Below are 144,179 nucleotides of genomic sequence, written 5' to 3' on the forward strand. Positions count from 1 at the left end.
GTACAACCAAAATATATTTCAGAAAACAGAGTGACGTAATCAATGTACAATGGACCAGAGCTTGCCAACAGTGAAAACTTGCATATATGTTCTTCTGCCATAGCAGCAGCTACAGACTTATTACTTAATTTAATTACACAAAAATTAGAATCAACTATGAAACAGTTAAAAAAGAGCCCTGGGAGCAGGGAAAGTCATGGCAATGGTTGTGAAAGTTGTCAAGGGTTTGGACTTATAAATACCTTTGATATTCAGCAATATTAAAAAAATAATTACATAAATATAAAATATTAAATGAAATTGTTTAACCACTTAGAAAACCAAAAGCCTTAAACAAACTCTATTAAATATATTACCTTGCACTTGCCATTTCTCCATGTGGCCATGCTTCTCCATTCAAGTGCACAGGCTTGCTGTTCCTGGTACAAATTCAGCAGATAAATCTTTCCGTTTAACTACTCAGGAAATCCAGCAAGTTCACGCACTGTTGCACCACTCAGTGTGGTCTCCAACACCATAAAGCTGCAGGGAAATTGTTAATGGAGCTTAGCCTACCAATTGGGATTCCTGAACTTCTGAACGTAAGTGTGGTTGTTCAGCAGTCCCTACAAGTTTTCAGATGGTTGAGTTTTTTTTTAAATCTTAAGTGTGTAAGCAGAATTGAAAAATAAAAGCAACTTGAGATGAGGCTGGTACCAATTATTTGTATGTAAATACTATGGTTATATTAGATAAGAGCTTAAAGGAACATCCAGAATTTGCTGCCCAAGTCCTGTTTGGAAAAACTGTTTGCTGTCTTTCCAATTAAGTGTACTGAACAGCAAAAATTATGCTTACACAGCAGACATAATGTAAGTGCAGCACAGGAAATATATGCATCCTTCTAATCAAAAAAATTATGTAATTACTACTCATCAACCTTTAGTGTTAAAAAAAATAACAATTAAATATGGAGTCTCATTTCTTTTATAGTGCTGGTGGATCATTTGAAAATGCTAAAAGTTAAAATAAAAATTAATGCCCTTTCTCCTCTGTGTTGTAATTTTGATTTGGTTTCTCTTTCTGTATCTGATTTTGCTGTGCATTCAGAGTTCCTTCTCATGCTCTTAATTTCACAATAATTTAATTTTGTTGGTTCAGCAGATGAAGTTGCTTGATCTATTCTTTCAGGATATGAAAGCCCCATTTCCCTGCCTGCCCCATTATCACTTACCACACAAAGAAAAACTAAGAACAAATTAAGAAGCAAACCAAGTGTGATCAATAGCAGACCCTATGAAAGCAGTATCTGACAAATAATATCTTACTATTTCTACAACTCAAATAGGGTTTACCTGCTTTATTTACGACAATAATTTATAGCCAAGCTTCCCTTGAAGAATGATCTCCATAATGGATAACAGAATGACTTAATTACAATGTACAGATCCACATACAGGGATCCATAATAACTGACAATATGTTTCCCAGTGGTAAGAGATGAAAGAAATTTGTTTGAAACAAAATAAGGAGGGGTCTTCTCAGGGTGGATATTTTTCACTTCTCTTCCTTAATCAGTTTTACTAAGGGTAGTAATTGCATATAATTCTTCCTGGCAGGGAGGGTATAAGAGGGGATCGATCATGATACCCAGATTGTGTGACATAAGAGGTGAAAATTCACAGCTTCAGTAATTAAGATTAATTTCAGTTACAGCAGATGAACCACAATATTGGAATTGTGAGTAAAAGGTTAGATAAAGCACAGCAAGTGGACAGTAATGGTTAATGTACAAAGTGCTGGTGGATTTCAGGTTAACCCATTTTATCCCCATTTTAATAGTATTCATGTTATTTATGAGAATTTTATCATTCAGAAATCTAGTTGGCCATATAACAGAGAAAGTCCACAACCATGCAGAGATGTCAGATTAAATTCAATCCAGATGTAAAAACAAATTTTGAATTACAAATGCTTATGTTAGACATGTAGATTCAGAATGAAACCATTAGAAATTGATAACATTTCAAAACATATACACAAAAGTATCCAGGTCATAGAAAAAGGATAAAGTTGTAGGAAAGCTATTTTAATTATAATGGAGATTATGAAATCTGCCAAAGGTATACAAAAAAGTTACAAGCCTTGGTGAGATAAAATTAATTTTAAAAAATTATTTTTGTGCAGATGACCAGAAGGTATACATTTAGAACATAGAAAACCTACAGCACAGTACAGTTCCCTCGGCCCACAATGCTGTGCCAAGCATGTACTTACTTTAGAAATTACTTAGGGTTACCCATAGCCCTCTATTTTTCTAAGCTCCATGTACCTATTCAGGCCTCTTTTAAAAGACCCTATCGTATCCATGTTGACCACTGTTGCCAGCAGCCCATTCCACGTACTCCCCACTCTTTACGTAAAAAACTTACACAACATCTCCTCTGTACCTATTTCCAAGCACCTTAAAACTGTGCCCTCTCATGTTAGCCATTCCAGCCCTGGGAAAAAGCCTCTGACTATCCACACGATCAATTTATCTCATCATCTTATACGCCTCTATCAGGCCACCTCTCATCTTCCGCCACTTCAAGGAGAACAGGCCAAGTTCACTCAACCTATTCTCATAAGGCATGCTCCCCAATCCAGTCAACATCCTTGTAAATCTCCTCTGCACCCTTTCTATGGTTTTCACATCCTTCCTGTAGTGAGGCGACCAGAACTGAGCACAGAATCAGAAGCAGGTTTATTATCACCGGCATGTGACATGACATTTGTTAGTGGCAGCAGTTCAATGCAATACATAATCTAGCAGAGAGAAAAATAATAATCATAATAAATAAGTACGTAAATCCATTACATATATTGAATAGATGAAAAAGCATGCAAAAACAGAAATACTGTATATTAAAAAAAGTGAGGTAATGTCCAAACCATCAATGTCCATTTAAGAATCGGATGGCAGAGGGGAAGAAGCTGTTCCTCAATCGCTGAGTGTGTGCCTTCCGGCTTCTGTACTTCTTCCCCGATGGTTAACAGTGAGAAAAGGGCATGCCCTGGTTGCTCAAGGTCCTTAATAATGGACGCTGCCTTTCTGAGACACTGCACCTGGGTACTTTGTAGGTTAGTGCCCAAGATGGAGCTGACTAGATTTACAACCTTCTGCAACTTCTGTCCTGTGCAGTAGCCCCTCTATACTAGACAGTGATGCAGCCTGTCAGAATGCTCTCCAGGGGCACAACTATAGAAGCTTTTGAGTGTATTAGTTGGCATGCCAAATCTCTTCAAACTCCTAATAAAGTATAGCCGCTGTCTTGCCTTCTTTATGACTACATCAATGTGTTGGGACCAAGTTAGATCTCTAGAGATCTTGACACCCAACAACTTGAAACTGCTCACTCTCTCCACTCTGATCCCTCTATGAGGATTGGTATGTGTTCCTTCATCTTACCCTTCCTGAAGTCCACAATCAGCTCTTTCATCTTACTGACATTAGTGCTGCAGCACCATTCCACTAGTTAGCATATTTCACTCCTGTACATCCTTTCATCAATACTTGAGATTCAACCAACAATGGTTGTATCATCAGCAAATTTATAGACGGTATTTGAGCTATGCCTAGCTACACAGTCATGTGTATATAGAGAGTAGAGCAGAGGGCTGAGCACACACCCCAAGGTATGCCAGTGTTGATCGTCAGTGAGGAAGATATGTTATCACCAATCAGCATAGATTGTGGTTCTCTGGTTAGGAAGTCGAGAATCTAATTCCAGAGGGAGGTACTGAAGCCCAGGTTCTGCAATTTGGGAATGATGGTATTAAATGCTGAGCCACAGTCGATGAACAGCATCCAAGTTTGTGTTGTCTAGGTGGTCTAAAGCTGTGTGAAGAGCCATTGAGATTGTGTCTACCATTGACCAATTGTGGTGATAGGCAAATTGCAATGGGTCCAGACCCTTGCTGAGACAGGAGTTCAGTCTGGTCATAACCAACCTCTTAAAGCTTTTCATCACTGTCGACATGAGTGCTACCAGGCAATAGTCATTAAGGCAGCCCACATTATTCTTCTTAGGCACTGGTATAATTGTTGCCTTTTTGAAGCAAGTGGGAACTTCTACCTGTAGCAGTGAGAGGTTGAAAATGTACTCTATGTGGGGTCTGATGAGGGTCCTATATAGCCGTAACATTACCTCTTGGCCCTTAAACGCAATTCCACTGTTGATGAAGGCTGATGCATCGTATGCCTTCTTAACCACAAAGGCAACATGTGCAGCAGCTTTGAGTGTGCTATGGACGCGGACCCCATGATCCCTCTGATCCTCCACAGCGCCAAGAGTCTTACCATTAATACAGTACTATATTCTGCCATCATATTTGACATACCAAAATGAACCATCTCACACTTATCTGGGTTTAACTCCAACTGCCACTTCTCAGCCCAGTTTTGCATCCTATCGATGTCCTGCTGTAATCTCTGACAGCCCTCCACACTATCCACAACACCCCCAACCTTAGAGTCATCAGCAAATTTACTAGCCCATCCCTCCACTTCTTCATCCAGGTCATTTATGAAAATCACAAAGGGGTCCCAGAACAGATCTCTGAGGCACACCACTGGTTACTGACCTCCATACAGAATATAACCTCATCTACAACCACTCTTTGTCTTCTGTGAGAAAGCCAATTGTGGATCCACAAAGCAAGGTCCACTTGGATCCAATGCCTCCTTACTTTCTCAATAAGTCTTCCATGGAGTACCTTATCAAATGCCTTGCAAAATCCATATACACTACATCTACAGCTCTACTTCATCAATGTGTTTAGTCACATCCTCAAAAAAATTCAGTCAGGCTCTTAAGGCATGACCTGCCTTTGACAAAGCAATGTTGACTATTCCTAATCATATTATGCCTCTCCAAATGTTCATAAGTCCTGCATCTCAGATCTTTTCCATCAACTTACCAACCACTGAAGTAAGACTCACTGGTTTATAATTTCCTGGGCTATCTCTACTCCTTTTTCTTAAATAAAGGAACAACATCTGCAACCCTTCAATCCCTTGGAACCTCTCCCATCCCTATTGATGATGCAAAGATCATTGCCAGAGGTTCAGCAATCTTTTCCCTCACTTCCCACAGTAGCCTGGAGTACATCTCACCTGGTCCCAGAGACCTCCCCAACTTGATGCTTTCCAAAAGCTCCGGCACATTCTCTTTCTTAGTGTCTATAAGCTCCTGCTTTTCAATCCACTTTAAGTCATCTCTATAACTGTCAAGATCCTTTTCCATTGTGACTACTGAAGCAAAGTATTCATTAAGTATCTCTGCTATCTCCCTTGGTTCCATACACACTTTTCCACTGTCACACTTGATTGGTCCTATTCTTCCATGTTTTATCCTCTTGCTCTTCACATACTTGTAGAATGCCTTGGGGTACTGTCTACCAAGGCCTTCTCATGGCCCCTTCTGGCTCTCCTAATTTCATTCTTAAGCTCCTTCCTGCTAGCCTTATAATCTTCTAGATTTCTACCATTACCTAGTTTTTTGAACCTATTGTAAGCTTTTCGTTTCTGCTTGACTAGATTTTCAACAGCCTTTGAACACCACGGTTCCTGTACCCTACCATCCTTTCCCTTTTGGAACGTACATATGCAGAACACCACACAAATCTGCTGAACAGATCCTGACCTGGATCTGGGCCGTACCTTCCAAATATCTGGACCTGACTTGCACCACCTTACTTTCCCTTTTCTATTTTCTAATTATGATTTATAATTTAAATTTTTTATTATATTTACTTTGATTTGCACTTCAGGGAGCGCAAAGCACAGAAACAAACATCACTGTGATGATTGTATGCTCTAGTATCAATTGTTTGGTGACAATAAAGTAAGTAAAGTAAATATCCCCTGAACATTTACCACATTTCTGCCATACATTTCCCAAGAACATCTGTTCCCAATTTATGCTTCTAAGTTCCTGCCTTATAGATTCATATTTCCCCTTACCCCAATTAAACGCTTTCCTGTCTGTTTCTATCCCTCTTTAATACTACGTTAAAGGAGAAAGAATTGTGATCGCTATCTCCAAATTGCTCTCTCTGAGAGACCTGACACCTGACCAGATTCATTTCCCAATACCAGATCAAGTACAGCCTCTCCTCTTGTAGGCTTATCTACATATTGTGTCAGGAAACCTTCCTTAACACACCTAACAAACTCCACCCCATCTAAACCCCTTGCTCTAAGGGAGATGCCAATCAATATTTGGGAAATTAAAATCTTCCACCATGACAACCCTGTTATTCTTACACCTTTCCAGAATGTCTCCCTATCTGCTCCTTAATGTCCCTGTTACTATTGGGTGGTCTATATATATATAAAAAAAACACCCAGTAGTATTATTGACCCCTTCCTGTTTCTAACTTCCACCCACAGAGACTCAGTAAACAATCCCTCCATGCCTTCCTCCTTTTCTGCAGCCGTGACACTATCTCTGATCAGCAGTGCTACAACCCCCACCTCTTTTGCCTCAGTCCGTCATATAACCATATAACAATTACAGCACGGAAACAGGCCATCTCGGCCCTTCTAGTCCGTGCCGAACGCTTACTCTCACCTAGTCCCACCGACCTGCACTCAGCCCATAACCCTCCATTCCTTTTTTCATATACCTATCCAATTTTTTTTGAAAATGACAATATCGAACCTGCCTCTACCACTTCTACTGGAAGCTTGTTCCACAGAGCTACCACTCTCTGAGTACAGAAGCTCCCCCTCGTGATACCCCTAAACTTTTGCCCCCAACTCTCAACTCATGTCCTCTTGTTTGGATCTCCCCTACTCTCAATGGAAAAAGCCTATCCACATCAACTCTATCTATCCCCCTCATAATTTTAAATACCTCTATCAAGTCCCCCCTCAACCTTCTACGATCCAAAGAATAAAGACCTAACTTGTTCAACCTTTCTCTGTAACTTAGCTGCTGAAACCCAGGTAACATTCTAGTAAATCTCCTCTGTACTCTCTCTATTTTGTTGACATCTTTTCTATAATTTGGTGACCAGAATTGTACACAATACTCCAAATTTGGCCTCACCAATGCATTGTACAATTTTAACATTACATCCCAACTCCTATACTCAATGCTCTGATTTATAAAGGCCAGCATACCAAAAGCTTTCTTCAACACCCTATCCACATGAGATTCCACCTTCAGGGAACAATGCACCATTATTCCTAGATCACTCTGTTCTACTGCATTCCTCAATGCCCTACCATTTACCATGTATGTCCTATTTTGATTAGTCCTACCAAAATGTAGCACCTCACACTTATCAGCATTAAGCTCCATCTGCCATCTTTCAGCCTACTCTTCTAATTGACCTAAATCTCTCTGCAAGCTTTGAAAATCTACTTCATTATCCACACCACCACCTATCTTAGTATCATCTGCATACTTACTAATCCAATTTACCACCCCATCATCCAGATCATTAATGTATATGACAAACAACATTGGGCCCAGTACAGATCCCTGAGGCACACCACTAGTCACCGGCCTCCAACCTGACAAACAGTTAACCACCACTACTCTCTGGCATCTCCCATCCAGCCACTGTTGAATCCATTTTACTACTTTAATATTAATACCTAACGATTGAACCTTCCTAACTAACTTCCTGTGTGGAACCTTGTCAAAGGCCTTACTGAAGTCCATATAGACAACATCCACTGCTTTATCCTCGTCAACTTTCCTAATAACCTCTTCAAAAAATTCAATAAGATTTGTCAAATATGACCTTCCACGCACAAATCCATGTTGACTGTTCCTAATCAGACCCTATCTATCCAGATAATTATATATACCATCTCTAAGAATACTGTCCATTAATTTATCCACCACTGACATCAAACTTACAGGCCGATAATTGCTAGGTTTACTCTTAGAACCTTTTTTAAACAATGGAACCACATGAGCAATACTCTAATCCTCCGGCACCATCCCCGTTTCTGATGACATTTGAAATAGTTCTATCAGAGTCCCTGCTATTTCTACACTAACCTCCCTCGAGGTCCTAGGGAATATCCTGTCAGGACCCGGAGAATTATCCACTTTTATATTCTTTAAACGCGCCAGTACTTCCTCTTCTTTAATCATCATAGTTTCCATAATTACCCTACTTGTTTCCCTTACCTTACACAATTCAATATCCTTCTCCTTAGTGAATACTGAAGAAAAGAAATTGTTCAAAATCTCCCCTATCTCTTTTGGCTCCACACATAGCTGTCCACACTGATTCTCTAAGGGACCAGTTTTGTCCCTCACTATCTTTTTGCTATTAATATAACTGTAGAAACACTTTGGATTTATTTTTACCTTACTTGCCAAAGCAACTTCATACCTTCTTTTAGCTTTTCTAATTTCTTTCTTAAGATTCTTTTTACATTCTTTATATTCCTTGAGCACCTCAATTATTCCATGCTGCCTATATTTATTGTAGATCTCTCTTTTTTTCCGAACCAAGTTTCCAATATCCCTTGAAAATCATGGCTCTCTCAAACTTTTAACCTTTCCTTTCAACCTAACAGGAACATAAAGATTCTGTACCCTCAAAATTTCACCTTAAATGACCTCAATTTCTCTATTACATTCTTCCCATAAAGTCCTTTCTGAAACATCTGAAGCCTGGCACTCGAAGTAACCATTCCTGCCTTGAGCCATCCAAGTCTCTGTAATAGCCACAGCATCATAGCTCCAAGTACTGATCCATGCTCTAAGCTCATCTGCTTTGTATATGGTGCGTATTGCATTAAAATAGACACATCTCAAACCATCGGTCTGACTGCATCCCTTCTCTTATCACTTGCCTACCCCCCTTCTTGCACTGTCTCCAAGCTTTCTCTATTTGTGAGCCAACAGCCCCTTCCTCCATCTCTTCAGTATGGTTCCCACCCCCCCAGCAATTATAGTTTAAACTCACCCCAATAACCTTAGCAAACCTCCCTGCTAGGATATTGGTCCCCCTGGGATTCAAGTGCAATCCATCCTTTTTGTACAGGTCACACCTGCCCCAAAAGAGGTCCCAATGATCCAGAAATCTGAATCCTTGCCCCCTGCTCCAATTCCTCAGCCACACATTTATCCTCCAACTCATTCTATCCCTATACTCACTGTTGCGTGGCACAGGCAGTACGCTGATATTACTACCTTTGAGGTCCTGCTTCTCAACTTCCTTCCTAACTCCCTGTAGTCTGTTTTCAGGACCTCCTCCTTTTTCCTATCTATGTTGTTGGTACCACTATGTACCACAACCTCTGGCTGTTCACCTTCCCACTTCAGGTTACAGTGGATGCGATCAGGAATATCCTGGTCCTTGGCACCTGGGAGGGAAACTACCATTCATGTTTCTTTCCTGTGTCCACAGAATCGCCTGTCTGACTCCCTAACTATACAGTCCCATATTACTGCTGCCTTCTTCCTTTCCCTACCTGTCTGAGCCACAAGGCCAGACTCTGTGCCAGAGGTGCGACCATTGTTGCTTCCCCCAGGTAGGCTGTCCGCCCAACAGTACTCAAGCAGGAGTACTTATTGTTAAGGTGGACAGCCACAGGGGTATTCTCTAGAATCTGACTCTTGCCCTTCCCTCTCCTGTTACCTCTTCTGTCTCTCAAGCACCCAGGTTGACTACCTGCCTATAGCTGCTCTCTATCACCTCCTCACTTTCCCTGACCAGACGAAAGTCAGCGAACTGCATCTCCAGTTCCCTAACCCGGTACCTAACGAGCTGCATCTCCACACATTTAAAACCATCCAAATTAAAACCAGGGAGAAAGTACAAATGATAAAAAAAAAAGGCTCATAGCTTGGAATTCTCTCCCCAAACTAGTGTAAGAACACACTGCATAAATGAGAATTGGATAATTACTTGAAAAATAAACAAGAATTATATGAAGGAGGGGATTAGGTAGCCAGCAAGTGTAATAAATTTGGAAAGTCATATTAGATGAACAAGTATTGGTCTTAAAAGCTAGTTGGCTGCCTTGGCAGATAATTACTTAACAAAGCACACTTGTTCTTTGAGTAATATTGCTTTAGAAGTTTCTAAGCCAGAGCATCATCTAGCTGAGAACCATGCCAATGTTCAAAGTATACTTACAGTATTATTCATGTATACTGCAGATAACCTTCGCATTGGTTTTCTTACACAGCCTCAAAACAAAGAAACACATTAGAACCCATTAAAAAGAACCTACTCAACGAAAGCCATCAAACACCCAATGTGCAAAAAAAGATCATGCAAACAATAAAAAAGTAAACAAATAACACACAGAACATTAACTGCAGAGTCCCTTAAAAACAGTCTGCAGCCACAGAGCCAGTTCAGCACTGAGGCAGTGAAGCAGGTCCAGAGCAATGGAGCCATTTCAGCGCTGAAGCGAATAAACCTCGTGGAGTAGTGAGCTGAACACCAGTTCATCCTTCACCCTCAACAACTTGATCAAATCGTGGAAATAATAAAAAGTAAACAAAAGCATATGAAACATGAACTGCAGTCCCTGAAAATGAGTTCACAACTGCAGAGATTGTTCTGCGCTGAGGCGAGTGAAGCCCATCCAGGAACTGCTCCTGAACCTGGCCTTACGAGACCCAAGACGCCTGCACCTCCTGCCCGTTGGTAGGAGCAAGAGGAAGAGCTCTCGAATGCAGACAGGCTGGCTGCGCTAAACACCTGTTCGTTTTAGTTCTAGTTCTGGAAAAGTTTAATCTCGCTTGACTCTTTAATTTTCACAAAATAATGGAAACGTCCACGAGTTCACCTTCTGCCTTCAGGCTGCAGTGCAGTGTCCACCCCCATTGACAGCTGCTCCGACTGTACCTGCCCTTTCGACGGTCAATTACTCCAAATCCCCCAAGAAATCCCAAAAGCCCAAGATCACTTAGTTGGTTCGAATGAACATCCATAAAAGGGAACTTACAGGCTGCAGCAATCACTGCTCAGAAGTATATCTGCTAGAGTATCTAGTAGTTTTATGAGCTGCCTGGAAAATGTCACTGTTGGTCGCTGGCACCAGGATTCACTATGAAATATTAATTTGTTTGTTTAAAGGCCAATAAAGGCGTGTGAGAAAATTTGAATAAGGGAATTTCAAAAGCACTTGATAAACCACACTATACTTCAGAGCCGTCCAAGCTTTTCCGAAGCTTAAGTATGACTCCACAGCTGTAGCGGCCCTCCAGCATTTACCCAAATGCTATCAATCATGTGTAAGACATGACAATGAAGATCTTCACAATTATTCAACTGCAATTGAGCATATTCTGCTTTTCCGCACTCTGTAGCTTTTCATCCAGCTGTGGGATGTTCCTGGAACACAAAACATTAAAACTCCTTCTGAAGCTTGAATTAAATTCAGGGGCAACCAGACGACAGAAATAGGCCCTGTAAATATTTGCCATAACAAATGCCTTTTCTTTTTATTTTGTCTATGATACTCAGCTTTAACAAGTTCATGGGTGCTTTTTTATAAAAGCAAATCCCCACTGAATGGATTCTGTTCAGCATATTTGTACCATCTGAAGTATCAACAATAGTCCACTGCTTTTTGAGGACAATTATAAATTGCAGACTAAATTCAGAATTGGACTCTACCTCCAGAAAATAGTTTTACTTTCCTTTGTTTCTGCTTGGCTACATCCATCTCTAGAATTACACTTCAAAAGATTACCAAATGGAAAATGGTAAATGAGAATGCATTCAAAGGAGCATTACAAGAGCACTTTCAAGTCGAGTTCCTCAGTAAATAAAGTAAGGTTTGACCAACTGAATAGACACCGAAAACTGCAGATGCCAGAATTTGAAACTACAAACAAGGTGGTGGAGAAACTCAAGAAACATCTAGGGAAAGAAATGAATAACTGATATTTGGGGTTGTGATCCTTCATTTAGACTAAAAGATAGAGGATTGATAAGGCAATAAAAGAGGTGAAGGGAATGTGGAGAGCAGACGCCGGCAAAGTGAGTCCAGTTGACGAGGGTTGATGGACAATTTGGGTTTGGAAGAGTGGAAATAGTGAGTTTGGGAGGTGATAGGTGAAGCAATAAGGGGCTGCAGCTGATGGAATCTGATAGGAAAGAGAAATGGAGCATGGAATCAAATAAGTGAAATGTGCAGATGGAAACAGAAGGGGACAGAAAATAGAAGGGAGTAGTTGAATGTATTTTCAAACCTAGAGTCAGAGCCTACTTAGTAATAATTTGATCACTGAAGCAACTTTTTTCTCCTCAATCCATCTTTCTTGGTAGTTTGCGTTATTCTGTCTACTTTTGTTGCTTTTATTATTCTTTCTCTCTTCAACAACCCGAACCCACCACCTTCCCACTACAGAGATGACATCAGCTGCATTTACCTGAGAGCTGACTCTCAGTTTTCTTATGGAGTCCTAATAACACATTTCAGAAACAGTACCAGCATTACGGAATTGGCTATTATACAGTGTAATAGCTCACTAAGACAAATGAGACGACACGCACACTATTACTGATAAAAAGGACCCTTCAACTCTTAAATCATAAGTTACATTCAATTGACATTTAATGCTCAAACTGTGTCACTACATTCTGTTAGTGTAATGCTTGCACCTTTGTATACTTGTTCAATACATCATATCATATGGGGAGTAGGTTATATACTAGATGCTTTACCTTAGGAGCAAAAATCAAACATTAACATTTATTTTCTATCAGCTGAATTCTGATAGTTTCTTTGAGTGTTGAAGGATTTAAGTCAGCTGAAAAATTAATACAGCCTACTAGTTGGCAGGATTATACTTTCTGCTGATCTAGACTGCAGAAAGCATATTTCATCCACCTCATCACAATAAATTGTATCGAAGTTGAACTGTACATGAACACCAAGGTTCTGCAACAATAAAATTAAATCATTGCATCTATGTTGGTTTCAACCAAATTTTATGTTTCAGAGAATTAGAAACAATAAGTTTTATTCTATTCCATATACTGAGCAATCATTCTACATTAAATTAATGAGATGATTTGTAATGAAGATAGTTCATTTCAATTTCAGAAGCATCAACAATCTTACACTTACAATTCATCTTGGTATTTTAACAAAGAAATAAATAGAAGTGAAAATGTGGTTACGTTCAAGGTAAACTTTTGAGTTGTAACAGTGCACACCCATACCACAGTCAAAGGAAAAAAGCTTTCTTGAAATTAAAAAAACACAAATATACATGAACTGAAAAAATAAAGTTTCCCCTTCTTTAGAGTTCTTTTTATATACATATAAAAATATAAAACAGATAAAGAAATTATCCAATGCCAACTGATGTTTCATCTCATTTAACAGTTTTAAGTATGGAACCTGAAACGTATTTTCATGAATGCTAAATGGATTGAAAATTATCAAATGGACAAATTTTATGTTAAGAACATTCTTAAGCAATATTACTAAAATGACATCAATCTCATTGTGGTTTACATCCAAATATTTTGTGATTATGTCACAAATAGTACATTGATGCAATATTACAAAATGAGCAACTTTGTACAGTAGAGTTAGGATGTGTAACTGTCCATTCAAAGCTACAGTTTGATCTTTGCAATCCATTCGTATGATGGCCGATGGAGCTTTCTGTCAGTTCACTAGTTCCAGACTTCATGAGATTTGCTCATAATTAGGTTACTATGTGCAATTTTAACAGGCAGCAGTTATTTAATCCATAGTACCTTAAAGGCAGACTGTGGAAAAGAATGAAGTCTTGTTGTGCTAATTTTAGTATTAGAAAGACTACTTTCTCAGAAAAGTTCTTCTTAAACAGCAAATTCTGGTCCTCCCTTTATCGGTCTAGGAAGGAGTCGCCTTATTCTAATGCCTGAGAAAGGATTAATCCATAGAAACGAAGGTTGTCCTCCAAAAACATTCTTCATTCCTTCCCATCGTAGCTTCCTTTCCCATGTAGGCTTTTCATTTTTTAATCGTTCAATTTCCTGCATAATAAACACAACAACACTGATTAAATATGATTATATGCTGGGTAAATATTTAAATATTCACTCCCTTTTCACTAGAAGGATGGGATGGAGGGGGTTGTTGCTGAATTAATCAATTTACCATGAAGAAGAGATTTTGAGAATGTTTATATTTTTCTTAACTATCCTCATTGACACTGACCTCAGAGTCCAGCAAAAGTTTGAATTTGGAAATTTTAAAAACCTGGGTGAATTATCTTATTTTCAGTTTTTAACATTTGTCTTGTTTAATAGGAATAAAGTTCAGCATGATTTTGCACTTAATCAACCTTTTCAGAATCAATATCACTTAAGGAGTTTATTTTGCTCAGCAACAGAGCTAAATTTAACAGTTTGCTTAATGCTCTAAACTATAAAGCAAAACAATGCAAAAACCTGACAGTTTTTGCAATGTTATTTTTCTGTACTATCCACGTAGAACAGAGGCATACAAGCTGCAGAATCAGTTGCCTGGACTAATTTTCTCTGCATGTAAACCTAGATGTTAATACAGTCCATTTAGTAGCCTTGTGCATATACTTTCAACTGGAATTTGGTAGGGCCATGGCCATTGAATGGGTGCAACAATTTTTAACCAACTTCCTACTCTGCCTTTCCATCTTGAGTTTTTTCCTTATGTGGTTAGAGGTGGTTGTAAAAGTAGGAAGGGAAAGCAGGGTGGGGTTGATGTTAATGTGATGGGGGGGAGAAACAGCTCAATCCTAGTTTGTGTTGAAAAGAATAATTTTTCCATTCATTTGCATTTTGCTTTAGGCTCTTATCTGACAGCAGAGTATATGAGTTTCACATCTCATGCAGAAGACACTTCCTCTGATGAAACTGAACTTATCCTGTACAGTAATATAGTTCAATTGCATTCTACGTTTATTGTCTTTAACAGGGTTTTACCCACAACTTGCTTGGAATTCAGAATACTAACAACTGAGTTCACCAATGAAGCCAACATTAACACCTGCTATGATTTTATATTAAAAAAGTTAAGATGTACAAAAGGTCATTTTAATATACTTTACTACTTTAAAAATCAATCTTTGGCAAAGCATGTATGTGCTTTTAATACAAGAATTTTTGCAAGCTTAACTTGTTTCAGCACGTTATGCAGATGATGGAATATGGCATGAGTTGCCAGAGGAAGAGCTACAAGGAGGTACAATTACAGTGTTTAAAAGACACCTTGACAGGCACATGTACTCAAAAGGTTCAGAGAATACGGGACAAATGCAGGCCAATAGGACTAACTCTTGGTCAGCGACGATGATTTCGATGAAAGTTCTGTTTCTGTGCTGTATAACGCTATGACTCTAAAAGAGAGCAAAATCTTTCCTAGTCTGAGGGCTTTATATTTGCACATAAGAAAAACACCAAAATACTTTTAAAATAATGTTCAGAAGAACAAAGCAGAGGATAAAAGGCTCTTATTTGGGATTATTTTTGCATAACTTCATTAAAAACGGTGACAAGTTCTCCCTCTAGTAACATTCAATGTGGTTTCTTCAACTAAAAATCATAAAAATAAAACTTACTGTCTCATCATTGCATATCGAATGAAGCTGTGTGCCAAACATTACTGAGGTGAATGTGAGAAACAGAAGTCCCTCAAGGCACAAAAATATAATTAAGATTACAGTTACAGGAGGTGAGAAGCCACTGCATTCTGTGGAGAGAAAAATGCACTATTAAAATATTTTTAACATATATGTTCTAAGTACGATTAATTTTCTTTCACCCATTTATAATTACCCTTTTACATCCATTTTAATTTAAAATAAGCAATGTAAATAAATATACTCTCACACACAGAGCCTTTCAAATAATTGTTCTACTGAGTGATAATATCTTTACTGAAACATTGGCACATAAAAAAGCTAATGGGATGTTCTTTTGTCACACTAATTGGGATTATCAAGCAGTTATTTGATATATATCTGCTGTATTGTAGTAAATGTGTCAGAATTTAGTGCTAATGGGACAGTGTTGGTAAAGCCATATCAAAACATGAGGCAAACTGAAATTCTCTGCATGGTTTTGGGGAATTTTTGGCTGGCAACCAAATTCAGTAAAACTACAAGACAAAGAGGTTAGTTTGTGCATATTTCTACAATACCAGATTTAAATCAACCTCCTTAGTAGCTAATGAGAGAAAAACAAACATTTTGGATGATCATGGTAAAAGAAGTCAGTTTCCAAAAGTTAGTTCTTATATTTCTTAAAATTTAATTGCAATTTTTTAAAATCAGCATTGATATATTTCTCTTTCCTTGGAATGGAATATGGTAAAACCTATGCCCACTTTGCAAATTTGATCAGGTAACTTTGTGAGCGATGCTCATCCTCACACATGACCTTTGTTGGTCTAACATAAAATCATGTCATTCGCTAAGTGATAAACAAGAGAAAATCAGCAGATGCTGGAAATTCAAGCAACACATACACAAAATGCTGGAGGAACTCAGCAGGCCAGGCAGCATCCGTGAAAAAGAGTTTTAGTTGATGTTTTGGGCTGAGACCCTTCGTCAGGATTTGGAGGAAAAAAAGATGAGGAGTCAGAGTTAGAAGGTGGGGTCATAACGGAAGAAACAAAAGGTGATAGGTGAAAAGTGGAAGGGGCGGTTGCAGTGAAATAAAGAGCTGGGAAGTTGATTGGTGAAAGAGATACATAGCTGAAGAAGGGGGAATCTGATAGGAGAGTACAGGTCATTGAAAAAAGGGGGAGCAAGAAAGGGAGGCGATGGGCAGGTTAGGAGAAAAGGTGAGAGAGGGGAAATGGAAATGGGGAATGGTGAGACGGGGGGGGGGCATTACCAGAAATAAGAGAAATCGATGATCATGCCATTAGGTTGAAGGCTACCCAGATGGAATCTAAAGTGCTGCTCCTCCAACCTGAGTGTGGCCTCGTCATGACAGTAGAGGAGGCCATGGAGTGTCATGTTGGAATGGGTAGTGGAATTAATTGGGAAGTGGAGATCCTGCTTTTTCTGGTGGATGAAGCATAGGTGCTTGGTGAAGCAGTCTCCCAATCTAATATACAGGAGGCCACACCACGAGCACCAAATACAGTCTATGACCCCAACAGACTCACAGGTGAATTGTTGGCTCACCTGGAAGGACTGTTTGGGGCACTGAATGGTAGTGAGAGAGGAGGTGTAGAGGCAGGAGTAGCACTTGTTCTGTTTGCATGGACAAGGAAGATCAGTGGGGAGGGACGAATGGACAAAGGAAATGCATAGGCAGCAGAAAGGGGAGGGGGGGAGGGAAGGATGTGCTTGGTGGTGGGATCCCGTTGGGAGATGGCAGAAGTTACAGAGAATTATGTGCTGGATGCAGAAGCTGGTGGAGTGGTAGGTGAGGACATGAGGAACCTATCCCTGGTGGGGTGGTGGGAATATGGGGTGAGGGCAGACACGAGCCAAGTAATGCTTCTTTTGGAGAATTGCAGGGAAGGAATTAAATTCCCTGAGGAGCAATATTGCTTGCCATGACTGGGACACCTGGTTTTCCCAATGTAATGATGAACTGAATTTTTTTCAGGTAAGCCTCATTTTTTTCATTCTTTTTTCATTCAATTTTTCATTCCTATGGCTTCACCTGATATTTCACAAACCCACATCCTGGCAGCTTCCGAACATGCAACCACCCCACCTCAAGGCCCAGTTACAGAAACATCTAATTCCCTGTCCCTACAATCCACCACCCATCCAAGATCGCAATCTCCCAATCCAATGGGATACCTCAACCCTCCTTCTTCTAGATATCTCAGCCTCTAACCAATTCCTGCCATAGAGCCTCATTGCTTACCCTGATCTGGGATCTTGGGGCCTCTTAACTAGTCATTGAAACTGAGAGAATACAACAGAGTTCTGACAGGAAAGACTGTAGGGTGAAGTACAGACACAATAGCTTTAGGAGTTAATGAGTTTACAGTGAATGTTAAACTATGCCCAGCTGTTAAAAAATGTTGAGAAAGATTAGGGAAGAGCTGGAAAGTAATGGAAGTGGAAGTGGTAATTCAATGTTCATGGTGAGAGTAGGATATATGACCGAGATTGAATTGGAAAGAAGAGGTGAGGGATGAATGAGTAAAACTGATTATGATTTGAACAGAGAATAATCCTCAAATTCCAAAGAGATGATGAACATGGTAATATGCTATATAAATTCCCAAAGCAACACTTGTTAGCTCAAGAAGGCACTCTCTACCACTTTACCATTTTTCTAGCTGCAACTGCCTTCACTATGGACCCATTCTGTAACTACAGCTCCATCAGAGTAGCTCTCCACCTATTCCTTGAACCGAGGTAAGACTAATTCTAACCCAGCACTTTCTTGCTGTCGCTCACAGAACACGTCACTGCAATGAGCAACTCCTCAGACTTCACTTGGTCCAAATGAAAGCTTTGTGAAGAGCAACACTGTAAATCACAAGTGCGATTCAGCACTTGATCATCTGGCACTCAACTCAACTCTAATTAATAAAGCTAAATTGTGTGATCAGGAATGTAAGGAAATCACTACTAACGACCATGTTTCCTATAGTCAAAAACGTTAAGCAACTAGTCATGGCTTAAAGCGAGCAACAAATAATCTAAAACAAAATCTGTCATTTGTGAACAAACATTTGCATAACTATTCTTCTGCATTAAAGAGGTGGGGAACTTGAGTGCACAGTTCAGAGCTCACTGGACTTTTGATCAACTTGTTTCTTCCTTTTATGTTTAACTCAGAAAAAGGAGAAAGCTAATGTTTTGTTGCTGAATAAACCAAAACTAGTTTTAGTTAATGGGGGTGTGAGAAATAAAGCAAATACCTATAGAATAAAGAGTTTGTCATTTATTATGTGTAGAAATGCAGAGTCATAGACCAAAAAACAGAACCTACGGCCCAACTCGTTGATGCTAAAGGAGATGCCCATCTAAATTAGTCCCAATTTCCCTGTTTGGGCTACTATCTCTCTAACCTGTTCATATCTGGCCAAATAATTGTTTTAGATGTTACTATTCAACATCAGACCATAAGACGTAGATGCTGAATTTGGCCTACTGAATCCGCTCTACCATTCCATTGTGGTTCATTTTATTATTACTCTCAACCCCATTCTCCTGCTTTCTCCCTGTAAACTTTGATGCCCTTAATGATCAACAACCTATCAACATCTGCTTTAAATACACCTAATGACTTGGCCTCCACAGCCATCTGTGGCAATGAATTCCAGTTTCACTACCTCCTGGCTAAAGAAATCCCACCTCATTTCTGTTCTAAAGACACATGCTTCTGTGCCCTCTGGTCCTAGACTCTTTCAGTATAGGAAATGTCCTCTCCATATCCACTCTAACTAGGCTTTTCAATATTGGAACATTCTTCTGTCAGAGGGTGGTGAACTACTGGAATTCTCTGTCCCCAAGGACACTTAGATATATGCAAGATTGAGATACATAAATACTTGGAAGATTGAGGAATTGAAGGCTATGGGGTACTGGGACAAGAGTTAAAGCCAGCACAGGCCATATTGAATACTGTGGCAGGCTTTTATACTTGGTGGTTTGCTCCTGTTCCTACTTTCTTGCATTCCCTAAAGCTAAAAACGTAAGATGTTCAATTGCCACTTAAAGGAATTTGTGTACACAAGCACACAAATCTGATATTTGATGTAGGATAATGCAATATCTTGCCAATTTGAAGCCCAAATTTTTGGCCAACTAGCATACATCAAACTGCTGCTTTTTAATCACAAGATTTGTCACAAAACCACTTCAACCTATTGAACATATGTAGTTACTCACCACTCCACTGTGCTCTGATACAGAAGAAGAACTGGAAGCCACACAGTATCAGTGCATGGACTGAAATCAGTGCTATGTACATCTGCAAGTGGATGAAGAGGGCAGAACATCTGTCACTATCACTTTCATAATCAAGCATGACAATACAGCATCAGACTGATTCAACACATTTATTTCAAGGCCAACATGTATATCTACAAAGCTTCTAACTTGTTTATGTCACCAGCCAGTACGGCAAATATGTACATATATACTTTAATGAATAATAAAATGCTGCTTTTGAGTGGGTTACATTAGTCTATGACAATAAATAAAGGATTTTAAAATTATTGCATATTGAAAGACTGTTGGCCATGAGAAAGTGTTGTGTTTCACAGGTTAAACATACAGTATAATACTTCAAACTCACTCCCAAGATTATAAAGTAGTTAACATTTGATTGCTAACATACCTGCTAATCTACACATTAAAAATTACAACTGGTCACTGATATTAAATTCACTCGCATCATTCCAAAACCTCAAGAAATCTATTGGATGTTTAATCAACAACGAAGCTTTAAAGTTTGATTTTGAGTGGGGATTACACAATAAATGTGGGATTATTGTACAAATGTTTTTGTTAAAAATTAGAATGGAGGAGTAGAAGAGACAAAAAAATCTTAAAGTATCTAAATGATAATTGAAAATGCATATTCCAGTTTCATCAATACTGGCAAAATGCTTCGGCATCAGATTTCTAACAGTCCATGAACACTATCTCACTATTTTGCACTCTGTTAGCACTATTTTTTAATATAGTTCTTATTGTAACTTGGCATTTTTTAAGATATTGTATTGTACTGTTGCCACAGAACACCAAATTTCATGACAATGTGGTTAATTGGATCAGCAAATTTGCAGATGACTCCAAGATTGGGGTTGTAGTGCACAATGAGGAAGGCTATCGTGGCTTGCAGAGGGATCTGTATCAGCTGGAAAAATTGCAGATGGAACTTGATGCAGACAAATGCAAGGTGTTGCACTTTGGTAGGACAAATCCGGGTAGATCTTGCACAGTGAACAGTGGGGTGCTGAGGAGTGTGTAGAACAAAGGGATCTGGGAATACAGATCCATAATTCATTGAAATAGTGTCACTGGTAGATAGAGTCGTAGGGAAACCATTTGGCACATTGGCCTTCATAAATCAATGCACTGAGTACAGGAATTGGGATGTTATGCTGAAGTTGTACAGGACTTTGGTGAGGCCTGTTTGGAGTATTGTGTGCAGTTTTGGTCACCTACCTACAGAAAAAGGTATAAATAAGAATTAAAGAGTCCAGAGAAAATTTACAAGGATGTTGCCAGCTTTGAAGGACTTGAGTTACAAGAAAAGACTGAATAGGCTAGGACTTTATTCCTTAGAATGTAGAAGATGGGAGGATATTTGATAGGGGTAAGCAAAATTATGAGTGTAGATAGGGTAAATGCAAGCAGGCTTTTTCCTCTGAGCCTGGGTGGGACAACAACAGAGATCATGGGTAAAGAGTGAAAAGTTTACAGGGAACAGAAGGGAAACTTCTTCACTCAGAGGGTCGTGAGAGTGTGGAATGAGCTGCCAGCACAAGTGGTGTATGTGAGCTTTATTTTAACGTTTAAGGAAAGTTTGGAGAGGTACATGGATAGAAGGGGTACGGAAGGCTATGGTCCTGGTGCAGGTCGATGGGAATAGGCCGGTTAAATGCTTTTGGCATGGATTAGATGGGCCGAAGGGCCTGTTTCTGTGCTGTGCTTCTCTAGGACTTTGTGTCAGTGATAATAAACCTGATTCTGATGACATCTTTAAGCATATTCTCTTAACTGTACCAAATTTACCATTTAATGTTTCTTTTTACTCTCTCAGATCAAATCAATGCTAATTTCTTTATAAATCACTGTAGAATGTATTTCCACTTCTGACCTCAGACTCCCCTTTCTTGATTTCTCTGTCTCCATCTCTGGAGACAAACCGTCTGCTGACATCTTTTATAAACCTACCCATACCTACAGTTATCTTGAACTATACCTCTTCCCACCCTGTCTTCTGTAAAAATGCTATCCCTTTACTCAGTTCCTTCACCTCTGCCACATCTGTTTCCGGCATGTGGCTTTCCTTTCCAGGACATCGGAGATATTCTCCTTCTTCAAAGAGCATGGTTTCGTTCCTCCAGTATTGATGCTGCTCTCACCTACATCTCCTCCATTTCCCGAACATCTGCAATCATCCTATCTTCCTGTCACCTTAACAGTGATAGAGCTCCTCTTATCCTTACCGACCACCTCTTGAGCCTCTGCATCCAACAGATTATTCTCTGCACTTACGCCATCTCCAAAGGCATCTTATCACTTTACCTCTCCCCTCTCTGCTTTCCACAGGGATCACTCCCTTTATGGTTCCCTTGTTCATTCCTCCTTCCCCTATATTCTCCCTCCTGGCACATCCCGGCCAAAGTGCTACACCTGCCCACCCATCTCCTCCCTCACCTCTATTCAGGGCGCCAAACAGTCTTTCCAGGTGAGGCAACACTTCACCTGTGAATCTGCTGAGGTTGTCTATTGTGTCTGGTGCTCCTGATGCGGCTTCCTCTACATTGCTGAGACCTGTCATAAATTGGCAGACCATGTCAAGCACTTCCACTCCATCCGCCAAAAGTGGAACTTCTGGGTGGCCAAACATATTAATTCTCGTTCCAACATGTTGGTCCATGGCTTCCTCTTGTGTCATGATAAGGACAGCCCCAGTGTGGAGGAGCAACTGCTTAAATTCTGCCTGGGTAGCCTCCAACCTGATGGCTGAATATTGATTTCTCCTTCCGGTAAAAACAATCTCTCCCCTTCCTCCTTTCTTCTGTTCACCATTCTGGCTTCTTACTGCTTTTCACCTGCCTATCATATCCCCCAGATCTCCTCTTCCTTCCTTTTTCCAATGGTCCACTCTCCTCTCTCGCCCTTCACTTTGCCTACCCAGCTGGCTTCATCTATCACTGTCTAGCTATCCTCCTTTCCCTACGCCCACCTTTTTATTCTAGCGTTCTCCCCTTCCTTTCCAGTCCTGAAGGGTCTTGGCCCGAAATGTCAACTGTTCATTCATGTACTTAGACGCTACCTAAGTTCTAGTTCCTCCAGCATTTTGTGTGTGTGTGTGTTGCTTTGTATTTCTGTCCTTGCCTTCTCTATACCAGGCAAATGATAGAGAAAGGAGCACAGAAATTTACAGAAAGTCACTGCTAACATTCAGAGACCATTAAGCCTTTGCTAGAACAACTGATACTGTGTTGATTATTATATACTTGTGGCTTTAGTTCATGGAGATGAACAGATTATCTTGGAGCTTAGTGATGAATTTACAATTGTGAGGTCAATTGAAAGAGAGTTTCCACCTGCTCCATCACATTAAAAAAAACTAAGAGTATAATAAATAGCAAGTTCCAAAGGCATTTCAGGTTTAATGAAGTTACTTTCAAAGTTAACACTTGTGAGTAATTGAGGTGAAAAGTTAATAATATCCATTACTGTATTGATTTTCCAATAATAGCAATATGTGGTACAAATTTTTAAAAACCAGGTTCAATTTTGCCTGTGAGTGAAGTCAAGGATGAATTTAATGGAGCAGGAATTTGTCCTACTGTTCACCAATTCTCCTGCTTGAAGGTAGCTGCCACAATATGCATTGTTCAGTGAACCTTCAGTGACCCCATCAAACTAACACGAGCCTGGCAGTGTTCCCTTTGGCAATTCCTGTGCAGTGCTGGTCTCTTTATTGTGCATGAGAGATTCTGAAACTTGACCTGTGTACTGTTAAAGGCACGTTCCCTATAAGGTAATATTCAACTTCTTCAGACACATGACAAGCTTTCCTTTCCATATAAAATTCATATACATACACTAACAGATGCAGCGACACATTGGTGAAATGGAAAATAATTTGCTTATGGGTCACAACATACAATCTGCTATTTGTTAGAATTACTCTCTTCAGTCATTCCATGCAGTATGAGAACCTGTGTAATGTACTCTCTGTGTCAATGTTGTCAGTGTTAAAGGCACACTTCTCAAAAACTATTTATTAAGCTTCAAAGGCAAGGTCTGACCCCCATATTCCCAATGTAAAGAAACATGGCAATAAAAATATACAGGTGTCCCCCGTTTTTCAAACATTTGCTTTACAACACCTCACTGTTATGAAAGACCTACATTAGTTACCTGTTTTCCCTAACAGAAGGTGTTTTCACTCTTACGAAAAAAGGCAGTGCATGAAAAAGGCAATGCGCGCCTGAGCAGCCAAGCTCCTGCCTCAGAACTGCATTTTAGCCGCCATTGCTTAAACAAATGCCTGTGAGCACCTGTGCTTTATCTCAATTTATTTTGTGCATCCGTTAGCAAGATGAGTTCTAAGGTATCGGAAAAGCCTAAAAGAGCTCATAAGGGTGTTATACTTATTGTAAAACTAGACATAATTAAGCGTTTCGATCATGGTGAACAAAGTAAGGACAAAGTGAGTTTGGCTTGTGGAAGTTGACGAAGATGATGTTAAAAGGATAACAATCGAAACTGAATGCAGTAGTGAATGGCCCAAAAGTGAAGTTATCCAGTAATTGAATGTGAAGCAATTGTGTGAGATTTTCGCTGCAATTGACAACGCTGCAATGATTGCAGAAAAGTATAACTTTAATTTTGAAAAGGTACGTAGGTTTAGGGCATATTTGCAGGATGGTTTGAGTGCTTACAAAGAACTATGATAGAAAAATGCGCAAGGCTAGCAATCAAGCATACTGTCATTTTTCAAGCCTTCCACATCAGCCACAGCAGACGACGAAGATGACCTGCCTGCCCTGATGGAAACAGACGACGGCGAGATGACACCCCAGTCTCCCACCACCCCAATCTCTGACGACTCAGCCTAACACACTATCAGTGTGCTCGCTGTCTTCCCGATTCCGGTAAGTGAAACTACACTGTACATACATTATTTCTACTTTACATAGGCTGTGTATTTTTATGTGTTATTTGGTTTGATTTGGCAGCTTCATAGCTTAAAGGTTACTGGAGTGTTTCTGCCGAGAGAGCTTCGCTTGCGTGAGATTCGCTTGCTATGGTGGACAGTGCTGCAATGATTGCAGAAAAGTATTTCTACTTTATATAGGCTGTGTATTTATCGTATCATTCCTGCTTTTACTACATGTTACTGTTATTTTAAGTTTCATGTGTTATTTAGCATGATTTGGTAGGTTATTTTTTGGGTCTGGGAACGCTCACAAATTTTTTCCCTATAAATAAATGGTAATTGCTTCTTCACTTTACGACATTTTGGCTTACGTTTCATAGGAATGCTCTACCTTCGGATGGCGGGGGAAACCTGTACCACAATTTAATTTTAAGTCTAGTATCTTAGAAGCTGATACAGTCATGAAAATTAAATGCAAGTTCAATTATTGAAAGAGCACCACAATGCTTCTTTCAAAAGTATAAAAATGACAAATGTATATTTCTCTGTATTCTGCCATTATAGTTGCAGATATTCTCTTGTTCTCCAGGTCCAGGAAATCAGCCTGTTCCAAACATACATATTTAAAAATTTTAATAACCTAATATCACAAATTCACAAACATCACTGGAATTACAAACATATAATGCACAGATTAAATAATTACTCAAAATAGTGACTCAACATTATCTTTAGGAATATAAGCAATAAATACAATGTCTGCAAGAGACAATTTTATGGAGACATGGGTTGGCTTATTTTAAAATAATTTATACCTTTTGTTAAAACAGCAGATAGCCAAATGTCATTGTTGTAATTTTGTTAGTAATAATTTCTAGTTTTACATCCCATTAACTGACAGAGGTCACTTCAATCATAATGCAAAATGACACATCACTATGATCTTGCCTTGATTATGTCTTTGTTTTACTTTGGAATAATGTATTGCTTCTACACATTTCTTTCACTGTATAATATAATTTTATGTATACTTTATAAATAATTTATATTATATGTATTGTCTGTGGCTGTGATGTTGCTGTAGGTTCTCCACTGTATTCATGCACATGACAATAAACTCAGCTCAACTAGACCGCCATAAATGGCTGTTCCTGAGACAGAATGATAGCGACACAGCCTGGGGAAAGGCTCTGACATCTCAATGACATTTTTAATGCAGAAGTCATGTTGCAGTTTCAATTCAGAATGCCTACTTAAATGTCTAGAATGAGACCTGAAAATGGTCATTATTTTGCTTCGCTCTGGACAAAAAATAAACAATTGCCTGTGGCCGGATAAAAAGCATATGCAAATGAATCTCTAGGCAAGAGATATTTCTAGACACCTTTTTTTGAATTTTTGAGTACAAATTACTTTGTACAGCAATTCCAACTGCAACTCTTCAAACAATAAGACAAAAAGCCAATTGTGATATTTTATAGAAATTAAAAAAACCAAGACCATATAGCATAAAAATCCTGTTTAATATTTTAGATACCTGGCTATACTAAAGGTGGATGAGATCAATTAGCATACCAAGATTTTTGTCATATTGCATGTTGATTAATATAAACATTACATTTTCATTATTTATTTGATTCATTTATTTTTAAAAATAATTAAAGTGATTAATTTTTAAAGTCAAATTCCAAAAGAGGTGGGAAAATAATTAAATATAATGCTAAAGATAACTCCTTCTGTTTCAACACCGATTAAATTTAACCAGAAATACATTTTAAATGACAATATTCCAGCTCTATTCCCTAACTAGAAGTGAATAGAATTTACTATTTGTTATATCAACATTGTTTTTGGTCACCATTCATACTGATCTGCTTGCTAAGATTGCTCGAAAGCAAAGTAGATTTCACAGGTTCAATGAATAAGCTCCTCTGTCTCTCATCAACAACAATGTACTGAAAATGTAAAATCTATAACATCTATGATGAAGTATGGGAGAATAGGAATTCCTTGCAGCACTTGGTGAGGTTAACACTGTTTAGTGCAAACATAGTTAATTAGCTCCTTGCTTTATGCTATCCATAATGTTAATCCACCAAAGCTCAAATGCTAAATTCTCAACCCCTTGATGTATTACTTTTAATTGCTCAAAACTTATACTAGAGCATGTCTAAACTTACAGTGAAGAGTACAAAGAATTTTTGATTGTTCTCTCCAACGCAGTTGTTCACCCAAGGACAATGGTGGTCCATCTTCCGGATGCATCTTTTACAAATACTAATATGGGGAAGAAAGAAGAAGTCATTACATAGCAAAAATGATCAGCTAAGAAATTTTCAAGCAAGCATTAATACATAGATCACTACAGTACAGAACAGGCCATGTTGTGCCAACGTTTTAGCCTACTCTAATATCCATACAACACTTCCCTCCTACATAGCTCTCCATTTTTCTATCATCCTTGTAACTATCTAAAAGTTTCTTAAATGTCCCTAATGCATCTGCTCTACCGCTACCATACACTAACCATTCTCTGAGTAAAGAACTTACCTCTGACATCCCCCCTATACTTTTTTCCCCCAATCAGCTTAAAAATTATGCCCCCTGGTATTAGCCATTTGACTCTGGGAAAGCCTCTGGCATTCCCCTCGATCCATGACCCTCAGCATCTTGTACATCTCTATCAAGTCACCTCTCATCCTCCACTCCAAAGAGAATAGGCCTGGCTCATTCAACCTATCCTCATAAGACATGGTTTCTAATCCAGGCAGCATCCTGGTAAATCTCTGCACCTTCTCTAAAGCTTCTAAAGTTTGATATGGGCCCCCAAGTCCTAAGAACTTTCTACAGGGGCACAACTGAGAGCATCCTGACTGGCTGCATGACTGCCTGGTATGGTAACTGTACTTCCCTCAATCACAGGACTCTGCAGAGAGTGGTGCGGACAGCCCAGCACATCTGTAGATGTGAACTTCCCACTATTCAGGACATTTACAAAGACAGGTGTGTAAAGAGCGCCCTAAGGAGCACTGAGGACCCAAGTCAGCCCAGTCACGAACTGTTCCAGCTGCTACGATCTGGGAAACAGTACCGCAGGATAAAAGCCAGATCCAACAGGCTCCCAAACAGCTTCTTCCACCAGGCCATCAGACTGATTAATTCATGCTGATACAATTGTATTTCTATGTTACATTGACTGTCCTGTTGCACATACTATTTATTATAAACTACTATAAATTGCACATTGTGCATTTAGATGGAGACGTAATGTAAAGATTTTTACTCATGTATATGAAGGATGCAAGTAATAAGGTCAATTCAATTCATTTATAAGAGGTGATCAGACCAGGGCGGCATGGTAGCATAGTGGTTTGCACAATGCTTTACAATGCAGGTGATCCAGGCTCAATTCCCACCGTTGCCTAGTTCTCCATATGATCACATCGCTTTCCTCTGGGTGCTCCCACAGTCCAAAAACCTACCGGTTAGTAGGTCATTGTAAATTGTCCCTTGGTTAGGCTGGGGTTAAACTGGGGGATTGCTGGGTGGCATAGCTCAAGGGGCTAGAGTGGCTTACACTGTGCTGAATCTTAGACAATAAAAACTGAGCACAATATTCCAAGTGTGGTTTAACCAGTATTTTATAGAACTGCAATATTACCTCATGTCTCTTGAACTCAATTCCTGATTAATGGGGAACTAATATATCTCATAATGCTTACAGATAATTGTTCAAAGTACAGATTACCTCATATTCAGAAATGAACCTGCTATCAATCAATACAGGAAAAATAATTATTTTTAAATGTTCTCTTTTAATTTTTACTTCTTGTCCAAATGTAATTGCGCTATTACACAGTGGAGCTTAAGCCATTAAGCAGACTAACTTCATATTAAGCCGTACAGTATGTGTATCTACTTTAGCCCTACAGTGCTGAATGAGAATATTGTGTCTAAGGTTAAGGCAATGAAATACAGGCCAATTAGCCTGACATTGGGAGTGGGGAAGTTACTTGAGGGATTTCTGAGGGACAGGATCTACCAGTATTTGGATAATCCAATTAGGACTCACGAGGCTTTGTGCATGGAAAATCATGCTTGGCAAATACTTTAGTTTTTTTGTTTTAAGAGGAAAGGAAAAGAAGGAGATGAGGGTAGAGCAGAGGATATTGTCTATTTGGATCTCAGCAAGGTCCCACATAGTTGACTGGTTTCGGGCAGGGTAGGTCTTTTGGAATATATAGAGAACTGATTAGGTTAATTCAAAATTGGCTTGGATGTAGGAAGCATAGGGTGGTGGTTAAAGATTGTTTCTCAGAATGGATGCTGATGCATAGGACCCTTGCTATTTGTTATTTTTACAAATCATTCGTATGCAATTCACAAGGCTTTATCAGTAAATTTGTGGATAATATAAAACCAGGAGATGTTGATAGTGAAGAAGGTTATTGTAAGTTACAAGGGGATCTTGTTTAGTTAAGGAATTGAGCCAAAGAGTGACAATTGGATTTCAATAGTTAAATGTGAGGATTTGCATTTTGCAAAGTCAGATCAGTGCAGGACTTATACAATGAGTGGTAGGGTACTGCGAGGGTACTAGTAGCAGTGGTAGGGAGTGCAATGGAACTTGCCCATTACTTGGGAATACAAGGGCATAGTTTGCTGTAAACAGTGGCACAGGTAAACAGGATGGCAAAAAAGGTGTTTAGCATGCTGGCCTTCTTCAGACATTGAGAGTACAAGATGGGACATAATGTTGCAGTTACATATGCAGTTGGTGAGGCTGCACTTGGACTAATGTGTACAGTCTTGCTCACTCTATTGTAAAAAAGACGTGGTTAAATCAGAGAGAGTGCAGAAAAGATTTACCAGGACTTGGGGGCCTGAGTTATGGGGAGAGGTTGGCCAAGCTAGGTTCTTATTCTTTGGAGTGTAGGACAATAAGGGACAGTTTTATGGAAATTGCATTAGATATGCTAGACGATAACAGTCTTTACCCCAGAGTAGGGGGAGTCCAAAACTAGGGGATGCTGATTTAGGGCAAGTGGGAAAGATTTAAAAGGGACCTGAAGGGTAACTTTTTCACATAGCAGTTAGTAAGTACATGGTGTGATTTGCATCATTTAAGAAGCCCTAGCGGGTGGGCCTTAAAGAGATATAGGCTGAATGCAGGGAATTGGGACTAGGTGGGTGGGGAGTGTGGTCATCATTGGCTTGATGGGCCAAAGGGTCTTTATCTGTGCTGTATTACTCTAAGACTCTATCGTGGATTCATGCCCTATTCTAAAAACTTGAGCACAAAAATCCAGACTGCCACTTTTGTTCAGTATTTAGGAAGCTATCATTTCCAATGGGGACTTTACAATCAAGATCTCATCTGCCATTTCAGGCACAATTCTGAATAGCAGAGGGTCCCTCAATCAACATCACCAAATCAGATTATCCTACTGCTGTTTGTAGGAGCTTGCAATGTATATTGGCACCACAGTAGTGTACTGGTTAGTGCAATGCCATTACAGCTTGGAGCACTGGAGTTTGGAGCTTAATTCTGGAGTTATCTGTAAGGAGTTAGCATGTCCACCTTATGGAATGCATGTGTTTTCTTCGAGTGCTTCAGTTTCCTCCCGCAGTTCAAAGACGCATTGATTAGAAGGTAAGTTGATAATTGTATTTGTCCCATGATTAAGCTACGGTTAAATTGGGGATGCTGGGCTGCACAGCTTGAAGGGCCAGAAGGGCCTATTCCACGATGTATCCCAATAAATAAATAAATAAAACACATTTTTTCTCCAGTTAGATTACTACATCATAAGATAAAAGAAACAGCTGAATATAATTTATTGTTATTCTATTTACAACTTAGAAATCTATTTCAAATTGAAACCTCAATTTTTCATAGCCAACTTTATTCACGTAATTGATTATGAACATTTATGCCCCATTGGCCTTCCCGTATTTAAGATCATCAAGCAATTGGAGAGTCAAATCAGCACAGCAAACTGAAATGTTACAAGCTATTTATCAGAATTTCAGACATTCAATAGAGATTAATTGCTTAAATGCAGCATTAATTTTATTTCTAGACAATTTCTCTTCTGTAGTGCTTTATTAATCTCATATTAAAATTCCAAAGTAACAGTCACAAAATGTGGTGACGAATCAGCATACATGAGGGAGATTGAAAAATCTGGCTGAGTGGTGCCACAACAACCTCTCACTCACTGTCAGCAAGACCAAGGAGCTTTTTATTGAATTCAGGAGGAGGAAACCTGAGGTCCATCAGCCAGTCCTCATTGAGGGATCAAAGATGGAGAGGGTGAGCAACTTTAAATTTCTCAGAGTTATCATTTCAGAGGATCTGTTCTGGGCCTAGCATGCAAGTGTAATTACAAAGAAAGCATAGCATGACATCTTAAATGTTGACAAACTTATACAGATGTACGGTGAAGAGTATATTGACTGGTTGCCTCACATCCTGGCATAAAAACACCAATGCCCGTGAATGAAAAGTCCTACAAAAAGTAGTGGATTGAGCCCTATCAATCAAGCCCTCCAACCGTTGAGCACATCTACACAAAGAGCTTTCACAAGAAAGCAGCATCTGTCTTCAACCCATCGTCAGGTCATGCTCTCTTCTCAGTACTGCCATCAGGAAGAAGGTGCAAGATCCTCAAGACCCACGCCACCAGGTTCAGGAGGTTATTACCCCCTCAACCACCAGGCTCCTGAACCAGAGGGGATAACTTCACTCCCCTCATCACTGAACTGTTCAACTGGTTTTATTAAAAACCGTCTTCCTTTTTTTAACATTCGGCGTTTATTTCATATTCACCTCCAACTGAAATTCCTGAATGTGTTATTTCCCTTGATGCGGAGAAAGCATTTGATCGTATAGAGTGGAACTACCTTTTTGCAGTTTTAGAAAAATTTGACTTTGGTCAAAGTTTTATCTCTTGGATCAAATTGCTGTATTTGTGTCCTACTGCCTCTGTTTTAACTAATTCTCAGAAATCCTAGTTATTTAACCTCAAACGTGGCACCCGGCAGGGATGCCCTTTAAGTCCCTTTCTCTTTGATTTGGCTATAGAACCTTGGCGATAGCTTTTCGAAATTGTCCTGAACTGACCGGGATTTGGAGAGGGGGTGTTGAGCATAAAGTTTCTCTTTATGCTGATGACTTATTACTTTTTCTTTCAAATCCGTCTACATCCTTACCTCCAATGTTTTCACTTCTTGACCAGTTTAGCCAGTTCTCTGGATATAAACTTAATTTACATAAGAGCGAACTTTTCCCAATTAATAAAGAAGCACAAGAATTAACATTTCGTGATCTCCCTTTTAAAGTAGTCCACAATCAATTTACTTATCTTGGGATTATAGTCACAAGGAAGTTTAAAGATCTCTTTCGTGAAAATTTTGCCAATCTTTCATATACTATTAAACAGAGTCTGTTACAATGGTCACCTCTATCTATGTCTTTGGTAGGTCGTATTAATGTTGTTAAAATGTATGTTCTCCCTAAACTTTTATATTTATTTCAATCAATCCCAATTTTTATTCGTAAATCTTTTTTTGATTCCTTAGACTCTATTATTTTGTCATATCTATGGTAGAATAAGCGCTCTAGAATTAACAAAGTTTATCTCCAAAAATCTAAAAAAGAGGGTGGCATGGCTTTACCTAACTTTCGTTTATATTATTGGGCAGCCAATATACGTTGTGCTACCTTTTGGTCTTTTTTCCATGGCCAACCCGAGTGCCCTAACTGGGTGGCAATGGAGTTGAGCTCCACTAAAGAATTATCTATCTCTGCACTCCTCGGCTCTGTACTCCCTAGCAGTTTGTCCAGATTAATAGTTAATCCTCTTGTCAGACACACTTTGCGTATATGGGCTCAGTTTAGGAAATTTTATGGGTTCCATGGTTTTTTCCTTTTCCAGCCCTATCTTACATAATCACCCTTTTTTACCTACTACGTATGACTCAGCCTTCCATGATTGGTATAGGAAGGGCATTAGACATTTTGAAGATCTCTTTATTGATAATCGCTTCGCCTCTTTTCAACAGCTCTCTGCTAAGTTCAATCTGCCTAATGCTCATTTTTTTAGATATCTCCAAATTAGACACTTTATTACTCCTTTAATCCCTAACTTCCCTGAAATGCCTGAGAAAAATGTTATGGACTTATTTCTTTCTATTAATCCACTAGGTAAAGGTTTAATATCATTTATTCGTGATAAATCAGCAGCCCTACGACGTGCCCCTGTGGATAAAATTAAAATGGCATGGGAGCATGATTTAAATACCTCCTTATCCGATGAGACTTGGGACTTGATTCTCAAATCGGTTAACTCAACCTCTCTTTGTGCTCGCCATTGCCTTTTACAGTTTAAGATTGTTCATAGAGCCCATATGTCTAAATCCAAATTATCTCGGTTTTACCCTAACATCAGTCCGCTTTGTGATAAATGCAAAAGGGGCGAGGCCTCTCTCATTCATATGTACTGGCTTTGTCCTAGCTTGGAGAAGTTTTGGAAAGATGTCTTCATAACGTTATCGTATATTCTGAATCACCACCTAGAACCTAACCCTTTAATTGCTTTGTTCGGTTTCTGGGGTGCGACAGATTTACGTCTGAGTTCGACTAAGTGTCGAATATTATCTTTTGCCTCTCTCCTGGCTAGACGTTTAATCCTCCTTAGATGGAGAGATGTTGCCCTGCCCACACATGCTCAATGGATTAACGATATTATGGCCTGCTTAGACCTTGAAAAAATTCTTTATTCAGTCCTTAATTCGGATTTAAAGTTCCATAAGGTCTGGGGACCTTTTATTGAGTACTTTCATAACCTTCCTCTTAACTAAGGTTTTTTTTTCGGTCCCTTGCTTTCAGCTCCTTTTTTTTGTAGTAGGCATTAATATCTTCTGTTGCTAAGTGTATTTACAGTTTTGGGGGTTTGATTGTCCTGATTTATATTCTCTATATTGTGTTGTGGTTGGTCTGGAGTTTTTTTTTGTTGCGGGGCTTGGGGAGGATACTAATTTTACATGTCTTCAATTTGGGTGCTTTCTCAATTATCTTTCTTTGTATTATATTATTATTGTATGTTTATTTTTGCACTGTATCAATGTTCTTCATTTTGATCCGGGGCTTTTTTTTATCTGTAGCTATGTAGAAAATGTATAAAAAAACTAATTAAAAAAAAATCACTGAACTGTTCGCACAACATATTGTCTCACTTTTAAGGACTCTTCATCTCATATTCTCAATATTTATTGCTTACTTATTATTATTTTTCTTTTGTATTCGCACAGTTGCCTTTTTGCACATTGGTTGTTTGTCCATCCTGCTGCCCAGGTGAGGTTTTCATTGATTCTATTGTGTTTCTAGGAGTTGCTGTGTATGTTGGAAGAAAACAAATCTCAGACTTGTATATGGTGGCACATATGTACTTGGATAATAAATATACTTTGAACTTTGAAAATGCAGGAGGAATTTAGTTAACCAGGCAGCATCTATGGAAGGGAACAAATAGTCGACCTTTCAGACCAAGCCCCTTCATTAGCATATAGCAGAAAGGAATGGGATTAAAGCCTGCATAAGAAGGTGGGAGGAGGGGTACAAAATGGGAAGGTGATAAGTGGAAAGGGTAAAGGGCTAAAGTAGAAGGAATTTGATAGGAGAAGAAACTGGACCAGAGGAGAAAGAGGAGAGGATGGTCACCAGAGGGAGGTGACGGGCAGAGAAGTGGTCAGAGGGGAGCCAGAATAGGGAATCCAAAAAGAGAAAAAAGGGGAGGGGAGGAATTACCAGAAATATGAGAAATCAACCTTCATGCCTTCAGGTTGGAGGCTACCCAGATGGAATATAATGTGTTCCTGCTGCAACCCGAGAGTGGCTTCATTGTGGCAGCAGAGGCAGCCATGGACCGACAGGTCTAAATGGGAATGGAACACTGAACATACATTGAGTAGCTATAAAGCTGAATTCCCCAGCAATTGATGTCTAGAGTTCAAACTGCAAAGGTACATGATAATCAATAGATCAATGAAACATGTAAATATTATTAATTTGCTGAAATAATTGCCCTGTTCTCCAACGTAAAATAGTTGAGGTTGTAATCAGCGATGCTGCTGTAAATTACGTCATCTCATAAGCATGAATTAGGTGTTAATTTTGAATGCAAAACCAAGAAAAAAATTAAAGGTAAATTGTTGCAATTGAACAATGGAACAAAATTTATGTAATTCAAGAATGATTAAGCTTACAATCAATAGTACTATTATTATGGAATGACCAGGCACAGAGATCACAATTGCATTGGGAGCTTTAGTAAAATTATGTCATTTCTATACCTGCAATGATGAGCTCGCTCTGGCTTAATACTGCAACATTTTGGGCACTTATAGATTACTTCCCCTGGCTTCAGCTGCAGACTCTCCATATACTCTTTTGTGGCATTGCCTTTCGGTACAGCACCCTGTGGAAAGAAATCATTAATGAGTCCACACCAGGTAAATAAATGAACAAGTCAGTCATTAATCAGATGAATCTCAAACATAAAGCGATTTAAAAGAATTAGACTTTTTTTCCTCCCACCAACAATTATAAAATTAGGTATATACTTAGGCATGTTACAGCCCCACAATTTTCACAGCATTCTTCATTACCTCTTTATGAAACTTCTCTCAGTATCTCTTGTCACTTTCTAATTGTCTTAAATTTCTACCTTACTGTCTCTCCAGTGACTTCATCAAAATTTAAAATTTTATTAAATATTACCTTAACATTCTCAGTTTCAGTAAAAATACTTCTGCATTTCAAGTTTCCACTCAAAAATTGTGAAGACCATTCCTTTAGAAGCTGAAAATTGAACATCACTGTAATTTTGCTTAACCTATATCTTGCATGAAATCATTTAATACATCTTTATCCTTTCATACTATGTCTTTGTTTGAAAAAAAAACTTAGTCAATTTATGCTCTTTTCTCCATTTACAGCGCACTTCCTTTTTGAACACCTTGATACTCAAACTCATTCACATGCTTTACTGCCTGAGAGTTATGAATAATTATTACTCGTATTTAGATACAGCTGTAATTTTATATTAGCAGGTAGTATTTAAGTGACAATGTACCATATGTCCTTTCTAAATTGTGAGAGGAGTTCAGGGAAGTAGCTTAATTTTTTTTTAATACAAACCCAATTCCAGAAAAGTTGGGATATTTTCCAAAATGCAATAAAAACAAAAATCTGTGATATGTTAATTCAAAAGGAACATTTCCCAACGCAAGATTGCAGAGAATTTAGGTCTTTCAACATATTGTAAAAAGATTCAGAGAATTCAGAGACATCTCAGTGCGTAAAGGGCAAGGTCGGAAACCACTGTTGAATGCGTGTGATCTTCGAGCCCTCAGGCGGCACTGCCTAAGAAACCGTCATGCTACTGTGACAATTATAGCCACCTGGGCTCGGGAGTACTTCGGAAAACAAAGGGGTGAGCCACGACCCATCCTTGTTTGCAAAGACTGAGCCTTTGATAGATGCTACTTTTATACCCAGTCATGATACCTCACCTGCTACCAGTTAGCCTGCTTAATGTGGAGTCTTCCAAACCGGTGTTACTTGAATATTCTGTGCACTTTTCAATCTTATTTTAACTCTGTCCCAACTTTTGTTGAGTGTGTTGCAGCCATCAAATTCTAAATTTGTGTATATTTACAAAATACAATTAAGTTGGTCAGTAAAACTATTGAAAATCTTTTCTTTGTACTTTTGTCAGTTAAATAAAGGTTCACGTGAATTAACATATCACAGATTTTTTATTGCATTTTGGAAAGTATCCCAACTTTTCTGGAAATGGGGTTTGTATATAAACACTTAATCTTGCCATTTTACCATGTCTGTGAAGTATCTTGCTTCTTAATCTATCAATGTAGATTTCTCAGTGTAATGCAGACCATTACTCCAATGCAGGATATGCTTGGTTGCAATGTTGAGTCTGTTGGATAAACAGGCAAGTCTGTGCTCAACCCAGCCAACAGCAAAATATCTGCTTTGCCAATATCAAAGCCAGTCCTCAGAAGCCAGTGTGAGACAAGACTGAATAAGTAATAGAGGTCATATGATCCAGCCTATTACAGTAAAGGCCTTCTTTTGCAACATCACAATTTAACTATAGCCTCAATACTACTTTTTTTGAGCTTCCTCCAGCAGTAAACATTCTTTGAGTGATGTTTTAGCTTTTCAGCTTTTATGACAAATATCGAAATGTATTGTTAATATCATCCATATTCATCTCAGCTATGCAATTTTCTGATAATTCCTAATTCTTAAATTAAATAGATTGTTCCTTATTAATATTAAAGCATTTGATTTGCCAGCTTGGTATTCCTTAAATCAGTGTCAAACTGTTATATGATACCTCATTTTGTAAAACACTCCTAATTTAATTTACAGTATTCTGTCACTGTTTTTAATTTTATTTATAATATGTAACTATAAACATTATGTATGCCTAATGTCTTTTCTATACCAATCATGCAATGTTGAGTCTTGCATAGAAGGTAGGAAAAGATGATTGTGTAAAATAGGACTAGAGAGAGGGAAACCATGAAGGCCATTATATTTTCTAAACTGAGCCCATATTCTTAGAGTATGTCTAATAATAGGATTAACAATTAGTCTAGGCAAGTGACAATGAAGTGCGGATACAAGAAGTGCAGAAATGGAGAGATCCTTACTAGAGTTCAACTCCATTGCCACCCATTTTGGGCAGTCAGACTGATTATGAAAGAAGGACCAAAAAGTAAGACAACGAATTTTGGCTGCCCAATAATATAAACGGAGGTTAGGCAAGGCCATATCACCTTCATTTTTAGATTTTTGAAGGTGAGCTTTATTAAGTCTGGAATGTTTGCCCTTCCATAGATAGGACAAAATAATTGAATCTAATGAATCAAGAAAAGCTTTAGAAATAAAAATTGGTAAAGACTGAAATAATTATAAAAATTTAGGAAGGATACACATTAATTCAACCTACCAGAGACATGGACCACTGTATCAAATTCTGTTTTGTAGAATTTTAAAGATTAGCAAAATTTTCTCGAAAAAGATTCTTGAAGTTCCTTGTTACTGTAATACCAAGGTAAGTGAATTGATTATTAACTATTTTAAAAGGGAGGTCATGAAATACAAATACTTGTGCTTCTCCATTGATTGGGAAGAGTTCGCTCTTGTGTAAATTAAGTTTGTAACCGGAAAGCTGACTAAATTGATTAAGAACTAAAAACATTGGGGGTAAGGAAGTAGATGGATTTGATATAAAAAGTAAAAGATCATCGGCATAAGGAGAAACTTTATGCTCAACACGTCTCCTCCAAATCTCCGTCAATTCAGCACAGCTACAAAATGCAATCGCCAGTGGCTCTATGGCCAAATCAAAAAGTAAGGGACTTAAAGGGAATCCTTGTCGGGTGCCACGTTGACCTTATGAAGATGTTTTCATAGATAATCATTGTTTTGCAACTTTTCAACAACTCTCTGTAAAGTTTAACCTACCTAATACTCATTTCTTTAGATACCTTCAAATTAGACATTTCATTAACCCTTTAATATCAAATTTTCCTGAGATGCCCGAGAAAAACATTGTGGCTGTGGACCTGTTTCTTTGTATTACTCCATTGGGTAAAGGTTTAATATCTACTATTTGTGTAAGTTAGTGATCTTGAGGTGTGCCCCATTCGATAAAATTAGAACTGCCTGGGAGTTTTCTTTATTTTTAAATATTTCTTTATCTGATGCGGTTTGGGATTCAATTCTTAAGTCAGTTAACTCTACCTCTTTATGTGCTCACTACTGCCTTTTGCAGTTTAAGGTTGTACATAGGGCTCATATGTCTAAAACTAAATTATTGCAGTTTTATCCTGACATTAGTCCCGTTTGTGACAAGTGTAAAGGGGGCGAGGCTTCTCTTATTCATATGTACTGGTCTTTTCCTAGTCTAGAGAAATTCTGGAGAGAAGTTTTTTTTATCTTTATCCCAAATTCTTAATTGCCACTTAGAACCTAACCCTCTGATTGCTCTTTTTGGCACCTTGGGTGAAGTAGACATGCATTTGAGTCCAATTAAACGTCGAATATTATCTTTTGCCTCTCTTTTGGCTAGACAGTTAGTTCTTCTCAGGTGGAGAGATGTTGCCCCAGCCGCTCATGCTCTATGGCTTAGTGATACTATGTCCTGTTTAGACCTTGAAAAGATTCAAGGTCTTTCATAAGGTCTTTCCCCAGACTTTCATAAGGTCTGGGGACCTTTTCTTGAATATTTTCATAACTCCTCTTTAGATTAAGCTTTTTCCTTTTTTTTGTACTATAATTTCTTACTTTCAGCTTTTTTTCCCTGCAAGTTTTACGGGTTTTTTTAAAATGTGAATTACATTATAATTTTGGTACTACACATTATACTTTCTTTTTTTAATATATATATTTACAGCTCTGTGGGGTCAAACACTCCGATTAATTTTTCTTTTACATATTGAAATGGTTGGCTTGGAGTTTTGTAGTGGGAGGATACTAACTTTATATAATTTTATTTTGGGTGCTTTTTCCTTATTGTTATGAATTATATATTAGGCACCTTTGTTTTGCACTGTATAAATCTCCATTTTGTTGATTTTTTTTGTAGCTGTAATATAGAAACTCATTAAAAAATTAAAAACATTATATGCAACTATCAGGTGAATCCTACAGTTAACTAGTAGCATATCATATATCAACTCAATGCTTCAAGCAACAGTTCAGTACATACAATGTCATGTGAAATTTGTTGAAGTTGATAATCTAAATTAATTTGTCGTGAAGTTAAATGGAAAACAGAAATTGGCAGAGGAAAATAGTTATTTTCAATAACACTGCCACATATTTTGATAATGGATCAAGTTTGCAAAAAGGAGGAATGATATATCCTTTTTTTGGAACATTCAGTTCTACAGTGGATGTGATCTCATTGGCTCTTGACTTGGCCTTGGGTCACCTGGATAATACAAATACTTACATAAGGCTGCTGTTTACTGACTACAGATCAATGGTTAACACAAACGTTCCCACAGTTCTGATCAAAAAGCTCCAAAACCTGGGCCTCTGTGTGGATCAGAAGTAACACTGATAGTTCACCTGAAGGATGTGTGCTTAGCTCAATGCTCGACTTTTTCTACACCCATGACTGTGTGGCTAAGCACAGCTCAAATGCTATCTGTAAATTTGCTGATGACACAACTATTGTCAGCAGAATTTAAGATGGTGAAGAGAAGGTATATGGGTGGATAGATCAGCTGGTTGAATGGTGCTGCAGCAACAACCTTGCACTCAATGTCAGTAAGACCGAGGAACTGACTGTGGACTTTAGAAAGTAAGATGAGGGAACACACACCAGTCCTCATTGAGGGATCAGAAGCGGAAAAGGTGAAAAGTTTCAAGTTCCTTGGAGTCAACAGTCTGAGGATCTATTCTGGGCCTAACATATCGATGTAGTTACAGAGAAGGCATGACAGCAGCTACATTTCATTAAGAGTTTGAGGAAATTTGGTATGTCACCAAAACACTTGGCAATTTTTACAGGCGAACTGTGGAGAGTATTCTGATTGGCTGCATCGCTATCTGGTACGGGGGTGGAGAGGTGAAGGGGACACTGCTCAGGATCGAAATAAGCCATGGAAAATTGTAAACTCAGCTCCATCATGGACACTAGCCTCCACAGCATCCAGGACACCTTCAAGGAGCGATACCTCTAAAAGGTGGCATCCATCATGAAGGACCCCCATCATCCAGGACATGCCCTCTTCTCATTGCTAGCATTAAGGTGGTGGTACAGGAGCCTGAAGGCATGCACTCAATGATTTAGGAATAGCTTCTTTCCCTCTGCCATTAGATTTCGTAATGAACGTTGAACCCATATACAATATCTCACTACTTTTTTTCCTCTCACTTTGCACTACTTATTTAACTGTACTTTATATATAAAAATGTCTGTGTTAGATTGTTTTAACAATACAGGACAAGTGTTCCGAATAGCATAAATATAACAGAAAAAAATAATATAATTTCTATATATGAAAAATACAAATTTAACTTGGTTCATTTCCAATGTATGAATTTTTGACACTAATATTAACATAAATATTTAATAAACTATCAAAGAACTCTTGTGCTTAATAATTACTTAGCTCGGCCTTAATACACCTCACCTTGGCGTGGAATCTAAATAACTCAATTGAATAATCCCCATTTCATCTTAAAAGTATATAGAGTTCAAATAGAGAAGTGAATAGCTGAAATATATTAATATGCAAGTCATATTAACACAACTGCTAAAAAATAAGAGATTTAAAAATTGTTTTTTTATTTTGAGTGGGATACAGTATTCAATTACTTAGTAAATTAAAAAAAAACCTATAAAATGCTTCCTAAACACAAGCTTCAGTTTAATTTTTTAAATGACAACTATTCTGGTGATCAATTTATTCTGGGAGTATGGCCAGCTAAATGTCAAGTATAACAACAATGTAGATATCTCAAGAAGAATGTTTTCTCTAAGCATTCTCTCTGCTCCCACTAGGAAACATTGGTTCATGGAATTACTCTTGTTCAAAGTGTTACGAAGGATGAACAACACTGATGGGTAGAAGGGTACAGAGTTGCCCATGTCCCCCTCCCCTGGGAGTATCACAAACTGTTACTGTTACCACGCTGCTCATGAGAGAGAATGAGAGAGAGACACAGATAAGAGGAAAACAAGTTGGAACATCTGCTGCTGATAAGAGAGAGGAGAGGAGCCTTACTGTTATGTCTTTTGGAAAGGGCTGTTTACTTGGTGCCATTCTGTTCATTAAAATTCCTCAGTGGACAGCCGGAGTGGGCTGGTTTGATGGACTAAGCCATTCAAAACTGATTGACACCTGAGACCCCGTGAGTAGGGATAAAAGTGAGGTCTGGGGAGACACCCCTGAGACGCACCAAGAGACACACTCGTGAGCACTGTTTAAGTGTTGGAACCCACGAGAAAGTGTGAGGCATCGGAGACTGAACGAAGGATCGGTCAATTTTAACTCACAGTTTTTATAGCGAGGCCGGTGGGGGCTTGTGTGTGTGTCCACCCTTGCCTGGGTGACGAGTCCACCATAGAAAAACGGTCTAGTTAAAGGACAGAGGGGTCATACCTGAATGGCCACAACAACACATCGACGGATCAAGAAAGTAAAGGAAGGTTTGAATGACTGTAGCTGTTACTGTTTGCTCGCCCTCTCTCTCTCTCTCTCTCTCTCTCCCTCCAATGGTTACAACAAAAGAACCAACAACTACCTCAGCCTACATGAACTGAACTGAACTTTAGACTTTCCCATGATAATTCATTATCCCCTAGACAACGATAGAACTTGTTTGTTATTGATTAATATTATACCCACACTTTTAGGTTTAGTATTGCTAACGTGTATTATCTGTATATTTGCATTGTTGATATTGATTTGTAAATTTTACTAATAAACACTGTTTTGAAAATAGTACCAGACTCCAACGGATACTTCTATCTTTGCTGGTAAGACACCCAGTTACGGGGTATGTAACAAAAGTAACAGGAAGATTTCAGTCAAATTTTATTAGGTTAACAGCTAAAAGCATTTGCCTTATTTGATTTTGACTGCAACACACATGACAGAATGTTTCCATTTTCATTCCTCTGAGCTTTATCTACCTCCTATTTAAAAAAAAACTGTAAAGATTCTTAAGAGAAATATACCAAATATGTTTTGAAACAAATATACCAAAGTTGAAAAAACCTTTATCTCAATCAGGTGTCCGTGGACTCCAGATCTAGACGAAGATACAAGTGACAAAAATACTCTGCATACCTTTAAGCATCATTCATGAATTCCACCAACTAAGCTTCAACATTTGCAAAATATCATAACTATATACACGATACTACATTGCCATGAAATGAGGTATCTATTCGCCTTTTAATTGGATGAACCAAAAGTGTGCTCCAAATATCAATTTATGCTTTGTGGTAGATAACATGCCATAAAATGAGATTTTTTTTTGGCTTATAATTATGGACAATGGGAAAATCTTCTGGAACAAATATTTCCAGTTGTTCATCAAGTTGTCTAACATCAACACCCTTGGTGGATTTAGATGGTGTGAGGGGTGGGGGAGGGGGAAGTCACCACCGACTTGAATTAGTTAGTGTTCCTATGGCAGGTCAGTCATTTCCTGATGTCCTCAAGCTTTGCCACCATTTACAAGGCCTAAGTTAGAAATGTCAGGGAATATTTTTTACTTTGTGTGCAGCTCCAACACTCAAAAGGCTCAATAGCACCCGTCAATGGAGCTCAGCACATTCAACATTCATTCTCTCCACTGTTGGCACACAATGGCCGTGGTATGAACTATTTACAAAATACACTGCAGTACCTCAAACTCATGACAACAATCACTAAAAAGGCCAGTCTCTTCAGGTGGAGAGCATCACTAGGTTCAGCTTCTCCTCCAATTCACACACTTGAAAATGTATCACCGCTTTTTCATTACTGCTAAGTCTAACTCTTGCTACTCCCTATCCAAAAGTACATTAGCAAAAGGACTGCAGTGGTTCAAGGAGGCAGCTAATAACTGCCTTCTCGAGGGCAGTAAGGGACAGGCAATAATGGTGGTCATGGCAGCAATGCCCAGATCCTTCCAAAAAAATTAACAAAGCAAGAATCCATAAACCGTAAAATTACGTGGGGGAGAAAAAGCTTCAGTCTGGTTTATGCTTTACATTTTAGGCACATTTCTCCTCTTGATATCAGCTACTTTCTCCACATAGCTTCTTGGATTTTGGTTACCTCCCCTTCTCCCATGGAATACGCTGAAGGAGCCACTCTAGATGGATGAATGCAGATAGGTGCAGCAGGCTACTGAATGTTGAGAGACACACAAGCTTCAGCCATTGAATTCTGAAAATAAGTGCGTTACATGGTGTCTGGGCCAGCAATGAAACAAAGAGTAAATCCAGGCCTGTTTCCCTCTTTGACTGACATTAATCTCCTGCTATTGAGTAAACTCGGTGCACAGCAGACTCAAAACCTCTGGGTCAGCTCCTCAGCTCACTGCGTGATCAAATGTATAAGCTTTTTTCCAATTGAACTGTTTAACTTAGACGCTACTGAATACTAAGTCAGAATCATAGAGCACTAAAGCATAGAAACAGGCCTCTCAGCAAATCTAGTCGATGTCAAACTATTATTCTGCTTAGTCACATCGAGCTGCACCTAGACCATAGCCTCCACAACCCTCCCTTCCATGTTCAAAATTTCTCATAATTGTTGAAATCAAAACTGAAGCCACAAACAATATATTTAAAACATATATGATGCGTACTTACTGGATCTGTTAACATTGTTCTCAGATGGGATGAGAGAGCCAGTACTGCCAAACCATTAAAAACAATGCCATTTATCAGTGAGTACCAGTAGTCTTTGGGAGGCAGCAGCATTACAAAAGTCACCACAAAGTCAGCATATAAAACCAGAAGCCAAGTTATGACAGCGCAAATCATTCCACATCCATCTCGGATAAACCAGATCCGATCCACCGTCTCCACATTGGCAGGTGAACATTCAAAGTCATCTTCGGAACTCAGCAAAGGATGATGCTCAACATCCCGGAATCGGTGCCCTGTTGACTGCATGATCTGTCAGTCTCATCTATTGAGAAAGAGATGTGTGAAATAAATGCCAGTACTTACTTACTCAATGTCATACTTTAAAACAAAAGGTGAATAATATAAACATTTTAAGAGATATGGATAATTATAAACAGCATTTAGACTGATTAGATGAACTCTTGTTTCAATCACAACTTCAGGAAAGATACAGTATATCATAACAGTTGCAAGTGATATCAAAATTTTTAAAAATAATATAGTAGCCAGTAGCTTTCTCACATCACCCTTACATGATTTCCTTTTCACATTGCACTTTCACTTTAGTCACCAAACATAACAATCTGTGGGGAACAATCTATAGAAAGAGAAACAGACCCAATACCCCAACCCTTGTGCTTGTGCTGAGGAGCTCTAGGGTGCCATCTGTGACATCGAAGTCAGTCACCCCGATGGTGTCTTCATTCATGTCAACTTAAAACGGTCCTGCCAAAGTTCTAGCAGCATGTCAACTTCACAACCAGTGGAGAGAATATATTAGAGCTGGTTTATACCAATGTTTCTGAAGCCTACAAGGCTGCCCCCTGCCCTCACCTTGGATTCTCAGACATATATCCATTTTGCTAATCCCTGCATAGAGAGCACTGGTTAATCGAGTCAAGCTAGTTTCTAAGGAGATGAGGACCTGGTCAGAAGGTGCCACTTCAGCACTGCGGGATTACTTTGAAAGCAAGAAATGGAGCATATTCAAGGAAGCTGCCACTGATGATCATCACATCAACATTGATGAAAATGAAGGATTGTTAACTGGCTACACAGGAAAATGCATTGAGGACTTACTGTGGTTAAGCACTACACTGCCAGGACAAACCAGAAACCATGGTTGTCTGAAAGGTTCATGCACTACTCAGGGATGGGTACACTGTGTTCTGATCAGAGGATTGGACGAATCCAAGGTTGACAAGAGCTGCACTCCCCCGTGCAACAGAAAGGCAAAGCATGAGTTCACACATAAAATACACAGACACCTTTGTGACATCAAGGGCACGCGGCGCATGTGGCAAGGTATACAACCCATAAAAGATTACAAGTCTACCTTGCACGTCAATGTCAGCAATGCCTCTCTTCCTGATAGGCTGATTCTATGCACGATTTGACATTGGGGAACGCTCCTCTCCCTCGAGGAACATGAACCCTGTTTGGCCACAGCCGAAGTGAGGAGGATCCTAGCCAGGGCAAACCCACACAAAGCTGCGGGGCCCAACAACATACCTAGTCAGGTGCTGAAGGACTGTATCATTCAGCCAACAGAGCTATTAGTGAACATCTTCAGTATCTCTTTAAAACAGTCCACTATCCCTGTAGGCTTCAAGACAGCCACCATCATTCCAGTGCCCAAGAGAGCTACAATGACTGGCCTAAACAATTACCACCTAGTGGCAATGACTTCAACAAACAGCTGGTAATAGATCATATAAAATCCCATTTTCCAGCTACATTGGAGTGTTTTCAGTTTACCTACCACTCAAACTGCTCCAATGATGATGACATAGCCTTGGCCTTCCACTCTGCTGTGTCCCACCTAGAAAATGATGCCTCATTTGCTGGGATATTGTTCACTGACTTCAGCAGAGCATTTAACACAATCATGCTTCAGAGGCTGGTGGGTAACATGTCCTCATTGGGACTCAATACCCCTCTCTGTAATTGGATCTTGGACTTCTTGACAGAAAGACCTTAGTTAGTCCAATTTGGCAGCAACATCTCAAGTTCCATTACACTGAGCACTGGTGCCACCCCCCCCCCCCCCCCCCCCCCCCAAATTCAGGGTTGTGTGCTCAGCCCTCTGCTATTCACACTGCTGACTCAGGAAGGCACAAGTCATCCATGCTTCATTACACATCAATGCCTGCTGTAGAGAGAGTGAAGAGCACAGATGTGCATGTAATAGACTATTTAACCTGGACCCACAACACCTTATCATTATTGAAGGAGGCACAGCAACATCTACACTTTCTGAGGAGATTGAGGCATGTAAGGCTTCCCATCCCCATTCTAATAACTTTCTACAGGCGCACCATCGAAAGTGGCCTATCTGACTGCATCATTATGTGGTATGGAAGCTGTAAGTCATTGGACGGCAAAACCCTACAGAGGATAGTAAAAACTGCCGAGAGGATGATCGGGGTATTACTTCCGCCTATTTGTAATACTTACCTGTAAATGCTGTATACGAAGGGCCTGAAGCACTGTTGAGGATCCCTACCACCTGTTACATAATCTGACCCACTCCATCAGGTAGGAAGAACAGAAGCAGTAGGACTAGGACTGTCAGACTGGATAACGGCTACTTCCCTCAGGCTGAGAGACCAATGAATACCTTGCCACCACTAAGGTCTCATCACTAGGACAGCAAGCTGTTTACTGTATAACATATTGTTTCCCTGTGCTGCACAGACAATGCATTTTGAATTATAATTTCTTAACTTATTTACGGATATTTTTGTGTGTTGTGTGTGACATATATTTTGTGGGTGTACCTTCGTCCACAGGGAAGTCATTTCATTCAGTTGTACAGTCAGATGACAATAAACTCAAATGTAAACCTCAGGTTAAAAGATACTTTTTTCAAAATTCTTTCCATAGATACCTCCTTCCCTGCTGAGCATTTCTGCTATTTTTTGCTTTAGCTTCAGAGTTCCAATATCTGCAGTTTTCCAATTTTTATTGGTTCCAGTTTAAGGTACTTCTTAATAAATAGTTCACAAATACTTCATTTCTAAAATAGTGATCTTTGAATAATCCAAGTGTAACCCCCTGGGTCGCCTCAGGCTCGCACAGCTCGTTCTCGTCTAGGGGGAGCAGCCTTCGGCCCCACCAAACTGGGTAATCAGCTGGTGTGGATGCTGTGTGATGTCCCTGCCTCGCCCAAAAACAGACAGTACACCATATGCGATTAAATGAGTACAATTTATAAAGATTACTATAACTAAGTGATTAATAACGATACAGTATATATGAAGGAAAAACAATAAAGAAAAGGCGCCAAACTTATCAAAGTCCAAACCACTTCGTGCACAACCGTTGGAGCTCAATTACTGAAGTTTTCTGGCCACCATTCGATCCCCTCCGAACTCCTCGACTCGCAGCTTAGGACCATCCAAAGTGGTCAACTAAGCACATCTAGCTTCATCTCCTCTCCTTGGAGTACCTCCTGGCCTCGGACCCCCACTTGGGGTCCATTCCTCGCCCAGTTTACAGCATTGCGTCCTCTCTCTCTCACCCCCTCGCGCTGATCTGCCCAAAAGCCTGCCAACAATAGCTTACAGACTCAGAAGAAAGAACAACATTAATCCCAATTGGTTTACAAAGGAATACAATTCTTGTTATCAGTAAATTTTAACCCAAACAAGCTTCCAGCACTCTCTCGCAACAAAAAAGCATTCCTACTTTTAACAAAACAAAGAAGCCATTTTGATTACATACACAGTAACAAAGAAAAAGAAACCCCCTTTACACTCTCCCCCCACCAAATAAAAGTCATGTCCTCATGACTATTAAATAACTCGCCACCTTTCCTGCCAACACAACCTAACCCAAGCACAAACAGTGACATCTCCTCCCCACACAGTAAACCTCACTCCCTGTTCCTCAGGCGCTACATAGGCCAACTATCTGGGAGTTCCCTAACCCTTCTGAGACCTCAGTACCCCCTCACCTAAACCCTTCAGGCTAGGACACAACTGAGGATACCTTGGGCCCACTACCAACTCCTTTCTCAACCTCTCACTCATGCCACCCACGGCACACAGCTAACCTTCCCAACTACAACTGACTCAGTGGGAGAAGGGCCAAAGGTCTCTTCCTCAGTCGAGCAAAAGTCAGCAAAAGGCAGCATGTGCCACATATCCAGCACATCACTCTTAGAATCCGTATTCTTCCTCATGACTTCTTCCAGATCAACTTTCAGGTTTTGCACTTCATTTGAACTGTCAATGGTCATCTTCAAGTTTCCTTCCAGCTTCCGCTTCCCTCTGCCGAGATCTGTCCGTAATTGCTTCACCTCCTCAAACTCCCCTTTCTAGGCTCTCGGATTTTTGTTGCCCTCAGTCAGACAACTTTCTTTGTTTTCTCCAACTTGTAAGTTTTCCCACTGGTTCCAGATCACTCTCTCCAATCTCTCAGTCTTCATTTCAAACTTAATTCTGCAGAGACAGTCACTCACGAGCTGTGACCTTCGCCAGCCCTGGCACGTGTCCAGAAAACACTTTAACTCTGTAGTTCTCAGCCGCTCCTGCGACGACCTCACTTCATATTCTCCTGAGGCAAATCCAAATACCAAGAGATCATCCACATACACCAAAACTCCAGATGCCTCCACATTCCCCATGGTCTTCCACATGCCCCGCGGGAAGGTTGCAAGGGCTCCGGATATGCCCTGTGGCATCTTTTCGGACCGGAAGGCTCCTAGGGAACTTATAACGGCCGTCTTCTCCTTGTCGGCCTCACTCATCGGGATCTGGCAACATCCACTCCTCAGATCCAGCACCTTAAACCACTTCGCACCACTCAGATAGGCCATCGCCTCTTCGGCCCTCAGGGCCATATTCTGGTCACTGACAGTGTGCCTCTTCAGCGCAATATAATCCACACACATGCTGCCTACGTCTGCCACGGCTTCAGGGGCCAGTCGCCGCAACCTCTCTCTCTCCGAGGTGTCTTCAGCGGTCAACTCCCCTCCCTTGTGGTATTTCGCAGCGTCCATTAAGAGGGTCTCACCCTCGGATACTTCCCCCAGGCCGTACCACCACCAGCTCTTGTTTGAATTTGGTATCGGCCCAATGCTGCTACACACGTCCGCACAAGCAGCTTGAAACTCTGGGTGCATCGACAATGCCTCCAAACAGCTCTCACCCGCCTCCTCCGGGCAGGCCCCCAAGCGCACCAGCAGGATATTGGTTCTCTCCAGAACAGAAACGCTGCCCGTCTCAACAAGTGTCCAGACACATCAGCATTAATGATTCATGAACCTCAGTCACCTCCACTTTTGCCTCCAAGAACTCCATTTTCACTGACCAACAACCGTCGTCTGGATAATCACCGGCACTGGTAACCCAAATCTCCAAGCCCTCAATGTCGTCAAGGGTAAATGCTTCCAATAACGGTTATAAAACAAACTGTACAGCAACTTAACCGGCGCCCCGGTGCCGAGGACTTCCATCCATCCGTAACAACACCTGTGCGCTTGGTCCCTCTAAGCCTTCAGGAATAGGGTTTGTTCCTTTCGGGAGTTCCTTGGTACATTGCTGGGAACGTGCTCCCCCAGAGACCCAAAGCCGTTCCCCCACTGGGCCTCCTCTAAGTTTCCCGACACCTCTCGGATCAACTGAACAACTGAGGGAGGAGCTGATCCGCTTGACAGATCCCTCTGGCACTGCAAGCAATTTATCTGCCCCCCTAGCCAAAAGGGATACCCTAAAAACTTTCCACCAATCTCCTGCCACGGATATAAGCCCCCCAGCTGCGGCATTTGACTTCCAGTCGAACCAAACGCATTTTCCCACACTTTCACATAACTGACAGCTGTCACTTTGAGGTAATTGTACCTGACAGTTCTAACAACGTCACCAGCCTGCCTACTCAAACTTTCAACCAATCCCTGTCGCTTTCCCTCAGCCAAACACTGCCACTCACCCAACAACTGAGAGGTCCGCTCTGCCCACGCCTCTGCCCCTTTAGGGCTGGACATTATTCCAACAACCGGGCGGTGCCTACCACTGCTGAAACATCCCAACCTGTCACTCCTCACTCCTAACAGCATGGACAGCCCATGGCCCCACCACCATTTCGTCAGCGCTAGTCGGAACTCGAACAACGCCCTCTGGGGCACCAACAGCCACCCCACCCAACACACATGCAGAGATAACCAGCAATCGCACACCCACAAAGGCACACCAGCTCTTCGCCGCAGACATAATTTAAAGAGGGTGATCACACAGCTTCCACAGAAATCAATCCGGACGAGCACCCCACAATGTAACCCCCTGGGTCGCCTCAGGCTCACACAGCTCGTTCTCGTCTAGGGGGAGCAGCCTTTGGCCCCGCCAAACTGGGTAATCAGCTGGTGTGGATGCTGTGTGATGTCCCTGCCTCGCCCAAAAACAGACAGCACACCATATGCGATTAAATGAGTACAATTTATAAAGGTTACTATAACTAAGTGATTAATAACGATACAGTATATATGAAGGAAAAACAATAAAGAAAAGGCGCCAAACTTATCAAAGTCCAAACCACTTCGTGCACAACCGTTGGAGCTCAATTACTGAAGTCTTCTGGCCATCATTCGATCCCCTCCGAACTCCTCGACTCGCAGCTTAGGACCATCCGAAGTGGTCAACCAAGCACATCTAGCTTCATCTCCTTTCCTTGGAGTACCTCCTGGCCTCGGACCCCCACTTGGGGTCCGTTCCTCGCCCAGTTTACAGCATCGCGTCCTCTCTCTCTCACCCCCTCGCGCTGATCTGCCCAAAAGCCCGCCAACAATAGCTTACAGACTCAGAAGAAAGAACAACATTAATCCCAATTGGTTTACAAAGGAATACAATTCTCGTTATCAGTAAATTTTAACCCAAACAAGCTTCTAGCACTCTCTCGCAACAAAGAAGCATTCCTACTTTTAACAAAACAAAGAAGCCATTTTGATTACATACACAGTAACAAAGAAAAAGAAGAAACCCCCTTTACACAAGACACTTGCGACTTTGTGGTGGTGGACTGGTAGGTTCTTCTAGACATGGCTATTATTTTTTATGTATACCTCAGCTCACTTTCAATTCATATTTTACACTAACACAATAAGGTAAAAGCAGAACTTCCCAGTGGCCAAACAATTTAACACCAATTCTTCCCATTCTGACATGTCAATCCATCTTGTGCTGAGATGAAACCACCCTCGGAGTTGGGGGGTGGGGCAACATCTTATACTCTGTCTGGGTAGCCTCCAACCTCATGGCATAGTTCTCCTTCCGGTATTTTTCCCCCTTCCCCTCTTATCTTCTTTGATTCCTCACTCTGGCCTTTTACATCTTCACACCTATCACTTCCCCCTTTCTCTTACGGTCCAGTCTCCTTTTCTGTGTGATTCCATCTTCTCCAGCTCTTTCCCACCTACCTGTCTTCACCTATCTCCTTCCTCTAACCCCATCATTTTAATCTGGTGTCTTTCCCCTTCCTTTCCAGTCCTAAAGAAGGGTCTTGGCCTGAAACGTATACTGTTTATTCATTTCTATAGATGCTGCCTGACCTACTGAGTTCCGCAGCATTTTGTGTGTATTGCATTGGATTTCCAGCATCTGTACTTTATCATGTTAATAAATATCCCAGTTAACCAGTCAAATTGAAAGGAAGAATGGGAAAAGGAGTCACAGCAAATGGATGGGCAATGCATTTGACACAATGGAAAAGGAAAACCCAGCCTTCTAACCATTTCTCAGATTCGCCTCTAGTATTAAAAATTACCTAAAGATTATATGTCATTAAAGAGCATTGCTGAAAAAAGTGCATGTGTACTCTTATACTCTTCCTAAATTAAATGGTTTCCATTTGTACTAGACTAAAACCCAAAACCCAACTTTTACTTATAGTTTAAGAATATTGACAAACTATTAAGAAATGGTAAAAATGATGGTTCAAATCTTCCATTTGACATAATTAAAGCATGGATTTATCTATTCTAAAAGTTATACATCCAGTATTTACATTAGGGACATGCCTGGTGAACATTATACGCACCATGGTCCTTAACATTACATCCATCTGTATTTTAATACATCCTAAACTTTATTTGGTATATCTGGATAATGTTTCTGATGTAATGCTCACGAGTTTTGTGTTGCACAGATATGCTAGTCATGCCTACCCACTAACTTTATTCAATAGTTTTATATTGGAAAAGACTGATATGTGAATTTAGTCATTAAGTTTGTTCTTGCTGTTTGGCAAGTGCAACCAGAAGTAACATCTTACCTAAAATTTTCAAGTTTTTCCATTAAGTTGCTTCCAATCAAACTGCTTTATTAAATTAGTCAGAAGACCTGCAAAAAACATAAGTGGCAACTGTCGTTCATTCATGAACATTCATTCTTTAATGTTGGCTAAAATAGCTGGAGTTTAGAAGAATGAAAGGGGACCTCATTGAAACCTATCGAATATTGAAAGGCCTAGATAGAGTAGATGTAGAGAAATTGTTTCCTATAATGGGGGAAGTCCAGGACCAGAAGGTCCAGCCTCAGAACAGAGGGATGTCCCTTTAGAACAGAAAAGTGAATGACTTTCTTTAGCCACAGGGTGCTGAATCTGTGGAATTCATTGCTACAGATGGCAGTGGAGGCCAAGTCATTCTGTATATTTAAAGTGGAAGTTGACAGGTTCTTGATGAGACAGGGTATAAAAGGTTATAGGGAAAAGGCAGGAAAATGGAGATGGAATGAATAATAAATCAGCCATGATGGAACTGTAGAGCAGACTCAATGGGCCAAATGGCCTAATTCTGCTTCTATGCCTTATGGTCCAACTTTTGTACATTTATTCTGCAAAATGGCAAACATGGTGGTAATATTAAATAATACTGTGGGCATCTGATTGAGGGTATTGGTAAAGTGATAATACTGATCAGGAAACGGTCCGTAATTGTTGCTTATATCGGTTGAGCAGATAAACTTTTATTTAAAAGTCACAGCTATAAATAGCAGTTTTAAATGGTAGTTTCCATTTTCAAGTTCCAAGATAAGGAAAGTGTTGGTAGAAAAAATTTAGGCTGAAATGTAATCTCTATTTCTCTCCCAGTTATATTTTCCTCAATTTGACACTGAAACTGACCACAACATACAGATGTTGTCAAACCACATCTCATATGTTTTGCCATCAGATTGTTCAGTTTCATTCTTCCTGTTGACAACATGCAGTGCCTCAACTTAAAACTATAATTTGAGCTCTTGCACCATGTTAAACCTGACAGATTATCGTAAATCTCATTTCCTTTCAGTTGAAAAGGATTAGCAGTCACTGGTAAAATTTATTTTGTCACAGATAAAACTAGTTATTTTAATTCTACTACGAGATAGTTTAAACTGATGCAAACTGGATTTTTTCTCATGGATAGAAATCAAGTCCTCTGCAGAAGCAAAGGGAAAGGTTCTCGACCTGCCTCAGTTTCCACATATCTGCAAAATCTAACTGAATATCATTGCAATGAAAATATCAATAATGATACAACTGTGAAATCACTGATCTTGCAAAGTCATTCTGATTTTAATTATTTGCTGATAAAAAGACTTGCAATTAAGATTTTAAGTCCCATGAAAATATATCTTGTAGAAAATTCAGTATTGTGCTTTGTATTAACTAGAAAACACTCCCTAATGGCTAGCTCTATAAAATGAACAAAACATTTAACTTCAGTTCACTATTAATACCCATTTCTTTCATGACGAGTGTTGCTGTCTGCTCTTTAGCTCATCTCTGGTGGAAGGATCGCCAATTCATTTGTTACCCCTTGATTCAATTATTCTCATCTACCACTGACTGGCCCTCCAAACTCTATTGTGTGTCCAAACATGCACCCACCTACTCTGTGCATAGTGATCTGCACACATTCCCACTAATTTTAAAATGTCATCCTTGTTCTCAAATTCTCCACACTGTCATCCTTTTCTAATCTTGGAATAACTTCAGGCCCTAGAAACCTGCACAAAATGGCCTCTTGACTAGTACAAAATAAAATTTTACTCCCTAAATATCTCTTCTTGACCAAGCTTTAGCCATCTATCATATTATTTCCTTAAATCACCCATTGCCAAATTTTGGTTTGATAACAGTTCTGCAAAGTGGCTCAGGCCATTTTACGTAATTAATGACACAAAATAAATACTTACCACAGTTCAGTTTTATACCCTTGCTAAAAGTGCCCACAAATACATTGGAAAAACATGAAAATAATAACTAGAACTAGTTTTTTATTCCTGTCAAATTTCAATAAGTTGCATGAAATTTAGTCATCAAGCTCAAATGAAATCTAAATATTTGGGCAATGGAAAAAATTGTAAATGATTAATTATCCATTCAGAGCAGAAAGTATTATTGACTTTCCTTTTCTTTGTGCTTTGAGTGCATATGCCAACCCCTATCCAATCTATCATCTCCCTCAGTTAAAGAAATCAGTCATGTTCTTTAATCTCATTAAGGTTTCAGGATGACAAAGATGAAAGCTGCATCTCTTATAGATTTCTTTCTTTAGCTGTACATAACAATATTTGTAATACAACTGGAATATTGCCTAGAATAAAAATAACTACTCATGAAAAATATTCAGTTTAAAAATACAGTATGTATTGACAGTCTATTCAGACTGAATTGCATCTCGTATAGCATTAATAACCAATCCTAAAACCTTTTAATATTATAAGACTAATGTTTTTGGCCCTTCAGCCAACAAAACAAGAGATATGCCGCTGTGTCTATGTAATTAGGAACACATCCACGACAATAGTTAAATTTTTAATGTGAGAAAACAGCTGATGGAACAGTTGGCTCCAAGTCAAGTGTTGAGATTAGAAAATAAAATGCAAATGTTGGTTGCCTAGAGTCTTTTTAGAGTTTAAAGTTACACTGAAGCCAGCAAAAGAGATGACTGGATGCAAAGCAGCCTCTTAGAATCAAAGAAGCACTACTTTTTTTGTATGTCCAGTCCAAATCAAGGTCTTGACCAGGAACATCAGCGGCCCATTTCTCTCCATAAATGCTGCCTAACACACTGACTTCCTCCAGCAATTTTTTTATTGTTCCAGATCCTAGCTGTTGCAGTCTTTTGTGCCTCCATGGTTTCTACAGCATCTTATCTGACAGTAGTTGCAGAAAAGGCTAAAAAAAATAAGTTATTATGTGTGCTCAAATCTGGGCGGAGTTAAGGTAAATGAGATCTTCAAATTAACTTCCTCTTTGTCCCTAATGCACACATATCTCTTCGCTCTATGTGAAATATTGGGTGAACAGACTGGAAATAACCTTCATGCTGTGTATGTTAAACATGTGCCCTGACTGCTAGTGTGTTACAAATCCTCGGAATTTTCTCCATTCAGCACAGAATTCTTGCTGGACTTTTGGATTCAGCTGTCTGTAAGATGGTTTCTCTTTCCCCAATCCAATCGTCGAATGCCTCACATTTGTAGTTGATTAATTCCTTAGATTCTTGGTCATTCTCATCCAACTAGTCTTGTTTCCTTTTGGTGGAGAGACAAAGAGTCCCTTCACAGGAGACAAATATGGTTTTCAAGCTGTGAACACTGGCTGAAAGTCAACAGGCTGACTGAGAAGCGCTGCCTTTATAAAGTCCTTGAGAACTTTGATCTTCCTGCAACAATGTTTTGTTAAAGCTGATGTTCTGGGATCAGGAAGGTGGATATAAAGGCATGGATTAGGTAGAAGTTGGTCTAGTCAAGGTGTTTATTATGGCATGGAGCTGGAATAAAGCTGAAGAGCCAAATAAGAAAGAGTACCTGATCCCTTAGTTCAATATCATCCCTGGACTCTTTGTAGAATCCAGCTGCAGAGCAGGTGGTCAGATGTGGTAGCATTCAACCTCTTAATTTACCCCAACTTCAGGAAATATGTGAAACAGTAAACTGCAAGGTGTACATCACAGACAATTCTCAATTAAACTATGGACAAAAGGCTAATATATTTTAGACTAATTTTCAGAAAATCCTTCAGGGAAATAAATCTACCATATTTAATTTGGCTTGAATCTGATCTATCCAATAATAAGGTTAACTTTCATTGTGCCTTGACACTTTGATGTTCCTGAAGCAAAACAAGCCATTAGTCAGATGCCATGCATCAATCTGTCTGTTCTGCAACTGGATTCATCAGGGTCTGGGGGCAGAACAGGAACTTACTTAAGAAAGTCCAGATACACCTTGCATCCACATTACAGCTTTATGCCAGGATCAGCCACCATGTCTTTCAAAAAGAATAATTATATGTTGGTTCTTTAATGTTTGAATAAAATATATATCTCACTAATACTTTAGCAAGCTTTTTCCAATTGTACTTGACTACAATATCTCTAACTACACCAAACATTTAAAAATTGTTGAGAATAAAGCATCAACTTTATTTGGCATATCCATTGACGTGTATTATGAATTTGCTGTGGTGTGCTGGTCACAGCACAACATGCAACAAAAAAAAGACATTCAGTGAAGAATAAAGATTAAATAAAAAATAAAGTTAGAGGTTAAAGATGGATATAGAATAAAATGTGCACAAACACAAGTGCCAGCATGTATTTACAATGTAAACAGCATTATAAAAAGTGGTTTAAAGTGTCTACAGTGCATTGTTGTGACAGGGAAACTTTTATGATTAGATCAACTGCCTTGGGGAAGAAACTTTTAAGACGGTGTGATGTTTTTGCTTTAATAGCCTTATAGTGCTTTCCAGAAGGGAGCTTTAAAAGTCTATGAGGAGAGGTGAGCTGGGGATATCAGCCAAAGCTCACTCACTACTTGGATTCTGCTCCACCTTGTTGTATTCAGGGTTGGTGTGCTCAGTTACCTTTGAGAAGAGCAATGACACAGCTGATTCATTTTAGGAAAGTCTATATTTGTTTATTCCATTATTCCATTCTTAATTGTTCCATTTTATTGTAGGTGAAAACAGTCTTGCTTCACATTCCTACTTTCGCTGAAAAGCTCAACATTTAAAATGAACCTTCCAATTCTTATAAATCACACCTTGAAGGTACTTGTCTGGATCTATTTTCCATACTGGAAAACAAAATGCTCACCACTCAACCCTCATCTTGCTATATTCTACAGCAGAAATTCTCAATTCCATTTCATCATAATTATGTATTGTATTCATGATTATGTATACATAATCATCTAGATTATGTATTGCACTGAAGTGCTGCTGCTAAGTTGACTTATTTTGCGTCACATGCCAGTGATAAACAACATTCTGATTCTGAAAACCGCACAGAAAAGAACCAACCAACTAACAAGATGCATGTATAATCATATATCTAAATCTATAGTAAAAAAATACTGAATCCAAGGTCACTTCAACATAATTTCTTTAAGGCCCCGGGTCCTATTCTGGGCTATAAACACAAGCATTTTTTCACTTTATAATCATTTGAAGTTACAGGTAGTCCCTGAGTTACGAACTTCCGACTACGAACAACTTGTACTTACGAACCAAGGAAGGAGAACAGCATCCACCATTTTAAGGCAGATGGCGATGCCTTCCGCCATTTTAAGTCATTGCCGTTGACACTGTGTTGAATGAGTAACTTTGTATTTGGCTTAAATTTTTCATAGCAAGATTCACCCTGACCCCTGCCCTTTTCTGGTCGGCTGGTGGCGCAGTGAGATCAGCGCCGGGCTTGAGAACTGAGGTTCCTGAGTTCAATCCAGTGACAGACCGCTCCCGAGTGCACCGGGTTGATGTCGAGCTCACAACTCGACCTCGTAAAAAACACTGCCACCTCCAGTTTAAATTCCCACGCAGACTATTGAGGAGGATCAAATACCAAAATCCAGCACTTGTCCCATTTAACCTGTCTCAGTGCGGATCCAGGGGATTCAGTGCGGTGGTCCTTAGGATTCAGCAGACCTCGGGAGCTGGTGGAGCTCGGGATCCACTGCCTGCAGTGTTTCTGTTCCATTGATAGGAAGCGATCACAATTGAAAATAAAGTGGTAACAACAAAGCATTTGGAAAGAGGTGAAACGTCATCGGTCATTGGAAAAGCGTTAGGCTACAGTTGGTCAATGATCGGAACAATTTTAAAGGATAAAGGATAAAGTGAGAACAATGGAGCATGTGAAAGGTCGTGCTGCCCCGACAAAAGCCACAATTATTACTAAGCAACGCAGTGGTTTAATTATTGGAAAACATACGTGTCTCAAGTGTTTTATACGCATAGAAAGGTAAAATATATACTAAGACAAACGATTGACTAACTGATGCTAAATAATACCAGATGTACTTGTTCCGACTTACGTACAAATCTGACTTAAAGACGGACTCAGGAACGGAACTCCTTCATAACCCGGGGACTGCCTGTATACACATTTTGTAAGATAACTCAGCATGAATAAAGTTCAATATATATCAATATGAAATACATTATGCCCTTTGTAATTCCTGATTGACTGCAGCCTAATCCATTAAAGGTAGGAGGTAGAATTGTCATATCACATTTTCATATTAATCTAGCAAATGCAATGGCTTTACGATTGAGATATTGTGTTATTTTATGTAGCTAAATCTTGCAACAAGTGTTAAATTAATTTTTCTACTACAGAGAAATTGCAATTGCTTAAGTCAACAAAATACAACTACTCAGTGAAAACACAAATACTCAGTGAACAAAAGGCCATTGACAGTTCAATTATTAAATTTGGAGTGTTCTGACTGGATACAATTCTACATGCAGCAAATAGTCATGATTTAAGGTCATGATATTTATCTTCTTTCGTGCTTTTGAAATTTATAATCAAATATTGGAGCAGGCACTGCAAGTACAATCTCAAAGTTGACAGTACATTTATTATTCAAGTATGTATACTATATATAACCTTGAGATTGGTCTCCTTACAGACAGCCACATAACAAATAAACCCAATAGAACCCATTAAAAGACTGTCAAACACACAATGTGTAAAAAAAGAACAAATCATGCAACAGTAAAATGTAAGCAAATAACATTCAGAACTAAAGTTCATGAAAGTGAGTTCACAGCCGCAAAGCCAGTCATCACTGCAGCTGGTCAAGGAGCCTGTTAGTTGCAGGCCACAGCCTCAATTCACCGCAGAGACAAGTAAACCTTGCCAAGCAGCAAGCTCAACACCAGCTTATCCCTCGACTGCGACTCTGACATCCCGACCTTTTCAAATTTGGCCTGGTGCTTAAATCAGCCACATCAGCTCGCTCCTCACACTCAGACCCAGGCCCTGCCCCTTCGATACACTCTTGGGAGGTTCTCAGGATCCACTCTTCAGTAAGCTGCTTTTTAAATGATGAGATGAATTGAGAATTGCACACAGCTATTCCCATTCATGACATCACTGAAAGACAAGAACTCCTGGGCAAATTCTCTAACAGTAGATGAAAAAATGAACAAAATAACAGAACTATCCCCATGACCGGGTGGGTTTCCTCCAGGTGCTTCGGTTTCCTCCCACATTCCAAAGAGGGGCTGGTTGGTTGGTTAGTTGGTCATTGTAAATTGTTCTGTCATTAGGCCAAGGTTAAAATGGAGGTTGCTGGGCAGCCAGGCTCAAAGGGCCTGAAGGGCCTACTCTATGCTATGTCTCACTTAAAAAAAACATAAAATAAACTATGACATTTTGGAAGATATGCAATGTGCCTCTTACTGTACTGCATTGCTTGACACTTATAATTTGCAACCTTACCAAATTTATTACCTAAATTGCTATATCATACAGTAAATTAATAAGCTTTGAAAAACTACACTACATTCTTTGATTATCTAAAGGACATCAGCTTTGATGAATGTCAGGAATTAAATATTAGAAGGATATTTAGTACAAATTCTATCAAGACTTGGGGCTAAATAGGGAGGACAAGTTATATTAACTTGACTAATATATCATTGAGAATAGTACAACATACAAAATAATAGTGAAATCTAATATTTGTTTCTCCGAAACTTGTCAAATTAAACTATAAATGTTAAAACAAAGATTTTTTGATATAAATTTTATAGGAAGATCGATAAAAGTTGATAGATCTATCAATAAAGATCTAAGAAAAAAAACAGAAAATGGTTAAAAGGACAAAATAGCCTGTTTCTATTAATAAATTAATAATAAATTTAAGCTAAAAAATTCATCAAGCCCTATACCTTTTTCCAAGATTACACATCAATCCAGGTATGCAGGCATCATACCTAATATTACTGAAATCTGAAATTCTATGGCTTTTTGTTTGGCTCTCTAACATAAAAATTCAACCAAAAAACAAACAAAATTAGTTGAAAACACTTATAATCAAAAAACCCAATCAAACATTGCATCCATATCAGTATCATTAAATTGAAGTAATATCAGACACCTTTTTATTTGAGATGGGCCAAGTACTACCTATACAGTCGGCTCTCCTTATCCGCAGGGGGTTGGTTCCAGGACCCCCCCCCCCCGCAGATGCCAAAAAACGCGGATGATCAAGTCCCTTATATAAAATGGCGTAGTATTTGCTTATAACCTACACACATCCTCACGTATACTTTAAATCATCTCTAGATTACTTATAATGCCGCTTTGGCATCAGCCAGTCCCGATTCTCCCGTGATCTTTCAGTTCTTGAGGTTGTAGCGCTTTACATAGCTATCCAACCATCCCTTACTAGCCTTAAACTCCTTCCTCTCGCTCACAACACAAGTAGCGAATGAATGAGACGTGAGGCGAACAATGCTCAACTTCTGGGTTTTCCTGATCCATGGTTGGCTGAATCCACGCATGTGGAACCTGCGGATAGGGAGGGCCGAATGCACATATATTCATAAAAATATAATTTATTAAGTTATGTTTTCAGGTTGTCTAATTACTTCATGTGCAGAGATCGAGAATTAGACATCTCAGTAAATGACAGAAAACCATGATGCCCCATGGCAAGTCCCTGGTGTTTTTTTTCTGCAGTAGCATCTTGAATACCAGTGCGTATCTTGTTTCAACAGCATTCCCCATCTCAATCTCCAAATGTTGAAAAGTGATGGAATTGCTCCATCAAGTGATTTAACATCCTCAAAGTATCTTATCATGAACAACTGATTAAAAAAAATGCCTTTTACTCCCTTCAAGCTCCTAGGTGTCAATATCTCGGAGGATTTATCTTGGACCGAGTGCCAAGATGCAACCATGAAGAAATCATGTCGGTGTCTCTACTTCCTTAGAGGTTTAAGGAGATTCAAAGGGTTTGACAGACTTCTATAAACGTATAGTAGAAAGTATTCTGATTGGTTGGATCACAGTCAGATATGGAAACTGTAATGCACAGGAATGCGAGAGGTTACAGAGTAATGCGGTACAGCTCTCCCTTTCAGTGCGAACATTTGCAAGGGGGAATGTCTTAGGAAGGTAACATCTATCACTAAGGACATCTACCATCTGGATTACACCTTCTTCTCAGTGCTGCCATGAGGCAGAAGGTATAGAAGCCTGAAGACCCACACCTCAGGGTTCAACAACAGCTTCTTCCCCCACTGCCATCAAGTTCCTGAACGACCTGAAAAATCCTAGTACTACTCTATAGTGTATTTCCCTCAACTAGCACTAATGACATTATGCTTATTTTATTTGGCTGTGGCGTTATGAATAATTTATAGTAAAATATGTTTATGTCAATTTATGTTTTTTTCATATTTGTGCTGCTGCAAAAAGCTCATTTTCATGGCATTTATACCTTGGGTATGCATGCCCATGACAATAAATTAGAATTTAATATTGTAATAATGATTGACACACTAATAATACTGATGAATATTGATTAGTCCATTCAAGGTGACCATCAAAGAAACATGTTTCTTCACTCGTTAGACATATTCCTGTTGATAATTTGGATTAATACCATTAGAAAATTGTATGCACTAGCTAAAAACTGTTCTAAATATTTTACAAGGAAAGCTAAGCCAATTTTATGCAGTTGGATGATTTCCAAACACAAGGTCAAAGCCAGATGGAAAGAATAAGACAGTGATTTTTGGTGTTAAATTACTCTTTCATTTTTTAATCATTATTTTGTGAAAAAATAATTGACAGAAAATGGTTGATTCAATCAAATTCACTTGCAATTTATTGACAATGAGAAGGCCAAAAGATCAAAGTCTACTTTTTTCGCTGGCAGGACAACCTAAACATGCCACTGGCTAACTAAAAACAACAACCTGCAGTACATTGTGTCATTGTAATGGAGTTCCTATTTGCAAGACAAGCATCTTGCAACTGATGGGGTTGAGCTGCAGATATCTGCTGGGTTTGTGGGTCAAACATTTTTTTTGGATTGGTAGGGATGGTTTTTGGGGACATGGATGAGGGGATTGAGCGATCAAGGACATTAATGGAGAGTCAGAGAAGGGAGCTGGGGGGTCGGTGTTCAGGGCAGAGCATTCCTAGGCCAGAGGCCAGTGAATCCCCAAGGACAAAGATCCAAGATCTCAGACATTTTTGGCGAGTCGTGAGGTCAAATCCCAGAGATGAGCAAGTAGAGAAGCGAAGCCTGAGGTCAGCGAGACTGAGAAGGCCCCTAGGTTGGTAAGTCCGGAGGCAGCGTGTCCTGGGATTGGATGTGTGTGTGTGGTGGGTGGAAAAAGGGCATATTTTGCTGCTGTTGCTGTTAATTTTGCTAGCATTTATGTTGGCTGTTTGTTGTTCTGCTGAAACTTGTGAGCATGCAATGTTGGCACAGGACTGTGTAGCCACACTTGCAGGCTGCCCATCCACATCCTCAGGTTGGGTTGGTTGTTCACGCAAACAATGCATTTCCCTGTATATTTTGATGCACATGAGATAAATACATCTAATTATTTAATGAAAATTTAAAAGCTCTTATTTACACTCTTTACAATCAGCCTATTTCTTTATTTTGTAAAACGTAGTCCATTTCATGTTGCCTAGTGTATAAACTGTACTGCTTGCAAATCCAAGGCACAAGATTGAAAACAATGTTCAGTAGCACAGCATTTTTGAACAATTTTGCTCACTACATATTTATTATCTAATTTGGTTCCTTTCCTTGCAATTAGTAAAGTGACTGTAGAATGAACCAATCCATTTTTTAAAAGCAAATTCACACCTGAAAGGTGATGAAAGAAAATTTATCAGAAACATAAAAAAGGGTGAATATTCAAAATAAAAACAAGGGTATGAGTGGAAAAGCTGGCAAGTGGGACAAAAATACACACAGTGGTACCTCCTGTACCTAATAACGGGACCACAGAGTGTACGTTTGTTGCAGTACCCCTTCCATTTCAAGGTTCAACATGTTTATTCAGAGATGTTCTGCTGCATATCATTGTTGTAACACGTGTTATTTTGAGTTACTGACACCTTCTTGTCAGCTTGAACCAGCCCGGCCATTCTCCTCTGACCTATCTCATTATCAAGGCATTTTCGTTCATTTTCATTTTTCGACCAATTTTCTGTAAACTCACGAGGCTGCTGTGTGTGACAATCCCAGGTGACCAGCGGTTTCTGAGATACTCAAACTACCTCACCTGGCACCAACAATCATTCCGAGGTCAAAGTCACTTAGATCACATTTCTTCCCTATTCTGATGTTTGGTCTGGACAATTGAACCCTTTAACCATATCTGCTTGTTTTCATGTTTGGAGTTGCTGCCACATGATTGCTGCATTGACAAGCAGGTGTACAAGTGTACATAATAAAGTGGCCACTGAGTGTATATGCATGTGTTGGCTCATAACCTGTCTGGCCTCCTCCTGCACTGCATAATTCAAATGGTCTCTATAGTAGAACTTGAACCAACATACCCCTGCCACCCAATTCAAAATGGAGAGCATGACCCCTTTGGAGGACAGAGTTGACAAGTTAAGAAGTTGTACATGGGCCTTTTCTCTTGAGTTTCCAGCTTTACAGCATCTCAATCCTGCACAGTACTTTTTATCTTCTGCTACAAATCATGTACTTTATCAACTTGTACATCTACAGAATATTTTCTTCTATATTTTATGTGCTGTATGTGATGTGTGTATTGTGTTTTGCACCTTGGTCCTTGAGGAATATTGTTTCAATTTGCTGTATATATGTATACAGTTGAATGAAAATAAACTTGAACATGAAAATCCACAAGCAGGACATACTGATTCAGCACAACCAAACTACAACTGCAAGAAAATGTTTGTGAACCATTTACACTTACATGGTTTACTACATTAATTACTCATAAAATGTGGTCCAAACTTCATCTAAGTCTCAACAATAGACAAACACAATCTTCCTAAACAACTGTACTACTTCTCATCAATCCTGAGTACATCATTTACACAATCACAGTCCAGGTTCAAGGGTGATGCCTTCTACAAAAGCTTTTTGGAGTCAGGTGCTGCAATCAATGAGATGATACTTGAGGTGTGGGTTGTCGAGGTGCCCTATTCTATAAAAAAGACACACAGTCAGGTTACTGACAGAGCCTGCTCTTCTCAAGAAAGATCTGTTGGCGGGGGAGGAGGAGGGGAGGATAAGTTTTGCTGGTGAAGGGGGTGGAGGGGGATCGTTGCCTTGCTGCTGCTTGTATGTGGGGGGGAGCTTTGGGGTTCTAACATTTTAACTCATTCATTCTTCGGGGCACTTCTCTGTTTTCATGGATGTTTGCGAAGAAAAAGAATTTCAGGATGCATATTGTTTGCATTTCTCTGATATTAAATGTACCTATTGAATTGCAGAGTGTTTACAAACTTTTTCTTGCAACTGTATTTTCTTCCTAACTTGACTCAATCCTTTCTTCCCTGATCAAGTCCCCACTTAGATCAATAACACCTGTGTCAGTTCGATCCTAATAGATTATTCTTCACATGGTTATAATTATTTCTGGAATTGGATTATGGAAAAAATCTAAAAGCTTTATAGTCATTACAGGTACATTACAAAAATATTGCATGGAAAAATCATGCCAAACATTATATAGTACGAACATGAAGATGTAAAATCTTTTGTAATACGCACAAAATGCTGCAGGAACTCAGCAAATCAGGCAATATCTATGAAAAGGAGTAAACAGTAGATCTCTTGGGCCGAGGATTTCCATCCGTCATGCTGCAGGGTCTCAGCCTGAAATGTCTGCTGTTTATTCCCCTCCATTGCATGATACCTGACTTGTTGAGTTCCTCCAACATTTTCTATGTGCTGCTCAAGATTTCCAGCATCAGCATTCCTTGCATGATAACAATAGCTATACTACACAAACAACAGTTTCTCAGCTGTTTGTGTAACATAGCTATTATAACTTAACTAAATGATTACTAAAATTGCATCACTCTTACACTATGCTTCAAAAGTCATACATCCTGCTTATATGATAGTCTAAACCCATCTGTAATATAGCTTCAATGAATCTCAACAGACAAATTTAAATTCCTAAAAGCAATCATTTATGATTGTACTGCAAATAGTTATCACTATTCAGTGCCCAAAATTATGTTGTGATAGAACTTTAATGTAAAAGAGCAATTAGAGCATCAAGCCATGAGTGTTTTATAAATGCCACCTACAGAGAATTACAACCTACACAGAAATTACTTTATAAAAAAGAGCCACTCTTCCCAACCAAAGTTTAAAGTTCAAAGTATATTTATTATCAAAGAACATATATGACACCATTTACAACCCTGAAATTCATTTTATTGTCGGCATACTCAATAAATCCAATAACCATAAAAAAATCAATGAAAGACTACATCAACAGGGTGGATAACCAGTGTGCAAAAGACAACAAACTGTGAAAATACAAAAGAAAGAGAAAGAAGAAAAAACATTGAACCAGCTTCTATGATGGGCATCCTCCACATGGTCAATATGTCTCATCTGAAGTGCCCATGATTTTCTGATACACCTTTACCTTCTATACTTTCAACCATCCAGCCATCTTACCAATTCTGCAATGTTGAAACAGTTTTGCCTCCAATCATCAGCACTAGTGATAAACCACAGCATCAGAAGTATATTAGCTTGTCTTTGGCTCTATCACTGATATTCCTACAACTATATCTCTTTATTCTAAATCATTAATAAATAAAAAGTGTCTTTATCTTTTTCTACGCATTTCAAATTCTGCATTCAGTATCCCAGTGAAATTTTCAAAATCATATGGTAATATTTTAATTCTGGATTATATGCTAATGTTTTGTTTTAACCATAACATGTCAAGCCATTCTAGATCAGTATTTCATTCAGGTCTGAATTAACACTTGTGTCCTGGTCTTGAATAATATTTGTTACTTGGTATTTCTCCCTAAAACAGATCAATAACAAGTTTCAGATGGCTACATTTGCAATGGTGATTGGGTAAGGACAGTAATAAAAAACAGTCCATCATGAAATCGGACAAAGTTATGAGGAACATAAAAAGGGCAGAACTTCAAATGTCCTTGGTGAGCAAAGTCAAAGGAAAACTCAAGGACAAACAGAGGGAATGAATGCCTGGAGCCAGGGGAAGTGACTAAACTACAAAAGGAGTGCTAACCATCAGTATTCATCATTGAAAAGGACATGGAGGATAGTGAAGTTAGGGAGAAGTATGCTGATATTGAAAGCAAGCAGGGCATGTTATTGGGACTCGTGAAGAGCTGGATAGGATCTTCCCAGTTTATTGAGAGGTGAGAAAGGAGATTGCTGAATCCTTAACAACGATCGGTGTATTTTCATTAGCCACTGACGAGGTTGGAGAGGATTAGAGATTAGCAAATGTTGTTCCTTAAAGACAAGTCAGGAAATTATAAACCGATCTGCCTTACTTCAGTGGTATGGAAAATGTATATACTGTATATGCAGTTGGGTGAAGTTTGGGTTGTTTAAGGGGATGACAACGTTAATGAAGGTAGAGCAGTTAAATGTTCTATATATGTTGTTCCTTTTCGCTCCTTGTGGTGCATCAGGCAGCATTTTTTTTCTGTTTCTGTAGCATTTGACTGCTTTATACGAGGGCGAGTTGATAGCTCAATGCTCAACCAAGCACGGATAGAAAGTGAGTGACCAGATTTGAACTCAGGACCATTTGCCTTGAAGTCCGGTGCTGATGCCACTACACCACTAGCTGGTTAGTTAGATGTTGTATATATGGACTTTAGTAAAGTTTTCTGCAAGGTTCCTCATGGTAAGCTGATCCAGAACTTTAGGGCACATGAGATCCACGGCAATTTGGTAAATTGGACAAGCAAGTTTTGAATCCAGAAGGTAGTGGTGGAAAGGTGTTACTCTGTCTGTAAGTGTGATGTTCCTCAAGGATGAGAGGATGAATTCTCTGTTGTCAGTAACACTTGGATGAAAACAAAGGTAAGCTGATTGTTAAGTTTGCAGATGACATGAAAATTGACAGTTTTGGATAATGAAGTAAGTTGTCAAAGGATTCAGCAGGTTATACATCAGCTGACAACGTGAGCAAAGAAATGATAATTGGAATTCAATCTGAACAAGTGTGAGGTATTACACTTTGGGAGGTTCAATGAGATTTACAGGAAGGTGGTTCCTGCTTGGCTTTGCTGCCTGCCACACTTCCTACAGTGCCCTTAGGTCAGCTGCAGGGTCATCAGCCAGAGACCACCATTCATTGATGTTTCGCTGCCTTAGCGCTGGTACATCTCCTGGTGACAGAGCAATGACAGGGACATCTCCCTCCAATTACTGTACTTCCTGTTCAGCCACAGCCAAATTCTGCCTTTTTCTCCCTCTTTAGCCATCTCTCCGGTGGCCTTCCTGAACCTTGCTCCAGTCACTGCCATTTCATGGAGTAACCTTGTCAACAAAGTGCCAGCATCCTACCTCCACAGGGTAGATAATGGTCCTCCAGCCAACTTCCTTACACTCAGCTGCCAGGTCTGAGTACTTTAGGTTCTTATGCTCGTGGGCAACTTCCACTCCTTCCTCCCGTCAAATGGAAAATATACAGTAAGTGGCATTAAAAGCACAGACGTTCAGAGAGATGCAATGTCCATAGTCCCCTGAAAGTGGTGGCACAAGTAGTCAGGGTAATAAAGATGGCATTGAACATAATTCAGCATCAGATGGGCACTGAGTATAAAGATCAGGAAGCCATGTTGCAGCTGTAGAAAACTTCATGTGCCCACATTTAGAATGTTTTGTATAGTTCTGCTACCACTATTGGATCCAACTGTTAAATCTTAGACTGTTTAATTGATATTTTCTTTGCAGTTTAACAATTGTTTGCTTGTATTTTACATAATTGTTTATATAACTTCCTAATGGTCATAATATGTATATGCCAGTTCAGTGTGTTTTCCTGGTTGCAGTAGAAACTATGATTCTGGAAGTTTCTCTTGATACTGAATAATTTGAATAATTATCTCATTGGTTAACTCGTATCTAAAAATTGGAATGGAATTTTCCTTATCTGTGGGCATAAAAGCACTGCACAACAAAGCACTTTTGTTACAAACCATAAAAATAGCGATATTTACATGAACTCTACTATGCAAAATGAAGAAAACCAGGTAACCAGCTACAATTTAACTTTAATTACCAGTTAAGACAAATACCAACTATTACTTCAACCTACAAATAATAATTTTTGAAGCCTTGAGACTCCAAGAACAACAACAGCTTCTATCCACTTCCATGTACCTTACAACTTGCAATTTCAAACTGACAAATTATTTAAATAAATATAATCAAGTTAGTGAACAATATATCAGTAACCAAAGTATTGCCAGCAATAACTGGATTTGACATGAACATAAAATTCTGGAATTTTATGAGAATTGTGCCACAAAAGATCAGCTGAACTGAAATAAAATTCATAGCTGTACATCCTCTTTTGAAGATCAACTAGACAAATGCAAAGGCACTTCAATAGCTTACAAACAAGATTGGCTTCTTTTGGATACTCAGCTGCCAACACTATTTAAATTAAATAGGCAAATTTTCATCATATTTAATTATGTTAACTGGCAGAAGATAACTTCTGTTAGATCAACACAGGTAGATGGGGCTACTTACAGTCAAAAGCAAAATTTTGTAGGTAAAAACTGACCCAAACCTAATTTATCAAAAAGTTTGCGCACAGTAACTTTATAAATCTGCAATGAATTTAAACACCGGCAATAAACTGTGGGTGTGGTTACAGAAATATTTATTAACTTGGAGTTGAGTCAAAGTGGGTGATAAGCATATCTTCTGATATTTTTCTCATTTATTATTTCCAGTCTTTCACATATTAATGCATCTTGCTTATGACATACCGAACAGTTAGTCTTTGGGATGAAAGAAGACTGTGGTACCAGGGGAAACCGCCCTTAAGAGTCACAGAGGTACCATGAAAACACATTCTATACAGGGGATGTCCGAATTGAACCTACATTTTTGGAACTGTGAAGCACAGGCAACATCTGCTGTCCTATAGTATTGTCAAATCTTAAATGTGTCAAATAATTACCTTAAACTTACAGCTTCTTAAATCAGTTTACCATCAGTACAAACATATGGTGAGAAAAATTATTACCGGTAAGTACTTATGACCTCAGAGCATCTAAGAGAACTTAACAGTTGATAAAGTACTTGTAAAATACTGTCAGAGTAAGGAAGCACAGGAGCCAACATTCACTCTGCGTGGTTTCAGAACAGCAAATAGAGACTAATATCAAACTGCTGATCTGAAAGATAGCATATTCATCTGGCTTGATAGAACAGCAAGGTTCCAAGGCATTTGTATGGAGTAGACCTTGACCCTGTGATTTTCTGACTCACAGGAAGCACCCAGTAAGCCAAGAATGACTTTGAGCCAACACATAGCAGCTCTACAACCATGTTTATAAAGTCTTCACAAAATGAAATTAGTCTATGCAAGACCAACATTAAATGTCTCTCTTCAACCTGGCCATACAACAATCATCTAAGAATTACTGAATAAAAAGGTCCTTTTACATAAATTTATCATTCTGTTGACTGGAGAATTCCCATTCAGGCTTTACACAACAGCAGATTCTCATGATTAAAAAACATCACAACATGAAGATCCCAGAAACCTTTATCAAGATAGGAACACGTTTCATAAAATTACTCCCTGTTTTAACGTGTGTAGTTCCAGTGGTTTAATTCTGAATATATCACAAGTTACCTTTATTGACATAGAAACCTATAGGTCCTGCATGAATGAACCAACTGCAAACGTGCTCTTTTAAATCACGAAGAGTACAGTGTGTTTTTGTCCTTGAAGTGCAAAATGTATACTGCATGATGCTGAGGAGTTCATCAAAAATCAAGTATAATTTATGAAATCAATGTTATTTCTCTTCCTCTTTTCCTGCTTCATTGTTCCTTGGCTCTGGACTTCTAAAGTACATGAATAACCACTCAGTGCAACATCAAATACTCAACAGGAAAAGGATTTTAAGTGCCTTGTTAGCAACTGGTAAAAAGAAATGAAGAAACTGAATTCAAAATACCGTGGCACCATTTTGGAATAAAAGCAATTTCTTCATTTTTGTTTTAATCTCACTGCAGGTATTATCAGGGGAGTCATCCATTCACACCACATCTCCACTTTCTTATTTAGGTTTCTGTTATCCTGACAGAGGAGTGTGTGCAGCAGGGACAATGTGAAGTTTCACATTTCTAGTTTGATAATCACATTATTGATGAAAAGAAGCAATCCAGTGGAATTTCTGCCAATGGTTCCTTGGGTGCACTACGCATATGGCTCTCAAGACTGAAAGACGCAAAGTCCCAAGTGGGAAAGACCAGATTCCTTCAAGCAGCTGGTCACATTGATCAGCTGTTGTAAACCGATAAAAGTGGTATACCCATTTTAGAAACATTCTTTCCTGCTCAGACAAAATGGCTGGCCAAGTATTTCTTTCTTGTGATTTAATAACTTGGCACCAGGAATGCCATTGACATCAAGTACAGAAGTAGCCATCACAAACCAAGTTCTACTGTCTCATTATTGAGCCAAATTAATGGACTTGCATGTATTAATTTATTCATTGAGATACAGCACAGAATAGACCCTTCTGGCCCTTCGAGCCATACCGCAGAGCAATCCCCCGATTTAACCCTAGACTAATTATGGGACAATTTACAATGATCAATTAACCTACTAACCGGTACACCTTTGGAATGTGGAAGAAACCAGAGCACCTGGAGATAACCCATGCATTCCACAGGGAGGATATAAAGACTCCTTGCAGATGACACTGGAACTGAACCCTTAACTCTGATGCCCTGAGCTAAAATAGCGTCAAACTAACTGCTATATTACCATAGCGCCCAAATAAGATTCATATCCGGAAGATAACTAAATGACATATCGTTGAAAAACGATGTGAAATGAATAAGCTTTTTTGAGTACAAATTCTGAACCCTATATCACTTATCCTGTGTTAGGTTACAGATGACTTTGAAATCCAAAGAGGCTTTTTAGTACCTTCATGAACAGGTTTAAAAACTTAACTACGAAATAACAAACACTTTCAAACAAAACACATGAACAAGTTAACAGGGGTAACACACATGAAATGGTGGAGAAACTCAGGTCAGGAACATCTATGGAAATGAATGAACAGTCGATCTTTTGGGCTAAACTCTCCATCGGTACTGGGAAGAAGGGGGAAAGATGGCAAAATAAACTGATAGTGGGAGGGAAGGAGGACAAGCAGACCCCTTGCTTTATGCTATTGGTCCCTGACATAAAAAAGGGTGGGAACCTCTGAGCCAGAAGGTGATAGATGAAGCCAGGTGGTTGGGGGAAGTGGGGGGGGGGGGGGGGGAGGGGGAAGGAGGAATGAAGCACGAGGCTCAAAGGTGATAGGTGGAAAATGCAAACGGCTGGAGCTGGAAGTCAAGTAGAATGAGATGGTGTCAAAGACAAGTTCCCAGGAAGGATTTGTGGCTATGGTAGGGAGTCTGGGTGAGCACATGGTTGAAGAGTCAGAAGGCAACAGAGATCAGTGGGAGAGCAGTGAGAGAGGTTCTCAACAAACTCATGAAGATTACTTTCTTTTATTTGGCTTGGATCTAACTCAACCTTTTAAAACATAATAATATATTGATTTTTTTTCTAGCACTGGAAGTGATGCATATTGTGTACCAAATATATTCATTTCAATCAAGTTTAATGGAGGATGATCACAAAATAGTTGCAAGAATCAAAGAGATCATATCAAAGCTTGACATTATCAAACCACTTTTTATCTTTCAATATGTCCAACTTAAATTGTTTATTTTCGACCAATACATATAGTGGCATGCAAAAGTTTGGGCACCCCTGGTCAAAATTTCTAAAAACTGTGAATAGCTAAGCGAGTAAAAGATGACCTGATTTCCAAAAGGCATAAAGTTAAAGATGACACATTTCTTTAATATTTTAAGCAAGATAACTTCTTTTATTTCCATCTTTTACCATTTCAAAATAACAAAAAGGGGAAAGAGCCCAAAGCAATTTGGGTACCCTGCATGGTCAGTACTTAGTAACACCCCCTTTGGCAAGTATCACAGCTTGTAAACACTTTCTGTAGCCAGCTAAGAGTCTCAATTCTTGTTTCAGGGATTTTCATCCATTCTTCCTTGCAAAGGCTTCTAGTTCTGTGAGATTCTTGGGCCATCTTGCAAGCACTGCTCTTTTGAAGCCTATCCACAGATTTTCGATGATGTTTAGGTCGGGGGACTGTGAGGGCCATGGCAAAACCTTCAGCTTGTGCCATTGTGAATTTTAAGGTGTGTTTAGGATCATTATCCTGTTGTAGAATCTATCCTCTTTTCATCTTCAGCTTTTTTTTTTACAGACAGTGTGAAGTTTGCTTCCAGAATTTGCTGGTATTTAATTGAATTCATTCTTCCCTCCACCAGTGAAATGTTCTCCGTGCCACTAGCTGCAACACAAGCCCAAAGCATGATCGATCCACCCCTGTGCTTAACAGTTGGAGAGGTGCTCTTTTCATGAAATTCTGCACCCTTTTATTTTCAAACATACCTTTGCTCATTGCAGCCAAAAAGTTCTATTTTAACTTCATCAGTCCACAGGACTTGTTACCAAAATGCATCAGGCATGTTTAGATGTTCCTTTGCAAACTTCAGATGCTGAATTTTGTGGTGGGGATGCAGGAAAGGTTGATGACTCTTTCATGAAGGTCATATTTGTGTAGGTGTCGCTGTACAGTAGAACAGTGAGTGCACCACCATTCCAGAGTCTGCTAAACCTTTTGCAGTCAAAAGGGGATTTTAATTTGCCTTTCTAGCAATCCTATGAGCAGTTCCTCGGAAAATGTTCTTGGTCTTCCAGACCTCAACTTGACCTCCACCATTCCTGTTAACTGCCATTTCTTAACTACATTACGAACTGAGGAAACGGCTACCTGAAAACGCTTTGCTATCTTCTTACAGCCTTCTCCTGCTTTGTGGGCATCATTTATTTTAATTTTCAGAGTGCTAGGCAGCTGCTTAGAGGAGCCCATGGCTGCTGATTGTTGGGACAAGGTTTGAGGAGTCAGGGTATTTATAAAGCTTGTATCACCTGGCCTTTCCTAACGATGACTGTGAACAAGCCATAGCCAGAACAAGCTAATTAAGGTGTGAGACCTTGGTAAAAGTTATCTGACAGCTCAAATCTCTTGGGGTGTCCAAACATTTGCATGGTGCTCCTTTCCTTTTTTACATTTTAAAATTGTGCAAAACAAAAATAATACACTAATCTTGCTTAAAATGTTGAAAAGAATGTTTCATCTTTAACTTTATGACTTTTGGAGATCAGTTCACCTTCTCACTTAACTATTCACAGTAACAGAAATTTTGAACAGGGTTGCCCAAACTTTTGCATGCCACGGTAAATTATTAAATTTACTGACATAGAGGAAGGTCATTTTGGTTGTCAAGTCTGGTCACGCAAAGGAAATCTGAAGTTGCAAGCCCCTCTCTTATTTCTTTGTGAACTCACAATTTATTTTCACATGCTTACAATGCTTCCTTCGTTCCTTTTGTTCTGGCCAGTAAAAGGTAGTTTACCTAGGCAATTATTCTGTTAGAGGCAAAAGATTAAAATTCTAATTTCTATCAGGATCACCATTCGTTAGCTTGGTATTTATAGCCTAAAGATTAGTTTCCTTTGTAATGTCACTGCATCTCAAGCGAGATGAAGCCTATGGAAAGCTGAACAATGTATTAACAGCTCCAATGGACAAAATAAAATTCTTGTATGAAGCTGAAGCTGTAAATTCTATAGTATCTCTATAGCAAGTATCTCTCTTAAATTCATTTCTCAGGATACAGGCTTTCCAGTTGAGAATGGGATTTTGTACCCACTGAGAAGGCTGTTGTGAGTCACCTTCTTGAGCCATTTTATCCTTCCCACACAAGTACTCCCACATAGGGAGTTCCAGGATTTAAATGCCATACTGAAAGAACAAATGGTGACCCCAGGACCTTGATAGTGAGAAAATAGCAATGGTAACATCTCTGCATTCAAAGCTGAATGGTCAGAATCCCTTTTCAGATATGATCTTTGCCTTGCTGGTTCATCTTGCAGGTATTATTTGCCATATAAATGTTCATGCCTGAGTGTTGCTTGCTTTACCAGAGATGATGTTTAGTTCATTTTGAGGAATGGAAAATGGAATTGAAGATTGTGCAGTAATCAGTGAACATTATTACTTCATCCACAAAACAGTAGTGTATGAGATACACACCTATGGATCTCTGCATTGATATCCAGCAGCTGGTATGATTAACCTCCAAGAACCAGACTCATCTTCTTTTGGGTAATAAATGGCTTTAACCAATTGAGCGTTTATCCCCAAGGACTTAATTTTGCCAAGGCTCCTTGCTGTAAAATGCTCCACTGAAGTCACTCTTAAGCACTGTTAGAATTCAGATGTTTGGTCCAACTCCTTGTCAATTAAGATCTAGAGGCAAGTGATCATAGTAATGTCCAAACTAGGCATTGATGGTCAAATAAAGCTTGAATGTTACTGACATATTCCATTAGCTTGCTGATGAGTGGGAGAGGACTGATAGTGAAGCAATTAATGGATTTGAATTGCTTTTGGTGAACTGCAAACATCAGAGGAGTTTAACACATTGTCTAGTTCTTACCCAAGAATGTAATTACACTAGAACAGCTGAGCTACAGGCCTGGATACTTCTGGAGTGCAAGTACTATAGCCAGGATGGCTCATATAACAACCTGTGCTACATTCAATTTCTCAATTGTTTGTTTCTAGATATTAGAGACAGCAAATCAAATTGACAAGATGACAAGATTATGTCTTTGATGGAAACTGCAGAAGGATGCAGATTCATGGTACTTATGGATGAATATTATTGCAGAGTTCTTTAGCACTTAGAAACTGGGCCAAAACATCACTGAAGAAGAGAACGCCCCGAAGCATCCTCACCTTGTAAATCTTTAAACTGAGACACAACTGTGGAGCACTGATGTACTGCATTGGTTGTGGCATCAGTTAGCTCAGATACATTAAGCATGTGTACAGCCATTTGGTATGTCATCACACTGTTTATTCCCCTTCATGGATGCTGCCTGACCTGCTGAACTCCTCCAGCTTGTAACATAATTTTGCTTATTAATTGCTGCAGATGGTTTTTCCAGACTGAATTCAATCAGTGAAGGTGCTAGTAAGCCATTCTAAGTGGACATTACCCCATCCTGAAGTTAGAGTCATAGAATCAGCCAAACACATCCACGTTGACCAAGATATTTATCAAACTAGTCTCATTTGTTTGTACATGGCTCATAACATTCTAAACTTATCTAATTGTTGTGCCTGCTTCTGTAATGTCCTCTGGCAACTCATTCCATTTACTCACCACCCTTTGTGTGAAAAAGTTTCACCTTGGGTTCCTTTAAATCTTTCCCTCTCACTTTAAATTTATGTCCACCACTTTTAGACTCTCAGACCTTGGGAAAAAGATTGTGACCCATCCACCTTTTACATACTCCTCAAGAATAAATACGTATATCTCCTCCTATATATCCTTTTAACTCGAGCTCTGTAGTCCCAGTAACACCCTTGTGATTCTATTCTGCATCCTTTCTGGCTTAACTTCCTTAATATAACAGGGTTATCAGAACTGGAAGCAACACAGACAAAATGGTGGAGGAACTCAGCAGGCCAGGCAGCATCTATGGAAAAGAGTACAGTCGACATTTCAGGCCAAGACCCTTCATTAGGATTGGAGAAAAAAGATGAGGAGTCAGAATAAGAATGAGGGGGATGGGAGGAAGAAATACAAGGCGCTAGGTGAAACTGGGAGGGGAGGGGTGAAGTACAGAGCTGGGAAGTTGATTGGTGAGGTCTTGTATCAGATTCCCCCTTCTCCAGCCATGTATCTAATTCACCAGTCAACTTCTCAGCTCTTTACTTCACCCCTCTCAATCTCCTTCTTACTCCGATTCCTCATCTTGGCCCAAAACGTTGACTGTATTTTTTTCCATAGATGCTGCATGGCCTGCTGAGTTCCTTCAGCATTTTGTGTATGTTGCTTGGATTTCCAGCATCTGCAGATTTTCTTTTGTTTGGTATCAGAACTGGACACAGCTTGCATACATTTGTTCCTTCAAAATATTGTTAGGATAAGCACATTCATCAGCGGGGTAAAGAAAATACAGTCGGCCCTTCTTATCCGCTGATTCCGCATGCACGGATTTAACCAACCGCGGATTGGGAAAACCCGGAAGTTCTCTCTCCAGCACTCGTTGTTTGAGCATGTACAGACTATTTTTTCTTGTCATTATTCCCTAAACAATACAGTATAACAACTATTTACATAGCATTTACATTGTATTATGTATTATAAGTAATCTAGAAATGACTTAAAAGTACAGGCAGTCCCCGGGTTGTGAATGAGTTCCGTTCCTGAGTCCGTCTTTAAGACGGATTTGAAGTCTGTTATTATTTAGCGTCAGTTAGTCAAATGTTTTTCTTAGTATATAGTACATATTTTACCTTTCTATGCATATAAAACACTTAAGAAACATACATAATTCAATAATTAAACCACTGCGTTGCTTAGTAATAATTGTAGCCTTCATTGGAGCAGGGCCTTTCACATACTCCATTAAAATTGTTCCGATCTTTGATTGACTGTAGTGTAACGCTTTTCCAATGACCGATGGCGTTTCACCTCTTTCTTTATTACTTCCACCTTATTTTCAATCATGAAATAATTATTTTCGTGAACAGAAACACCGCGGATTCAGAGCTGCACCGCCAGGTCCTAATGTCCAACTGCACTGAGACATGTTAAATAAAGTCCGGGGTTCCGCTGGGTCCTAAAGACCACCGCATCAGCCAGGTTAAACAAGGGACTTGAGCATCCGCGTTTTTTGGTATCCGCGGGGTGTCTCAGAACCAATCCCCTGCGGATAAGGAGGGCCGACTGTAAGTGCTAATCAGGAAAACATTTTCCTGCACATGTTTGATTTTTATTATGAAAATTCATTAGTTTGGGTTTAATGTTAGGCTCCAAAGGTCATCTCATCTAATAGCATGTCACAGTACTGCTATCTCTGGTGGTGGATCTCGTCTGCTAATAGGACAGGACATAGGCAGGGATTATACTGGAAGAATATGGCAAAAGGTCTTGTGACATTCTCACAGAACTATACGTTAATTTCACTGCTTGACTAGTTTGAGGGACAGCACTTAAAATTTAGACTCCAGTTCCCTGATATTCATGGAGGATTTTGCAGGTTGTCTGAAGTACAAGTGACTTCATCACATTCAAATTCTGTGCCTAGATCAATGGCAAGTAATGTCTCTGGTTTAATCCTTGAATGGGGAATGATTATAGTTGGCTACACATAGCAATCACAGCTCTGAAGCTTGCTTAGTTTATACCATATGTTTAGAACAAGAATGATTTTTAGAACTTTTTTGCTAACTTCAATAGCTTTGCCAGTGTAGAACTATTGAGAAATTAGACACCAACAATATAGGCAAATTACACAGATGGACTCAAGAAGAAAAAAACAATTGACAGATTTTGAAACAACATGAATTAAAGTGGATATTGGGAATGGGTGATCTATAAAAATAATCAACTAGTCTTATTCAAGTGTTATTTTATAATACAGTAACAATTAAAGGGCCATTTTACTTTGAGATTGATATGCAGGTGCTAAAAGAGTCATGTGAGCATCTTTATTATAGTTTATGTACATTATCCAAACCCTCTCGTTAGATCATAATGACATGACCATGACCAAATTTGTTGAGTAACTTTGACACTAAAAATAATACCATGTCCTTCCTTTTCTTAGCAATCTGACTAGAGACCAACATTCCAAAACTACCCTGAAATAAAAGTGGACTTGGTACTGAAAGATATACATCAGTAATTCATACACACCGTATCCCTTTGACTAGTGCAAGAATCCAACTGAGCGCTGCCTTTTCCTGGCATCAAACTTCAGGCAGATAGATAGTTTATTGATTCCAAAGGAAATTACAGTGTCACAGTAGCATTACAAGTATAAATATAATTAGAAGTGAAGAAAGAAAGAATAAAAAATAAGTTACCTCGAACAGTCTAACCCCGGGGGGGGGGGGGGGGGGGGGTCATCTCTTTCCCGCTATGGGTTGACTCATTATTGAACCTAATGGCCGGCGGTATAGTGCTCTTTGGAGCAGTGCAGTTGTCTTAGTTCAGCCAAGGTGGCATGAAGAGGGTGAAAAACATTGTCCAGAATTGCCAGGATTTTCTGTAGGGTCCTTTGTTCTATCACAACCTCCAGCATGTCCAGTTTGACTTCTATAACATACCCAGCCTTTCTAATCGATTTATTGAGCCTGTTGGCATCATCTGTGTTGATGTAATTGCCCCAGCACACCACTACATAGAAGATTGTACTGGCGACAACAGACTGGTGGAACATGTGAAGGAGAGGCCTGTGTACTTCAAAGGACCTCAGTCTCCTCAGGAAGTAGAGGCAACTCTGGCCCTTCCTGTACACATCCTCCATGTTGGTGCTTCACTCAAGGTGCACTCCCAGGTACTTGTTTGTCCTCACCACATCCACATTCTCACTATCAAAAGTAACAGGGAGCAGTGCAGGTTTAGTCTTCCTAAAGTCCTTCACCATCTCCTCTGCCTTACTGATGTTTCAGCTTGCACCATTTGACAAAGTCCTCCACCAGGGCCCTGTATTCACCCTCTCAGCCTCCCTTTATACACTGACCTATTGCTGAGTCATCAGAGAATTTCTGCAGGTGACATGACTCAGTGTTTTATCTAGATTCCAAGGTATACAGGTTAAACAGAAAGGGAGCCAATACAGTTCACTGTGGGGCTCCAGTGCTGCTTCTAGCCATGTCTGACCCACAGCTCTGAAGCCACACAGACCTGCCTGTCAGGTAGTCTATTATCTAGTATACAATGGAAGTGCCGATTCGTATTGAATGGAGCTTTTCCCCCAGCAATGACGGCCATATGGTATTCAAGGCACTTGAGAAATCAAAAAACATGATCCTCACAGTGCAACCTTGCTTATTTAAATGGGAGTAGTCTCTGTAAGGGAGTGCTCCTGTGTGACAGGTTCAGTAAAGCAAGCTTCAACATATTTGTCTTTGTCTTTACAGGTTCACAAGGCAGTAGAAACTAACCAATTAAATACTGCACCTCCTAAAACAGGGAGTTTAGACAGTCAATACTATTATAAATATAATTCAACACACACACAAAGTGCTACAGGAGCTCAGCAGGCCAGGCAGAAGGGTCTCCGCCTGAAACGTCGACCATCTATTCATTTCCATAGATGCTGCCTGACCTGCTGGGTTCCTCCAGCATTTTGTGAGTGTTGGTTTGGAAATCCAGCATCTGCAGACTTTCTCATGTTTATAATTACAATTCTGTGTACCACACACCATTCAGGAGTTCTCACTATTCAGATATTACACATAGTTCGGCAGATTTCAAATTCAAGACGTTTTATCTTAAACAAGTGTTTAAAATATATTATCGAAAAGCAACTGCCTTTCCCTTTGGAAACAAAAGTCAATTAAAACTGTGTAAACGAAATTAAATGAGTAGGCCATCCTATTGGATGCTTACACAACATGTGCACAATAGCATGCTCCACTTCTGAAATTCAGTTCCATTTAAATAATCCCTGTTTGAAGTAATCACACTGACAAATTTTTGTACTTTGTTTTAAGTAAACCATAAAGGATGTATCAAAATATAAATGTAAGCTTTAGGAATGAAAAAGATACAAATAAATGCCTTATTAAATATTTTCAACGGTAATTTAACAATGCACTAAGAAAATAACCATCAAAGCCTTAGCTTAAGAAAAAGTTTATTAAACAAAAATGTTAACTTTTAATTATTTAAGACAGGGCTACTCCTGGAAGATTAATTGAAACTGATTTACATGGCTTTTTACAAAAAAGCATTTTTAGCAACAATAATTAAACTTAACTTACCGGTAAGTACCAAAGATAAACATGAAATATCTTTAAGCAATTTTCTTTTTTAACTTGTATTTTAAAATATTACTGGATCATGGGACATTTTACATTTTATCACAACAAAAATATCAACTGATCAAGATGGATAAAACTTGCACTGGAATTGCTGATTACAACCAACAGCATCATGACCTAGAAGTTCATATGCACAACATCCAAAACAAAACATGACACGTTTACATTAGTGCCACACCAACAAATTTAGAGCACAACTCCAACAGTTAAGAAAAGTAATTAAAATTACAGACTTTTTAGTGTTTTAACTCTTTGTACCTTAGCATCTCACTGCCCAAATGCCAGGAATAGTAATGTTTACACCTAAATTGTGTGTTTCTGCTGGGATTTTCAACCATACTGATTTAAATCACAACTGACACTTACCTCATATAAAATAGCTGTTATTAATTAATGCTAAAACTAAGCATTACTGAAAGAGTACTCAAGCATATCTCTTCTCCAACAGTCATAAGCAGAGTGCAAAACAACTCTACAGTGTTGTCAAAGAAATCTGAGGCAAAGTGACAACTCCCTGAGTGCAGTAATTCACCACCACAACCATATCTCACCAAAAACACATTTTGAGTATTAACATTATTATTGTTGTCAATTGGGCAAATTAAAAATGGCAAGGATAGGAGAGTGCAGAAAGTTATCACATTAAAGATGTCTACTGTTCTTAATGACCAGTTGGTGTCAGCAGATTGTGCCTCCAAAATTTAGTGGAAAGAATGCCAGAAAGAAAAGTTGTAAAAAGGTTGTGTCGAGCAAACAAACACAAGCACCGGCAGTACTTTCAAAGTTTGGCTCACCCCCACTGTCAGGAATTTTGCTTCTCTTTGCTGCTCGCTGCTCAAACTTCCTTTTTGATCTAAATAGTTTTTGCATTCAGACACAGAAGGGGCATTTAACTACACTGCAAGCATTCACTCATGCCCTCAGAGATATCTTCACGGTACATCTTACCTTTTGCACAAGAGTGCCTCCTTTTTTGCATGTGTTTTTCAGAAACCAATGTAAGATCCACAGACTTCCTTCCCACTACCACGCCCATCTGAGCAAGACTCTACAACCAAACTTCCATCTTGTAGCATGAACTCATTGCTTGCGAACGAGCCTTAGTAAATTTTCTAACATTGTTATATAATGGTATCACCCTTTAAGGGCTATGTGCTGAGGTCAGAGCTTTGAGGAAAAGTTCAATAGCACAAGTACTACCACTAACACCCCATTTTCTTAAAATAGAATGACATTACATAGCAGAGTCCACAAAACCATTTATGAAGCTGGCTCTACAGGAAGTCATGTTGTGTTTTTCTTAAATTTATGAGTAAAGTTGTTAACACTGGAAAAACAGATAGATTTCTGGACCTACCTACCATAACCCCCTCCCATCTATTACTTCTATTGCAATTACCTTAAATTTATATTATTTCACTATTGAGAAGTTCAATGGGGAATTTCATACTCATACATCCCAATATTTTTCATCATTCTAACCAATCAGCTTAGATTAGTATTCTTCCTGCAAAAGAGAACATGTACTACCTAGCTCAAGCACCAACAAAATTATACCACAACAAAAAGATGCTGTGACAACTCAAAGCAGCATCTGCGGAGGAAAACGACCAAAAAACCAAGACATAGGTGCAGAATTAGGCCATTCAGCCCATCGAGTCTGGTCCACCATTCAATTATGGCTGATTTATTTTCCCTCTCAACCCCATTCTCCTGTCTTTTCCCTATAAATTTGATGTCCTTTACTATTCAAGAATCTATCACACCTACTTTAAATACACCCAATGACTTGACCTCCCCAGCTATCTGTTGCAATGAATTCCACAGATTCTCCACACACTGGTTGAAGAAATTCCTCTTCATCTCTGTTCTAAAGGGACATCCATACTGAGGCTGTGCCCTCTGGTCCTAGACACTCCCAATGTTGAAAACATCCAAATGGACAGCAGACCTCAAGATGGAAGATCTTGACCCAAAACATTAACTGTCCATTTCCCTCCACAGATACTGCCTGAGCCACTATGTGCCTCCAGCATCTACTGCTCCAGATTCCACATGTACAGTCTTATGTTTTTATCAATGTTATTGAATCTTACAGATGGCCATTTGGTGATGATTGTCTGTGCTGGACCCTCATTATTTCCACTGCCCCAATTATTCCCCATGATCATGCAATGGGTTTCTAACCCAAAAGACCAAATCATTTAAAAATACAATCCTGGATGACTAGAAGTGCCATATTGTAACAACTGAAAAACTGATGATTGCCAAGAGGTGTTCGGGTATATAAAAAGTCACTCAATTAATTTCAGAGGAAAATGTGGGGTACCAGACCAAAATTTAATTTTGAAGCAGTGACAAGCAATATTATTTCACTTACTCAATATTTAACTACTTTAAATGGTATACAGTAGGGTCCAAAGTAAAAAAAAAATAACAATATGCCAAGAGGATTGGGAAATAATATAAATTGTTTCACCCTTGTGCAGTAAAAGTCACTGTTCAATTCCATTCACTGGTTCAATTATCTTTACTCTAATGTCCACCTATGTTAATTTTAAAATCAGTTTATTAAAGCTGCATTCTCTTAGAATACATTGAAATAAAACAACCTTCTCAAGGGTCACCAACATTGTGCATCACAGTAGTCCAATAAGGTTGATCTACTGATGCTAAATGATAATAATAAATTACTTCTACTTTGCCAGGTAATGTGAAAAAAGTTAGCAACGCCTGACAAATAATCAATGCTCATTATTCCAGTAAATCCAATGAATTAGTTTTATGCAGATTGCTACCGCATATAGTTGATTACAGAAATAAACTGTACAGGTTTATGCTTGAATGTGATCAAAGAATGTAATCAATATGTGACCTAAAATCGAGATTTATCACAATAATACACTCGGTTAAAGATTAATGACATATCTGACACCTATGACAGATAAGAGTAAATAAAGCAGAATGTGCCGAATTCACAAAAAGTTCATATTGGAATCTCTGTGTCTGCCAATACAAACACTGAAAATTACATGGTATTATTTCTTAGGTGTAAACACCTTTAAATATTCCAATCTGGTGCTGAATTCAAAGATGCAGCTAGTCAGCTCTTCTGCAAAGATCTGTGAATTTTGAAGAAGCCACACATTCGGTATTGGAGATGAAAGAGCCAACTGTTCCCTTTTAGGAAAAAAGAAGGGGGAAATACAAGCAAGGATTGCTGCAATGAGGTTGGGACACATACTGGAAGAGATCATCATATTATAATAAAATCAATAATAAATTATAATTGCACATAAGACTTTGCTTAATTCCACAGCGCATGCCAAGATACTATCAGAGATTTAAAGAAAGATTATAATCAAACTTTGTTCATTTTAAACGGGACAGTGGCCTAAACCTGATTGAGATTAAGTGAGGCCGGACAGGGCAACGATAATTAAAACGGAGCTTTCTTAAATGAAACAAAACAAAAGATCATACATACCTGTCAGCTTGAAATGCCGCAGCAGGAAGTGAGTTGAAATAGAAACAAGGTTAAAACAAACGCAGCCGCTTTCGATAAGAGTTTCCCATTTTTAAAAAATCTTCCCCCCCCCCCCCCTCCCTGTGCTAGGAAACTCCTCTCCGCCACAGCGACCGAGCCCCGAACACGCGCCGGAGCGCCGCACTTCCGCAACGGCTTCGTGAGCCTTCGGGCGCGCTCGGAGAAGCTCGTGTGGACTCGGGGAAGAAGCCAAAGAAAGGCGGGGAATCGGTGGAGGAAGTCGGGTGGATTCGTGTGGGATCGGGAAACATGGAGCGAGAGCCGGCTGGCAATGCGCGGGGTGTGGCCGGGTTTGTGAGAGGAGGCTCGGAGCACTGTGCAGCGTTTGTGACAAATAAGTTTCCATAGAATACGGAAAGTTTAATGTAAGAACAAAAAGCAGCAAGGCATAAACCTTGAGATGTTGCCTCTAAGAATGTGAATCCGCTAAGTGTGTTAACAGATAAATTACAACCATCTTTGTCACGGAAGGTGTTGGTGAATTTCACTATCAGTGTCTGCCTTGTTTGACCATTAGTTCTTGAAATACGGGAAGGAGGCTCATGTTTTCCATGTCTTATTGTGGAACTTCATATATAGGCTGTTATAGAACAAGGACTGATTGGTAGTGGGGTTTGTGTTTGCAGATGTTACATGTAAGGCCCATTTCTTTCTTGTGCTATGGTAAGTGAAATTAGCAATTAGTTAACAGTTTGTTTATGTGTGTGCAAATACCGACGATGCACTGCAATTTCAGTTGTAGCGTATTTGGTTTTGAAAAGAAAGCGAGGTAGGTTGAACAGCTTCCAGTTTGGATTAATTTATTGTATATGTGCCAAAATGCAGTGAAATTCCTTGCTTCCATAAAGGGCTCAGAGTAAACTGTAAATATGGTTACAATAAATACAATGAAATATATAATGATGAGCCCCAAGCGACGGAATGAAGTTGTTTTGTGCTTCTGAAAAATTGCAGTGCAAAAAGAAATGCCAAAGTGACAATAACAAAATAACTTGTACAAAAATGTGAAAGCACCACCCAGGAATATTCAAGGTAAATGTATTATCAAAGTACATGTATGTCACCATTTACTACCCTGAGGTTCATTTTGCTGCAGACATTTGTAGTAAATTGGAAGTAGTAGTATGGAATCAATAAAAAACCACACATGGCAGATGGAGAAGCAACCAATGTGTAGCAAGAAGAGAGCATGGCCTGGGTGGTGAAGAGTCCCTGATGATGGATGATGCTTACCTGTGACAGCACTCCTTGTAAATGGCTGCATCTAATGGGTATGAAAGAGGTGACTGGATTAGGAGATTATCTGCACTTCATTGGAAAGCTTGATAGAAGTAAGGTGTAATGCTGGAAGAAGATTGGAAAAAAAAGTTTTCAGGAGTCAACACAACCTTATCAGACATCACTCTGTACTGAAATTGGGACTACTGTATTGTTAATCCTCGGGTTGAAATTATAGTTTATTCCCTGGCATAAAGATGATACAAAATGGAGAGGAAATCCTGTGGGAAGCCAAATTTGAGAAGGTGTACTGTGAGGCCATATAACGAACACCATGTATAATGGTTGATTGTTTTTTTTCTTGAACTTTTAGAGTTGAGGCATGGTGGAGATCATGTACATTGTGCCTGCAGACAGGTAGAATCTATAGTGAGAACAGCCCTTTTGTCACTGGAAGGAACAGGGTGAGAAAGCAATGATTATAACTGTGGCAGACCATATGGAGAGCCTATCTAATAATCATATTTGCCTTCTTTCTTGAGGATAGTTACAGTTATGAGAACTTTTGTATTCCTGACATATCCTCTTCCCTGATGTGGAAGATGAGTTAATGATTTTGTGCCTGACAATCCATTAGGTCTTTTTACAGGGCGTACATGAGGAAATCTGCAGATGCTGGTAATTCAAGCAACACACACAAAATGCTGGTGGAACGTAGCAGGTCAGGCGGCATCTATAGCGAGACGCTTTTCCCTATAGATGCTGCCTGACCTGCTGCGTTCCACCAGCATTTTGTGTGAGGTTTATTTTACCTTGTTTTTCAGTTGGCATACAACCTTATTAGTCTGGGGCGGTGGTAGTAGTGCACAGGACAGTTTACTGTGCAACAGAACTGTGGTTGATTTATTTAAAGTCTTACAGCAGATGCTGATAAGTTTTCCTTGGCTTTCAGAATGGGCAGGTTCTTGGAGAAGTTAGGCAATGGGTGGTTTTGACAACATTACACAATCCACTCACATAATGGTAATCAGAGTTGTTGGGCCTTGCATTCTTCCACCTGCCATCATCTTTGAGTCATGATTTTTCTGCCATACCTTAGCCTCTGGGTACTTCAGAGTCTTCTTTCACCTGGAGTTTTGGATGATAAGATTTCGAATCCAAGGACAGTTTACATTATTTATCAGAATCAGATTTAATATCACCAGCATACGTCATGAAACTTGTTAACTTTTTGGCAGCAGTACAATGAAATACATGATAAATATAGAGAAAAAACTGAATTATGTTAAGTATATTAAATAATTAAGTTAAAATAAGTAGTGCAAAAACAGAAATTTAAAAATAGTGAGGTAGTATTCATGGGTTCAATGTCCATTTAGAAATCAGATGGCAGAGGGGAAGAAGCTGTTCTTGAATCACTGATTGTGTGCCTTCAGGCTTCTGTACCTCCTTCCTGATGTTAACAATGAGAAGAGGGCATGTCCTGGGTGATGGGGGTCACTGATGATGGAAACCGTTTTACTGAGGCACCACCGCACCTTGGAAGATGTTTTGGATAACAGCTCCATGTTGGAGCTGATTAATTTTACAACTCTTAATTTTTAAATTCCCAAATCTGACCATTTTCATTAAACTAATCCTGGTATCGTCTAGTGGAGAAGCCAGAAGTTATTCACAGGTTCTAATTATAGTGGACTTCAGAACTGTCCACCTCCTTTTAATCACCAGGTTGTCTTTGACGCACAGTCTGAGGAAGATAACAAGGAGTCTTTCCAGGCTCCTTGAGATCTTCATTGTTGATTTTCTTGCAACAATATTTCAAAATTGAGTTTATTGTCAGAACCACGATTACATATATGCACTTGTGCAATGAAAAACTTAATTGTGGCAGTCAGCATCACAGACACAGCATCATATAAGGAGCATTCACAAGAAAAACATAAATGAAAATTGTTCACAATTTTTACGAGGAAGCAGAGCTAGGATTAAAAAAGAACCATGCATTTTAGTGCAATGTGGTTGTAGTGTTACTACACTGTAGTTATTTGAGTTTTGCCATTTGGTTCAAGAACAATGATTGAGGGGAAGAAACTGTTCTTGAGGCAGATGGTGTGGGTCTTCCCAGGACAGAAGCCAGCCCTGGCTCCTTTCAGCCAATCAATCATTTTTATTTGGTGCTACTTCCTATACTAGTGGAGTTAAATGCTCAGAGAAACCATATACTGCAGAGAATCAAACCACAAATGGAACTGGAAACCAGAAGTTGGGAAAAGAAAATACTGAGTGGTTCTTAAGATAACTTTTATTAACTATCAAAGAAAGGAAATAGAGCCAACTGATGTTTGGATATCTAAGAGGTAGTTTTGGAATGTTCTTATTACTGCCTTGCTGCTGAGTAGAGGGTACAGATTCAGTGTTTATCTACTACATGCTGTGGTTTCACTGTAGTCCTTTCCAGCTGTATTTTCAATTCAACAGCCGGGCTGAGTTTGATCCCAGCAAATACATTGACATGTATAGTATTTGCTGCTGGAACCACTGGGAGTCAAATGTACCTTGTTGTCCTTGCCTCGGTAGTTGGTAAGTTCAGTGATAAAGAATCCATTTCAATTCTTGGCCTGATAGAGGTCTTTAAGATGATGAGAAGCATCAATCGTGTGGATAGTCAGAGGCTTTTTCCCAGGGCTGAAATGGTTGCCACAAGAGGACACAGGTTTAAGGTGCGGGGGAGTAGGTACAGAGGAGATGTCAGGGGTAAGTGTTTTACTCAGAGTGGTGAGTGTGTGGAATGGGTTGCCGGCAATAGTGGTGGAGATGGATACAATAGGGTCTTTTAAGAGACTTTTGGATAGGTACATGGAGCTTAGTAAAATAGAGGACTATGGGTAAGCCTAGTAATTTCTAAGGTAGGGACATGTTCAGCACAACTTTGTGGGCCGAAGCTCCTGTATTGTGCTGTAGATTTTCTATGTTTCTAATTCCTCCCAGGTTCACATTTCCTCAATTTCAAACACTTGCAACTGAAGAGGACATAATTCAAACTTACAAAAATCTTCACCTGAAGTACTTTCCTTTATATTTGGGTATAAAAGAACACCAAATCCTCCATGCACATGGGTGTCTCTGTCGGTTTATTAATTGCAGTAAAAAAAATGTTGATTTGCAGCAGATCTTGTGCCACTTTGTGTCTGGATTAATGCAAGCAGTATCACTTCTTCAAATAAATGTAAGTTTAACAATAGTGGAAGTGAAAGCATATGTATATTGCCTCACACCCTACCAATGCTGATGGTCTAAAATGATGCAAGATTAAAAGTCAAAAGTGGAATTGTTGCTCTGAGTTAATGAATCAATCAACTCCCCAGTGGTTAGAATCAAATATTTTCTGATTTTTATGTTTAGATTCATTTCCAACATAACTAATTCCAGATTCAAAGATGAACCTTAGATTCTCCTATACCTCTTTACAGGTTGGTGGGATGGGGGTTCCACGGTGAAGGAGTGGGAGGTAACTGACAACAGAAGCAACTGTGAAAGCCATTGTGATGACAAGAGCAAGTCAAAGGCTGCTAGTGCTGAAAGAACTCAGTGGGTCTGCCGGCATGATCCTGCATGACCCACTGAGTTCATCCAGCTGCTGTTTTCCTTTTGCTCCAGGTTCCAGCATCTGCATTCTTTTGTCTCTCAAAGGTTGGGTGTCCTGTGATGAGTGGAATCTGCTGATAGATAGATAGATAGATACTTTATTCATCCCCATGGGGAAATTCAACTCCATGGGATTTCCACAGGGAAAGAGTCAGGGGATTGATGAAATCTATCTACCTGGATGAGTGCAGCTCTAATAGTCATCAAAATTCTGCTATTTTAAATATCCATTCCTTTCATTATTGTGACTATGTTAAGCCCATCTACAAAGTTAAATGCAGTCACTTTATTCTCATGATCGTGTAGCTAAGAACAGCTCCCAATGCCATATTTAAGTTTGCTGCTGATGCCACTATTGTTGGTCAAATCAGAGCTGGTGGGGAATCAGCATATAGGAGAGAGATTGAAAATCTGGTTGAGTGGTGCCACAACAACTCAACATCAGCAAAACCAAAGAGCTGATTAACAACCATGAGAGGAAGAAACTGGAGGTCTATAAGCCAGTCCTCATTAGAGGAATGGAGGTGGGAGAGGATCAGTAGCTCTAAATTCCTTGGTGTTAACATATCAGAGGATCTGTCCAGTTCATAAATGTCACCTCAAAGAAAGCACGATGGTTCCATTTTCTTAGAAGTTTGTATATATTTGGCATGTCACCAAAAACTTTTCAAAATATTCAGGGTTATTTAATATAATTTCCAGTACACAAGTGTAAAAGAGAATAAAATAATCGTCATTCTGGATCTGATGCACAACAAAAAAAAAACACAGTAAGATAACCCTATCTTTGAAACATTGCTACAACCTATGTACTTACTTTCAAAGATTCTTCATCTCATGTTCTCAATATTTATCGTTTATTTATTTGTTGTTATTTATTTATTTTTGTATTTGCACAGTTTGTTGTCTTGCAAACTGGTTGAACACTCAAGTTGGTGAGGTCTTTTGTTGATTGTATTATGTTTATTATTTATTATGGATTTTTTGGGTATGCCCACAAGAAAATAAATCTTAGGGTTGTATAATGGTGATATATATGTACTCGGCTACTAAATTTACTTTGAACTTTAAGGGAAGGATTTTTAGAGTCATGGCCCATGGCATGTCATCTGAAACACTGACAAATTTCTATAGATGCACACTGGAGTGTATTCTGACTGGTTGCATCTTGGCCTGGTATGAAAATACCAATGCCCAAGAAAGTGGTGGATACAGCCCAGTACATCAAAGGAAAAGCCCACCCCACCATTGAGCATACCTACAAGGAACGTTGCCCACAAAAAAGCAGCATCCATTATCAAGGACCAGCAACATCCAGTCCATGCTCTCCTTGGGTGCTGTTATCAGAAGAAGGTCTCACACCACCGGGTTGAGGAACAGTTATTACCCTTAAATCTTTAGGTTCCTGAACTAGTGTGGATAACTTCACTCACCTCAACACTGAATTGATTCCACCATCTACAGACTCACTTTTAAGAACTCTATAACTCGTGTTCTCAGCAACACAAAATGCTGGTGGAACTCAGCAGGTCAAGCAGCATCTATGAAAAAGAGTAAACAAGTCAATGTTTCAGGCCGAGACCCTTCTTCAGGACTGTATCTCAAAAATATTTACAGATACAATGTAAATTGTAAACATTGGAGATGAGGATTACATGGACGACAAATACATTAAAAATACACCCACATTCTGAATTATTTAATTTGCATTATACAAAAGTTAATGCTCAAATTTGAGAAATTCCAATACCAGAAGGTTGGAAAAAGTAAATTGCAACTTTTACAGAAGGAAATTCAAGTAAAACAGATGGAATGCTGAATTCATGGAGGTGCTTCTTTGAGGTAGTTTTAAATATTTCCCTTAATTAGCTTCGATCATTTCAAAGCATTTTGTATTAGTGCAGCAGCAGCTAGGTTATGCGCAAGAAAATATTGTTAAAACAGTTAAATTAGGACTAAATAGCCTTTTTTGAATTATCTTGTAAATAAATGTTGAGAAGGAGACGGAAGAGAGCTCCCCTGTTCTTCGGATCATACAATGGAATCCTTTTATGTCCATCTGAGGGATAAAAAGGAATAGGTTTATCATTATCATCCAAAAAAATGGCACATCTGACAGATTGCTGAAGTATTGGACTAAATATTTGCACAAGTCTGGAATATTGTGATTTTTTTTTTGAAACTTGTATTTACAAACAAATGAGGAGGTTCATGTGAATCTATCATTCATCATTGTACCATGTAAGCCAGGTAATTTTGGATATATTTATTGCTTTCATTCTGAGTACAATGTGTGGCCCACTAGTGTATTAGGAGGAATTCATTGTAGGGGTGAAAAGGTTTCAGTGCAAATATTCCCTATTGTTTCGCAAAATACGTAGTGGAGCTTATTGCTTTGACCTTCAGTTGATTATTCAACAACAGGGTACTTCTGCCGGAGCTGGCGACGTGATCTATGATACCTTCAAATTACATAGAATGTGGAGATGTTATACATGCCAACAAGCCTAAGGAGTCCTGTTTCCAAGGTAAAGCAAGGGTTGGATGAAGACAAAAGGTAGTTTATGGCAGAATTAGAAAATTGAGAACATGAAAACCCTTATGGGAATATAGAAAATGCAGTGGGATATTTAGAAAGGTAATTAGCAATTGCAAAGGAAAAACACATAAAGTAGCAATAGCAGGCAAGACTAAGGAAAATCCCTAATATGTATACAGTATAAAGCTATAGAGCAGGGGTTGGCAACCTTTTTGCCTCTGTTGGCAGGATCGCGTATTAATGAGCGGATGGTGGGCCAGATAAATGCCATTAAAAAAACTTGAAATATGGGAACTATCCATTTAAATGCATCTAGTTATGTTTTGCCTCAAATTAATGAATAACGCATGCTAGAAAATCATTTGTGCTTAAGGTTGCCTACCCCTGCTGTAGAGAGTAAGCAGAGAAAGAGCAGAATCCGTTAGGGATTGAAGTGTCAAACTGTGTCAGTGATGTTTTAAATAAACAGTTCCATCTATATTCACTATGGAGAAGAAGATATTTTAGCTGGAGAACTCAGGAAGCGGGAGGTGAAATTCTCGGACATGGACAAATTACCAGTTATAAAAGGAGATATTAGATGCATTAGGCTTAAAGGTGGATGACAAACTATATGCTAGGTTGGTGATAGAAGGCAGAGGGTGATGGTCAGGAGTTGTTTTTGTGATAGAAAGCTTATGACCAGCAATATATCAGATGAATTGCTACTGATATCCATGGCTGTTTGTTATATGCAGTAATTCTCTGGATGTGAATACAGCAGCTATTATTAGTAAGTGCACAGTAGACACAGAAATTAGTGAGGTTATCTACAGTGAGAACATTAGTCTTTACCTGCAGCAAGGTATTGATGAGTGGGTAAAGTGGGCAAGAAATGGTAAATAGAGCTTAAAACTGAAAAATGTGAGGTGATGTGTTTCAGGAGAACAAATAAGTCTAGACCATACACAATGAATAGAGGGCTGTAGGAGGTACAGAAGTACGGTATATTGCTAGACATGACCAAGGATGCTGGAAGTTAACAGACTAGGTATGTAAGCTGATTAAGAGAAAATATGGTATAATTGCCTTCATTAGCATAGAGTTCTTTTACTTCATAGAGTAAAAGAACAGGGAAAGTGTGCTTCAGTTATATAGAACATAAGTTAGACCACGGCTAGAGTAGTCTTTGCAGTCTGGTCACCAAAGTATAGAAATTATGTAATAACACTGGAGAGAGTGCAAGGAGTTCCCAAGAATGGAATTTTTAGCTATGAGAAGAGATTAGATAGGTTGGGGTTGTTTCTCCTCTGTATAGGAAGCTGAGAGTTGTGGATCTGATGGGTATATAAAATTGAGGGGTCTGTAGATAGGGTAGATAGTTCATATACAGATGTCTATAGTTATAGGACCAATGTGGGTAGATAGTGAAAGGGTTATGCCTTGAAGGAGTGTCCATAATTGATTGCAGAGGTTTACAGTAAGAAGTGAAAGATTTAGAAGGGATTGGAGGAAAAATGATTTCTCTTAGAAGATGGTTGAAATCTGGAATGCATCTCCTGATGAGCAGGGGAATCAAATATTTTTGCAAGGAGTACTTAGATGGACATTCTTGAAACAGATATATTCTAGATACTGGAACTAAACCCACAGACTGAAAACAAAATATATTCTATCCCTATCTCAAATATTGGCTTTCCTGAAGATCTGATCACTGAAAATTTTATAAGACCGGCATTTGAAACAATGTGAGTTCATGGAGTCCTTCCACTATTTGAAGACAATTTACTGTATATGGAAAGCCTGTTCTCATGTTGGAGGCCTGATGTCTGTGAGTCTGGGGCCGAAGACTGGAGGCCCAGAGGAAGCCTGTCTTGGGGTTGGATGCTTGTCGGTGGGTAGGGTTTTGTTGTAGTTGTTGCTGCTTGTGTTGTTTTGCTGCACATTGTCAGCATCCAAATGTGTGGTAACACTTGTCTCCGGCACATCATTGGGTGTATTTGTTGTATGTTTCAGTGTTCTGTACATGTGATGAATAAATCTGAATCAATAAAATTAAAGTTGGGAAGCGATTTTATGTAAGGGAGGGAGAGTGAGAGAGTTCAGAAATTGACAGAAATGAGAATATGATTTAGGTCGATCACTAGTGATGCAGACTTTCATTTAACTAGGTATACATGTCAAGAAATTCCATCAAATAGACTGGAATTTTCAGATGACAAATTTTAATGGAGAGGTAATCAAAGATTGCTTTCTGCTGGGTTGGGCGGGGAGGGGGTGTGGAGTTGCTCCCTAGAAGAAAATATCCATTATGGTTACGAGTAATGGATGATTTGTGAAATAGAATTGGTTAATTGGGCTCACGTGTTTCTTTTTCCAATGAAGGATTAAGGTTAATTTATCGTTACACAAGTTTGGACTAAGGATCCCAAAAAACTGAATAATAATCGAGGCTTGGTTTATCTACTTTAGGAGTACCTGGCTCTGGTGTAGGTTCGTGGGTTCAAGTCTCATTCCAGAAGTTGAGGGTACACATGCTTTATCAAGTGATAACAAAAGATCCCTGATATAGTCCTAGTGAAGAGCATTATTCTGGGTAGCCGTGGGCTAAGATTTAACCAGCATCCGATAAAATAAAAGGATTTCTGCTTTTGGCAACTATGCTGTGCATTTTGGCTGCTGCATTTCACACATTACAATGACTACACTTCCAAATTGTGGTCTACTAGATATACTATAAAGCTCTTTGGGACATACTATGGTTGTGAAAAATGTTGTATAAATGCAGATATTCCTTTGAGGGCATGTTTTCTGGGAACCAGGAAGCTGCTTATCCCAAGTTCTTTCCAGCAAGTCTTGAGCATGCAGCACCATTCCTGATTTTTCTATGCATTAAGATAAATGGAAGAAAATTACATTGCAATGACATGGTTTATTGAAAGGCGGTGCCTGTGACTTCGATTTTTTTTTTTGCTGGCAATGCTGGATTGTGGAATCAGCTCTTCTGTGGAAATAATGTTGGAATTTAAGACACTATTTATAGCTACTGATTTGAGGCTGGAAAAATGCCAAGAAGCCTGCTGGACTCTGTTCAACTGAGGTATAACCACTTTCCAGAAATGCAAATTCTTGTCTATTTTCTTATAAAATTTGTTAATACTTTGTTAGAGTCAGAGCTCTTTAATTGTAAAAAGCTTGTTTATGATTATATGAAATTCTTTGTCCATTGTTTCTGTTGACTCTCTAAGGTTGCTATTTACAATGAAATGGTATTCCACTACTGACTATAGTTTTCTATAATACTGTATGAAAATCACTGAGAAAAGTTGTCCAATTAGATTGCTGAGAGTGATTTGGATAATGGCCAAATTGTAGTTAGCAGCAAATCCATTGGATGAATTAAATGAATAGAGTCATAGAAAAGGAATTGATGAGATTAGTGTGCTGAGCTCATTATGAAATGATAATACTTATGTCAGCAAAATTGGAGGTGGAGTACTGCAGTGATTATAGAGCTGGATTAGCAACACAGCAGCCATGGGATCAAGTTCATTTATGGTTCATTATAAAACTAAATTCAATACATGAGGTCAATTGTGGATTAGCACCAGAACAAAATTATTATAAAAATTGTAATTGCTCTAAACAGAAACAATGGCGCCTTACTTGATTACCTCAAATAGCAACATAAAAGCAACAGATGAATGATCAATATGCAGGATGCACAAAACAAAAGCAGCTATCTGTAAGGTGACCTATCATATAGCTACACCATGTGACTTCTCAAACATGCCAATGTGAAATCCGAATATCCCCCCCTCCCCCAGTTGAAATTTTAAAACTAAGTTCAGTTAGTCTTCCTTGGATGTTTCTCAAGGCATAAAGAACAAAAGTATATTAATGACCTTGAGGTGCAGATATGCCAAGCCTTATGAGAAGGTGGGAGGTATTATAGAGCTTAAATGGCTTGCATCTATTTTCTTTATTATGATTTAAAATTATAGGCAAAGATCAGTACTACAGAGTTATAGAGAATTACAAGATGAAACAGGCCCTTCAACTTACCAGGGCTGCACTGGCCATAAACCCGCCCCTGTATTTACATCAATCCCACTTATAAAATTCTTCACACTTTTTCATTAGTTACCCACTCAGATGTTACCAGTCATCTATTAGGGACAACTTACAGCAGCCAATTCACCTAGCGGTCTGTACAACTTTGGAATGTGGGAGGAAACCGGTGCACACAGAGGAAACGCATGCAGTCGGAGAGAATGTGCAGACTCCACACAGACAACACCTGAGATCAGATTTAAGCCCAGATCTTTCGCTCTGTGAGACGGCGCTCTTTCAAACTGGGTGTGAGGTGAATTTTCTCTCAGTGTTTAGTCTCTGGGATTCTCCGTCTAAAATAAGATGGAAGCAGAATCTTGGAATATTTATAAAACCTTGCGAGACTGGCGATTGAAAGGTTACCTCAGGGAGATAGGAAGGTGGAGTAGAAGTTACAGGTAGCTCAGCTGTGATCTTGCTAAACGGTAGAGAAGGCTTGAGGGGTAGAGTGCTTCTGACTGCTCCTGATCCATACATCACTCTCTGCAGAAAATGGATAGTGTATATCCAACTCCTCCAGTTCGATTTCTTATGTATGACAATCATCTTAAGAATTAGTAGTTGAATTTTCTCGATAGATATTTCAACACGTGGAAAATGAGCTACAAATGTGATAAAAAGGTTGAAGAGTTCAGGACCAGTTATTACCTTTCAAGCATCAGGCTTCTGAAACAATGTAGATAACGTCATTCACCTCAACTCTGAACTGATTCCACAACCTGTGGACTCACTTTCAAGGATTCTACAGCTCATGTTCTCAGTATTATTTATATCTGGGCAGTTTTTTGCACTTGGTTGTTTAGCAGGCTTTGTGTGTAGGTTGATTTTATTATATTTCTTTGTTCTGTGAATGCTTGGAAGAAAATGAATCTCAGTATACATACTTTGATAAATTTTATTTTAAACTTTTGAACTTTGAAATGTCTAGGGTGAGCCCCAGGGTCTGGTATACTTCATAGAAACATAGAAAACCTACAGCACAATACAGGCCCTTTGGCCCACAAAGTTGTGCCAAACATGTCCCTACCTTAGAGATTACTAGGCTTACCTATAGCCCTCTATTTTACTAAGTTCTATGTACTTATCTAAAAGCCTCTTAAAAGACCCTATCATATCCGCCTCTAGCACTGTTGCTGGCAGCCCATGCCACGCACTCACCACTCTCTGCATTAAAAAAAGAAACAACTTACCCCTGACGTCTCCTCTGTACCTATTCCCCAGCACCTTAAACCTGTGTCCTCTTGTGGCAACCATTTCAGCCCTGGGGAAAAAGCCTCTGACTATCCACACGATCAATGCCTCTCATCATCTTGTACATTATCAGGTCACCTCTCATCCTCCTTCGCTCTAAGGAGAAGAGGCCGAGTTCACTCAACCTATTCTCATAAGGCATGCTCCCCAATCCAGGCAACATCCATGTAAATCTCCTCTGCACCCTTTCTATAGTTTCCACATCCTTCCTGTATTGAGATGACCAGAACTGAGCACAGTACTCCAAGTGGGGTCTGACCAGGGCCCTATATAGCTGCAACATTACCTCTCGGCTCCTAAATTCAATTCCACGATTGATGAAGGCCAATACACCGTACGCCTTCTTAGCCATAGAGTCAACCTGAGCAGCTGCTTTGAGCGTCCTATGGACTCGGTCCAGAAGATCCCTCTGATCTGCCACACTGTCAAGAGTCTTACCATTAATACAATATACTGGCATCATATTTGACCTACCAAAATGAACCACTTCACACTTATCTGGTTTGAACTCCATCTGCCACTTCTCAGTCCAGTTTTGCATCCTATCAATGTCCCGCTGTAACCCCAGACAGCCCTCCACACTATCCACAACACCTCCAACCTTTGTGTCATCAGCAAACTTACTAACCCATCCCTCTATTTCCTCATCCAGGTCATTTATAAAAATCACGAAGAGTAAGGGTCTCAGAACAGATCATTGAGGCACTACACTGGTGACCGACTTCCATGTAGAATATGACCCGTCTACAACCACACTTTGTCTTCCGTGGGCAAGCCAGTTCTGGATCCACAAAGCAATGTCCTATTGGATCCCATGCCTCGTTACTTTCTCAATAAGCCTTGCATGTGGTACCTTATCAAATGCCTTGCTGAAATCCATATACACTACATCTGCTCTTCCTTCATCTATATGTTTAGTCACATCCTTAAAAAAATTCTATCAGGCTTATAAGGCATGACCTGCCTTTGACAAAGCCATGCTGACTACTCCTAATTACATTATACCTCTCCAAATGTTCATAAATCTTGCCTCTCAGGATCTTCTCCATCAACATACCAAGCACTGAAGTAAGACTCACTGGTCTATAATTCCCTGGTCTATCTCTACGCCCTTTCTTGAATAAGAGAACAACATCTGCAACCCTCCAATCCTCTGGAACCTTTCCCGTCTCCATTGATGATGCAAAGATCATTGCCAGAGGCTCAGCAATCTCCTCCCTCACCTCCCACAGTAGCCTGGGGTACATTTCATCTGGTCCTGGTGACTTATCCAACTTGATGCTTTCCAAAAGCTCCAGCACATCCTCTTTCTTAATTTCTACATGCTCAAGCTTTTCAATCTGCTGCAAGTCATCACTACAATCACTAAGATCCTTTTCCATAGTGAATACTGAAGTAAGGTATTCATTAAGTACCTCTGCTATTTCCTCCGCTTCCATAGACACTTTCCCACTGTCACACTTGATAGGTCCTATTCTTTCACGTCTTATCTTCTTGCTCTTCACATACTTGTAGAATGTAGAAGGGTTTTCCTTAATCCTGCCCGCCAAGGCCTTCCCATGGCCCCTTCTTAAGCTCTTTCCTATTATCCCCAATCTAAACCCTTTGCTCTAGGGAGATGCCAATTGATATTTGGGAAATTAAAATCTCCCATCATGACAACTCTGTTATTATCACACCTTTCCAGGATCTGTTTCCCTATCTGCTCCTTGATATCCCTGTTACTATTGGGCTGCCTATAAAAAAACACCCAGTAAAGTTATTGACCCCTTCCTGTTCCTAATCTCCACCTACCGAGACTCCGTAGACAATCCTTCCATGGCATCCACCTTTTCTGCAGCCGTGACACTATCTCTGATCAACAGTACCATACCCCCACCTCTTTTGCCTCCTTCCCTGTCCTTTTTGAAACATCTGAAACCCGGCACTTGAAGTAACCAGTCCTGCCCCTGAGCTATCCAAGTCTCTGTAATGGCCACCACATCATATCTCTAAGTATTTCATTGTCTTAAGATGTATAGTACTAATGGAACTGAACACAGCACATCCATTGAGTGGGAAGGACTGGGGAAAACTTTTCTAGTCTTCTGATTAATGAGCATTCCTTGAAGCAGTTGTCCTAAAATGCTTCTCTCAAGAACTGTAATTATTCACTGACAATTTAGTGATTAATTGTAGTTAAGAGCCATTTTCTTTGTGCTTTGTTTGAATTTGCCTTATGGCAACATTACCTTTAATGTAAAGTTGCTGCTTTACATTGACCAATAAACTAATCTCGGCTCACATTGCTATAAAGATACCATGAATATTAATCTTTTTATACTGCATTAGAATTAAATAGGCTGAGGTAAACATAGTTAAGAAATAGAAAATATTCAATACTGTATATTGGAGGTGAAAATAGGTTACTGATGAGAAAGTATATGTATTTAAAATTTTTTTTAACCAATAGCTTTTTAATTTGATTGCAGTTAACTATGTGGCACAGGTATTTATGATAGTTTTGAGAGTGACAGAAGAGTTAAATCTCTTTAAGCAGAGTTCACATTAATCTCCTCTGAATTAATAACTGATCTGGAAGCAGAAAGGATTTTATGAATTCATTAAGGGTAATTAGTTTATATATCCAGTAGTTCTTTTATTAGTATCAATTCAGTCACTGTTTTACTTTATGGCTCTCCAAAATGCTGTGTAGGAGTCATGTGAAAACAGATTACACACACAAGCAATTCAATTCAATTCTAGCCCTGTTTATTTGCAGGAAAATGTACAGAAAATGATCCAGAGATCGTTGCTGAAGTCATGAAATTGAGAGTGGTGCTTGTGCATTTAACCCACTCGTGTTTCTCTTATGATAGGCACAGCTAAATATATGCTGCTCATCCAGGACATCCCAGACTTTGGCCAGGTTCTCCTCGGATCAGAACCAGAATCACCCGCATATGCCATGAAATTTGTTAACGCAAGCAGTACAATGAATTACATGATAACAGTGAGAAAAGAAATGTGAATTACTGTAAATATATATAGTAGTTAAATTATATGTAGTGCAATAAAATTGGAAATTTTAAAAGAAGCTATTCCTGAATCAGTAAGGGTGTGCCTTCAGGCTTCTGCACCTCCTTCCTGATGGTAGCGATGAGAAGAGGGCATGACCTGGGTGGTGGAGTTTTTGCTTATGGATTCCGCCTTCCTGAAGTACTACTACTTGAAGATGACCTGGGTACTATGGGGGCTGGTGCCCATGATGGTACTGATTAATTTTACAACAATAATTTTCTTTTCCCTAACACTTTCATAATTCCTTTTTTTAGGAAGTTATTAATAAACTTGCTTTCACCACACTTTCATCTGAAATAATCCAGATCACAAACTGATGGCTGTGTAAAATAGTACTGTCCTTACCTGTGCATTGATTCTTTTTGTCAAAATCGTCACGGTCACCATGTGCTGTAGAGTATGACATAAGCGATCATAGTCTATCCATGATCGTTGTTCTTGGCAAATTTTTCCACAGAAGCAGTTTGCCATTGTCTTCCTCTGAGCAATGTCTTTACAAGACGGGTGACCCCAACCACTATCAATGCCCTTCAGAGATTGTTTGCCTGGTGTCAGTGGTCGCATAACCAGGACTTGTGATATGCTCTTCATATGACCATCCACCACCTGCTTCATGGCTTCACATGACCCTGATCTGGGGGGGGGGGGGGGCGATCCAAAACACGTTGCCCAAGGGTAACCTGCAGGCTAGTGGAACAAAGAAGCACTTTACACCTTTATACCTCATTTGGTAGAGATGTATCTTCACCCCAGCATCTATTTTTCAAAATAAACTGAGGTAATAGACTCTGACTGAGATTGTTGACATCTGACTGGAATAAATTCATGGCTCCTAGACACATTCAGTACTTCCTGATACTCCAGATTTCAGCACAAATCCTTTTTCTATATTAAGCATCATAATGTCACCTGACAAAGGAAGGAGGAGTGGGGGGGAAAGCATTTATTTTCAAAATGCTGTTGAAAATTACAGCGTTTATCTATGGATATGATCCTCTACTTTTCAAAGCTTACATAGAAATGACATTAGGAACAGGATTCAATTAATGCTTTGATTTTCACGCTTGAAACACAACATAAATGAAGCAAATTACCGGTAGTTTTAAATTTTAATCTACTGTTCTAAAACTGTAATGAAAACTGAAAATGTTGGAACTACTCAGCTGGTTAGGGGGCAGATGCACCAAATGAAACAGAATAGATTGAAAGTGAATGAGCAGCCAACTGACCTGAAATAACAAGTCCATTTATCTCCAGAGATGATGCCTGACCAATTGAGTATTTCCAGGATTTTCAGTTTTTACTTTGTTTTTCTAATATCTGCAATATTATGCTCTGCCTCAATGATCATATCATTTTCAATACAGTTCTGAATAACTAACCTTAAGTCTTTTCACTTTTCTCAGTGCCTGGGTATCTTTTTTCGGGAGATGGTCACCAAACCTGTGCACTTAAATCAGTGGCATGAAAGGCTATGGGCCATGTGCTGTAAGATTGGATTGATATGGATGGATGCCTGTTAGTTGGAGTAGATGCTATGGGCTGAGTAGTCTGCTTCCATGCTATATGATGAAATAGTTAAACCATCTGAGAAGATTCAAGATTGTTTCTAGTATCATTTCCAGTACATAATTGTGAAAGAAACCAAAATAATTGTTACTCTGGAACCTGTGCAGCATATAAAAAAGACACTAAGATAAAGAACACAATAATACAAAATACAATAAATACATAAGATGGCTTATATACATTGATTATATGTACATGCAGTGACACTAGGTACAGAGCTGTCTGCACATAAGGTGACTGACATGAAATGATAAAGTAATGGTGGTGGAGGGTGTGGAGGAGTAGCTTAGTGGTTGGAGGTGTTGATCAGCCTTACTGCTTGGGGAAAGTAACTTTTTGAGTCTAGTGGTTCTGGTGTGGATGCTACATACTTCTGATGGGACTGGGACAAAACAGTCCACGAGCAGAATAAGTTTCTCTGTGCATGTTCAAAGAAATAAATGATTAAGAAAAGCCTCAGCTTGAAAGTCAGCAGTAGCACTATGAAACCCAACAGCTACGTACAGTGCTGATAACTCAAAGATGCACATGAAGCCAACTGCATGCCTGTGCCCCAATTAAAGTCATTTAATTTGTGTCTTCTGGCTGAGTTTTTGTGTCTACTTGTTTTATCGGAAGTTGAAAACAAAGGTTGGACTTTGCAAATTTTTTTTGGCAACTTGAATGTTGCCAAAAAAGTATTAACACCTGAAAGTTGCAATTTCATTTGGAATAGATGCTATCATGTTAAACCAGGCACTAAAATGAATTAAGCATAATAAAAATTGGTTGTATCACCTCCAACCACCAGGTGTCAGTCTTCGTACTTTGGGTCCTGCGTCAGAGACTTGCTGGTAAATTAATGTTTAGAAATGCAAAGAGCACACCTGATCTTAACGGACTTCTGCATTTGCACGGCAAGTGGTATTTGCTGCTACAGCACCTATGACAAGTAATTAGAGTAATCAGTTGTAATAAAACGTTAATATGTGGGAGGCAACTGTCCTAGTCAGTGACAGTATTGAGGACTTAAGTAACATGCAGCATCCCTGGAGGAGATTGCAGAAGATGTGATTTGTTAAATTTTCTATATAATAAATCACATTTATTCTACTTTATTGTTTACATATGTGATATCATTCATCCCATGATTAGTCCTTGGATGAGTAGTAAATAAGGACCCCAGCCCATGCCTGTCCTTGTTGTATTTAAATATCCCTCGTTTGAATGTTGTCAGCCTCCACAAGAATTTTGTTTAGACACGTTATTCACTTTGCATTTCTCTAACTCGTTGTCATACCTGTGATGCACATAATTTTTACCTGTGGTTCTTTTGAATCCAAGTGTCTGGTTTCCTGGATCAAATTGTACATTTTTGTTCCAAGAAACATGAATGGACATTTCAAAGCTTAAGTAGTAAAGGCAAGTGCCATGAGCTAATTTACTGTGATAGAATAGAAATGGCTTCTACCTTCAGTCACTCATGAAGGACTGTAGTCCTGTTGGAAGCAAAATTATTTATATTTTTACACTTAATATGTAACTTGAGCTATGAATCCTGTGATTACAAATTTATGTATGTAGAACTTAGATATGTCCATGAGCATAGGACGGGAGGTTTAAAAACAGCAAAGGAAAATGTTACTTGGCCTATATATTCACCTTCGTATTTTAAACACCTCCATTAAACTTCAGAGTTCTAAGTAAACTTTATTATTTATGTACAGTACATATCTCATCATATACAATCCTGAGATTCATTTTCTTGTGGGTGGCATACTCAACAGATCAATAGCTAATAACTATAACAGAAGCAATTAAAGACCGCCCAACTAGGGTATTCAACCTGAATGCAGAAGACAACAAACTGTGCAAGTGCATAAAGAAGAAACAATAATATAAATAAATAATAAACATCTAGAATATAACATGAAGAGTTCTTGAAAGTGAGTCCATTGGTTGTGAGAACATTTCAATGTAGGGGCAAGAAAGGTTGAGTGAAGTTAGTTCTTTTTTGTTCAAAAGCCTGATGGTTGAGTGATAGTAACTTTCTGAACCTGATGATGCAAGTACTGAAGCTCTTGTACTTTCTTCCTGAAGGCAGCAGTGAGAAGAGAACATGTCCTGGATGGTGGGGGTCCCTGATGATGGATGCTCTTATATTTGGCACACTCTTGGCCTTCTCTTTTGCAGTTGAGTAGTTTGTATTATCGCTCACAATTTGATTTTGGAGACAGATTCTTGATAAGTCCACACAGGGTACATTTTGTAGATTTAATATTCTGTTCTCCAATTGGCACACTGAATCTGGAACAGGAAGCAAATAAGAGAGGCAGCATTTGTCGAGGAAAATGAACAGTCGTCATTTCTGGTAAAGGCCTTTCATCAGTATTCATTGTTGATGAAAGGTTTTGGCTTAATGTTGATTTTTTAAAATTTTCCTCCATTGATGTCGCCTGACTTGCTGAGTTCTTCCAGCATTTTGTGTGTGTTGCTCTGGATTTGCAGCATATGCAGAATCCTAAACCCAACCCATTCTGGTTTTACTAGAGTTGGGCAAGTAATGGAGTTCGTAAAATGGTTAAAATACATAAAGACAGCTTGCAAAATTTTGACAGAAAGTATTATACATTTTAAGATACTATGAATGAGATGGTACATAACCAGCCTTCTTAATATTTGACCATTTCTTGACCCATGAATAGATCTTCCAGACCCTGAAGCCTGTTTTCTCATACAGTGAATTCATGGATTATCTGTAATTGAATGTCTTATGTCTGTTTTTCTTATCACTCAGTGGCACTTGGTTATTGAAAATAACTCAATCTGTGGCTTAAAATTAACACATTGTCTAAACAATTATCATTTCTGTTTTTGTCACCCTTCCATTTAAAACATGTAATTAAACTGGAAAGAGTACAGGAAAGAGTTACAAAGTATTGTTAGGGCTCAAAGGAGTAAGTAAGGGAGAGGCTGGGCAGTCCTGTGATGTTATAGGTGTGTATAGAATCATGAGGGGCATATAATTGGGTAAATGCACTCATTCACTTTTCCTGAGCTGGGGAATCAAGAACGAGAGAGGGAAACAGGTTTAAGGTGAGAGGGGAAATATTTAAGAGGAACTTGAAAGGTAATTTTTTTTAACACATTGTGTGTGTGCGTGTATATATGTATGTGTGTGTGTATATGTATGTATATATATATATATCTATCATTATCATTGAGGTAGATGGAGCTCATCAGCCTGGGAAGGCAGTCCATCTAAGAGAGGGAAATCTCTGATTTCAAACCTCCGCTGCCTTGTGGTCATACCCACTCATGGGGAAAGGCTTCGGGAGTAAACCCTGAGGACAAATCCGGAGCTGGAGTCCCTAAGGCAGTCCGACGTTGCCTTCAACCTCATTCTGGCAACTCCTGCGATGACACTGGTGCCAAGTTGTATTGGCCCTTGCCCTTCCCTTGGACAACATCGGTGGTGTGGAGAGGGGAGACTTGCTGCTTGGGCAACTGCCGTCTCCCATAAAATCTTGCCCAGGCCTGTGCCCTGGAAACCATTCCAGGTGCAGATCCATGTTCTCGCGAGACTAACGGATGCCACCACAATATCATTCCACTAGTACATCCCTGTAACCTATTCTCTTACTTACACTCTTTTTTAAAAAAAAATCAGTAATCTTTAAAAGTAATTCATAAGTTCTCAAAACAGTTAAAACTCATTTGAAACATCTAAATATGATAACACTTGGTCCCCTACTGAAATTATTCAGTGCGAGGAAACTGCAATCAGCAGAGGTTTTTTGAATGAATTCTCCAATGAACAGTTCAGGACTTAGATTTTCACATGTGTAAGCACAGTTATCCTGAACTTGTTGACATTTACGGCCTGTTTCCGTGCTGTAATTGTTATATGGTTTATATGCTGAGTGCAGGTCAGTGGGACTAGGTGAGAGTAAGCGTTCAGCACGGACTAGAAGGGCCAAGATGGCTTGTTTCTGTGTTGTATTTGTTATATGGTTTATATTTAAGTAGGGAATTGCAAGAGGATGCAGAGGTTTGTAGACTTATCAGCTCCATTGTGGGAGGGTGGTGCCTCAAAGGTGGCATTAAGGGTGCTCACCAGTTGGGACATGTCCTCTTCTCATTACTACCGTCAAGGAGGAGGTACAGAAGCCTGAAGATCATACTTAATTGCTTACAAATGAAACACCCAGTTTCCTTGGCTGCGTAAGTCTAGGGAAGACAGCCTCCAGCCCTGCCAAACTCGTGAGATTGAGGTGTGCATGATCCCACCCCAAACCTCGGTTTGTGTGGATGCTGTGTCATTTGCTACCTTGTTACAAATTAATGCCACAAAATAACAGACAGTACACTGCATACAATTAAAGGAATTCTACAAACCCCATTCCAGAAAAGTTGGGATATTTTCCAAAATGCAATAAAAACAAAAATCTGTAATATGTTAATTCACCAACTTAATTGTATTTTGTAAATATACACAAATTCAGCAACACACTCAACAAAAGTTGGGACAGAGTTAAAATAAGATTGAAAAGTGCACAGAATATTCACTGAGATGTCTCTGAATTCTCTGAATCTTTTCACAATATTATGTACTGTAGATGTTGTAAGACCTAAATTCTCTGGAATCTTGCGTTGGGAAATGTTCCTTTTGAACTGACTAACAATTCTCTCACTCATTTTGGCACAAAGGGGTGAGCCACAACCCATCCTTGCTTGCAAAGACTGAGCCTTTGATGGATGCTACTTTTATACCCAGTCATGGTACCTCACCTGCTACCATTTAGCCTGCTTAATGTGGAGTCTTCCAAACTGGTGTTACTTGAATATTCTGTGCACTTTTCAATCTTATTTTAACTCTGTCCCAACTTTTGTTGAGTGTGTTGCAGCCATCAAATTCTAAATTTGTGTATATTTACAAAATACAATTAAGTTGGTCAGTGAAACTATTGAAAATCTTTTTTTTGTACTTTTGTCAGTTAAATAAAGGTTCACGTGAATTAACATATCACAGATTTTTGTTTTTATTGCATTTTGGAAAATATCCCAACTTTTCTGGAAATGGGGTTTGTATTTATGAATCTTAACTGAAGGATTAGTAAAGAATAACAAAAAGAGTAGGGCCCATTCTAATTAAACAGTCAAATGTGCACAAGTTGGAGCTCATCTTGAACTTCTTTGTCACTCACCCGCTGGCCCCTCAGTCCACATGAAAGCACACACCACCTTCCGAATGTCGCTCGCAATCCATCTCGAACGGGTCCCCCACTGATCGTATCCTATGACCGGTTCTCCCAGCATCTTCTCTCTTCATCTCCTCTTGAACCAAAAGAAAAACCTCAAGCTCAACCTTTATTGTCCCTCACGAAGAAAACCTCCTGCTAACTGGATGGCACACATTCCACATCATCCCTTATCTTCGACCATAACCCAAACAGGCCGAAAGCAGAACAGCAGCTCTTATGGAGCTGCTAAATGAAATACCTACAGCACAGCAGTAAAGATGTGAACCAGGGCTTGACACAAACATATTCGTCCTTTCCATCATCAGATTTATGATTCATGAACTGTACCTCACTATTTTGCTTTTATTGCACTTTCAAAGGTTTCAAAGGTACATTTAATGTCAGATATACAATGCACATCCTGAAATACTTTTTCTTCACAACCATCCATGAAAACAGAGTGCCCCAAAGAATGAACGGCCGTTAAATGTTAGAACCCCAAAGCCCCCCAGCTACCCCTCCCACATGTAAGAAGCAGCAAAGCAATGATCTCCCCCACCAGCAAAAAAGCATTGGCGCCCCCCCCCCCACCGAGCACTCAAGCATGCAGCAAATTTCCATTTATTTATTTTGCATGTAATTCAAGTAATTTTAATTCTTTACACTCCTACTGCTGCCAGAAAAACAACAAATTCCATGACTATGATAATAAATCTCGATTTTGAATTTTAGCATTTTCATCCAAAATCCCTGCCAGTATTTCATAGCAGACCTCCAAGACTGCGGTATCCATGATTGAAGCAAACATACACTGGGCTGAAAATCTGAACTTTTTTTCCTGCACAGCATGATGTAGATGACTGATATCCCAAATTCTTCCCTGATTTTAATATTGTTGCATCTTCATTTGAACAGAAAGGATTGCGAATCACTGACATAAAATTAAGTATACCAGGCAGAACAGATGCAAGGAGAAAAACAGAAAAAAGTTCTTGAAGTTCTAGGATGTTTCGCCATTTGCTGATTGAAGTAAAGACCGTTCAGGAATAGGCTAGATAACGGTGGGGGGGGGGCACGGGAAGGAAAATCTGCTCTTCCCCCCCCCCCCCGAAAAGAGCCAACTGAGCCAATACGTTTGGGTTCTTCAGAGCTTGATATTTACCACAACTACTTCATATATTAGCAAACTTCAAGTTCTCACTACACTTTGAATGAAAAAGTTCCTTTTGAATTTGAACCATTAGTGACTAGCTGACAGTTGGTGGCTAAATGCTATAGTTCAGTTGATAATAACCAAAGGAGTGCCTCAAACACCTAGTTAAAGGTACAGTTTTTAAAATGCTTAAGCATTGTTTTGGCATTTAAGTTTATAACTGCGAGGTTTTCTCGGACTTCAAATTGCAGATATTGTATTAGCTTGCTGAACAATCACATTTGTTTGCAGACATAAAATAACTGAAACGGAAAAAAAAAGATTGTGGTATCTTTCTTTGTTTAATATATTGCTGAAAGCTCAGAGAGAAAAGTTGAGAAATAGTCAAAAAGCAACAGGTAGCTTTGCATGTGCAGGTACATCCTCTACATAGCACCATCCAGAGACAGAGAAGCAGTTTCAGCGACAGGTTACTGTCGATGCAATGCTCCTCAGACAGGATGAAGAGGTCAATACTCCCCAATGCCATTAGGCTTTACAATTCAACTGCCAGGACTTAAGAACTTTTTAAAAGCTATTATTAATGCTTTTTGAGACGGTGATTTAGATGCATATCATATTATTACTGAGTTAAGTATTGTATGTAATGAGTTTTTGCTACAACAAGTGTATGGGACATTGGAAAAAATGTTGAATTTCCCCATGGGGATGAATAAAGTATCTATCTATCTATCTATCTATCTATCTATTATATGTTACTCATGTTGTATATCACTGTTGAAGCTGAAAGTATTTGCTTGACTTTTATAAAAACTTAAAATACCCAATTTTGCTAAAAATGTTGATAACATATTTGTACACCTCCCTGCCATCACTATCACCAGCAACTGATCCAAAATCAAAGTGAAAAACTGAAAAATCTGAGCTTTACTCATAACTATTGACAAACCAACTCATTCAGAATGCAGCAGTTAGACTTCTAACTAAAAGCAGGATGAGAAGGCATATCACTTCCATCTTAGCTACTCTGCATTGGCTACCTGTATAATTTAGAATTGATTTTAAATCCCTCTGACTTGTATTTAAAGCTCTTAATGGTCTGGGACTGTAGTGCACTGTAGAATTGTTTTTTTGTTCTCTGATTGTGAAAGACCAGGGTAAGCATAAAACCGGAAGAGCAGATAAAGGTGAAAAAAATAGGGGTTTTATCTACCCAAAGTGTTTATAAACTTGATGGAACTGTTCTAGAGTCCAAACTTGAATCAGCTAAACAAAACAGAACTGGGTTACAACATAGGAAATACTCCTCAAACCAAGAGACACGACTCATCTGCTGACTGCGGGTTTATATTCAATGCTGGCCAGTCCATAGTAAATTGCAGGTGAGTGAAAACATTCCTCTCCTTAAAAAGATACCGCTTAAATGAAGCTGCTCCAGAGAACAACTCTCTGGCTGTAGCAGATTGGCACAATTCAATTATCCAGCCCCATCTACTTAGGCCGGTGTAATGCAACAGCTCAGTCACTTGCCAGATTATCAGGAGGACAGTCGGCTACAGAAATCTTTAATATGCCCAGTTGATTGTGCGGCTGGTAATTGCAGCCGCCACACTGATCCTGCTCAAGCTCTCTGTTGTTCAACCTTTCCTTTAAATTTAAGCAGTCTCCTGTAAAAGATAAAAGGAGGAGTTGATCAGCACTTGGGGAAAATAACTGGTTTTGAGTCTGGTGGTCCTGGTGTGGATGCTACGTAGCCTCCTCCCTGATGGGAGTGGGACAAGCAGTTCATGAGCGGGGTGTGTGGGATATGTCATTATGTTACTGGCCTTTTTACAGCACATTTCTGTATATGTATCCTTAATGGGTAGCTCTGGTGCCAGTGATGTGCTGGGCAGTTTCGACTACCCATTATAGAGCTTTTCTGTTCACTGTAGTTTCCATACTATGCAGTGATGCAGCTTGTCAGGATGCTATCTGTTGGGCATCTGTAGAATAACTTGAGTCTGGATGTGCCTAGTCTAGTTCTCTTCAGCCTCCTCAGAAAGTAGAGATGCTGGTGAGCTTTCCTGATTGTGTATGGTGTGTTCTAGGACCATGTGAGGTTGTGTGGGATACGCACTCCCAGGAGTTGGAAACTGTTTGCAATTTCCACTGCTGTGCTACTGATGTAAAGAATGGATGTGACTGGTGCGAGTTCTCCTGACATCAATTACAATCTCCTTTGTCTTGTCGACATTAAAGAAGGGGTTATTTGTCTAGCACAAGGCCTCCAGCTCTTCCACCTCCTCTCTGTAGGATGATAAGAGATTTTGATGTTCTGAGATAACATTATTTTAATATCACAAGCAAGAGAAAATCCACAGATGCTAGAAATCTAAGCAAAACACACAAAATGCTGAAGGAATTCAGCAGGTCAGGCATCATCTATGGAAGAGAATAACAGCTGACGTTTCAGGCCGAGATCCTTCATCATTTAAACATGCTTACTGAAGTTTTTCAGGTTAGCTTTTCAATTATGATATTACTTTATACTCAGAGATACAATCATCATAAAGAAAGGTTTGAATATAATATGCGTAAAGTGTCATTCTATAACCTGTGAAAGTTAACAATTCTGCTTAATTTTGATTAGAATTCGGATACTGGGGCTTGATAATAATCCTCTTCTGAGTTTTTGCTGCAATTCCAGTGTTTTCCCACAAGAGGGAATAAAATTGCAACTCCAGTAAAGTCTCTATAAAATTGTTCTAAACAGGAGAGATTCTGCAGATACTGGAAATCCAGAAGTAACACATGAGGAACTCAGCAGGTCAGATTCATCTACGGAAAGAAATAAACAGTTGATTAAACAGTGCCATTCCTGGCTTTAGGACAAACGCTTCACTCCCAGATGAGCTCAGCACCATTTATGTTCACTTCGAAAAGGAGAATAAAACTAAAACTGTGCAGGTCCATGCAGCAACCGATGACCCTGTGACCTTTGCCTCAGAGGCCAGAGGTTGAACCCTCGCAGGGCAAAAGGCCACAATGGAGAACCTGGCAGGGCTCTGAAAACCTGTGCCAATTGTTACGGATTCAAGCAACAGTAAACATGAGTTAGGCAGGGGTTTTTATAACAAATAACATGTTTATTAAACACTGAAAACAAACCCCCCAAAAGTAAACAAATCACTAACGTAACCGGAAATCAGCTGCTGTGCGGCAGCTTAAACAGTTCTTAAAGCGATGTTGCAAAAACAGTTCTTCAAAGTAGTATTGCCAAAAGTTCAAAATGCTCACAGACCATTTAAGGGAGAGACTTTTTAAGACGATTTAAGTTCTCTTTCACATCGTGATGCTTCGGTTCCCAAATCAAACTTTTCCCATGAAGAATTTATGAAATGAAACTGCTTAAAGGCACTGACCTTTCCTTTACAACACTGTTCCCAATCCTTTCTGATATTTCACAGGGATTAACATGAGAACAGTCAACGAATTCCTTCCGAATAAGGATCAAACAAGGTCAAACCTGTTTCACTGTCAAAATCGATTCTCCTCGATCTTTTATCTCCCGAACTCCGATCTTCACTCTCCACTGAATCTCAACTAGCAGTGTTATAAAGAAACTGCTGGCAATGACCTTTTAAACTTTAGGCATTAAATAAAACTTCCTCTTTCAACTAAACTGCGTCATAACATTAAATCACGCAGTGGCATGAAGTCAACATGGCAAATCCAGCCACGAACTGCCCGTCCTCACAGGGAGGGGTCCTCCTTTTATACCCTGTAAAATAAACCTGTCACATGACTTCTACTGGCGGGAAAATGACGTCACTCCACCATCACGAGACCATTACCTCAAGTCCAGTATAGCTTCAACCTCAGTCACGTGTCACGTGTACGTAACACCTCCCTCCAAAAAAATAGTTTCTCTCGAGCAAAAATTTTAACATTTACAAGAAAAACAAATGTATAAATTTTATAACATACACAATATACAATACAGTATCATCATAACATCTTACAACTCACAATACAGTAGGAGTGTTACAATTGTAAAAAAAACCACTCCATAAAAAAATTACATTGTACATTCAACATCGAGATAGACAATCAGCAACCACATTATCTTTACCTTTAATATGAGTTATCACAACATTGTACTCTTGTAACATCAAACTCCAATTTAATAACCTTCTGTTTTTGTTTTTCATCTTACTCAGAAAAACTAACGGATTATGATCAGTGTAAACAATAAGTGGTTTTTGAGTTGTACCAACATATACCTCAAAATATTCTAAAGCTAAAACAAGAGATAACAATTCCTTCTCTATTGTCGAATAGTTTCTTTGATGCTTATTAAATTTCTTAGAAAAGTAAGCTACTGGATGATCAACCTCATCACCCTCATTCCTTTGCATTAATACTGCTCCTGCAGCCTCATCACTAGCATCTACAGCTAATGAAAAAGGTTTTTCAAAGTCAGGTGCCTTAAGCACAGGTTGTTGACATATCATTGTTTTCAATTTTTCAAATGCTTCTTGACAAGGCACTGTCCACACAAACTTCTCATTCTTCTTCAAGAGGTTAGTTAATGGAAGGGCAACATTAGCAAAATTCTTAAAAATTTTTTGATAATATCCTACCATTCCCAAGAATCTTCTGAGAGCTTCCCCCCCACCCCCCCCCCCCCCCGTTGGAGTGGGAATCTCTAAAATTGCCCGAACTTTTGCCTGAACAGGAGCTACCTTACTTTGACCCACAACATAACCAAGGTAAGTCACAGTGGCATGTCCAAATTCACTCTTAGCTAAATTAATAGTTAAGTTAGCTTTTGAAAGCCTTTCAAACAATTTCTCCACCGCAATAATATGTGCTTCCCAAGTATAATTTCCTGTCACTAAATCATCAATATAAGCATCCGTATCTTTCAATCCCTGAATCACAGAGTTAATCATCCTCTGGAAAGTACCTGGGACATTCTTCATCCCAAATGGAAGAACATTATATTCATATAATCCAGATGGAGTTACAAATGCAGAAATCTCTCTACCTCTGTCTGTTAATGGAACACACCAATACCCTTTCAATAAATCAATCTTTGTAAGGAACTTTGCTTTTCCAACTTTATCTACACAATCATCTACTCTAGGAATTGGATATGCATCTGTTTTCGTTACAGCATTCACCTTCCTATAGTCCGTACAAAACCTAATACTACCATCTGGTTTTGGCACCATAACACATGGTGAATTCCAATTCGAGTTAGAATGCCTAATAATATTATTCTCTAACATATATTCAATTTCTTTCCCAGCAAGTTCATATTTTTCTATGTTCATCCTATATGGGTGTTGTTTAATAGGTTTGGCATCTCCAACATCTACATCATGTGAAGCTATAGTAGTCCTTCTCGGAACATCTGGAAACAAATCCTTATATTTAAAAATTAATTCCTTCATCTGCTGTTTCTGCTTTAGCTGTAAATGTGCTAATTTCTCATCAATATTTTCCAGAATGGTTGAATTTGGTAACCTAACAGAAACCATGTTGGATTTAGATTTAGAATGAAATTCAGATGAATCATCTATCATGTTCCTCGTTAAATCAAACTCATTCTCACTAACCACAACAATCACAGTATCAGATTGTTTCCCAAAATATGGTTTAATCATATTTATATGGCAAAGTTGTGTTGACCTTCTACGATCTGGAGTTTTTATTATGTAATCCACATAATTGATTCTAGACACAATTTCATAAGGACCATGAAATCTAGCTTGTAAAGAATTCGTTTGCATTGGGAAAAGAACCAACACCTTACCTCCAGGCTTAAACATCCTCATCCTAGCTTCTTTATCATACCAAATTTTCATTTTCTCCTGAGCCAGTTTTAAATTTTCCTTGGCTAAGCTACAAGCTTTATGTAACCTGTCCTTAAATTTCAAAATATAGTCCAACAAATTAGTGTGTATTTCCTTACTAATCCACTGTTCCTTTAATAAAGCTAAAGGTCCTCTAACTCTATGCCCAAATACAAGTTCAAATGGACTGAAACCTAAAGATTCTTGTACCGATTCCCTTACTGCAAATAAAAGTAAGTTTTACCATCATCCCAATCACTTTCATTTTCCACACAATATGTCCTAATCATATTCTTGAGGGTAGAATGATACCTCTTGCGATTCTGGATGGTATGCAGATGAAGTGATTTGTTTAGCTCCCAATTTATAAACTATCTGTTGAAACAATCCAGACATAAAATTACTGCCTTGATCAGTTTGTATTTCCTTAGGTAATCCAAAATAAGTAAAGAATTTTATAAGGGCCTTTGTCACAGTTTTAGCTTTTATATTCCTAAGTGGTACTGCCTCTGGAAACCTAGACAAAGTACACATGATAGTCAACAAGTACTGATAACCAGTTTTTGTCTTTGGTAATGGACCAACACAATCTACAATAACTTTAGAAAACAGTTCACCAAATGCTGGAATAGGTTGTAATGGAGCCACTGGTGTAACTTGATTTGGTTTACCCACAATTTGACAAGTATGGCATGTTTTACAAAACATTGCCACATCTTTTCTTAGACCAGGCCAGTAAAAATGTTTTAAAATCTTGTCCACAGTTTTCCTTACCCTTTGATGTCCACCTAAAGGCACACTATGAGCTAAAGTCAAAATCTCATTTCGATAAACTTTAGGGACAACTACCTGGTAAACAATATTCCATTCCTCACTTGCAGGAATTGTAGGTGATCTCCACTTCCTCATCAACACTCCTTTTTCCAAGTAATATCCTACTGGCACCTTCTCAATTTCACTATCTAGTAAAGCTTGTTCTCTTAATTTTATAATCTCAGGGTCTCTATTCTGCTCTGCTATCATCTCCTTCCGAGACAGAGATAAATCTTCATGGTCAGACTTACTCCAAGAATCTTGTTCAAACAACGAAGGTAAGAAAGTCTCTGACACATCCTCAAAACTCGAATCCTGAGTTGAACAGTCATGAGTAACAACCTCATTCTGCGCATCAATCTTTTTAGCCATAGCTCTAGTCACAACACAGGAAGAATCTGTGTTAGAATTCATCTCTGGTTCCTCTGACTCCATTGTCAAATGCACTTCAGGAAAAACTTGTCCACCTGCCAAGTCATTACCTAATAGTAAAGAAATACCCTTCACAGGTAAGCTATGATGTAATCCTACTTTAACAAATCCTGTAACTAACCCTAACTTTAAATTTACTTTATGTAAATGTACAGGCATAAAATTACTCCCAACACCTCTTATATAATTTACCTCACCAGAATCAGACCCTTCATTAAACTTCAATACACTCTCTAACATCAGTGATTGTGAAGCTCCAGTATCCCTAAGGATTTTTATTGGCACCGGAGTAGATCCTTCTTTCAAGGACACAAGCCCTTCAGTTATAAAATGATCATATCCCTTTCTAACTTGGTCAGACTCTAACAAAACCTCATTTGTGTTTATCAAACCCTGTAATTTTACAGGTGCTTCAGTATGTTGCACACAAGCATCTAGAACTGCTTCCTTCTCTTTCTTTTTCAATCTGAAACAGTTAGCTATTACATGGCCAGGTTTCTTACAATAGTTACAAATAAGACCAAACTCTCTTTCTTTCACAGGTTTTCCTTCCTCGTTACCTTTCTCATTAACTTCTGATTTAATTTCTGATTTATCTTGAGTCTCCATGTTATTTTTCCTCTTAAAAATTCTGCCCTGAGGAAATTTATTCTTATGGATTAAAACATACTCATCAGCTAATCTAGCAGAGTCCTGCAATGTATCAGTATCCCTCTCATTTAAGTAGGTCCTTACTTCAACAGGGATGCTTCTTTTAAATTCCTCCATTAAAATCAGCTCTTTCAATGTATCATAGTCCTCATTTACATTTTTAGAAGAAACCCATCTCTCAAAACACACAGCTTTATCATAGGCAAATTCCACATAAGTTTTTTCCACAGACTTCAAACTTCTGAATCATTCTCTATATGCTTCTGGGACCAATTCATATGCTTTCAAAATATGCTTTTTCACAATATCATAATCAAGTGCTTGCACAGCAGTTAAAGCTGTATAAACTTGTTGTGCTTTGACTTTAATTACACTCTGTAACAACACTGACCATTTATCTTTCGGCCACTCTGAAATCTGAGCAATCGTTTCAAAATGTTGGAAATATCTTTCCACTTCTGTTTCACTAAATGGTGGGACCAATTTAATTTCTTGACTAGCAACAAACGGTTTTCTAGAACCAGAAGACTGATTCCCAGACCTTAATTCTGTCATCACTTTTTCAAATTCCCTTTTTTTCTGATCAGCTTCTAACCTACAATGCTCCAATTCTGCTTTACTTTGTTCCAACTTCATTTGTTCAATTTGCAACTGCATCTCTATATTACTTATTGGAAACTACTCTAAAATCGATCCATCAAAATCACCCGAATCCACATAGTGTGACGTGATTTTTCTCTGTATTAGAGCCTTTGATGTAGTCTTCAAAATACCTTTAATTTGCAATCTACTAGCTATCTCAGACACCTCAGTTTTTTTCGCCGTCGCTAACAACTCCGCGTCTGGCGAAGCCAGAAACTCATCAATATTCATTGTTGCCGAATACCACTCACAAGCCAATCAAACAAAAGAATTGAGTATTCCCCTTTTCCAAAACACCGATTCAAAATTTAACAAGCATTTAAACTCAAATGATCCATCCCAGACGAGCCCCCATATTTATGTTACGGATTCAAGTAACAATAAATATATGAGTGAGGCAGGGTTTTTTTTATAACAAATAACACATTTATTAAACACTGAAAAACAAACCCCCAAAAGAAAACAAACCACTCACGTAACCGGAAATCAGCTGCTATGCGGCAGTTTAAACAGTTCTTAAAGCAATGATGCTTAAACAGTTCTTAAAGCGATGTTGCAAAAACAGTTCTTCAAAGTAGTATTGCAAAAGTTCAAAATTCTTACAGTCCATTTAAGGGAGAGACTTTTTAAGACGATTTAAATTCTCTTTCACGTCGTCTTGCTTCGATTCCCAGGCGAACTACTTTTCCCACGAAGATGGAAATGAAACGGCTTAAAGGCACTGACCTTTCCTTTACACAACTGTTCCCAATCCTTTCTGCTATTCACAGGGATTAACACGAGCACAGTCAACGAATTCCTTCCGAATGAGGATCAAACAAGGTCGAACCCATTTCACCGTCGAAATCGATTTTCCTCGATCTTTTAACTCCCGAACTCCAATCTTCACTCTCCACTGAATCTCAACTAGCAGTATTATAAAGGAACTGCTGGCAATGACCTTTTAAACTTTAGGCATTAGATAAAACTCCATCTTTCAACTAAACTGCATCATTATATTAAATCACGCAGTGGCATGAAGTCAACATGGCAAATCCAGCCACAAACTGCCCCTCCTCACAGGGAGGGGTCCTCCTCTTATACCCTGTAAAAAAAAACCTGTCACATGACCTCTACTGGCGGGAAAATGACGTCACTCCAACATCACAAGACCATTACCTCAATTCCAGTATAGCTTCAACACCTGTCACGTGACAAGTACACCACTGTCACGTGCCACGGGTACGTAACATCTGAAAAATAATTTGGGCTTATATAAATGATCTTAGAAAAACAGTTTAGCAATGAAAAATTTATACATGATTGTCTTCCACTGAAATAACCAAGCAGAATGATAGAGTAATAGATGTCTAATAATGCATACAATGTGATAGTTTTTAAGGTGCCTCTTGCAAAAGTATTACAAGACTCACAGGAGACTGCAGATACACGAATTTGATAGAATTATAGAACAGTCGAGCACAGAAACTGGCTAGTCACATCGGCCTGCACCTGGGCCTTCCATATCTCTCCCATACATATGCCTATCCAAATGTCTCTTAAATGTTGAAACTGAACCGAAATCCAGCACGTCTGCTGGCATCTTGCTCCACTCTCTCACTGTCCTCTGAGTCGTTCCCCCCCCCCCCCCAATATACTGCTTAAACATCTCACCTTTCTCAGCTCATGCTCTCTTCTTGCTGCTGCCATCACTAAGAAGGTACAGGAGCCTCACGACTCACACCACCAGGCTCAGGAATAGTTATTATCCCTCAACGACCAGGCTCTTGTAAATTCAAATCCTTTCAAGAGACTTGAGCGTAACAATTTAGATTGATAGTTCAGTTCAGAGAGTTATCCTGTGGACCATGATCTCTTTTGAACAGGACATTATCCCAGATTTTCACATACCCACGTAGGTGGATGCAAGATATCAAATGGCTCCATTTGAAAGAACAGTGAGGAAGTTAACACAGATGTTGTGCCCAATATTTATTCTTCATTGCCAGCCTACCTACCTATTTTGTCTTGAATGTTTATACAGCTTTCTCACAGCCTGATGTGTGGCACCACACTTCCATCCCTTAAACTGAAGCCTTAAATCTGAGGATAGACTACAGTAGACATTTGTTTTTATGTAATTCTCTCATATACATAAAGTACCGTGGACCCCCTGAATACACAGAAATTGAACATTGTTCCTACCATTACTAGCTGCACTCTAATTGTGAAATAGAAACATAGAACACCTACAGCACAATACAGGCCCTTCGGCCCACAAAGCTGTGCCAAACATGTCCTTACCTTAGAACTACCTAAGCTTACCCATTGCCCTCTATTTTTCTAAGTTCCATATATCCATCTAGGAGTCTCTTAAAAGACCCTATCGTATCTGCCTCCTCCAACACCACCGGCAGCCCATTCCACGCACTCACCACTCTCTGCGTAAAAACAACTTACCCCTGATATGTTAAAAATATTTTAAATTTACAGTGCTCAAAGGTTCAAAGGTGAAATTTCATGCAGAGAAACGTAAACAATATACATCCTGAAATGCTCTTTCTTCACAAACATCCAGGAAAAGCAGAGAAGTGCCCCAAAGAATGAACGACAGTTAAATGTAAGAACCTCAAAGCCCCCCCCAAGCTCCCCTCCCTCCCGCGTGTAAGCGGCAGCGAGCAACAATTCCCCCTCCCCCACTGACATGAAAGCAGCAAGCATTGACACTGCCACCACACACTCAAGCACGAGCAAAGCAATAGAAAAGACACAGACTTGCAGTTACCCCAAAGACTTCGCGTTTCACATCCCACAGGTTCTCTCCCTTATAAGGGAAAAGGTGGTGTCTCCATCTTCCCAGCAAGCCGGGAGACATAACAAACAATTCGCTGGTTTATGATATTAAAAATCTGTTATGTTGCTTTCTTTGAGCTCTGAGCCTGAGGATTGCAAACATCCCAGGCCTTCAGGCCCACAGCAGTACATTTTCCGACTCCCCCGACGACACACGGGTCTGTTTCCTGCCATGACACTGACCCTCGATCTGCCCATCTCCAGAGCCCCGAGATCTTGGGCTTCCAAATCTGAGCTGGACTCTCAGGCCGAACCCTTGGCATGCTGAACAACCATGGCCAGTCCTGAAACCCTGAGAATGGGTCCCATTCCTGCAAAGAACCGAAGTCAGCATGTAACTGCAGGTCAGGGTCTTCAAAAGAACCCTGAAAGGGAAAAATAAAGGCATTAAAGATGGAAATAGAGCTGTTTCTGAAGATGCAAGCAATGGAGTCGCTGTTTAGCACCATCTTAACTTTGCTCCGTCTCCAGATGCTATATTTACATATACAGAATTGTGCAAAAATCTTAGGCACATGTAAGACATTGGAGCAGAATTAGGCCATCTGCTCTGCCATTCAATCATGGCTGATCCCTTTCTCCCCCTGCTCAGACCCACTCCCTGGTCTTCTCCCAGTAACCTTTGATACCATTGCCAATCAAGAACCTATCAATCTCTGCCTTAAATACACCCAATGAGGGGGCATGGGACAGGGTGGCAGAGGAGTGTGGGGGCTGGTGCAGACAATAAGCATGTTCTTTTGTTTCCAAAGAATTGGTTTATTGATCATTACAGGATGTCTCTCTGCTGCTTCCCACTCCTTCCCCTCTTCCTTCCCTTTTCCCCAACAATGATTCCCATCTCCCTGCTCCCTTCCCACTCTCAGTCCACAGTCGAGACCCCTCACCTATGCCATGAAATTTGTTTTTTTTATGGCAACAGTACAGTGCAATACATAAAATTACTGCAGTACTGTGCAAAAGTCTTAGACAGTTCTGTATGTTCCCTTTTTATGCTAGATGCTGAGGCAGAAAATAATTGTCTGGAAGTGGTTTCATAATTCAGTAATGTTAAACTTAAATTACTGAGGATTTGGATAATGCTTTAACAGTGGCACTGAGGATCAGTTAAAGCAGCTGATCAGTTACAGTAACATGTAAAGAAGCTGTTTAAGTCATCAAGCAGGAAGAGCGCTGAAGCTTTGAGGACTGCGATTAAGCAAAGCTGAGTCAATATTTTTGGATTTGGCTTTGATTAGAAATTAGCTTATGTATTTTTAAAATCAGTTTAGTTACTGGTTAAAGGCCCTGCCAGAAAGTTTAAACTTGAATAGTTTAAACCTGTCGAGTTTCTCCACCATTCAATCATGGCTGATTTGTTTTTTCACCCTTGCTCTCTCTGCACTCTCCCTGTAAACTTTAACACTGTCCTTCCCCTTTCCAATCAAGGACTTGTCAATCTCTGTGTTACATAAACACAGTGACTTGGCTTACATAATGTCAATGAATTCCACATATTCACTACTGTCTGGTTGAGGAAATTCATCCTCATCTCAAGTTCAATGTTATGTCCATCTTTTTTTGAAGTTGTGCCCTTGGATCCAAATGGAATTGTCCAATGCACATCCATTCTATCCAAACCTTTAAAAACTGGCATGTTTCAATGAGATCTCTCCTCATCCTTATGAACTCCATCGAGTACAAGTCCAGAGATTTAAAACACTCCTCATATGTTAAGCCTTTCTTTCCTACTATTATTTTTGTGAACCTCCTCTGGATCCTCTCCAGGGCTAGCACATTCTTACTGAGATATGGGGCCCAAAATTGTTCACAATATTCCTAATGCCATCTGACTAACACATTAAATATTCTAGTCCCTTCTATAAAACTTAATCATTATTCATGTAGTACCATTAGCCAGGGGACCTCTGTGTTTAAATTCAGTGAAGACAGAACAGTGGTATATATTTTCAAGTCAGGACCATCTGTTACTTGAACCTCCCTTTCTGGTGTCCCCTTCTATTTGCGACCTGTGTTCCTTCTAGACAGGAGCAGACAACAGTCTTGGGAGGTGCTGAACAGGAAGCTCTGATGAGCTGCTGCATTATATTTTGAAGATTTTAAAAAGATGAGATTCTGCAGATGCTGGCAACCCAGAGTAACACGTGCAAAATGCTGGAAGAACTCATCAGGTCAAGCAGCATCTCTGGATAGGAATAAGTGATTGATGTTTCAGGCCGAGTGCCTTCATCAGGACTGTAAGTGAAGGGGAATAAGAATGTGAAAGGAGGGGAAGGAATACAAAATGGTAGATGATTGCTTAAGCCAAATGAGGGGGAAGGTGGGTGGGTGGGAGGATGAAGTGGAAAGCTGGGAGGTGATAGGTGGAAAGGTAAAAGGCTGAAGAAGAAAGAATCTGATTGGAGCAGAGAATAAATTGGAAATGTTATTTGTTCTGCTTATCTCTTTTAAGGCCCTCAGTAGATCAGAATAGACTGTTCATAATGAGACTTGATGCACCTTTTATTAGAAAGGTATTACTGATCAAAGTGAAAGGGTAGATTTGATAATGGTATTATCAACTTTTCTGAAATTATTTTTAAACAAGAAATATGAAAATATTTTTTAAAACCATTGATTTGGTGACAGTAAGAAGGGCTGCAGGAGTATATTTAAACTTTTCTCAAGCAATTATATTTCAGTGCTAAGCTCCAACTCATGTGACAAGTTGGCACAGAGAGTACCTCCTTTGCCAAAACTAAGTCAAGCCCGAGGCGGGCTCTGAGAACATACTGATTTTAAAGGGGAGCATGGGATGAAAAATTAAGGTTTGGGAGAGAGAAAATATTTTCTTTTCATTTAGCATGTTTCAAATTTTTTCTAAAGTGTTGCTTTCCCAGAACTTTTTTGTGATTATGACAGACTGCTTGAAGCTGAACACAAATATAATTTCAGACTACCTGTATCACATAGGAATTTGGTGAAGCAATAAGTTAACATTTATTCAATATAATATGTTTAATTGCATAATGGTGCTGACATTTCACAATAGTTCAACTAAGCTAAAAATGTTTTGTTGATGATTTTCATTTGTATTCAGTGTCTGAGGCTTCTCACTTAAGTGGCCAACAATAATCAGCCAGCAATGATGGATTCCAATTAGCCTGATACCGTTTCTCCATGACCGCATTATCTTGGTGAAACCTTTCACCATGCTCATCATTGAGAGCACCAGGATCTGCAGGGAAGAAATCTAAATGGGAATGCAGGAAATTAATCTTTAGTGACATGTTGCACTTCATGGTTTTGTATGCTTGAGGCATATTCTCACCCACATCGTTGGTGTGTAGTTCCCAAGAAAATTTTCAGCAACATTCTTGAATGCCTCCTTCCATGCAATTTTTCCATGTTCAGCTAGAAGCTCTTTCAATTGCCTGCCGTTGATGATCTGCTTGAATTGTGGACTGACAAAATGCCTTCCTTAAACATGGCACCAGTTATCCTGGGAAACACTGCCTCAAATATCGAATTCCTTCTCAGAAACTTCTGTCCCTGGTGACACAGATTTCATCCTTGCACTCTTGAACCCAGTTATTCTGCTTTTCTCTTAACAAACCCAATCGACATAAAAGGTTCAAAATCTATATCAGTATCAGTGTTGTTTTCCAATCCTGGCTCATGCATCGTGGCATCTTCGTCTGCCTCCTCTGGACTTCATTTCTCTGGTGGTTTCAGTACTGGTAGACTATCATCATTTGGCAGAGATCTCATAGCTCAATATATTTCTTGTTTTTAGCAGAGAAAGCAGACACACTGGCCAGACAAAAGTAGCAATCTGTCATATGATCCTCTGCCCTTGCCATAGCAGGAAAGTGAGTGGCATTGACTTCTGAGTACCTTTCAGCCAAACTCTTAAGATTGACAGTGCATGTTGCACAACGCATATGAGGAGCCCAGGCTTTGTCTTGGTCACCAAGTTAACACACAAAGTAGAGCTCACTGGCTTTCTTAATAAGAGGACTCATGCTCTTTCTTTGAGATTTAAGCATGTACACACCACAAATATAACATTTCACGGCTGTTACAACATTGATGAGACATTGTGCTATCACAAATACAACAGAAAATACAGTTATTTTATTATGATGAGTAAACATAATATGCTATGCGCGTGGAGCATGTGCATCAGAGTGATCGCAAACTGATATAAATGTAACCACAATGCATAGAACGGCGTGTGCGTGATGCATTTATAGCCTTTCTAAAACCTGTCCTGCAGTGCACCATCTGCCCTATCTATGCATGCCCCGGTATGCGTGGACAAGATAGAAATCTTTTCAGTTTACATTGTGGGCCACATTTTAATTGACTTAAATTATGATTTGAAATAACAAATATAGACGATTGCAAAGAAATGATATGTGGTAGGGAAATGGTGATTTTCATGATCAGCAGCCCAAAATCCATAAGGTACACCCAAAAGTATTCAGGAAGCAAAATTGTTGTTGGTTAAACATTTTAACATTTTACCTAACAATATTTATTTTAATTTTAAAAATTATTTTAAATTATTTACTTAGATTACGTGCCCTTGAATATGTTGACATGTAAAACTATTCTATAAATTATGCCTCAATCCTTGCCACCCAAAACTAGAGCATCATTTTTTTTTACTGTGGGAAAGGTTTTTTTGGATGTTTTACGGTTGGGTCCTCACTTCATTGTAGAGGACAAGTGAGAGAAACACCTGGTTAGAGTACCGTATGTTTGAGTGGACTGGGGGTGCCAATTCCACCCAATATAAGAAAGCAGTCGGGCAACTTTGGGAATGTTACCCTTTTATAGCTCACAGGATGAGTTGTAATTACAGGGACTGATTCAAAGGGGCACATGAATACATGTGGGACTCATAGGCAGTTGTACATTATTTATAAATGTGTATATGTTTCTTCTTTTATGACAGTAGAAAGAGGCCATGCTGGTTTACAGAACAATTCAAATGTAAAACTATTTCAAATGCAAAACAAGGGCATGTAAAACAACATTTTTCAATGTGCTTTGTTGTATATGACATTTTAACCAATTAACCATTTCTATGTCCTATTCATTTTCCCCGTTATCCATTATACTCACAAATCCCATCAATTCCTCCCAGATTCTACCAATGATTTAAGTAAGAGGAGTGATTTATAGAAGGCAGTTAACCTACCGAAACACATGTCTTTGGGGTTGTGGGCAGCAACCAGAGTATATTGGAGAAATCCATAAAGACTCAGGGAGCATGTTCAGACTTCACACACAGACATGGACACACACACAGTTTGATCTTGATTTACTGGATCTGTGAGGTAGCAGTTCTATTAGCTGTGCCACTGTGTGGCTCAGTAGGTTACCACCATTTCCCGGCAATGCTGTGTTAGCAAAATGTTAGCCCTGATGAAGGGTCTCAGCCTGAAACATTGACTATTTAGTTCCATAGATGCTACCTGACCTGACCAGCATTTTATGTGTGTTGCTCTAGATTTTGAGCATCTGTAGAACCTCTTGTGTTTGTTATTAGTGAGATATAATTACTGAAGGAGATTTGAGCCATTCTGAAGCTCCTTAACTTTAAATAACTTCTTAAAAAATTTGCATTGATAATCAGCCTGCCCGAATGGTCAGTGAGAGGATCCAGGTAAACCGTATGCCTGTCCTGAAGAAGGATCTTGGCCTGAAACGTCGACTGTTCATTTCTATAGATGCTCCCTGACCTGCTGAGTTCAGCATTTTGTGTATGTTGCAACTGTATACCTGTAACAAGATCATGGAAAAGGCAAGATATTAAAGAAAAATTATTACCCTTGTAGTGCACGGGAAAGCTCTTGCTCAGATTAATATTATGAATTAAAATTTTATTTTCATGTTAGGAGTTTTGAGTGACTGACAGTGACTCTGAAAAGTCAGAATGTTATGCTTAAGCCAGAAGTATAACTGAGGTTCACCATATGAAAATGTATTTGGTTAATATAAAGAAATATTTTAATTAACTCTACTCGGTGATATTAAGTTCATTATATATGCTTCTTCTACAAGCTGGGTAAAATTGTACACATACAGAAAATGGTGGAGGGACTCATTTGTTTAGGCAGCTTTTGGAAGGGAAATGAACTGTTGACGTTTCTGGCTGAGTCACTGCATCAGGTCATAGATGCCTGACTTGCTAAGTTCTTCCAGCATATTGTGTGCATTGTTCTAACATCTGTAGAATCTCATGTCTGTCTCAAAATTATACATATTATGTGTTCATCTTTAGAAAAAGCTGATCATTTGAGCCCATTCTTTTTTATAGATGGATCCCTATGTTCCTGCTATATCTCCAATATTATTATGAATCTTAATTATTCAGCCAAGAGAATTGTTAGTAAATATTTTCTGAAACTCTAGAATATTTATCTACCTGCACTTTTACACAATTCCTTTACCTTACAACCCTGTTTTCCTTTTTTCCAGTTGGTTCAAAGAATTATTAAAAATAATCTCCAACCATCATTTGTTCTGAGTGCAAACTGAAGTACAAATCGTTCAGAAAATGCTCCTTTCTCAGTCCTTGCAGAAGGCCTATTAATTACTCAGCCTGTCAGGTAGCGTCCATGAGGAGAAATGTGGAGTTAATGTTTCAGGTCATTGATCTTCCAACAGGACTGAGACAATTAAGAATGAAACATATTTTAAATTGCAGAGAAAGGGGCAAGAAGGGGAGAGAATAAAAGGGAAGATCAAGAATAAAGTGACCAGAACACAGTCAGGGACATGAATTCTAGTGGTTCTGGTATAAGGTGCTGGTAAAGACTAAGAGATGTTTGGAAGGAATATAAACAGAAAAAAATGTACAGCATAAAAGAAGACATTTGCATCTGTACTGGTTGTACAAGGGCTAGCCAAGTTAATGCCACCTACCAGCTCCACAGTCTTGAGGATGCGTCTTTTGGTCTATACTTAATTACTTTACATTATGCCACTGGCATTTAGGGCAGCAATGAAGGTCCTCTATTTCCGTGTTCATGGCTTCCACCATCGTGTCAGTAGCTTCCTCGGTTTAAATACAATCAGGTCCTGGGTGGAAACCCAGGAATACTGTCGCGCTCAGATGTAGAAGGGTTCTTCATTGCTACTTTCATAACAATTTTGTGTTACCAGTCAGGGTTGTTAGCCCTGAGCTGAAACCCAAAACCTGGAGGACTGGTGAATCACTCTTAGTCTGTCCTTTACTTTTGACCTGTTTGGGATGGGTGACCCTACCAAGAGCCAAAGCATGAAGCTTTCTGATGATTGAGGCATGCAAGCCTTTAAAACACAACAAAGTTGTGGTCCTCAGGGTTTGGGAAATACAGCCAAGTATATTTTAAACATGCAAGACTTTCTGCTTCAACTGTGTTTTCAGGCAGAGAGTTTAGAACTCTTGCTGCTCAGTGGGTGAAAAAAAATGTCCTTATTTCCCTTCTAATGCTTCTGGCAATTACTTTAAAATATCAAAGAAAGAGAAAGGCAAAAATTCTAAATGATAAAAATGTGAGTAACAATGTTGGAATGCCTGTTTATCTGAAGTTGCTCAATTTGATGTTGAGTGCTAATATATCAAGCTAAAAGATGAAATGCTGTTTCTGGAGCTTAGGTTGAACTTTGTTGGAATGGTGTAGGCAATAAGGTCCAAGTGGGAGTCGGATAGAGAATTAAATTGACAAAGAACTTGAAGCTCAGTGTTATTGTTTACAAAAGTAGTCATCCAAAGTAGAGGAATGTTGTGAGCATCAGATAATTAATTTGAATTACTAATTTTAGATCTCGGTATCCTTTTACACATATCTAGAAATAACAAATTGATTCAATATAAACCTATCAACAGCATCATTATGTGCCATGTTGTATGATGTGGGTGATCATGTTCTTTGACTATGATTGCTCTTAGCAAATTTTTCTACAGAAGTGGTTTGCCATTGCCTTCTTCTGCACAGTGTCCTAACAAGACTGGTGACCCCAGCCATTATCAATATTGTTAAGTGACTGCCTGGTGTCAGTGGTTGCATAACTACGACTTGTGATATGCAACAGCTGCTCATATGACCATCTCCCATGGCTTCACATGACCCTGATCAGGGAGGGCTAAGCAGGTGTTACACCTTGCTCAGTGATGATCTGCAGGCTAGTGGAGGGAAGGAGCGTCTTCCAACTCCTTTGGTCGAAACGTATCTCCACCCTGTCACCCTATAAATCTATACTTCTTGAAATTCATATTTTGTTGCTAAATCTAAATGTTTTTATGTTGTTGTATTCAACTTCTGAAATTTGGCTCTAACAATGTCAATGGTAATGAACTTCAAAAGCAGAGTTACAGCTCTTCCTAAATTACATGTTTAGTGCAAATCCCTATGATCACTAACAGATTCTAATATAGGCAATACCCATATCAAAATTGTTTGGTGCTTTTGTGCTTGGTAGAGGCAATTTTTCTCCTTTAATCCTTGAGCGATAAACAGAGTTTGCTGATTTTCATCAGCTTCAACCAGGGGACCAGGGCAAGAATGGATTCTCAATATTCCTGGATTTCAGTGCTTTAAAAGGGATAGAGAGGGGGGAAAAAGGAGAAGAGGGGTGGCATTACTGGTCAGGGGTACTATTACAGCTGCAGAAAGGGTGGGTAATGTAGCAGGATCCTCTTTTGAGTCAGTATGGGTGGAAGTCAGGAACAGGAAGGGAGCAATTACCCTACTGGGGGCATTCTATAGGCCCCCTGGTAGCAGCAGAGATACCGAGGAGCAGATTGGGAGGCAGATTTTGGAAAGGTGCAAAAATAACAGGGTTGTTAAAATGGGTGACTTTAACTTCCCTAATATTGATTGGCACTTGATTAGTTCCAAGGGTTTAGATGGGACAGAGTTTGTTAAGTATGTCCAGGATGGATTCTTGTCACAGTATGTTGACAGGCCGACTAGGGGGAATGCCGTACTAGATATAGTATTAGGTAACAAACCGGGTCAGGTCACAGATCTGTTAGTAGGTGAGCATCTGGGGGACAGTGATCACTGCTCCCTGACCTTTAGCATTATCATGGAAAAGGATAGAATCAGAGAGTACAGGAACATTTTTAATTGGGGAAGGGCAAATTATGAGGCTATAAGGCTACAACTTGCGGGTGTGAATTGGGATGATGTTTTTGCAGGGAAATGTACTATGGACATGTGATCAATGTTTAAGGATCTCTTGCAGGATGTTAGGGATAAATTTGTCCCGGTGAGGAAGATAAACAATGGTAGGGTGAAGGAACCATGGGTGACAAGTGAAGTGGAAAATCTAGTCAGGTGGAAGAAGGCAGCATACCTGAGGTTTAGGAAGCAAGGATCATATGGGTCTATTGAGGAATATAGGGTAGCAAGAAAGGAGCTTAAGAAGGGGCTGAGAAGAGCAAGAAGGGGGCATGAGAAGGCCTTGGTGAGTAGGGTAAAGGAAAACCCCAAGGCATTCTTCAATTATGTGAAGAACAAAAGGATGACAGGAGTGAAGGTAGGACCGATTAGAGATAAAAGTGGGAAGGTGTACCTGGAGGCTGTGGAAGTGAGCGAGGTCCTCAATGAATACTTCTCTTTGGTATTAAGAAGAGGGACGCCTCACGTCTTAATAAGCTGGTAAGGAAGGCGGGCTCTGTCGTGGGCAAAGTACTGGAGAGTTTAACATCGGTAGCTGAGCGAAGGGCGCTGAGTAGGCTACGGTCAATTATGGAAAACTCTGAACATCCTCTACATAGCACCATCCAGAAACAGAGAAGCAGTTTCAGTGACAGGTTACTATCGATGCAATGCTCCTCAGACAGGATGAAGAGGTCAATACTCCCCAATGCCATTAGGCTTTACAATTCTACCGCCAGGACTTAAGAACTTTTTAAAAGCTATTATTAATGCTTTTTGAGATAGTGATTTAGATGCAAATCAGATTTTTTACTGAGTTAAGTATTGTATGTAATTAGTTTTGCTACAACAAGTGTATGGGACATTGGAAAAAAGTTGAATTTCCCCATGGGGATGAATAAAGTATCTATCTATCTATCTATCTATTCACCACTGAGAGGGAACTTGATGACGGTGAGGACAATATGAGTGAGGTTGATGTTCTGGAGGATGTTGATATTAAGGGAGAGGAGGTGTTGGAGTTGTTAAAATACATTAGGACGGATAAATCCCCGGGGCCTGACGGAATATTCCCCAGGCTGCTCCACGAGGCGAGGGAAGAGATTGCTGAACCTCTGGCTAGGATCTTTATGTCCTCGTTGTCCACAGGAATGGTACCGGAGGATTGGAGGGAGGCGAATGTTGTCCCCTTGTTCAAAAAAGTTAGTAGGGATTGTCCAGGTAATTATAGACCAGTGAGCTTTACGTCTGTGGTGGGAAAGCTGTTGGAAAAGATTCTTAGAGATAGGATCTATGGGCATTTAGAGAATCATGGTCTGATCAGGGACAGTCAGCATGGCTTTGTGAAGGGCAGATCGTGGCTAACAAGCCTGATAGAGTTCTTTGAGGAGGTGACCAGGCATATAGATGAAGGTAGTGCAGTGGATGTGATCTACATGGATTTTAGTAGGGCATTTGACAAGGTTCCACATGGTAGGCTTATTCAGAAAGTCAGAAGGCATAGGATCCAGGGAAGTTTGGCCAGGTGGATTCAGAATTGGCTTGCCTGCAGAAGGCAGAGCGTCGTGGTGGAGGGAGTACATTCAGATTGGAGGGTTGTGACTAGTGGTGTCACACAAGGATCCGTTCTGGGACCTCTACTTTTTGTGATTTTTATTAACGACCTGGATGTGGGGGTAGAAGGGTGGATTGGCAAGTTTGCAGATGACACAAAGGTTGGCGGTGTTGTGGATAGTGTAGAGGATTGTCGAAGATTGCAGAGGGACATTGATAGGATGCAGAAGTGGGCTGAGAAGTGGCAGATGGAGTTCAACCTGGAGAAGTGTGAGGTGGTACACTTTGGAAGGACAAACTCCAAGGCAGAGTACAAAGTAAATGGCAGGATACTTGGTAGTGTGGAGGAGCAGAGGGATCTGGGGGTACATGTCCACAGATCCCTGAATGTTGCCTCACAGGTAGATAGGGTAGTTAAAAAAGCTTATGGGGTGTTAGCTTTCATGAGTCGAGGGATAGAGTTTAAGAGACGCAATGTAATGATGCAGCTCTATAAAACTCTAGTTAGGCCACACTTGGAGTACTGTGTCCAGTTCTGGTTGCCTCAGTATAGGAAGGATGTGGAAGCATTGGAAAGGGTACAGAGGAGATTTACCAGGATGCTGCCTGGTTTAGAGTATGGATTATGATCAAAGATTAAGGGAGCTAGGGCTTTACTCTTTGGAGAGAGGGAGACATGATAGAGGTGTACAAGATATTAAGGGGAATAGATAGAGTGGACAGCCTGCGCCTCTTCCCCAGGGCACCACTGCTCAGTACAAGAGGACATTACTTTAAGGTAAGGGGAAGAAAGTTCAAGGGGGATATTAGAGGAAGGTTTTTCACTCAGAGAGTGGTTGGTGCGTGGAATGCACTGCCTGAGTCAGTGGTGGAGGCAGATACACTAGTGAAGTTTAAGAAACTACTAGACAGGTATATGGAGGAATTTAAGGTGGGGGGTTATATGGGAGTGGGGGTTATATGGGAGTCAGGGTTTAAGGGTCGGCATAACATTGTGGGCTGAAGGGCCTGTAATTTGCTGTACTATTCTATGTTCTATGTTCTATATGTTCAAGTGAGAAGACTAGACTGGTTGGCTGTGATCCATCGTTGAGCGTATCTCTGAATAGCAAGGGCAAGTTTTACCAACTGTCTGGGCTGCTACTATCTATTGGATGACCACCCCAATGTTTGATGTCTTTGGTTGTCCATTATATTGTACAGCTTGGAAAGAGCAGAGGAAAGTAAAGCTTATTTGAACAACTTCACCCCCTTGAGCAAAAAAAATCTGTGTAAAATTACCCTAATGCTTTAATTGCATCATTAAACATTGTTTTGCATTGTTTCACAAAAGAAAAGAAAAGAAAATACCAAGAATTTTACGGAGTAACTAGAAGAGCAATTTGCATCTTTCAATCTGAACATTTGGGGTTGGTGTTCTCTGAATAAGCTTTCCTGTATAAGAAATAATTCTCTGAATAATCTTTATTCAGAGAAATATTCTCTGAGCAAACACGAGGAAATCTGCAGATGCTGGAAATTCAAACAACGCACACAAAGTGCTGGTGGAACACAGCAGGCCAGGCAGCATCTATAAGGAGAAGCGCTGTCGACGTTACGGGCCGAGACCTTTCGTCAGGACGACGGGTCTCAGCCCGAAACGTCGACAGTGCTTCTCCTTATAAATATTCTCTGAATAAGTTTCCTGTATTCTCTGAATATGCTTTCTTGTATGTGAGTAATTAATGAAATCACCAAATAGCATCAACTGCAGAAAGGAGCAAATCTAAAAGATGATTTCATTGAAGTGGAAAAGACAAGCATTTTAAACTAAATCCCTCACACAAAGTGAATTTTGTGAAGGATGAACAATTTCAGAAACAGCTTGTAAGCGTTACATAAAGCTTCGAGTTGAATAAAAGGACTGACATGTAGAAGTATATGTAAATGCCTCAACAAATGTAATCAGATGCTTGCATCGAAAGTTTAACAGTGGCAAATTTTGATTCCCATTTGTAATTTGCATGACTGCATGAGGTGATCTGGTCTTGATAATGACTCACTGCATAGAAGCCAGCAAAAGCTGAGATGACTAAACTGCACTAATTTATTTCACTAATGAGTGATGTTGTGGTTATCATGTTCATTCATGTTATCATCAACTCTTTAAATAGTGTCTGTTCTGCTTCCATGTTATGGTAGCAAGATTAAGGAATGGTGTTGGGGGTGTTTGAAGGCTTTCTGTACTTACATGCAATCCATTCACCTAGAAAAGTGGAAGTTAATTGGGTAAAATTTATAGCTGTTCACTTGGCATGCCTCTTAGTTAGATGTCAATTAGAGAATTAATTAAGGTAACCAGCATGTATGGCTGGACAGCTCAGTGTTTAACACAAGCATTCTTACAGTTCTGATTAAAAAGCTGCAGAACCTGGGCCTCTGTACCTCCCACTGCAACTTGATCCTTGACTTCCTAATCAGAAGACCACAATCTATGCTGATGGAAAATAACATCTCCACCTTGCTGACAACCAGCACTGGAGCACCTCAGGGATATGTGCTCAACCCACTGCTCTCTTCTTTCTACACTCTTGACTATGTGGCTAGGCATAGCTCAAATGCCATCTATAAATTTGCTGACAATACAACCATTGTTGGCTGAAGTTCAGATGGTGATAAGAGAGTGTACAGGAGTGAGATATATCAGCTAGTTGAGTGCTGTTACAGCAACAACTTTGCACTCAATGACAAAAAGAGCAATGAACTCATTGCGGACTTCAGGAAGAGTAAGATGACAGAAAACACTTCAGTCCTCATAGAGGAATCAGGTGTGAAGAGTGAAAAACTTCAAGTTCATGGGTGTCAATATCTCTGAGGATCTAAACTAGACCCAACAAATTGATGCAGCTGTAAAGAAGGTACAACAACAGCTACATTTCATCAGGAGTTTGAGGAAATTTGGTATATTGTCATCAAAGACACTTGGAAATTTCTACAACTAGCTGCATCACTGTCTGGTATTTGGGGGGGGGTGGTGGAATTGCTACTGCACAGAATGGAAATAAGCTACATAGAAATATAGAAATCTACAGCACATTACAGGCCCTTTGGCCCACAATGTTGTGCTGACCATATAACCTACTCTAGAAACTGTATAGAATTTCCCTACTGCCTAGTCCTCTATTTTTCTAAGCTCTATGTACCTATCTAAGAGTCTCTTGAAAGACTCTATTGTATCCGCCTCCACCATCATCGCTGGCAGTGCATTCCACGCACCCACCTCTATCTGTGAAAAACTTACCTCTGACATACCCCTTGTACCTACTTCCAAGCACCTTAAAACTTTGCACCTTCATGTTAGCCATTTCAGACCTGGGAAAAGCCTCTGGCTATCCACAGGATCAATGCCTCTCATCAATTTATACACCTCTATCAGGTAATCTCTCATCCTCTGTCACTTCAAGGAGAAAAGGCCAAGTTCCCTCAACCTATTCACATAAGACATGCTCTCCGATCCAGGCAACATCTTTATAAATCTCTTCTGTACTCTCTCTATAGTTACCACATCCTTCCTGTAATGAGCTGATCAGAACTAACACAGTACTCCAAGTGAAGTCTAACTAAGGTCTTATATAACTGTAACTTTACCTCATGGCTCTTGAACTGAATCCCATGGTTGATGAAGGCCAATACATCTTCATATGTCTTCTTAACAACGTTGTTCACCTGCACAGCAGTTTTAACTGTCCTATAGACCCATCCCCAAGATCTCACTGATCTTAACATTAATATTGTATTCCGTCTTCAAATTTGTCCTACCGAAATGAACCACTTCTCACTTATCCAGGTTGAACTCCATCTGCCTCTTCTCAGCCCAGTTCTGCATCACATTGATATCCCTCTGTAACCTCTGACAACCCTCCAGACTATCCACAACACCCTCAACTTTTGTGTCATCAGCAGACATACTAACCCACCCTTTTACTTCCACATCCAGGTCATTTATAAAAATCACAAAGAAGACAGGTCCCAGAACAGATCCCTGCAGAATACCACTGGCCACTGACCTCCATGCAGAATATGAACCATCTAGAACCACCCTTTGCCTTCCGTGGGCAAGCCAATTCTGGATCCACAAAGCAAACAGTCTGCAGAGAGTTGTAAACATGGCTCCATCATGGGCACTCCATCTTCAAGGAATGATGTCTCAAAAAGGTGGCATCCATCATTTAGGACCGCCATCTCCCAGTTCATGTCTTGTTCTCATTGCTACTAACAGGAAGGAAATAGAGAAGCCTGAAGACACACATTCAACAACTCAGGAACAGTTTCCCTCTACCATCCGATTTCTGTATGCACATTGAACCCATGAACACTACCTCACAACTATTTTAAGTTTTGTCTTTGCACTACTTATTTAATTTAAGTATTATATATATGTATGTGTGTGTTTGTGTGTGTGTATATATATATATGTATTTACTGTAAGCTACAGTTTTTTTCTATTATCAGTCATTGCATTGTACTGTTGCCACAAAGACAACAAATTTCACAACATATTCCAGTGATATTAAACCTGATTCTGATTTTTCTAATTATTGATAAAGCGATCATTCTTTATCTGTGAGAATTCTTTCCTACGAACATTAATCAGCGCAGGAATTATACACTGAAGCTTTCTTGTTGGCAACTTTCTAGCAATGCTGCTCTTCCATCTGTCGATCCAATAAGAAATAATTTCAGCACTCATTAATGTCATCATGTTTACTCATAACGTGTTACAGGACCTAGAACAATACAGCATAGGAACAGGGCCTTTGGCCCACCATATGTGTTCCAACATGATACCAGTTTGAAGTAATTCTTACTGCCAGCACGTGATCCACATTTCTCCATCTCCATCCTGCTCATGTGTGTATCAAAATGTCTTTTAACTGTGGCTATCATTTCTGTTTCCATCACCTCCCCTGGTACCATGTTCAGGGCATCTAAAACTCAATATGTAAAACAACGCGTCTCACAAATTCCTTTTCCAGCTCTCATGTGGAAGCTACAGTATGCCCTCTAGTATTTGACATTTCCTTCCTGGGGGGCGGGGGTGGAATGTATCTGACTATTCACCCTATCGAGCACCCGTCAAAATTTTATATGCTGGCAGGTTACAACTCAGTCACTGGTGCTCTGGAGGAAACATTATCTTCTCACCTGTTCAAAGCCTTTCAATCCCAGTTCAGTGCTGAGCTGCCCGGCAGTAGATGAATCCTTTGTGCCCTGTCCAACTACACTGGACCTGACAGCCAGTTGCTTCTCTGTTCCTGGCAGCCGCAGCTCAGCAGCAGATCATGAATAGCATTTGCTATCACCGGAACTAATTTGGTTCCTTTTGACAATCCAAAATACCTAGGAAACATCGAAAGACCGTGCGCAAAGCCTAGCAACAGCAAACACTTCATGAGAAAAACTAACTGTGTTTTCAGGCACAATTTAAATGCAAGATATTATTGTGTAGCAGTTCCCAGAAATATTTGACACTATATCTGTGGTGAGTAATCCAGCAGGTGATTAAAAATTGTGCAAAGCTGGTCAGAGGGGTAGGTCTTAAGGACCATCCTGTTGGAGGGAGGAAGGTGAGGGCTGCAGTTTGGGAATTGGAAAGGTGTAATGAAGCAATTCTACAGGATAGAATGTTAATTGCCCACAAAAATGAACAGAAGGAATGGTGCAGGAGCAGAAAGACATGTGGCCTTCTGACTGCATCTGGATATTTGGGAATTAGGGTGCCATGGTAACATAGCAGTGAATGCGACACTATTACAGCTCGGGGCATCGGAATCCAATTCCATTCCAGTCTGTCAGGTATTTGTATGTCCCTCCCTGTGAACATGTCCGTTTCCTCCAGGAGCTCTTGGTTTCTTCCCACATTCCAAAGACATGCTGGTTAGTAGGTTAATTGGCCAGTGTAAGTTGTCCTGTGATTAGGCTAGGGTTAAATAGGTGGGTTGCTGGGCCGTGCAGCTCATTGGGCTAAACAAGCCTATTCCATGTTGTATCTCTAAATGAAAATAAGAAAACAATAGACATCTCCGAGCCTTTTTAAAATGAGGAGCAGCTGGCCAGGTTTTTTGCTGACGTGTATGTTCAATGCCTTATTTGTGAGGCTTTCAAATGGAGGTGTGATTTTATTCAGCAGCCTAATGACTAAACATTTGTGATGGCAAACATTTGTTCCATTCTACTGCATCCTAAAATTTCCATGTAATGGTCTTCATGATTCACCACAACAGGTTCCCACAAAAATCTTCTTTTTATGACATAATTGTGGGATTTTTTAAAGCGGATTGGATAAAACTATCACTCTTATCATAACGATGTTCTTGAAAAACATTCTTCATATTTCCAGAAAAAAAATTGCATGGTAATCTGTCAATAATAGCAGGAATATTTAATTAAAAATGTAATCACAGATCTGATAGCATATAATTAAAACTGATATCCGTCAGGGTCTTTCCAACATGGAGGAGATCCAAACTGGAAAGAATGCAGATAAACTTTATGAAGACGTTCCAAGATATTTTATTTTCCCGGGAACATCCTCATAAATTTTCTTTGTATTCTTTCCAGTTTAACCATCATTTTTCCATAATAGAGCAACCAAAACTGTACACCATTAAAGATGATTTCATGATGTCCTGTGACTAGTGTTTCTGCAGAAACATATGTATACATGCTTAGTCTTCAAAAGAAGGCTCTCAGCTTGGGCAATGTGTGAAAATTTTTATCTGGCCTCTAACTAGAAAATAGCCAAAGAATTTGTGTTTTAGACAATAGAGATTTTAACAAGCGGAAGAAAATCTGAAGAGGCTGAAAGTCCGAAGCAGTAGAGATTTTAAGTTGCGTTGGTTTAACTCCTGAAAAGGGGTTGTGGATATTCCCTATTCTCCACTCTCAAATTCAAACAGAATTATGCGGGAAACTGTCTGGGATATTACAGAACGTGGGAGGAATAGGAATATCTTTTTGATTGTAAGAACAAAAGAAAGTTCTCAATTTGGAAGGGGTTATTTGCCTTATGAAAATGACACAGCCGATCCATTCAGTCCTGGTAATATCTTTGTGAATCTTTTCTGCACCCTTCCCACATTAATAACATCCTTCCTTCCAATAGCTAGATGACCGGTCGTGTCATCGGCGAACTTGATGATGTGGATCAAGCTGTGTGTTGCAGTACAGTCGTTTTGCAGTACAATAGTTTTTGTAAAAGGGAGTTAATATGCTAAGTTTGTGCAAAAAAAAACTGATACAATGACTATTGTGTATTGGGATGACTGAACTCAATGTTTGGACGGAGAGTTAAGTGCCGTGCTGAATCGGAAAGGTTGCTTCAGGCTGAATTGAGGGAATGGGGTCCTGGCCCCAGAGCAAGTCCAGGCGATTGTACCCAATGTTTAGGCGTCAATTTAGGCACCGGGCTCGATTGAAAAGATCAGAGTGTCGGGACCGGAGGTGAGAGACAGGCTGATTCAGATCTCTGCCCCACAACTTGACTCTGCGCTGAACTATGGAACTCCCTGTTACCTTCAGTTCAGAATAATATTTGTTTGCTTGATGTGTTCTTTTTCTCTGCACACTGGATGTTTGGTGGTCTTCTTTATTTTTATGAGTTCTTTATTTTTAACAGGCTCTTTTTTATGGGCATGCTATATTTTATTTCTCCCTGCACATTGGGTGTTCCACAGTCTTCTTTATATGGGGCTTCTTTGGTCCATGCTGCCTGTTAAGGGATGAATCTCAAGATTGTGTAATGCATACACACATACTTGGATAATAAATGCACTTTGAACTTTGGAATATAATAATGAACGTTGGGTTGATCTACCTCCTCTCACAGAACATTGCTAATCAACTTCAGATGATGCCTTAGGTTTTTAATGGCATAATGATTTTGAGGCCTAATACTCAGATCCAAAGAAACTTGGCTACGTGGATTCAGAATTGGCCTGTCCTCTGAAGGCGGAGTGTGGTTGTAGATGGAATGTATTCTGCTGGGAAGTTGGTAATTCATGGTGATCTGCAGGGATCTGGCTGCGACTCTGACTCTTCATGATTTTTATAAATGGCTTGGACGAGGAAGTAGAAGTGGTTAATAAGCTTGCAGATCTCATAAAAGTTGACAATTTGGAAAATTGTCGTAGATTACAACAGGTTATGGACAGAAAGTAGAGCTGGCCAGAGAAGTGACAAATGAAGCAAAATGTAAAGTGATGCACTATGGAAGATCAAATTTGATCTTGAAGGCAGAGTACAAGGTTAACGACAAGATTCTGGCAGTGTAGAGGAACAGAGGGATCTTGGAGTCCAAGACCATAGACCCTCAAAGTTGCATGCAAGTTGATAAGAGTGATTAAGAAGGCATAAAGAGCAGTAACCTTCATTAGCTGGGGTATTAAGTTCAAGAGCTATGAGGTAATATTGCACATCTATAAAACTTTGGTTAGACCACATTTGGAGTATTGAGTTCCATTTTGGTCACCTCATTAGAGGAAGGTTATGGAAGATTTAGAGGGGGTGCAGAGGAACCAGGATGCTGCTTGGATTAGAAAATGTATCTTATGAGGAAACATTGAGCAAGCAAGGGTTTTTCTCTTTGGAGTGCCGGCGGATGAGAAGAGAGTTGATAGAGGTGTATAAGATTATGAGGGACATAGATAGAGTGGACACCAGTAACTTATTTTCTGGGGAGACAATGGTCAATACAAGAGGACATCCATTTAATGTGAACGGAGGAAGGTTTAGGGGAAATGTCGGAAGCAGTTTTATTTTAACACAGAGATGAGTAAGTGCCTAGAACAAAGATGAGAAAATCTGCAGATACTGGAAGTCAAAGCAACACACATACGTAATGCTGGATGAACTCAGAAGGTCAAGCAGCATCTATGGGAAAGAGCAAACAGTTGATGTTGTGGGCCAAGATCCTTCATCAGGACTGGAAAAAAAAGCCAACAAGTTAGAGCAAGAAGGTGGGGGAGGGGAAGAAATACAAGGTGGTAGGTGATAGAAGAAACCAGGAGAGGGACAGAGGTGAGGTGAAGAGCTGAGAAGGTGATTGGTGAAAGAGATACAGAGCTGGAGAAGGGGGAATCTGATAGGATAGGGCAGAAGAACATGGAAGAAAGGAAGGGGAAGGAGCACCAGAAGGAGGTGATGGGCAGGTAAGGAGATGAGATGAGAGAGAGAAATGGGAATGGTGAAGGAGGGGCAATTACCAGAAGTTCGAGAAATCGATGTTCATGCCATCAGGCCGGAAGCTACATATAATATAAGAGAATATAAGGTGTTGCTCCTCCAACCTGAGTGTGGCCTGATCACAGTAGTAGAGGAGGCCATGGACTGACATGTCGGAATGGGACTGGGAAGTAGAATTGAAATGGGTGACCACCAGGATACTTTGCTTTTTCTGGTGGATGGAGCATAGGTGCTCAGCAAAGCGGTCCCCCAATGTACGTCGGGTCTCACTGATATACAGGAGACCACACAGGTGCACCGGATACAGTCGATGACCCCAAAAGATTCACAAGTGAAGTGTCACCTCACTTAAAAGGACTATTCTGGACCCTGAGTGGTAGTGAGGGAGGAGGTGTAGGGTCAGGTTTGGCATTTGTTCCGCCTGCAAGGATAAGTGCCAGGAGGGAGATCAGTGGGGAGGGACAAATGGGGAAAGGAATTACATAGGGTGCAATCCCTGTAGAAAGTGGAAAATGGGAGGGATAGTGAAAGATGTGTTGGTGATGGAATCCTGTTGGAGATTGCAGATGTTGTGTTCTTTATATTCATACGTACCATGGGTTACTAATAAAGAATCATCTTTTCTGTTCAAAATAGAACTTTTATTTAACAACAACCACAATGTTTTTACAATTCCACGTTTCTTGATCTTTTCATCATCCCTGCGCAAGCTCAGAACTCTCTGCAATCACATTCTTACACGTCATATCTCCACAGCAGATGTTATGGAGAATTGTGTGCTGGACACGGAGGCTACTGGGATGGTAACAGAGGACATCCTATCCCTGATGTGGTGACCTCTCCTTCTGAAGTGACTCACTAATTGGCTGATCTCAAGGACAGAGTACCTCTGGACATTCACTGCAAATCAGCAGTGAGCACAGTTTATTGACTATCAACATTGGAATCTAGCCCAATATTTCGACAGATTGCTGTCATATAAAATTATTTTAAAATATGAGCTACAGAGGTTTCTCCAGCATTTTGTGTCCGTTGTTTTGGATTTCCCGCATTTGCAGACTTTCTCATGTTTATAAATAATATATTGAGGTTAATCAACATTTTAGGACTTGAAAACATTTATACAACACTGTTGAAAAAATTAAGCAAAGGGAATCATCATCATCATCATATGCCACATTCTGCCAGAACCTTGGCGACCACTTTCTTCCACTGCGATCTGTCGGCAGTCAAACCCTCTTGCATCTCTGGCGGTGAGGCTGGTCCACTTCTTGATGTTGTCAATCCAGGCTGTACTCTGTCTGCTTTAGGAGTGGTGCCCATCTACTCTGCCTTCACCACAGTGTGTTCCAGTGCCATAAGTTCTTGAGAAGTGTGCAAAATAATGAAGTTCCCTTTGGATAACTGTTTCCAGAAGTATTGGTTTCATGCCAGTCTTTTCTAGGATGAAATTGTTGGATCTCCTTTCAATGTATGATACCTTGAGGATCTGTCTGTATGTCCACATCTCAAATGCTGTCAACTTCTTTTCAACAGCTGCTTTTAGGGTCCATGTTTCACAGCCATGTATGGCTACTGGCCAGACGAGACTCTTGAGGAGGCGTATCTTGGTGTCAGTGCTCACAGATCTATCTTTCCAGATGTTCCAGAGATTGGTAGTGCTTGTGTGTGCCATTGCTAGCCTTCGCCTTATTTCCGTGCTTGCATTCGTTTGTGTCACTTAGTTCTGCCCTGAGGTATATAAAGGAGAGCACTTGTAGGATCTTGTCGTTTCTGATGTAGATGTCAGCTTGAATGGCAGTTTTTGGCCTTTTTGCCATTTATCAGCAATCCAAATTCAGCAGGGACTTTTGCAACATTATTGAGTAGTGCTTGTAGGTCTTGTTCTGTTGTGGCTAGCAGGGCAGAGAATATTTATGCAGATTCCTTCATGTTTCAGGACGCCTGAATATTGTTCACAGCCAAGGAATTATGCATGACTTAAATTCATACAATGCATAAGCAAGAACAGAAATCGTAACCCAGAAAGCAATATGACTTTTAACCTTTAAGTAATCTTAGTTGAGGGACAATGGTAAAACTCTTAGTGGTAGGAATTTTTTGGATTCATCTCAATAGATCGATAGAACGGGCTGCAATCATGAAAAGAACTATGTGTGTATTATAAACATCGAGACTTTCCCATTGTTCTTAGCGACAGGCAGAAATGGCCATATAATGTTCATTGTGCTAATTTTGGCAAGTGTTAAGCTTACAGAATTTTTTTTGCAGAAAGAGAAATGAGGAGAATGGAGGTGAGCTTCTCTGAGTCAAGTTTGGGTTTACTGTATGTACACTAAGTCATCTAAGAAAACTCATCTTAAAAAGCTTGGTTGCTTTTTATGTGACGGATAAAAAATAAGCATGAACACACCTCAAAAAGCAGTTTGGCCATTACTTTTGCACAATGGTTATCACTGAGGATGACATTTCATGTTTTTATGTGGAAATACAATAAAATAAATCATTAGAAATTAATGCATCTCATTAGATTGTGTCAAATATTTAAGTTAGATCCTGCAATGTCCTCTCTGATGAGAATCATTGACCAGAAATGTTATCCCTATTTCTTTATCCATAAATGCTGCATAACATGCTAAGAATTTCTAGTACTTTCTGTTTCAGATCGCTTCTTTACCTTTGCTGTAAGGATGTGCAGGCAAGGCCCAAATAAATACTTGCTTCTGATATGTTCTGTGGAGACACAAGTTCAGTCAGTGATTTGTGAAAGGATAGTTCAATTGCCATTGATAGGTCCTCAAAAGGAATTGTGTGACAAGTTTGCTGGAGGTAACTATTGCTTTAATCAACCAATCTCCCCCTGACAGTGCAGAAACAGAACCTCGCAAGGATGAATGACTGAAACAACATGGAGCATTGAAAACAGGAATTGACCAGTACAATAAGTTCTTAGCGAGGAAATTTTAACATTAAAATTTAACAGCAATTTTTTTTAGATTTTACATTTCCTACAGTTGAAATACTTTTTATTTGCATTATATCCATTATGTTCATCAAAGTCCAGTGGCTGTTGCTATATGTGTAGACATTTCATAAAAATGGCCAAAGATTTCCTCAAACCTTCCTGCTCAGGGATATGTTTTCTTCTGATGACAAACTAGCACAAACAGAAGTAATAATGCAGGTGTACTGCACATTTTAGATCATAGAATTAATATGTTAAATCTGCAGTTTATTTTCCTGCTATAGTTGGAAATTTTTAATGATGAGCCTTGTCTCTTGAAGAATTCTATTACTTACAGTTTGATTGCTTAGTAAGATGAGATAATGGTTATTATTTAGATGCAAGGGCAAACTATAAAAACAGAAACTATGGCATCATATTGGTACTGGAACTGGATACAGGTAAATACAGGATCAAACTTCAAATGCTTAATGATATCTCTGGCACATTTGCCTCTCATAGACTCTTTAACTGTGTAAAACTATTTGGTTTTGTGCTAGTTTGTCAACAAAAGAAAATGTACCACGGTAGCATAACGGTTAGGGTGACACTATTACAGCTCAGGGCTTTCCAGTGTCCGGAGTTCCATTCATAAGGAGTAGCCCCGTGGAATGCATGTGTTTTTCCCAGGTGCTCCAGTTTCCTCCCACAGTCCGAAGATGCACTGGGTAGGAAAATTGTCCCGTGATTAGGTTGGGGTAATCAGGTTTGTTGGGGGTTGCTGGGGCAGTGTGACTCAAAGGTCTGGAAGAGACAACACTGTATCATTAAATAAATAAATTTAAACTCACTTGTGGATCACAGTCAAGACTGCTCGATATATGATCTGGTAGTATAATCATTATACACCACTGTCAGCTGGTGGTGCAATGGCATCAGTGAAGGCTCCCGAGTTCGAATCCAAGCCGGGCCACCCCTGGACACGGTTTCATTCCACGCCGGGTTGAGTGTTGAGCTCGCCACTCGGCCTCGTAAAAAAAATACAAGAGTCGAGTCAGGAACGTTCATATCGTGACCCAGTTAATCCGAAAGGAGACCAATCCTGACACCACGCACCGGACAAGAATGGCTGACTGTCTGGTGCGACACGCTAAAAAAAATACACCGCCTGACCAATATAATGCTCTCTTGGAGATTTCCAAACCATTATCTTCCATACACTTCAACTCCCCAGAGTGCTGCTGCTTTCATACTCACACATCGCAATGGCCTTTAAAGACTTAAACTGACTTTGAGATAATTTATCCCTGTGTCAGCACGTCTCCATTTTTTTTCTCTGCAACAGTTCTGCAGCATTACGCCAACAAATCTCTGTATTGTTAAAAATAATCTGCTCTGCCAACTTGTTCTTCTGCACTACCGACATACTAGGTAGGTTAACTGGTCATTGTAAATAGTCCCATGATTAGCTTAGGGTTAATTGGGGTTGTGGGGTTGTAGGGGAGGCGTGGCTTGAAGAGGGCCTACACCGTACTGTATCACTAAATAAATAAATCTTAATTTGGCTTCTGCCCTCTTCCTTTCCAGTCCTAATGAAGAACCTCAATCACAGTCCTGACTGTTAATTCCCCATTTTCTCCTAATTCCCTTTGATTGTGCCACAGTTCCAACCGTTAATTCCCCATTTTCAGCTAATTGCCTTTGATGGCAGCACACCAGGTTTTCATCAAGACCTGCAGTATAAGAACTCTGGCTTTGTACCCACTAGTTGCCAAATCGTTGGTTTTGCCAGTGTGGTAATTAACGTTTCCCGGCCGCTTAGGACTGTGTGTTCTAAGTTTTGCTTCAGTACCGAGATTTACCTGTGCAACTTAGTCTCTCCGAGTCAAGATAAGTTTTCTTAGTTCAACTCCAGTTCCAGAGTTTACCTGTGAAACTCTGTCTCTCCGTGTTGTCACGTACCCCGTGACTAGGTTACCAAACCAGCAGAAATGGAATAATACGTTGGAGTCTGGTATTACTGCAACTAAAAGTGTTTATTAGTAATTAAGTAATACAATGATATAAA

General features: G+C 39.4%; 1 protein-coding gene across 1 annotated transcript; it reads right to left on the reverse strand.

The window, feature by feature from the left end:
• Window positions 1–12,552: 12,552 nt before the first annotated feature.
• Window positions 12,553–84,373, reverse strand: zdhhc7 (zDHHC palmitoyltransferase 7). The gene is made up of 7 exons (XM_073070342.1): window positions 84,230–84,373; window positions 44,196–44,517; window positions 35,131–35,255; window positions 26,955–27,051; window positions 19,812–19,893; window positions 15,558–15,688; window positions 12,553–13,992 (listed from the first exon to the last, which is right to left on the reverse strand). Exons 2-7 carry the CDS (start codon window positions 44,499–44,501, stop codon window positions 13,816–13,818), a joined length of 918 nt encoding a protein of 305 aa, XP_072926443.1. The 5' UTR covers window positions 44,502–44,517; window positions 84,230–84,373; the 3' UTR covers window positions 12,553–13,815.
• Window positions 84,374–144,179: the final 59,806 nt, after the last annotated feature.

This window comes from Hemitrygon akajei, chromosome 17, assembly GCF_048418815.1.
Source record: "Hemitrygon akajei chromosome 17, sHemAka1.3, whole genome shotgun sequence".
In the NCBI taxonomy this organism is placed as follows: domain Eukaryota; kingdom Metazoa; phylum Chordata; class Chondrichthyes; order Myliobatiformes; family Dasyatidae; genus Hemitrygon; species Hemitrygon akajei.

Bases quoted from the DNA above. Each gene is read 5' to 3' on its own strand.
- zdhhc7 (XM_073070342.1), bottom strand. From the start codon at position 44,501: ATGCAGTCAACAGGGCACCGATTCCGGGATGTTGAGCATCATCCTTTG. The intron at 19,894-26,954 runs GTAAGTTTAGAC...ATCCACTTGCAG, and splicing joins AATTCTTTGTACTCTTCACT to ATGTACATAGCACTGATTTC. The intron at 15,689-19,811 runs GTGAGTAACTAC...TTCTCTCCACAG, and splicing joins TATCAGAGCACAGTGGAGTG to AATGCAGTGGCTTCTCACCT.